Below are 144,179 nucleotides of genomic sequence, written 5' to 3'. Positions count from 1 at the left end.
CACTGAGTTTCGTTCAGAATGTTTTTTAAGATATGCAAATGTCGTTTTGCCACTGTGGACCGTGCATACCGAATTTCATGGCGATAGGACAAACGGTTGCATAGTTATGGCCATGTTTATTTTTTTTATAGCGCCACCAAGTGGCAGAGCTCCGCAACTTTTTTCATGTGACCTCAAACTGAGCTCTTACATGTGTTGTGAGTTTGGCGAAGATATCTCAATTCGTTCAAAAGTTTTAGCTTTTTTAGTAAAGGCAGCCTTCCCCTTTTGAACATTTTTGTGTCCTCTTGCAATGGAGAGTGGAAAGTTCAACGTTTTTTGATAATAATTGATATTCACGCTCCAGAGAATGTTCCGGCACTGATTTGGTTTCGATCCGGTGAAAAACCTAGGACTGGTTCTGAAAGCAGGTTTTTAGAAAATTGCTAAATCCCCGAAAATTTCACCTGATGAATCCGAGGCATGCGTTTTGTCTGGTGTGAGCCAAGTATTCCAGCGGGGTTGGAGTTATAAGCGATTTCATACCTTTGATCACTGTACCGTCCCCGTCAGGCCGATTGGAGTGAGCCTTGGTGACGTTGTAGACGGTGTGAGTACTACCACTCCTCCAAGTTTCAAGTCTCTACAACTTACGGTTTGGTCTACATGGAGATTGCTGATCCTTGGCCATTCTAACGATTACAATAGGGTTTTAGTGTTACGCAGTTGAACCCCTAATTAAAAAAAAAACATAAGACAATATTTTATGATTATTAAAAGGCCTGTTAAAAGCCAAACCGTTGTTCTTTTTTTATCTTTTTCTTTTTCTCATACATTCCACAGCTGCAGAAAGACTAAAACTCAGTCACTAGTCAGTCAGTCATATCAGTGCATTGTGCATTTACCCAGGTGTATTGAATGAAGGGAAAGCACCCCTCCTCCTTGATAGTCTTTCTATTCATCCGTATCTCCTGAACTCTCCAGCCTCCTGTTCTCCTGTAAGTGTTTGCCTTGTGTAAAGAGAAGAGCAGGTGCAGATCAGGCTGCTTTAGGTTATTTGTGTGTGTAACCGTGAAGAATTAACCGCAATCACCGTCTGCAAGTGGCAGTGAACTCTGTGTAGTCTAATCAAAGATGATAGCGGCAGCAGCAGACGCCAGGCGCACGTTACACCCTGAGGCTCTGATCAGTCTTGTAATGAGGCATGACGGAGAAACCTCAGGGGTCATGCCTTGCATTTTCTGTCTTCTCAACAGAAGAAAGGAAGCAGAGTATACTACTACAATAAACTACTTTCTGTTTAAATTATACCAGAGATTATACTAGAGATTCATTTTTATTAGCTCCAGGGTATTTTACTGAAATCAAGTACAGACCAATTAAATCCAGTAAATCTCTGAATGAACGTGTAGCACTTGGTTTCATTTCTGGATGTATCTATGAAGGAGGGTTCAGATGTTAAGACCTTGAAAAAAGGGCAGAATAAAACATCCAATACAATTGCATCATCCAAGTGTTTTGTGTAGTTTTACTCCCACTCTGTATCACTCCTGATGATTAATGTCCCACATCTTGCTCAACAAAAGAACTTTACAAATCAATCCCAGCCTTTTTCTTTCTCTTACTGGAAAGTGATTTTGCTGATTCTGCTGTTTTCAGATTATTCAGTTATTGTTAAAATCTCTGTATATTAATGGATTGGGAGAAACTATAGAGCATTGAAAACATTTCTGACAGATTGAATCATGATGTGTTTTGCATTTGCCTTACCAAATGTGGTATCCTTTCCGCAATAACTTGTGATTGTTGCCAGATATTGCTAAGAATACAAATAAAAATCCAAAAATAAAAAATAAACCAAAATAAGTTACATTTTTTATAACAAATAAGATAGGACAAATATATTGCTTACTCTAAATTCCCACTTTATTGACTTTCTAAAGTGTCAAATTAAGTAGAAAAGACAAGTCCAAAGATGTTTTAAAAAAGGTGCTGCGCCTACGCCCTCACTTAGTGTTGCCAAGACTATAATTTCCCCGCAGAATTGGGCTACTTTTATACTTCTGCTGTGGGATGTCTTTTTGAAGTGAAATCTCCCGTTCACTGGAAGCAGGTTTTGACCCCCTGGAGTGATTTTGATTTTGATTTTGGGCTAGTTTTGGCCATGATTAGGCTGTTTTTGAGTAGCAACTGGGCTGATTTTGTTACGCAGACCTGGCAACCAACTCTCTCAAGCCTCGTTCACTTCACCAGCGTAGTCTCGTAGCCATTTTTATACCACGGACGCTAAACGTTCTTGCAAACTTTTCAAAATTAATTATACATGCAGACACTTATATGAGGAGTTTTAAAATTAATCATTCAAAAAATTAATTTTATTTTTGAACAAAAAATGTATGAGGTCTGGACCTCATAGCAGCATAGATTGTTTTTACACCGCTTTATCAATGGGTCAAACTGAATGAAACTTGCATATTTTGCTGATTACTGGTGCTAAAAATGGTCAATTATGGTCATGTTTTGGGCTGTACTAATCGGTCGGACTGAGAAAAAACATGTAGAGTATTATAGACTGAGAAAAGTTATAACAAATCAAGGACTGCAAAAAAACTGAAGAACAAAAGATGTTTGTTCTTGGCCAAACTGAACCAGGATTTTCAGGGCAAGAATCTTGACAACATTCATGTTTGTTCTTATCGTTTCAGGTGAAATTTTAGGATAATATCTTAAATAATACTGCTCGTACATATCTTTACCAACTATTAACTGTAGTCTGTCAAAATATTGCGCCCCTTCCTGCTTACTAAGTCCGTCTCTATATGATTTAACAGCTTCCACACGTTTTCCATGGTTTAGACAGCATAAATTAGCAGAACAATGTATTCAGTAGTATTAACTGTGCAATCCATGCTGTTGTTTACATCCGAGTATCTTCAATAGGTAACTGACCAAACCGTGATGTAAGTGCAAACCCTCTATACGGCCATGAGTGGTTTCAATAACAGCTAGTATGTCTAAAAGTCATAAAAGCCATCTTTTTTTAAGATTCAAACTTGTCCATCAAAAGTCAAGTCTCCTTAAGTTTCAAGCATATTACTACTTGAGACCAAAAATAGGTTCTTGATGTTGAAAATCATTAAAAATGTCATTGTTTCATCATGACAATGGCTTCATGTTAGGTTATGCCTCAACTATTACAAACTGATATCCTCATCTGATTAAACTGTATTACCGTTTCTCGTCAAAATGCTGCTCCCCCACATATTACGCAACATCTGTCATAAATCATCAATCTTTGAATACAGTTATTTCCTATAAAACTCAAACTGAAAGTGGAATTTAAAATGTGATTTTCTGTAACATCTAGTGGAGTTATGTTGTTAAATGTGATCCTGGACTACGAAACCAGTCTTAAGTAGCACAGGTATATTTGTAGCAATAGCCAATAATAGAATGTATGGGTCAAAAGGATCAATTTTTCTTTTATGCAAAAAAACATTGGGATAGTAAGTAAAGATTCTGTTCCATGAAGATATTTTGTAAATTTTCTACCGTAAATATATCAAAACTTTTCGATTAGTAATATGCATTGCTAAGAACTTCATTCAGACAACTTTAAAGGCGATTTTGATTTTTTTGCCCCCTCAGATTCTCGGCCAAATATTGTCCTAACAAACCATACATCAATAGAAAGCTTACGTATTCAGCTTTCAAGTGTATAAATTTCAATTTCAAAAATGTGGCCCTTATGACTGGTTTTGTGGTCCAGGGCCACATATTACTTCTGCTGCTATTTTGTATGTTGCTTTATTTGTAAGTTCAATGTTCTTACAGTGAAGGAAAAATCAATGTGGTTGTAGAAAGTAGCTGACTGAGTCAGAAATCATCTCCCACTGTATAACAGAGATGCTTCACAGAATATTAACATCACATTGGGTTGCATTTCCTCACCCCAAAGATTTAGCTGTCTGTGAACAGACAAGTTGTTCTCCAGTAGGGTGCAGTGCTGCAACCATCCACATTAGCCAGTGTCTGTCCTCAGGAGCAGCCAAGGATGTCTTTAATACCCAGAGGAAGTTATCAATTAGCATTGACATTTGTCTCAATGAAGTACACGATTTGATGTATCTGACATCTTTGCTCAGGAGAACACAGAACATGTTGAGCCAATCACACAATCCATAAGAAATCGTGTAGCTGTAAATATCAGCTTCTGTGTCTCCTATCAGTGGGGTGGAGTAAAGTCAAGGAAACTCAATCTCACCGGTTTTCTAAAGGATGGAGGTCTGGTGGAAGTCGCTTTATTTCTGTGAGCTTTGCCCGACGATCCTGCCTTGCCAAAAGACAATAGAGTCAGATTGCAGAGTGTAACTTGCCCTTTGATAAACCATTTACGACTTCTATGTGCCCCAAATTTTCTTCTCCAAAGGCATTGATGGCTTGTTTGAGGAAGAATGAAACCTGGAACGACTTCCTCTTATTTCAGAGGTGTTGTTGCTTTTTTCCCAGCGGGATTTACAAAGAATTGAAACTATTTTCCTCCCAGAAGACCGTAGGCCACAGTTCTTACCTGCTGAACACTCGCTAAAACCATATTTATTTCAAAGGCATCTTGTGAATTCAAGTGTTTAAGCTCTTTTTTGTTTGACTATACATTGTAAATCTCTTTGAGCTATTGAGTCAAGGTCTGATGTCTAGCACGTAAAATAGGGAAAGGGACAACAGGCTGAAAGGTGACACTGTAACAAAAGCTTAGGAGTTTATTCAATTATTCGCAGAAGGCTACGACAATAACCGTTGCGTATCCGTCACAACGATTTGTTTTGTTTGTTTGCAGCTGATTTCAAGCATTTATGTGTTTAGATGATCTGTCACATGCTTCAAAAAATCAAATTAAGATTGTGATTACTAAGGCCCAGAAGGCTTCAGACTAAACTGATCCACTTCAATGCTGCCTGCAAGTATTTTAAAGATTAAGTTCACCCAAAAATAAAAATTCTGTCATTAATTACTCACCCTCATGTCGCAAATGTGTTAGACTTTTAAGTAATGTTTTGTAAATAAACCCTCAAACACACTCTCAATTTTCCCTTTCTCCCCACTTTCTCACAAGTATTTCTGAACTCCCAAGTCCACCCTTTGCACACTATCTCTCAGCTCCAGGGTCTGCTTCCTATGACACCATGGAAAATGTCTTGGTTGCAGTGTTTCTGACATTCTCATAGCCTCCACACAGTCAAAGTTCAGTGACACACTTCAGAGGTTTATTATTCAATCACTGTGTGTCAAGCAGCCCATCGCCTATGGATATACATCTTAAGGCCTCGGATTGGCCTGGCATCTCGGCAGACATGCGGTCTGATAGTGTTTGATGACTGTCGACAGCTTCTCTCAGGCTTCAAAGGAAATGTGATGGCTAAAGATGCGTGACTGCTCACACCATAATCTATTTAAAGAAAGAGTCGCTCCAAATCTTTTTCATCCACCCTCGTAGGAATGAAGCATTTTCCAAGGACTCTCTAATACAGTGCATTAGAAGATAAAGGCTTTTTCTACACAGCCGCTTTATGCTGACAGCTTCTTGGAAAACTTTTCTCCCTCTAGTTCAATCTGAAAATCTCTCTTACCTTAAAATTGAAATAGTGCACTCAAAAATCAAAACATCTCATGTCATTCAAATCCTTTATGACATATTAGTTTCTGTTGAACACAAAATAAGACGTTTCGCAAAGTGTTCATGCTGCTAGTTATATGATGGCACACAGTGGGAAATAGAATGAAATTTAAGTAATTATTTAAGCAAAAATCTTCTTTCAGTGAAGTCAAACATTATTATTTCACACTGCTTTGACCATTTGGGGATGGTGTTCTTGGGGTCATAGGCAGCATTCCTCCTCCTTCAAACACAGCGAGTTGAGTTGATGCCAAAGAGCTCGATTTTGGTCTCATCTGACCACAACACTTTCACCCAGTTCTCCTCTGAATCATTCAGATGTTCATTGGCAAACTTCAGACGGGCCTGTACATGTGCTTTCTTGAGCAGGGGGACATTGCGGGCGCTGCAGGATTTCAGTCCTTCACGGCGTAGTGTGTTACCAATTGTTTTCTTGGTGACTATGGTCCCGGCTGCCTTGAGATCATTGACAAGATCCTCCCGTATAGTTCTGGGCTGATTCCTCACCTTTCTCATGATCATTGAAACTCCACGAGGTGAGATCTTGCATGGAGCCCCAGACCGAGGGAGATTGACAGTTATTTTGTGTTTCTTCCATTTGCAAATAATCGCACAAACTGTTGTCACCTTCTCACCAAGCTGCTTGGCGATGGTCTTGTAGTCCATTCCAGCCTTGTGTGGGTCTACAATCTTGTCCCTGACATCCTTAGACAGCTCTTTGGTCTTGGCTATGGTGGAGAGTTTGGAATCTGATTGATTGATTGCTTCTGTGGACAGGTATATATGAGATTTCAGCTTGTTACCTGTATAAAAGACACCTGGGAGCCAGAAATCTTGCTGATTAATAGGGAATCAAATACTTATTTTACTCATTAAAATGCAAATCAATTTATATATATATTTTTAAATGCGTTTACTGGATTTGTTGTTGTTGTTATTCTGTCTCTCACTGTTAAAATAAACCACCATTAAAATGATAGACTGACCATTCACGAGTTGCCATCATGGCTGGTTAGGACAAAAACGCTGATTAACATAAAAAAAATAGCTTTTAGCGTGTGTCGCGGCATTGCGTTACGTGTAGTTAGGACATGGTGTAAAAATACAACATATAATTCATCAGCCATGTTGACAGCACTGAACATAAACAATGCCACTGAGCCGAACAAAACTTGCATATTTTGCTGAATAATGCTTCTGAAAATGGTCAATTATTGTCATGTTTTGGGCTGTACTAATCGTTCAGACTGGAAAAAACATTTGGAGTACTATAGACTGACAAAAGTTATAACAAATCAAGGAGACAAGTGCAAAAAACTAAGGAAAAAAAATCATTTGTGGTTGGCCAAACTAAACCAGAATTTCCAGAGCAACAATCCTGACAACATTCGTGTTTGTTCTTATAATTTCCTGTCAAGTAGGTGAAGTATTGGGCTAATTAATTAATAGTGCTTGTACGTATCTTTACCACCTATTAACTTTAGTTTGTCTTTCTCTACATGATTTAGCAGCTTCCACACGTTTTTTTTTTTCGCTCTGTGTTTTAGACAGCATAAATTAGCAGAACAGCATATTCAGTAATACATTAACCGTGCAATCCATGCTGTTGTTTACATGTGAGTATCTCCAATATGGCCAATATGGTAACTGACCAAACCATGACATAAATGCAAACCCTCTTTAGTATGAAAAGAGCAGACTTCTGCTAAATTTCTCATTTTGTGTTTCATTGAATAAAGTAGGCCATACATATTTGGAACAAAATAAAAGAGAGAATTAACTTTTTCTGCATCACTCTGTTGATGTAGAATGTAGAACGTCAGATGGGGAAACATGTCTGAGCGAGTAAATAGTGACCAGATCTGTTGTGGATTGGCGTGGGTGTTGCATATGCAATGTTAAACTGAGCATAAAGTACTTTTGTTTTCTTAGACTCACTCCATGCATATTCATTTGATCATAAATTTGATAAAGCATGAAATCATTTCAATGGTTTAGTCAAATGGGCATAAGTGTATCAAAACAGATGTGCTCTTATGCCCTTTTGCCTCCAAACCATTGATACTCCTAACCTGAACTTTTCACCTTTTCATGTTTTTTTCCCACCCCAAATCTCTCCAAATTCCCAGAATTGTGGGTGCTAAACATAGATGGGTCTTTTTATGGTATGTTTATGCTCTGAGATGATAACAGGACCTTTTTTTATCTGTATATGTGTGGAGATTTTACTGCTGATTCTTTGGACCTGTGGTTGATGGATAATGTCTTTTCCATAGTGGTCCTTGCAGGATGGAGACCCAGACGTCACATCTGCCATCGCTGCTCTCAAGAGGCCCCCAGGGCATGGGAACTTCCATCCTCCCTGTGGTCTGGGACCCTGTGCTATCCCTCCCACCCGCACTAATTCAACATGTTTCTCTCTCTCTCTCTCTCTCTCTCTCTCTCTCTCTCTCTCTCTCTCTCAGTCTTCCTGTCTCTGCCACCACATTGCTTTATGCCATTTCTGCATCACTCACTCCTCTCTCTCTCACTATCCATTGCTCCTCCTTTTCCCTAGTCTGCTCTCTCTTTCCCACCCTTTACCCCCACGATGGTTATTTTATAAACATTTATTTGAGGCTGTGAAGTGAAAAATGGTCATGAGAAAAACAAGGGTTGCTGCGGGGCAGTGCTGATTCTCTCACTTGCTCCCTGATGACTACAGGTGAAAATTGGTTTGTAAATTGCTCCATTTCAATGACTAGTGTCAACACCTGGACAAAGAAAACCAACATCCTGTTGAATACAATGACTGTCCAACTTCCACTTAATGCTCTTCAGTTCCCTGTCACATTTCTCTTCCTGCAATTGATCAGGCAAATGGAAGGGCAAATTTATATGCCAGGTCCAAAATGAACACTCGCCATAGTAAAAAAGCCTTTGCTCATATTCTGTTATTTTAGGTTGCAATTATTATATATTAATTTCTAATTAAATTATTTAATTATATTAATTATTAAATTTTGTCATTTCTAAAATAATAAATATTACATTATTTTTTGGAATATGATTTTAATAAAAATCCTGCAAAATACATCCATGACTCCACCAAAGACTCTTCAAACCTGTCATTTATGCTTCCTCTATAGTTCTCTTTCACTTTTCTTTCATTTTTACATTTACATTACCCACTTCTCTTTCCGCAATAAGGGAATTTGTTCTTTTCTATTTGTAGACTAGATTTCTCAGAAATCTTCCACCATATTTCTTTCTCATATTGATTTTTCAGGTCATTGTTCATGTTTCAGATCCTTTAAAAAAAATCTTTATATTAAGCAGATATACTAGTGAGAACAATACTGAGGAAAAGTGAGAAAATCACATTTTAAATATGTTAATGGTTAAATATGTCAATGGTTTTGTATTCTCTGAGTTTTGCATCGCATTCGCACACAAACTTATAAAACTACTTTTGACTGGATCTTCTGTGATGATTGTGCCATTGTAGTTTACAAACAGTGATTTAAAAAAAAAACTTTAAACTAAATATCTATCTATCTAATCTATCTATCTAATCTAATCTATCTATCTTTTATTCAGTGTAGAAATAGCAAGTACCAAATCATGGGTTTGCCAGGAAGTGACAGAACTCAAAGCTATTTAAAAAAAAAAAAAAAGAATGAGGCCTTCGATATATCCTGCCTTGACTTCCTATTTAAATATTAAATACATCAACATGGAAAAAAGACAGGTAATGTAAATTGTGAAACACTAAAAACTGTGGAACAGACATGTGAACAAAAACAGTCATCTTTAAAGTGTCCATATTCCTGTTCTTGAAGTGAGACATCACTAGAAAAACTGCCACTAAACAGACATCCTTCTAAGAGAACTGCACATTCTTAATGCATCTTGGGTTTCAAAGTAAAAGGTTAAATAGAGAAGGCGGTGGATTCCACCACAACAAATGCCTGTAGGAGACACTGCCCTCAAATTAGTAGATGAGGTTAACAATGGCAAACACATCTTTGAAGACAGAGAGACTGAAGCTTTTAAATGTGACTCTTCAGTTCCTGCCTATAGTTTTATTCATGACTGTATCATGCAATTTTCTGTGAATTAATTCTCCTAACGCTTACCACATTGTATTTCCTAGACATCCTTTGCAACTTCCTTTTGGACAGATACAGTCAATTGATGGAAAACATCAGTCTTAGATTTAAAATTTAAATGTCAGTGCACTATAGTCAACCCACTTCCAGCTTATCATTGAAGAGAACAATATGCTTATTCAGAAGCAATTCATCCGGTGAACAACAAGAAGCAGGAAATCAGTCTGCAAGAATACAAGATCCAGAGCTCTCCAATGTAGTCTGTCACGCCAAGATTTAATGAACTCATTAATGAATTAGTAAATAAAAAATAACTGAGTTAAGTAACTGAAATACCCTGCTCATGTCTCTGTTTTACGTGTGGCTAAAATGATCTTGTCGTAAACATCTGATACTCTTTTTATTACTATAGAAAGAAGCTTGACTTTAAGTGACGGCACTAAACCCCTCAGTTTAAGCCCTGCTCACCTGTCTCTCATATGTTAAAGTCAACAACTGGATGTCCATCTAAGGCCACAACAATCTCTCTCAGCCTGTCAAGGCTGTTCCTCAAGGGCCTTCAAATGAAGTTGAACACATGGCCCTCCACGCACAAGCACCCTTATCTGTCAGCAAACACATGCATGGATTAGCCTGTGCTTTTATCCCAAGCTTCTACAGATGCTGTCATCTAACAAAATATCCTTCCCCGCGGCCTTTTAAACTCTACATGCACAGAAGACACAACAAACATTATGAAAACTTGTGTAGTTGCGGATCACAACTTCTTAAAGGAGTAGTTCACTTTCAGAACAAATATTTACAGATAATGTCCTCACCCCCTTGTCATCCAAGATGTTCATGTCTTTCTTTCTTCAGTTGTAAGGAATTTTTTTTGGAGTAAAACATTTCAGGATTTCTCTCCATATAATGGACTTCTATGGTGCCCCCGAGTTTGAACTTCCAAAATGCAGCTTCAAAGGGCTCTAAATGATCACAGCTGAGGAAAAAAGGGTCTTATCTAGCAAAACGATGGGTTATTTTCTTAAAGAAATTACAATTTATATACTTTTTAACCTCAAATGCTCATTATGTCTAGCTCGACAAGACGAGCGTTTGAGATTTAAAAGTATATAAGTTGTAAATGTTTTTAACTGATAACCGATTGTTTTGCTAGATAAGACCATTCTTCCTCAGCCGGGGTCATTTAGAGCCCTTTGAAGCTGCATTTTAACTGCATTTTGGAAGTTCAAACTCGGGGGCACCATAGAAGTCCATTATATGGAGAGAAATCCTGAAATGTTTTCCTCAAAAATCACCATTTCTTTATGACTGAAGAAAGAAACACATGAACCTCTTGGATGACAAGGAGGTGTATCTGTAAATTTTTGTTCTGAAAGTGAACTACTCCTTTAACTACTAAAATGATATTACTAAAAGACATTTGATACTTTATTTGATACATTAAAATGATACTAAAAGACATTTCACCAATCAATATTCAGTTCATCATGTTGTTGGCTTTTATTAATATTCAGAAATGCCAGTGGCATTTTATAGAAAACTTGCAGCAAAAGGCATAGAGAAAGTTCCCTGTTACATGTTTTTTTCTGCATGAATTTGCATTTCACAAGGCCCGTTCCGATGAGACCGTTTTGAACAACAAACAGAGTTTTACATATTGTTTGACATTATCTCTTGACTTTTGAAACCACAACACGCATTCACAGAAAAGACATCTCCGGGCTTCTGGGTGTTTACTGTAAATAGAAAGGCTGGCTATAGTTGTCATTTTCCGCTAATGCCACTTGGTTCCCAGGCTCTGAAAGAATTTGGCTTGGTTGTAGAACTAGTTGAACTAAGCTGGGAAAAGAGATATCAGGTTGGATAATAAACACTGTTCGCTGCCTCTAGCTCGCTTTCTTTGTTTCACAGGCGAGCCGTTTGCTGTGATGGTGTATGTGGGCAGGTGACAGGTGAGGCAAATCTGAGAGCAATTTACAAAGAGACACACACACATTCACAGCTAAGTCAGCAAATAGAAAGCAGCTCTAACAGAAACACTTTGTTTGTTTGTTTTGTTCAGGTTAGTGATCCTGCTGAGAGCTGATGCAGATGTCGTTTCCCTCTGTCTATCAACCATGCCATTAAAATTATGCTCACATCATTAAGATATTATGTGAACCTAAACAAGCTGGAATGTCACACATTAGGAATTCTCTATTAAACCATTCTTTGAAACCGAAAATGTTTTTATTTAGTGGAAAAGTGGAAATGTCACGCATAAGGAATTGTCTGTTAAACCCTTCTTAGTCCAAAAGTGACTCAAACTGAAGAAACTGAAAATGTTTTTATTTAGAATTAGTTTTTGTCCTGTTACACATTCTATTATCAGCATAAGAATCCGAGTGGACAGTTGAACTGAAAAATCCACAATTTCATAATATTGTAGTTTCATTTACTGTAATAACAGCAGAATTTAAGCAGCATGAAGTCCACAGATTTGTGTCTAAACATGATGATCATGTTCTCCAGTATGATTTGAAATGATCCAAAGTGCTTGTGCTTCAATAGAAGAACATTTGAAGAAAAGGAGAATCACATGATCAATGTCACTAATTTACGTATTTGATAATGATTTAGAAATAGTGCAGAATCTGTAATTTTGCATAGTTTTGTCTTGGTTAGTTTTTTAAACTTGTTTTGTTGTTTATTATGGAAGCCCATTTCAGCCACTGAATTAAAAAAAGTAATTGTGATTTTTTTTAATCTCACAGTTCTCGCAATTGCGAGAAATAAAATCATGGTGACGTTTGTATCTCAATTGTGAGAAAACTTAAGTTAAGCAGAATTGCAGGATATAAACTCACAATTGTGAGTAATAAAGCCAGAATTGTGAGAAATAAATAGGCAATTCAGACTTTTTTCTCTGAATTGTGTAAAAGAAACTCGCACTTGCGAGAAATTCTTTTTCTCAGAATTGCGTGTTTGTATCTTTTTCCTTGCAATTAGGAGTTTATATCCCGCAATTCTGACTTTCTTCTCAGAATTGCATGTTTGTGTCTCGCAATTCTGACTTTTTTTCTTGCAATTGTGAGAAAATTTGTAAAAAGTCAGACTTTTAACTCGCAATTTTTTGACTTTTTTCTCAGAATTGTGTTTGTATCTCGCAATTCTGATTTTTTTCTTGCAATTGACAAACTTGCAAGAAATCAGACTTTAACTCGCAATTCTGCCTTTTTTTCTCAGAATTGTGAGAAATAAACTCACAATGGTGAGTTATAAAGTTGGATTGCAATTCTGACTTTTTTTAGCAATTGCGAAAAAACTTGGTCAGAATCGTGAGTTTACATATTGCAATTCTTTTTTTCAGAACTGCATGATATAAGAATTGTGTTTGTATCTCACAATTCTGATTACTTTTCTTGCAATTGCGAGAAAACTTGCAAGAAGTCAGACTTTAACTCACAATTCTAACTTTTTTAGCAATTGCAAAAAAAATCTGAATATTTGGTCAGAATCGTAAGTTTACATCTCACAATTCTTACATTTTTTTTCAGAATTACATGATATAAGAATTGTGTTTCTCACAATTCAGAGTTTTTTCTTGCAATTGCGAGTTTATATCCTGCAATTCTGTCTTTTTCCTCAGAATTGTGAGAAATAAACTCACAATGGTGAGTTATAAAGTCAGACTTTTTTGTAATGCAAACTAGCACTTGCGAGAAATAAAGTCAATTCTTTTTCTCAGAATTGCATTTGTATCTTGTAATTCTCACTTTTTTCTCGCAATTGCAAGTTTATATCTAGCAGTTCTGACTTTTTTTCTCAGAATTGTTTGTATCTTACGATTCTGGCTTTTTTTCTCAGAATTTTTGTATCTCGCGATTCTGACTTTTTTCTCAGAGTTGTGATAAATAAACTTGCAATTGTGAGAAATGATGTCAGAATTCTTTTTCTCAGAATTGCATGTTTGTAACTTGTAATTCTCACTTTTTTCTCTTAATTTCGAGTTTATATCTCACAATTCTGACATTTTTCGTAGAAATGCGTTTGTATCTCGCAATTCTGACTTTTTTAGCAATTGCGAAAAAACTTGCAAAAAAGTCTGAATATTTGGTCAGAATTGTGAGTTTACATCTTGCAATTCTTAGTTTTTTCAAAATTGCATGATATAAGAATTGTTTGTATCTTACAATTCTGACTTTTTTCTTCCAATTGCAAGAAAACTTGCATGAAGTCAGACTTTAACTCACAATTCTGACTTATTTTTCAAAATTGTTTTTATCTCGCAATTCTGACTTTTTTTCTTGCAATTGGGAGTTTATATCCTGCAATTCTGTCAATTCTGTCAGAATTGTGAGAAATAAACTCATAATGGTGAGTTATAAAGTCAGACTTTTTGGTGATATAAACTCGCAATTGCAAGAAATAAAGTCAGAATTCTTTTTCTCAGAATTGCGTGTTTGTAACTCGTAATTCTCACTTTTTTCTCTCAATTGTGAGTTTATATCTTGCAATTCTGACTTCTTTAGCAATTGCGAAAAAACTTGCAAAAAAGTCTGAATATTTGGTCAGAATCGTGAGTTTACATCTCGCAATTTTTTCAGAATTGCATGATATAAACTCACAATTACAAGAAACAGTCAGAATTCTGACTTGAACTCGCAACTGAGTTTTCTCAGAATTGTGTTTGTATCTCACAATTTTGACTATTTTTCTCAGAATTGTGAAATACACTTGCAGTTGTGAGTAATAAAGTCAGAACTGCAAGATAAAAAACAGGCAATGCAGACTTTTTTCTCAGAATTGCATGATATAAATTTAAATTGATTTAATATTTTAATAGATTCTTTCCTCTAAAGAACTCATGTGTGTCAAAAATCTTCTTTTTTTATATACAACTTTTTTAGCATAAAGAATTCTGTGGAGTTGAGTAAAGAACCCTAATGAACCTTTTTTCCTAAGGGTGAATGTGACCATTTAACTGAGAAAGTGGTAGACAATCACAAATAGAGGTTCTTTACATGCACATAGAAGATGTTGTAAACTGAATAATTGTGCAGGATTAGTAAACGTAAATTAGCCTTTTGTCTCCGTCCACCTTTCTCACAGTCACACTCCCTCCCACATTCTTTATTAAAGATTTTCCTTTGTGGTTTCCCATCTCAATGACGTTTCCTTCACAAGACTTCACACCACTCCCCGGCTGAACAAGAACAGGCCTGAATGGTGTCAAAAACTAAATTGACATTGTTTGTCCAGCATCTTCATGGACATTTGAGGAGCTTGTGAAAATGCTGAGCTGCACCGCCATAGGACTATCTGAGAAAGGTGGCTCACGCGTGATAAGGCCGAATTAGATAACAGGGGCTTAAGTAAACAGAGAAGACGTCAAAGAAAATTCAACAGGAACATTTAACGTATGCTGTGCTTTTTTTGAACTATGACATCAGACTTATCATCTAGTGAGACACGGGCATCTTTGATCCCACCACAGTGACTGATAACAGTCTCAAGAAAAAGAAGTTACATCACAGGGTCCTCATGGACCAATGAAAAAACAAGGTATGATTGATCCCATTTAGCTAGGCTTAGCATAGCAGCTAAATTTGTTAAACACCTCATATTCCCTGCCTAAATCTCTCTGGAGAACCGCGACCTAAGATGCAAGCAGCGAACTACATCAACAACATTTGAATTGCAGTAACATTATCCTGCATAATAACACACAGAGGTTGGTAAAGTTTATGGACAACTGTGTATGTTGACATCTGTTATTTGTTATTTATACAAAGAGAGCAGTATGTCAAACTGTATAAATTACAGTGAAATCTAATTCAGCTGAAGTCAATAGGGAAAAGGAGCTAAAGATAGGGCCGTTTGAATGCCATCTCTGTTATGGGGCCATGTGTCACAGTCCCAGCAGTGGAACTTTATTTAAGCTTCATTCCCATGAATGAACTGTAGTTATTTACCCAGAGTTCCAGACTGCATGGAGCCAATGTGTTCTCTCTGATCAGTGATCCTTCAGTGACATACAAACATCAGACTGACTCCCCATTTAATTCAGTTCTAAAATTATGTACAATTTAAATCCACTAATGATGTCCAGGGAATTAAAAGAAATAATGAGGAATGAGGGTATAATTGTAAACTGGATTGTTATATAGGGCTATGAAGCGTCTTTAACTAGTATGAACTTTAATTTAAATTAAATACAAATGCTTTTATTGTGTTTGTTTTTACATTGTGCTTACATTTTAAAATATCTGCATGTAATTACGATATCTAATTATAGCTATAACAATAGTGTTGACTCACCTGTTCCCTTAAAGGGATAGTTCACCCAAAAATGAAAATTCTATGTTTATCTGCTTACCCCCAGGGCATCCAAGATGTAAGTGACTTGAAATAAAAAAATTTTAACTTGCTGCAGTCTGTCAGTCATATAATGGCAGTCAATGGGATCCACAGCTTTGAGAGTCAAAAAAAAAACCCACATAGACAAAACTTATATTTTAGCCAGGAGCAACATTTGAGGGTAAAAACGTCTTAATGATGGATTTGTTTATTAAAAACACAAACTTTTTATTTCACAAGATATTAATTGATGGACTGGAATCATTTGAATTACTTATGGATACCACATCACATGGACTAGTTGTTTTGAGTTTTAAGAAACAACAGGCCATGTGTGTGCGTCTGACATTTCATGTTGTCTTCTCTTGACTGGCAGGGTGATATGTTGACAGAGATATGTTGGTCTTTTCTTTCAACTGCTTCGTTGTCTGTTAAATTTGAGTTGGACATCAGAACCAGAGTGATGTTAATTTTCATGAGCTACTACACCCATCATTTCTGCACTGGTCCTGGAGATCCACCTGTCTGCAGGGTTTAGTTCTCTAATCAAACACACCTGAGTTAGATCATAAGGGTTTTTGAGTTCAATCACTTGATCACCAATGGATTCTCTACAGTGAATGGGTGCCGTCAGAATAAGAGTTCAAACAGCTGCTAAACATCTCAATAATCCACAAGTAATCCACACGGCTCTAGTCCCTCAATTAACCTCCATCATTAAAAGACACATAAGAAACAAATCTGTCAAAACCTACAAATATACTGCAAACATCCAACAAATAAACTGCAGCAAAAAAACACTACAATGTACATAGTGAAAAAGAAGGAAACTTTTTAAATTCAGGAAGAAACTTTTAAAAATAAAATCTGAACAAATGTGATGCCTCACACAGTGATTTCTGGGAATGCCACTTTCTCTATGGTGATTCATAGTTTTTACAGACAAAAAGTTTTCATTTTAACAATATTTTCATGTATACATACAGTGAGGAAAAAAAAAATTATCCCCTGCAGAATAACAACAAAATAAACCCATAAAACGCATTTCAAAAAAGTTATCAATTGATTTGCATTTTAATGAGTGAAATAAGTATTTGATTTCCTATTAATCAGCAAGATTTCTGGCTCCCAGAAGCTACAGAAGCAATCAATCAGATTCCAAACTCTCCACCATAGCCAAGACCAAAGAGCTATCTAAGGATGTCAGGGACAAGATTGTAGACCTACACAAGGCTGGAATGGACTACAAGACCATCAACAAGCAGTTTGGTGAGAAGGTGACAACAGTTTGTGCGATTATTTGCAAATGGAAGAAACACAAAATAACTGTCAATCTCCATCAGTCTGGTGCTCCATGTAAGATCTCACCTCGTGGAGTTTCAATGATCATGAGAACGGTGAGGAATCAGCCCAAAACTACACAGGAGGATCTTGTCAATGATCTCAAGGCAGCTGGGAACATAGTCACCAAGAAAACAATTGGTAACACACTACGTCGTAAAAGGACGAAAAAAAATCATGCAGCTCACACTAGGTCCCCCTGCTCAAGAAAGCACATGTACAGGCCCGTCTAAAGTTTGCCAATGAACATCTGAATGATTCAGAGAAGAACTGTGTGAAAGTGTTGTGGTCAGATGAGACCAAAGTCGAGCTCTTTGGCATCAATTCAACTTGGCATGTTTGGAGGAGGAGGAATGCTGCCTATAACCCCAAGAACACCATCCCCATCGTCAAACATGGAGGTGGAAACATTATGCTTTGGGGGTATTTTTCTGCTATGGTGACAGGACAACTGCACCACATCAAAGGGATGATGGACAGGGCCATGTACCATCAGGGCCAGGGCATTGAAAATGGGTCGTGGAAGGGTATGACCCAAAACACATGGCCAAGGCAACAAAGGAGTGGCTCAAGAAGAAGCACATTAAGGTCCTTGAGTGGCCTAGCCAGTCTCCAGACCTAAATCCCATAGAAAATCTGTGGAGGGAGCTGAAGGTTCAACCTTTAAACCTTAATGACTTGGAGAGGATCTGCAAAGAGGAGTGGGACAAAATCCCTCCTGAGATGTGTTCAAACATGGTGGCCAACTACAAGAAACGTCTGACTTCTGTGATTGCCAACAAGGGTTTTGTCACCAAGTACTAAGTCATGTCTAAGTCAACTTATTTCACTCATTAAAATGCAAATCAATTTATAACTTTTTAAAATGCGTTTTTCTGATTGTTTATTTTTTTTAATTTTTTTTTTGTTCTTCTGCCTCTGACTGTTCAGATTAACTGTTCAATTAATTATAGACTGATCATTTATTAGTCAGTGGGCAAACGTACAAAATCAGCAGGGGATCAAATAATTTTTTCCCATAAGTGTACAGTATACACATTCATTAAATATAAATTTTCATACATTGTTATATTTTACTTCTACAAACATTTCATATTAAATTATTGTGTTTTATTGTATTGTCTTTTAAAATACAATACCATTGTTTATATGCTAAGGTAACTTAGAAACAATAAACATTAAGCACTTTTTTATACTTTTTTGCTAAAAGTAAATAACTGTACTGCATTTTTTACAATAAAAAAAAGACTGATCGCTATTCCTCAGATGGGATTGTAGAGGCCTTTGAAGCTGCATTGAAACTGCAATGTGGACATTTAACCTGCTGATCCCCACTGAAGTCCAAATATGGAGAAAAATCCTAAAATACTTTCCTCAAAAGCCTTAATTTCTATTCAACTGAAGATAGAATGACATGATCTTGGATGACATAGGGGTGAGTTAAATTATCAGGAAATTTTACATAATCATAATACACATTATTTTCCTGATGTTATCATTAAAACAGATTAGGCAATCAGGTTAATCTAAGTACATTGACCTCACAATTTGGTCTTTAAATGATCAAGGATGCACACACAGATTGTTGAGAATTAAGAGAAATGGGGCGACATGGGGTCTGTACCACAAATTTTCACACAACCTCCAACAAACAAAAGGGGGAAGTACCTCTGTGTGACTGGCCCAAAGCAACTTCCTGTTTGTGATTATGTAGCCAAAAACAAAGCCTGTAAGGGAACTGTCCTGCAGTTACAGCTCTATGGTGCATTACATGCGCAAAGGGTGTCTGTCCACACGCTGTATCTCTGTACAATGCTGGGAAGCAGCTGTGGTCTCCCAGGTGAAAAAAAAATATACTTAAATGCAATTAAAATACACTTAAATACCCGCAAATACATTTTTAGTACATTGTTTTTTTGTGTGTTAAATAAAAGTTTGATGGTTATACACTATAAATTTACTAATTAAAAGTATGTTTATACTTCAGTAGGACTTTAGTACACTTGACAAAAGTATACTAAATACCAGTAATACTTAAATAATTTTTTAGTGTACTACAATAAAGTACACTACAGAAAAAACATCCAAAAGAGTTTTATTAGTGTGTTTTTCAAAAGTGTGCTTTAAATGCTTTAAACATTAGTTGATTTTTAGTACACTGTTTACATACTAATCTTGAGTTTAAAATAAGTTAATATATAAAAAATCTATTAGTAATGTATTGTAGTAGAAGTACATTTTCCCAAAAGTTGTACTTAAGTACACTTAATATGAATGCATTATTATCACTAACACTTAAATTGATTTTGAGTGTGGTAATTTTAAGTTTACATTAAATTGATTTTATTAAAAATCTATTAGTAATGTATTGTAGTAGAAGTACATTTTCCCAAAAGTTGTACTTAAGTACACTTAATGTGAATGCATTATTAGCTCTAACACTTAAATTGATTTTGAGTGTGGTAATTTTAAGTTTACATTAAATTGATTTTATTAAAAATCTATTAATAATGTACTGTAGTAGAAGTACATTTTCCCAAAAGTTGTGCTTAAGTACACTTAATGTGAATGCATTATTATCACTAACACTTAAATTGATTTTGAGTGTGGTAATTTTAAGTTTACATTAAATTGATTTTATTAAAAATCTATTAGTAATGTACTGTAGTAGAAGTACATTTTCTCAAAAGTTGTACTAAAGTACACTTAATGTGAATGCATTATTATCACTAACACTTAAATTGATTTTGAGTGTGGTAATTTTAAGTTTACATTAAATTGATTTTATTAAAAATCTATTAGTAATGTATTGTAGTAGAAGTACATTTTCTCAAAAGTTGTACTAAAGTACACTTAATATGAATGCATTATTAGCACTAACACTTAAACTGATTTTGAGTGTGGTAATTCTCCCAGGTTAAAAAAAAGTGCACTAAAATACACTTTATTTAAGTATACTTAGTACACTTTTCAGTAATGTACTAAAAGTGCTCTATTTTCGCACACTAATTTTGTACTTATTGTACTAAAAAATAGTATTAAGTATATGTTAAGATAAACTTAATACCATCTAAGTGTACTCAACTGTGCTATTTTGAGACACCATGAAATTGAACTAAAATGTGCTTTTAACATACTATATCTGTATTTTAAAAAATATATTTAGTTACAACTAGAAATACACTTGAACCCTGCTTTTGAACATTTATAAATATATTTATGACTAATTTAAAGTATAGCAATAATATATTAAAAGAATATACAAAGTGTGAAAAAAGTGTGCTAAAATACAATTTAAGTACACTTAGTGCACTTCCCTAATGTACTTAAAGTGCTCTATTTTCGGCCACTAATTTTGTACTCTATATACTAAAAGTTATTCTTAAGTATATGTCAAGATAAACTTAAGATCATCTAAGTGTACTCAACTGTGCTATTTTGAGACACCATGAAGATGAACTAAAATGTGCTTTTAACATACTATCTCAGCATTTCCAAAAAATTTATTTTGTTACCACTTCTAATAGGATTGAAACATATTTCATAAACCTTTAAATATACTAATTATACATAAAAAATAAACTTACTGATTATTTAAAATACATGAATAATATATAACAAATGTATACAAAGCGTATTTATAATGTATTGCCCAGATATTTTTATTACAAAAAATACACTTGTTGATTATTTAAAATACATGAATAATATATAATAAATGTATACAAAGCATATTTATAATGTATTGCCCACATATGTTTAATAATAAAAAATACACTTCTTAATTATTTAAAATACATAAATATATAACAAATGTATGCAAGGCGTATTTATAATGTATTTCCCACATATTTTTATTACAAAAAAAATACACTTGTTGATTATTTAAAATACATGAATAATATATAATAAATGTATACAAAGCATATTTATAATGTATTGCCCACATATGTTTAATAATAAAAAATACACTTCTTAATTATTTAAAATACATGAATAATATATGATAAATGTATACAAAGTGTATGTCACGCCCTTGGACTGTTTGTCTTGGTTTTTCCCAGTGTTTCCCCCATTGGACTGTCTGTTTGGTTTCTCCCATGCCCTTTTTTGGTCTTCCTGCTCATTAGTGTGATCCCCTCCACCTGTTGTTGTAATTATCTCCCCTTTATAAGTTTGTTTGATTTCCTTGTTTCTTTGTCCGGCTACAAGCGTTACACCTATGTTCCTTCGTTGTGTGCACGTCTTCTCCCGCCATTCCTGTCTATTGTTACTCTGCCTGAGGATTTATTGAAGACTTTTTATTGAAGACGTTATTTTTTTGCTTTCCTACACGTTTCGTGACAACGTATTTATAATGTATTGCCCATACATTTTTATTCATTATAATACACTTATTAATTAATTAAAATATATCAATTATATATAATAAATTTATTCAAAGCGTAATTATAATGTCTTGCCCACATATTTTTATTAATAAAAAATACATTATAAATACGCTATGTATACATTTATTATATATTATTCATGTATTTTAAATAATCATCAAGTGTATTTTTTATTAATAAAAATATTTGGGCAATACATTATAAATACGCTTTGTATACATTTGTCATATATTATTCATGTATTTTAAATAATCAACAAATGTATTTTTTATTAATAAAAAACATGTGGGCAATACATTATAAATACGCCTTGTATACATTTGTTATATATTATTATTGTATTTTAAATAATCAGTAAGTTTATTTTTTATGTATAATTAGTATATTTAAAGGTTTATGAAATATGTTTCAAATGTATTATAAGTGGTAACAAAATACATTTTTGGAAATGCTGAGATAGTATGTTAAAAGCACGTTTTAGTTCATCTTCATGGTGTCTCAAAATAGCACAGTTGAGTACACTTAGATGATCTTAAGTTTATCTTAAGGAGTACTTAAGAATAACTTTTAGTATATTAAGTACAAAATTAGTGCCCGAAAATAGAGTACTTTAAGTACATTAGGGAAGTGCACTAAGTGTACTTAAATTGTATTTTAGCACACTTTTTTCCCACTTTGTATATTCTTTTAATATATTATTGTTATACTTTAAATTAGTCATAAATATATTTATAAATGTTTAAAAGTAGGGTTCAAGTGTATTTCTAGTTGTAACTAAATATATATTTTTAAATACAGATATAGTATGTTAAAAGCACATTTTAGTTCAATTTCAGGGTGTCTCAAAATAGCACAGTTGAGTACACTTAGATGGTATTAAGTTTATCTTAACATATACTTAATACTATTTTTTAGTACAATAAGTACAAAATTAGTGTGCGAAAATAGAGCACTTTTAGTACATTACTGAAAAGTGTACTAAGTATACTTAAATAAAGTGCATTTTAGTGCACTTTTTTTTTACCTGGGCTCTCTAAAACAGACAAGCCTCATAGTGCAACCAGCTGGTAAACATGTCACAAGCTTTTTGGGTTGAAATTTATTTTGTAATTTGAATTTTACCATTTGCTTCAGTAATATTTCGCCCTTTGCAACACAAGAGCTCTGTATCTACAAGAAACCCATGTCTTAAAATGTTCTCATATTTCAAACAGTAAGGTGCCAGACATCTATTGTTAGAAGAATCCAGAGGAGCAGGATGCATAAATCAATCGCTGATTCACTAAGGAAGCTATTACACTACAACAGAACCACAATAGGACATTGTAGTAATTTTAGGTGGGCTGTCCTCCAGAAACACCAGAAATCCTTATATGCAGATTCCACAGACAGCCTTGAAGTTACAATGGCAGGATTCATTCAGTAAAACAGTAGACTTCAGACAATAAACATCAGGCATATACTGATACGAAGTGATTTGGATTGCAAGGATTAGTTCACTTCCAGAATAAACATTTCTTGATGATTACTCACCTCTATTCATCCAAGATATTCATGTCTTCTTTCTTCAGTCGAAAAGAAATTAAGGTTTTTGAGGAAAACATTTTTCTCCAGTTGACTTCAATGGGGATCAACGGGTTAAAGGTCCAAATTGCACTTTCAATGCAGCTCCAAAGGGCTCTACATGGAGGAATAAGGGTCTTATCAACCTTGATGAGCATTTGAAAACATAAAAAAAAGCATATTGACCACAAACTCTTGAATGGCAGCGGATGGTAGAGAAATTTCCCCTTAAACCAATAGGATTTCCATGTTGAAGCTAAACAATAACACAAAAGACAATATGGCCTTTCTCCTATTCAACAGACATCAGTACTGGCGTCAGATTTCTCAGTCAGAAGACTGAAGGTGTGTGATCCATAATTGCCTCTGTAACAGTATCTTTAGGGTTCCTGCAATGGAAAGTATTAAGTTTAAGTAAATACTGTAAATAACGTCCTGTCTGTTGGCACTCACAGTAATAAAGTCTTTTGCACATCCTAAAGCTATTTACACCTCTGACCCTCAGTGAAGTGTTTGGTGATTAGTGGCATTTTGCCAGAGTGTGAACACAGCAAGAGAAACCTCCACCTTCACTGGCCAGGTGCCCCATCCGTCTGTCGGTTTAAAGCAAGCTTTCTCAATCCATTCCTGCAGGACCCCCTGTATGGCACATTATAGGCGCCTCACTAATCTCACACACACTACTACAAACAAGCTGATGAATTGAATCAGGTGTGCTAGAGCTGCAGGAATGCACAAGACCAATCACTAAATCCTTTCTAGTCTGTTTGTGGGGTTCGTCTATAATCACCCACTGCAGTAACAGTGTATGCATACAGTAATTTACATGAAATATGTCTGCTAAGCATTAAGAATGATCAGTTTTTGACAATATAGAGACTGGACTATGAACTGTTCTGATATTTTCATCCCAGTGTTCTTTGACCATTACAATTACTACAAAACCAGTCATAAGTAGCACAGGTATATTTGTAGCAATTGCCAAAAATACACTGTATGGGTCAAAATTAGTTTTAACTTTTCTTTTATGCCAAGTAAAGATCATGTTCCATGAAGATATTTTGTAAATTTTATACAATAAATAAATCAAAACTTAATTTTTGATTAGTAATATGCATTGCTAAGAACTTAATTTGGACAACTTTAAAGGTGATTTTCTCAATATTTTTCAATTTTTAATTTTTCAGATAGTTGCAACTCGACCAAATATTGGCCTACCCAAACAAACCATACATCAGTGGTAAGTGTATTTACTTAGCTTTCAGATGATGTATAAATCTCTATTAAAAAAAAAAAAATTCACCCTTATGACTGGTTTTGTGGTCCAGGGTCACAAATTGTAGTTTCAATGCAGCTTCAAAGGAGCCTACACGATCCCAGTTGGGGAATAAAGGTCCTATCTAGCGAAACGACAGGTTATTTTCTGAAAACAATAAAAATGTATATACTTTTTAACCACAATTGCTCATCTTGCATTAGCTTGACCTCATGCATTACGTAATTACATTGGAAAACTCACGCATGGTTAGTTCTACGTCTATGTACTTCGGTTAAAAAAGGTAGGGTGGAGCAAAAAACTCCATCTCATTTTCTTCTCCAACTTCAAAATCATCCCACATCATTGTTTTACCTTTTTTTTTTAAAGGGAATTTGACTTTCTTTGCATGTTCGGGTTGGTACTCCCATCTACGCGAATTAGCCTACTGCTATATTATTACATAATGTGTGAGGTCAAGCTAGTGCAAGATGAGTATTTGTGGTTAAAAAGTTTAAAAATTTGTATTTTTCTTAGAAAATGACAGAGCATTTCATTAGACAAGAAACTTACTGCTCACTTTGGATTGTGTAGAGGCCTTTGAAGCTGCATTGAAACAGCAATTTGGACCCATTGAGGTCCACTAAAAATCCTAGAATGATTCCTCAAAAACCTTCTTTTTGACTGAAGAAAGACATGAACATCTTGGATGATAAGGGGGTGAGCAAATGATCAGGAAATTCTCCTTTAAGTTTCAAATTGAAAGTATTTTACAGTATTTTTGTCTATATCTCATAATAACAATTTCAAATGTGTCAGTAAACAATAGTAGTTTAAGGATAGTTGTTTCTGTGCTATATTCTCACAATCAGCCTCATGTTGCCCCAAATCTGTATGACTTGTGGAACACAAAAGAAGATATTTCAAAGAAAGTTGGGAACCAAAACAGTTTTTGACTTCCATTGACTTCCATTTGATTGTCCAAAATAGATAGATAGATAGACAGATAAATAGCTTCCATTTTTTTGGGCAACTATTCCTTTAAGACATACTATTGTTCATCAGCACAAAAATATGTTTAATAGATTTTTTAAACAATCAAGTCCATGCATCAAAATCACTATGGTAACATATCAAAAACATTACTTTTATTGTATAAAACTTGTTAGATTGTCAGTTTTTTTTAAATCAATAATATATCATTGTTGCTAATAAACAGTATGAGTTCCAAAACAATTGTGGGAAACATTGATTTTTATCTCTGATATGCCTCTTATGAACAGTACTCTGCACGAGAGTTTTCTTTCCACTACAATACGATAATTACTTTGCAGTATGCTACTTCCATATTCACTTGTTTATCAATAAAGAATGAGAATGTACGTCTATAAAATGGGGTCTGTAGTGGCGATATATATCTTTATACGTTTACAAACAAGCATTGTAAGTCATGAAGTATATTTTTAGAGTGCTACTGTGAGGGAAAATATTTTGAATGTTTTCAAGTGGGCCATTTCATACCATTTGAGCCGCTTGCTAGTGTCACTTTCACATCTAAAAGCCTTGATGGATTATCCTGACACATAAAACCTCTATAAATATCCAATTAGAGGGTCTTTAGTCATAGAAAATGGCAGTAGCGCACAATGCCGACTGGAATGTGGTGGTTTGTGGGTTTCACTTGATCCCCCACAGATATGCACAGAAGTCCACAACAACAGACTCTACTCACAGGAGAAAACCTACTGTTCTTTTTAGCATGACATCTGTTGTGAAGAACACCATAAATGCTTTCTAATCATGACTCATGGAGTACATTTGGTTCAATAATTTGACTTCCTAGTGATTTTGGGGGGAAAGATGTCATAATTTACTTAAAACTGTATGAGTTTCTTTCTTCTGTTGAACACACACAAAAAAGATATTTTCAAGAATGTTGGTAACCAGTTGATAGTAGCTATTGACTTCCATAGTATGGAAAAAATACTATGATCAATGGCTATCTTCTTTCATATCAAACTCATGGAACAACTTGATGGTTGAGAGTAAATTATTTTTTAGTGAATTATCCCTTTAACTGTACCCTGAATTATTTTCAATATGCATGTCAGGGTGGTCTTTGCTCTCTGAAGTGATTCATCAGATTTAAAGAATCACCTCTGAAATAGGTTCTTTAAAAAGTGAGCTGGCTGATGTAGGAGTCATTTAGAAACACATGGAATTAAGACAAGCTGCTTACTTGACAAAATGAAATACACAAATTGAAACGCAAACAAAAGTCAAACATTGCAAGCACATGCAGGTGCTAGATAGGATGTCAGTTCTCACGCTTCTGATGCCAGCTTTGAGTGTGGGAAGTGTTTCTGCATGTCCACACACAACTCCAATTATCTCCTTATCGTGAGCACCTCCTCTACAGCCTTTTAGTTTTCCTTGGCCCTCAGGTCAAACTATATCTTGAGACATTTCCCGCACACCCTCACTTTACCTGAGATCTTTTGACATACAGACATAAATACGCAAACACACACATACAAAGGTTTATAGAATAGCTACTGCAAGGATTTGAAACACAAAACTCTGCCTGCAGGTGTTAAAATATGCAAGTCACACCCTTTGCTTACTAACCCTACAACTTCTACAGGCTTCTTTTGTGTTATTATTGCGCTCAGGGAAGGCAAAATGATTCACTTTTTTCTCATCAGTAGAACAACTTATGAATCTGGTCTGATATTTTAGTATTTTAGTTAGGACATTCACAATGCTCTTTCCATCACACTCCAAAGGGGTGTTTTTGATGCCATGGAAGAACCATTTTTTGTTCCCCAAAGAACCTTTCAGTGAACAGTTCTTAGAAGAACCATTTTGAAAAACTTTTTAAAAAATTAAAGAACATTTGTCCACTATGAAGAAGCTTTTCTGCATTTGAAATGTTCCATGGATGTTCAAGGTTCTTCAAGGAATCATCACTGCCAATAAGAAACCTTTATTTTTAAGGGTGTATCTGTTTTGTCTTCTCTTAAGTTTCATAATAAGTTGGAGGCGTTGTACAGCTTTATATGTCTATCTCCACTTTTTCTGTGCTATTAATTAGCCTTAAGGAACAGTTCACACAAAAATACAACTTTGGTTATAATTGACCCACCATTGTGTTGTTCTTTCTTCTGGAGAACACCAAAGAAGATATTTTGTAAAATATTGGTGACGGTTTTGATCTCAAAACTCTCAAAATATCTACATGTTTTTAAATATAACTTTAGAACATTTTATGATTATTATTTCCAGAAGATTCAATATTTCAGCTGTTGTGTGAATGATAAACAGGACACATATTCAAAACTTTTTGTGTTTTTTTCTCCTTGATTTATGAAGTTTTAGGTATCTTGGCTGCAAACAAGACAAAAAAATCTAAGTAAGAAAAGCATTTCATTTTTTGCAGTGCTTGCCTTATACACAAAGGCATTGTCATGTTAGAATTAAAGAGGGTCCTGTCAAATATGTTGCTGTAAAATTATAAGCACACAATCCCCTAGAATATCATTATATGCTTAGACATTAAGATTTGTACTCATGGAAATTAATACATTTGTCAAACCTGTTCATTAAAAGGGGGTGCCCCAATACTTTTGGCAATATAGTGTCTATAAAGTTGCACAGTGTCATTCACACAACCACAAAACACCATCATGGTAACACACATGAAACTACTATGCTATAAACATTAACATTACATGTAACATACAACCCTAATGTACACAACTGATAAGAAAAAATAAGAAGAACTCCTGTGTTTTTAACATAAACTTGTGTGTATTTGACAGTTTAAGCGCAATAAGACAGAAAAGACAACTTAGTTTTGTACTCACATGCCATGTGACAGCCGCTTTCTGTTTGCGTGCTTTGAATGTGTGCACTCAGAAAACCCTATATCAGAAGTTTAAACTAATATGGTTTAAAATGCATGATTTCAGTGCGATAGACATGATAATCAAAATAGCTGTGAGCTGTAAAAGCACAGACATATCGTTCTTCTTTAAGCCCAAGCCAGTTGGTGGCCATCTTGGTTCCAGTCATGTAAGCACGAGGGCTGTCCGGAAAGCATTAAGCCATGCAATATTAAAAATATGAGATCAGAGATGCAATATGATGAAAACAGCCACAGCTATGGGCAACTGGTGACTGGTAGCTTCAACACAACAAGGTTTCTGCCCGTCCATCAAGTCTCAAACAGAGTTTTTTGACGAAACATCAAATCACCTAAGTAACTCAGATCCCCTACAGCCTAGATTTGGCACCCTGAAACTTCTGGCTTTTCCTAAAACTAAAATTTCTTTTATCTTCTTTAATAATTGTCTCTATATTTCATATTACATGGCTTATCTACATGAATGTCACGTGTCTGGGCTGTGGTGTCTCCCTTCTCCACCAGAGGTCACTGTCTCCCATCCTCCCGCAACCCACTCCGCTAATATTGTTATCACCTGTCTTTGTCGTTAGCACTGATTCACTCACAGCTGTTCACTATCTGGACTCTGTATAAGAACACTCACTCTTCATTCTGTTTTCAGGTCTGCATTGTCTTATGTCTTGTGTGTTAATTTGTGTTCCTGATGTTCTTGATCTTGTTCCTGGTTTTGTTATTTTGTGTTTCAGTTTATGTTCAGTTTGTGCCGTGTTGGCCTTTTGGTTTTGTTTGTTTATTGTTTAATTAAAAACCCTTTCCCTGCACCTGGACCCAGACCCTTCCTTTATCCAACGTGACAGAATGCAGACCTCTATAATGGGTCCAGCAGGCGGCGACCTCTATAATGGGTTTTTTGAGGCGGCGACCATTCCCTCTGCTCCCATGACGGAGGGGATGTCATTTGAGGCGGCATCGGCAGCGCGCTTTGAGTACATCTACGCCTGCCTGGCGGTGGATGCTCGTATCGCCGAGGCTATGCGTAAGCGCCCCTGCTTTGCGGTGGGGGTTCCGGACGCGGCGGTGACCGCTCTCTCTGTTCCGGACGCGGCGGTGACCGCTCTCTCTGTTCCGGACGCGGCGGTGACCGCTCTCTCTGTTCCGGACGCGGCGGTGACCGCTCTCTCTGTTCCGGACGCGGCGGTGACCGCGCTCTCTGTTCCGGACGCGGCGGTGACCGCTCTCTCTGTTCCGGACGCGGCGGTGACCGCGCTCTCTGTTCCGGACGCGGCGGTGACCGCGCTCTCTGTTCCGGACGCGGCGGTGACCGCTCTCTCTGTTCCGGACGCGGCGGTGACCGCGCTCTCTGTTCCGGACGCGGCGGTGACCGCTCTCTCTGTTCCGGACGCGGCGGTGACCGCGCTCTCTGTTCCGGACGCGGCGGTGACCGCGCTCTCTGTTCCGGACGCGGCGGTGACCGCGCTCTCTGTTCCGGACGCGGCGGTGACCGCTCTCTCTGTTCCGGACGCGGCGGTGACCGCGCTCTCTGTTCCGGACGCGGCGGTGACCGCGCTCTCTGTTCCGGACGCGGCGGTGACCGCTCTCTCTGTTCCGGACGCGGCGGTGACCGCTCTCTCTGTTCCGGACGCGGCGGTGACCGCTCTCTCTGTTCCGGACGCGGCGGTGACCGCTCTCTCTGTTCCGGACGCGGCGGTGACCGCGCTCTCTGTTCCGGACGCGGCGGTGACCGCTCTCTCTGTTCCGGACGCGGCGGTGACCGCGCTCTCTGTTCCGGACGCGGCGGTGACCGCGCTCTCTGTTCCGGACGCGGCGGTGACCGCTCTCTCTGTTCCGGACGCGGCGGTGACCGCGCTCTCTGTTCCGGACGCGGCGGTGACCGCTCTCTCTGTTCCGGACGCGGCGGTGACCGCGCTCTCTGTTCCGGACGCGGCGGTGACCGCGCTCTCTGTTCCGGACGCGGCGGTGACCGCGCTCTCTGTTCCGGACGCGGCGGTGACCGCTCTCTCTGTTCCGGACGCGGCGGTGACCGCGCTCTCTGTTCCGGACGCGGCGGTGACCGCGCTCTCTGTTCCGGACGCGGCGGTGACCGCTCTCTCTGTTCCGGACGCGGCGGTGACCGCTCTCTCTGTTCCGGACGCGGCGGTGACCGCGCTCTCTGTTCCGGACGCGGCGGTGACCGCGCTCTCTGTTCCGGACGCGGCGGTGACCGCGCTCTCTGTTCCGGACGCGGCGGTGACCGCTTTCTCTGTTCCGGACGCGGCGGTGACCGCTTTCTCTGTTCCGGACGCGGCGGTGACCATTCTCTCTGTTCCGGACGCGGCGGTGACCGTTCTCTCTGTTCCGGACGCGGCGGTGACCGTTCTCTCTGTTCCGGACGCGGCGGTGACCGCTTTCTCTGTGCCGGACGCGCCGGTGACTGCTGGCGTTCCTCTGGCGGCTATGCCAGCTCACGTTCCTCGGGCGACTGACGTTCCTCTGGCAGCTATGCCAGCTCACGTTCCTCTGGCCGCTGGCGTTCCTCTGGCGGCGAAGCCAACTCGCGTTCCTCCGCTGCACGGGCCTGGCCCGCCATCCCTCCCCCTGGTTCACCAGTCCCCCGTTCCTCCTCCCTCCAGACTTTTGTTCGGCCTTGTGGAACGTCTGGGAGCCGTTCCGTAGAGGAGGGGTCCTGTCACGTGTCTGGGCTGTGGTGTCTCCCTTCTCCACCAGAGGTCACTGTCTCCCATCCTCCCGCAACCCACTCCGCTAATATTGTTATCACCTGTCTTTGTCGTTAGCACTGATTCACTCACAGCTGTTCACTATCTGGACTCTGTATAAGAACACTCACTCTTCATTCTGTTTTCAGGTCTGCATTGTCTTATGTCTTGTGTGTTAATTTGTGTTCCTGATGTTCTTGATCTTGTTCCTGGTTTTGTTATTTTGTGTTTCAGTTTATGTTCAGTTTGTGCCGTGTTGGCCTTTTGGTTTTGTTTGTTTATTGTTTAATTAAAAACCCTTTCCCTGCACCTGGACCCAGACCCTTCCTTTATCCAACGTGACAATGAATTGCTGAAATCTCTAAAACCTTTTATCAAAACTTGCTAATGCAAATGCGCATTTAAGAGTAAATAATTAGACAATGTTACAATTTCCTTTATTTTTAATATGAGTGGTTTGTCTACTCCTTTAATTACAATACATGCTGTGTAAATATATGCATTCTTCCACCATAACTGCTGCTTCTAGTGTCTTTTCCTAACCTGTCATAACTTGAGCGCTCATTGGCCAAGATTAAATGTAGTTAATGTGGATGTGCTTAAAGGGATAGTTCACCCAAAAATGAAAATTTGATGTTTCTTACCCCCAGGGCATCCAAGATGTAGGTGACTTTGTTTCTTCAGTAGAACACAAACAGAGATTTTTTTTTAACTCAAACCGTTGCAGTTGGTCAGTCATATAATGGCGGTCAATGAGCACCAAATCTTTAAGAGTAAAAAAAACATACACCTTGGGGGTAAGCATGCAGGTAAACATCAAATTTTCAATTTTGGGAGAACTATCCCTTTAATACTGTATGTGGTCTCAAGCAGGCTTATTACAAGATCAGTCACGGTTTAAATAGCATTGCTTTCATCAGTATGTGAAGTTGATTCTGTCAAATATAATTGCAGCATAACTGCAATGTCCGGTTTTAACTGCATGTCATAGGATTTAACTGCATAACTGCATGTCCGGTTTTCTCTGCCTGATACTCCAAAGATCTGCTATATTCCTCCTGTGGTTTACAGCTATGGAGCACAGGGACTTTCCAGTTGTGTTCAGAGAAAGTGAGAATGTGAATAACCTTTGTGCGTTGTGATTCATCACTGCATGTTCTGACTTTGCATTGCACAATTCCATAAAAAACAGATAGCAGCGGCCTAATTTTGTATGTCCTTGGAGATGCAATTAGGAGCTGACTAGAGTTCTCACCTCTTAATGAAATTAAGACCTTTTCCCTTTTGAGTTTTGTTGTCATTTGCAAGCATACAGTACTGGTCAGTGTCAAAAAAAAAAAAAAAACTTTATTTATTTATTCTTTTTATTTAGGGGCAATATTTGAACAAAAACGGAATTTTACAAGCATTTGTACTTGTCATGGCACACCCTGCATTTATGTTAAATACTGTACTTCAGCTGAAGCAGTTAATTAAAATTAAGGCCAACAGTGTTTGCAAAGGCACCAGTTCCTAAAATAGAGATGTAGAATACACTGCCGTTTAAAGGTTTGGGATCAGACCTCTAATGTTTTTTAAAGAAGTCTCTTTTGCTCATCAATGCAAAGCTGCATTTATTTGATCAAAACTACAGAAAAAAACAGTAATATTGCAAAATGGTATTGCAATATAAAGTAATGGTTTCTTTTTTTAATATACTTTAAAATATAATCTATTCCTGCTGAATTTTTATCAGCCTCAAGTGTCACATAAACCTTCATTAATCATTCTAAAATGCTGTTTATTTTTTAGAATTATCAATATTGGCAACATTTCTGCTGCCAAATATTTTTTTGGAACCTGTGATGCTTTTTTCAGGATTCTTTGATGAATAAAAAGTTAAAAAGAACAACTTTTATTCAAAATATAAATCTTTTCTAACAGTATAAGTCTTTGCTATCACTTTTTATCAATTTAACACATCCTTGCTGAATAAAAGTATTGATTTCTTTCCAAAACAAAAAGAAAGAATACAAATTTACTGACGACAATTTTTTTAATGGTAATTTATATTGTTAGAAAAGATTTATAATTTAAATAAATGCTGTTCTTTTTAAAGTTTTTTTCATCAAAGAATCCTAAAAAAAGTATCACAGGTTCCAAAAAAAAAAAAAAAAAAAAAAAAAAATTAGCAGAACTGTTTCCAGCAATGATAATAAATCAGCATATTAGCATGCTTTCTAATGAATCATATGACACTGAAAACTGGAGTAATGATGCTGAAAATTCAGCTTTGATCACAGGAATAAATTATATATCAATGTATATTAAAATAGAAAAACTTTATTTTACAAGGAGAAAAATTTTACATTTTTGCTCTGTATTTTTGATCAAATATACACAGCCTTAATGAACATAAGAAACTGTAAAAATCATAGTGATCCCACATTTTTAAACAGCAGTGTATAAAAAAAAAAAAAAAAAAAAAAAAAAAATATATATATATATATATATATATATATATATATTTTTTTTTTTTTTTTTTTAAATGTTTGGAGCATTTTTGGTTCATTTTTGACCATAAACACCATATTTTAAATGTTTGGAGCATTTTTGGTTCATTTATTACCATAAAAATTGACTCAAACCTGAATCAGATCAGAATAAAAATGTACAGTTTGTCAAATGAAAAATGTCAACCCCCAAACCACAACATGCAACTATTTCCGACCCCTAAGCGCACTTTATCAGAAACCAGCATCACTCATGCAAATCAAACTGAGAAAAAATCTGTAGCCTTAAACTGCATCTACACATAATGAATAATAATTAGGTTATGCATGTTACTGTGGGATGAGTTTTTATACTAAAAAATAAAAATTACAATAGTTATCTTAATAATAGCACTCGAACTTTCTGCATTTACTCTGCACCATCAATAAATTGTTTAGTGTAACTATATGGAGGACAAAATCACCCAAAATAGTGTAAAAATAATAATGTGAAAAATAAATTACTCTTTTTAATAAATTTATTTTTCTTTATTTTGGCAGACTGGTTGCCTCTATAGGTGCAGTATAGGCTTTAATCAATGAATCCATGTAAAACACGATATTTCATGCGAGATTAAAATCTCACTGTTGTTTAAACAGCACCGAGTAATTGGTTGGTGCTGAGATTTTCCCGCTTGCATGTTTTGAAATCCCCAACCGAGTTTAAAGGGAGGGCGTGTTTTTCCCACTGCCATTTCAGAAAGTTTGTCAAGTAAATGAATAGCCAAGGCTACAGCTCGTGAAGTGGTGTGGCGGAAGGAGCCTCTGGATGAGAGCAGGAGAATGAAGCCCTGAATACATGATCGCATTCACTCAGCTGAGACTACACGAGCAACACCGGAGTTCGCGAGGACAAGCCACAAGTGCTGTTTTGGGATCTATTTTTTTATACTTACGTGATTCGTTTCCTTTTCTTGAACAGACCCATGTTGGATATATGTTAAGCCTGCGTGGAATCCCACAACTACCCATAAGAAGGAATGCATCTTTTCCTCGTGAAACTAATTCTTCTGATATCACTCAATACTTTGACGCAAGGTAACGTTACGTTTCATTGGAAGATGCTTTCTTCATTAGCCGCCAGTCGCCATTATTATTAACATTACTGCTATTGTTTCATCTCTGCTTATTTCTGACATTTATTGTAAAATTGAACACCTTGTCTGAGAAGAATCACTTGTTGCGCACTGATGTCAGTACGCAGTCCGCTCACTTATTTTAAACGACTGAAAGTGCAGACCTGATGAATCGTTTGATATTCTGTAGATTGAAGTTTGACTTTGTTACCTGTAATTGTATCACAAATTATTTATCAGAACACCGTTGGACTAAGACTGCTAACTTGTCGCAAGCTTTACTCTAAAGCAAAATGTTGTATATATTTATCTTTTTAGTACATTATAAGTTGGCTACGTTTCGTACTTCGCTCGTAATGATGGATTTGAACGCATCAAAATGCGTTTTTGAGTCAGTCACACCACATGGCGGTTTCGATGCTATTATAGTATTCGTACTGTATAATAGTGGAAACTGCTCTGGATCAGTTTGACTGAAGTTTCAACACTTTTGCAGTTAGATGCTACTCAAGGTACATTTATGGCAAGCCTGTATTCCTTGCAACTAGTAGCCTATCTATTTTTATGCAACCAGTAGCCAGTTTACTTTTATATACAAGTAGCCTAATCTAATAGTGAGTGGTGTCTTTTGCAATTTCTTTGACACATATTCTATTGGTTACAATTCATTTTCTAACAAGTAGCCTATTCATTACATGCGGATACTTATTCCATTGCTTTTAGTCACTTACCAAATGTGGCCATGGACCATAAAACCATAAGAGTCAGTTTTTTGAAACTGAGATTTATACATCATCTGAAAGCTGAATAAATAAGCTTTTCATTGGTGTGTGGTTTGTTAGGATAGGACAATATTATACAACAATTTGAAAATCTGGTATTTGAGGATGCAAAAAAAAAAATCAAAATAAATCAAAATATTGAAAAAATCGTCTTTAAAGCTGTCCAAGTAAAGTTCTTACCAATGCATATTACTAATCAAAAATTAAGTTTTGATATACTTACGGTAAGACATTTACAAAATATCTTCATGGAACATGATCTTTACTTAATATCCTAATGATTTTGACCCATACAATGCAATTTTGGCCATGGTCACAAAATACTGAGACATAACATTCTATTTTACATATATTCAAATGGCAGTATTATTGACGTTTCCCTAGTTCTAATTGAATATATTTATCATAATTAGTATATATTCCAGTTACTACTAGTAAATTTAGTAGCTTCCTGGTAGTAATTTTTTTATCCTCTTGGCTAGGCATTATATGTGACACATAAAAAAAAAACAATTTAACTAATAGGATAATAAATTGTTCTAGTGGCTAATGTACTATAGCAAATAATATACAGGTATTAGTGAAATAACTGAGAAATACTAGTCACTTTGAATTGCTTACTTGTAAATAAATATATGCACTAGTATAGACAATAAGTAAAAGTACCATAACAGATATTAGTTGGTTTTAAGAAATAATTGTTAAAACAGCTTGCCATAGTACATTCCCCTAAAACAGCTGCAGAATGAAGAATGCTCACAGCAGTGTGCTGTCAAGTCCCTCTGTCCACAAACATCACTTTAAGGTGTTAGGAGTCACACTTTCTTGGTTTCTGCCTAGCATTTTACCAACATTTGCACAGTTTGGAACCAAATGGAAAAGTTAAGAATGTGTAGTAAATCTTATTATGAATGTTTAAATAAAAAAATCTCAATTGTTGTCTTTTCAAATTAAGGATGATACCACCTGTAGCAGTGGTATGAGTGGTAACACTCAATAAAAATGTATTATCCTGTTTCTATGTTTCCAGGCCTGGAATGTTCAGAAAAATGCCAAAATGGTGGTACATGTGAACCTGCTGCAGACGGGAGAGGAGAATGCAAGTAAGTAATTAGAACTCAGTTATATAAAATTGCTGTTTTAGAACTGTAATACAGTGTTTCTGAATTGCACACATCACTGTTATGAGATCTCCTTGAGATCCGGTCCCAAAAGTTTCATAATTTAATCAAAAACTGTTGCATACCAGAACACATGCGATCGATTTGAATCCCAAACTTGCAAACAAAAGCAAAGTGTGCTTCTCTCCTTGAAGAACATGGCCTCAGCTAATGAACGACACACACAGCCTCAGATGAAGAGGGTCTAGGGCATCGCCCCCCTCCGGCTGGTCGTGAGTACGGGCCACTTCTCCAGCCCAAGTCTCGGAGACACCCGGAGCCCTAAATCTTATTTCGCTTTTCTTTTATGGAACGACAGCTGGGGTTTGCCAGAAGCTCGGCGACCATTGTTCTCCAGTCTAGATTAATTCTGTGTGACTAATCTGTTTGAGGCTTCCCAGAATGCCTGAGGCCCCCCTCAGCGCGCCCTGCCCCTGCTCGGGTGTTTTGTCCTATTTTGAATGCCCATTCACTCTCTGTGATTTACATTAGAAGGACAGATGGCAGTAGAGTGTAATTGGACTGGATGTTTTCATAATTGGTAGCATTGCACCAGTGGAAAATCAAGAGCAAACAGGTTGCTTCAGCGCGCATAGCATCACATAACTCTCATTTCTCTACTGCGCCCAAACGCGACTGTTTTTTGCTCTAATTGCATTGGTTGATTTTCTAGTAGGGTTAACTCTCTTTGGCCCTCTGTACTTTTTACTTTAGCTCTGATGTGAATGTGCTATTGGGTTGCACGCATTTGGCCAAGGTTGCATTGTCTTTCTCCGGCTATCAATGGGTTTATCGGGGTGGCTATGGAGGAGCACACTGGCAGGGCTCATTTGAAGCGGGATGGTGGCGGCTCTGTTTTTGGCCTCCCTCAGTGGACTGCGAGCACATGGAGCCGCGCTGGCGGTGGGCCACATCTTAATTCTGTCTGGCAGCCTCCCTGCCTCAGTCGGGCCACAAAGCCACCATTGTCCCCTATCATACTCAGACTCCTCTAATTAAACATGGAGATACAAACGAAAGCCGCTCACCCGCTCAGGATGGCACGTTACTATGTCTAGTACCTTTTATCTATTGTTCAAATGCAACTGGTGGACAAACAAATGCAAACTGGTGGTCCTGCAACATGCCTGACGAACTTTGGCAAAAAGTGAGCTCGTAGGTCAGATTTGGCCACGCTGTCCCTCTAATCAAATGGATCCATTGTGAATGCCCTCAAATGCTTTGCGACATGCTTTGCGCTTTTATTCGCCGCACTGTAAATAGTGAAAATTGTTCCCTTAATGGGATTTATTCCCCCAAACCTGCATGACTTTTTTTTTGTTCTGTGGAGCACAAAAGAAGATATTTAGAAAAATGTCTGCTTTTGTCCATAAATGAAAGTTAGTGGGGTTTGCACTTTTTTGACTTTCATTAGAGTTGAAATATTCTTCAGATCGTCATGAATGTGAAAATGACCGAATGTAGGTTTAGTTGACTCAGTCATATTAGATAACATTTTAAAGTAATATAAAAAAATTTGACTAATTAATAATAGTATTAGTCATAATATTTACCTACATAAAACTAGTTAATTGTTCCTCAAGAGAAGTGTTTTACGTTACCGGAATAAATATGTTAACTGTGGGCTCCTAAAACACACTTGTTTTGATTATGAAAATTATTCAAATGCTAAGTTTACACAGTTTTACCAGACAGTTTATTTAATTTTATTACTTAATTTATTTTATTTTTATTTTATTTTAATCTGAATGCTAAAATTAATTATGTTGGTTTAATTTAGTCAGGTTGAGTCAGTCATACATTATTTTACTTGATTAAAATTAAGGTAACTTATATATTAAGAACATAATAATAAGAAAATGTAAATATTATGTACATTGAAATGATTGACAAAACATGAAAGTGCAGTACTTTAATGTTTCACATCAACATCAAGTTTAAAATCTATATACAGTACGAGTCAAAAGTTTTTGAACAGTAAGGTTTTTACTGTTTTTAAAAGAAGTCACTAAGTCTGCATTTGTATGATCCAAAGTAGAGCAAAAACAGTACAATTTTGATTTTTAAAAATTATTTAAAATAACTGTTTTCTATTTAAATATATTTTAAAATGTAATTTATTCCTGTTATTTCAAAGCTGAATTTTTAGCATTATTACTCCAGTCACACGGTCCTTCAGAGATCATTCTAATATTCTGATTTGCTGCTCAAAAAACATTTATTATTATTATGTTTAAAACAGCTGAGTATAATTTTTCAGGTTTCTTTGATTAATAGAAAGTTCAGTAACATTATAAATGTTTTTATCATCATCACTTTTGAACAATTTAAAGCATCCTTGCTAAATGAAAGTATTAATTTTTATTAATTATTAAATAAATTATACTGGCTCAAAGCTTTTGAATGGTATAGTGTATAATGTTATTAAAGCTTTTTATTTCAGATAAATGCTGATCTTTGGATCTTTTTATGCATTAAAGTATCCATGAGAAAAAAATACTCAACTGTTTTAAATATTGGTAATAATGATAATAAAAAATGTTACTTGAACAGCAAATCAGAATATTAGAATGATTTCTGAAGGATCATGTGACACTGAAGACTGGAGTAATGATGCTGAAAATTTAGCTTTGATCACAGGAATAAAATACATTATAAAATATATTCAAATAGAAAACAATTATTTTAAATAGTAAAAATATTTCAAAATATACAGTTTTCACTGTATTTTGAATTAAATAAATACAGCCTCGATGAGCAGAAGAGACTGTAAAAACATAAAAAATCGAAACATTAAAAATCAAAAACTTTTGACAGGTAGTGTACATATAAAGTGTCACTGTACCTATATCATTTTAAATAAAGCACTGTTCAACAGGTCTTATATTGTTTTGGGAAGATGTGTTAGTTCTACTTGACATTCCATGCCAGGAATACCAAACACTCATATCTGGCACTCTGTCAGGCTCGTAAAGGAGTGAGTGAGTCGTTATCTTTGACGCTTTGGCAAAGCCAGAAGTCCAACTGACAGTAATACAAACCAGCTTCCACATCTGAATTCCTTGTATGTATGAGGGACGGCAGATTTGAATCAAAAGGATTAGTGTTCGACAAGGAGATGAGAGATGCAGGACTGGAGGGAGATGGGGAGAAGTTCACATGCGAACTTCAGACCTTCCGACAATGCCTTTGATGGGCGGCTCTTGATGTATTGAGCTCAGTGCCTTCCGATTGGGTCCCAATAGAGTCATAAAAATTTGAATGCAGAGCTGAAAAAACTGATGTAGGTGGGATACACCTTGTTTTAATTCATCACTAACATGTATCCATCTAATAATTCATCTCATACTTGGAGCTTAGTTACATAATTGCAGTTTAGTTCCAGTGTTTGTGGTTTGGAATTATAACATCTTGTCCCTTGTCTTGAAAAATATGGAGTACAGAAGTCAACTGTTGCTATGCATGGACAATGTTTCTGACATCCTCAACTGTCCTCGACTTTTCAAAACTTGCCGTAACTTTTTTCTACACATTCCTAAAAATAAAGGTGCTTTAAAAGTCAAAGGTTCTTTAAAGAACCATCTCTTTCTTACCTTTTTATAATCTAAAGAACCTTCTTTGACCACAAAGAACCTTTTGTGAAACAGAAAAGTTCTTCAGATGGTAAAAGTTCTTTATGGAACCATTTAGACAAAAAAGGTTCTTCTATGGCATCGTGAAGCATCTTTATTTTTAAGAGTGTACAGTTGCTAAAGTGAGTCTGTTATAAACATTTCAGAATGGCTGTCAGGACGCTGCTAGATAGTTTCTAAGTATTTTCTGGAATTTGATTATCAAGCAGCATGTGCTATTTTAAAGATACAGTAATTTGTAAAATGTTACTACAGTTGAAAAATTTAACAGTTTCTATATTAATATATTTTGCTATTTAAAGGCACAGTTCACCCAAAAATGAAAATTCTGTCATTAATTGCTCGCCCTCATGTCATTCCAATCCCGTAAGACCTTTATTTATCTTCAGAACACAATTTAAGATATTTTTGATGAAATCTGAGAGCCTTCTAAATTTACATAGTCAGCAATGGTACTACCATGGTGAAAACAAAAAATAACAAAAAAATATCCTAATTTGTGTTCTGAAGATGAACAAAGGTCTTAATGGGTTTGGAACGACATGAGGATGAATAAATAATGACAGAATTGACATTTTTGGGTGAACTATCCCTAATATTTAAGTGGAAACAGTGATACATTTTTTCAAGATTCTTTAATAAATGTAAAAAGTTCAAAAGAACAGGATTTATAAAGGTCTTTACCATCACTTTTGATCAATTTAATGCATCCTTACTGAATAAAAAGTATTCATTTATTTAAAAAAATGATTTGTTATTGACATAAGAATTTGAGATTGATATCAAATGATCACTTACATATATTTCAAGCCAGAATATGCAGGATACATTTAAATTTGAGTTTTGAGTAAATTTGAGTCAAAATGATTGTAATTTACACCCTGGGCCATGTTTGGTGTGTCTAATGCAATCATCCAGAATGACCACTTGTTTGTGTGGGACAGTTTCAATGCAAGCTCTGTTTGCCTTCTAGAGTTCCTTACTGCATTTAGATACAGGAAATGGACATCAGCGCCAAAGGAAGAGAAGTTGTAGTCTCTTATCACTATAGAGAACTAATATCTTCATTAAGATGCTGAGTGTCCCATTCTTGACATGAGCTTAATGGTACATTATAATGTCTCATAATGGCTTGTGTTGGCAAATTGAAATCTGATTCTGCCTTATTTCTATCAGGAATTCAGCAAACTTTGATTGTACATTCTGTTATTGCTAGATTGTGTTCTGTATGTACAGCTGGCCAACGACAAAAAAAAAAAAAAAGCGAAAAACACCAGGCGTGTGTTGTTTTTGTTTGATGCTTTTGACCTGAACCATCTGCCTGTGGAACACAGCATTACAAGCGATCAGTATCAAGGTAAATAATTCACCGTGTACAATGGCTGCTACTTACAGCATAATACCCGCTAATGCCTGTGGTTTTCTATTCATCCCTGGCAGTGGCAGATGTTTGAAAGTTTCCTTTCACATTGTCACACTGTCAGAGAAGTTGACGCAAATATTTTAATAAATAAATCCTCTTCCTGTTAAACGTCCGGCATCATTCCCCTTCAAAATGACTACTTAGTGCCGTGAAGGACATCTGAAAACATTAACCCAGTCCCTCGCCTCATAAAACCACCAGGAGCAACACTCATTAGAAGAGTATTGGGTCCGTTAATGGCTGCTCCCTGTCCCTCAGCGGGAACTGTCGTTCCCATAGGGTCCCTCAGTACTAGGGACAAATAAACACAGGCGTAATGAACACTAACAGATGTGAGCTTGGAGGTTCAGGTCTCCTTTGGTGATTACAGAGAGAGTGCGAAGAGCCCCAGGCCGTTGTTTTATAAAGAACAGACAAGACTCAAAGACTCCTCAAAGTTAAACTCCTGACTACAGGAAATTAGGGTTTAAAAGAGAGTAGATTTTGTGTTATTGTTGCACTGCCCAAGGGTACAAAACAGGCTAGCAGTGCAACGACCTTCCTAACAAAACCTAACAACTATCTTACGGGTTGTCATCACACAAACAACTAATGCTAGCTAATTGCCAGTAGGAATGTTCTGGGTTTCTTACAAGCTAAGCTCTAATAAAGGCATTCAGGGCAGGGGATAATGCTGACAACCAAAGTAAGTAATTTCAACTTCAAAAAATCACATTTAGTAAGGTACTTACAATGTAAAACAAAACAAACAGGGCAACCAAATATTCCAATAAACTTAATATTAAAGAATAGTTTAAATATAAAAAAGTAAATATGGTTTAAATTACAGTTTAATTTCTAGGACTGGTTGTAAAAGAACACAAAAGAAGCATGTATTTACCATAAAAAAGGCCTATACAGCTTGTGTAGTCTTCTGAAGTCATATGATAGCTTTGCGTTAGAAACAGACTGAAATTTAAATTGTTACAGATAATCTTCCCCTCCAGTGAGCTGTTAACTCGAGAAGCTTTGCAACCGGATCAGTCTGATTTTTGAAAGAATCATTCAGGCCAGTTTTGTGAACTGGATCACTATTTGCATGACTATGAGCTAGAGCAGAGGTTAACATTTTAAAATTGTTGTTAAAATTGTGCAAAAATTGTATTAACTTCAGATAGATATGGAATCTATTACAGGAGTAATATGGAATAAAGGGATAGTTCACCCAAAAATTTTAATTCTGTCATTAGTTAGTCACCCTCATGTTGTTCCAAACCTGTAAGACCTTTGTTTTCTTTCTTAACATTTTCTCTGTTTATTTATGCTTTGATTCGAACGAAAACAGCGTATCTGTGTGACGCAGCTGACAGAGACAGTTTGCGTCCAGGGGATAGTATCCAAAATGGTGCTACGGTGACGGTAAATAAAGACGTTATTTTTGTTTTCTTTATGTACAAAAATTATTATCGTAGCTTCGTAAAATTATGGTTGAACCACTGATGGCAGATGGACTATTTTGACAAAGTCTTTCATACTTTAGAAAATATCTTAAATAGTGTTCCGAGGACGAGGGGGGGTAAGTGATTAATGACAAAATAATAATTTTGGGGGTGGAGTAACCCTTTAAGGACACAAACTAAGATAATTTTGATTAAATCCGAGAGCTTTCTGACCCTGCATAGACAGCAACACAACTGACACATTCAAGGCGCAGAAAGGTACAAAGGACATCATTAAAATAGTCCATGTGGCATCAGTGGTTAATTTGTAATTTTATGAAGTTGTGGTACAAGACTATGAATATATCATTGTATCAGTATAAAGTTTTTGTTGTTGTTTTTGCACACATAAAGTATTCTCATAGCTTCTCATATATCTATAGAGAGTGAAATGTCTACTTTTAAATGAGCCAAAACAAATATTCTCAGATTATGTAATCCATAAACATGCAGGGACATCCACTACTACGGAGATGATGTATTAGTGTCACCGACTTCATCTCTTAAACCCAAAACAAAGAAATCACTAGTTCATCAATTAAATATTAAAATGTTAATGCAGCCTCCTTACTGTTTTTCCCTTACACATTCATAATTATTATATCTGCCAGTGTGCTGTGGCAAGCTTTTTTTGCATGCGCTTGAGCGCTTATTAGACTATGTAAGCAATTAAAGGCTCATTATTATGATTTCTATGGTTTATTAATAAACATGCGACTAATAGTCGACTAATGCTTAAAATTAACGACTAATAGTCGACCAGAAAAATCTTTAGTGAAGGGCAGCCATACCTTACTACCTATTTGGGCATTGAATGTATCAGTTGTGTTGGGTCAGAAAGCTCTCGGATTTCATCTAAAATATATTACTTTGTGTTCCAAAGATAAACAAAGGTCTTACAGGTTTGGAACCACATGAGGATGAGTAATTAATGATAGAATTTTCATTTTTGTGTGAACTAACTCTTTAACTTTATATGATATGCATTATACTTTTGTGTTCTTTTTGACCCCAAATTTTTACATTTTGTGTTACTATAACTGTGATTTGCTTTTTGTAAGAAAGAAAGAAGGAAAAAATAAATGAGGAATTAATTTCTGTGGTAATCAACATTATACACAAACACTGTTGACAGAGCTTAACTTGTATAAAAATATCCATTAATTACACTTGTAGTAAGATGTCCGAACAACACAGTGCTGTTTTAGATGTTCATTCAATGTCTTTCTGTATTTACAGTATTCTGTATTCAGTCTTGTTTTTCCTGTAGTTCAACCATGAAAGGGCCTTCAAGTTAGACTTTAACTTTTTGTTGTGAGAGACAACCCCCTTCACTTTGTGACCTTTCAATGGCAGATGGCAGATTGGAGCGCAGTGGGTGGAAACCCCCTGTGTTTCATCTGGCTGAGGGTCAGGTGTCAACAAAACATCTGCTCTGGCCTGGGCCAGCATTGCGGCACTAGTAAAACCCTGTTGTCATGGGCTACTGGTGGCCACAGAATGAATCCCATCACTTTCCAAAGGACAAAGGTATTTCTGTGAAGATAGTGAAGGTAGAATAACAGTACGGGGTCATTCTCTGGTCATGGAATCAAACACGAACTAGGTCTGTTTACAGAAAAGTGATTTATTTTATGGCCTTTTTCTGTCTGAGTTAAGGATGGAGATTTGTAAATGGAGATTTTTTTTACTAAGGTTAGAAAGATTGGGGGAAAGTTTTTAAAATGCATAATTATAAATCTGGCTTTAATTCAAGTATGACAAATGCACTGATTGTGTTTTATAGGCAAAGCAAAACAGGAAGTTTGAGGAAGAGATTTGAGATGAGAAAGTTAAATACACTTTTAAATCATCACATTGTATATTTTTAGATCCCACATTTAAACACTGCACTGAAAAAAGTTTGTGTGAAAAATATTTTAACTCAGAAATGGCTAGTAAATTTCCTATTTAATAAAAAAGGAAGAAAGACTGAAATTGTATTTTAAATTGTTTTAAAACAAACTCCAGTGTTTTATTTACAACTTAAAAAAAATCTATTTTGACACTGTATATTCTGTTAATTATCATTGAAAATAGTTGATGAATAGTTGACCTCAGTTTAAAACAAAGGTGAAAAGCAAGAATATTCCTTTAAAGGCTTTTAAATCTTGTAAATAAGGGCAGATAAACAGCCCCAGCCTCAATGCTTTTGTCCTTTTTAATGTATTTTTATCTTAGTAGGCTACTCTATTGTGGCCTTATGCCACTTTAAGTAGCTTGATTGCTAATGTGACAAGCATTTGCCAAGTTAAAGAGCAAACTGGCAGGGTTTCCAACTGAGGTCCTCAGTGTACTCACCGTAATTCCCTAATGTGTGCTTTACTAGCAGGAGCCAAGGCTGACTAAGTGCCCTATGTATTTACCCCCTCCAGAAGTGGGACTGTTTGCCAGGACGGGCAGGTCTAGTAGACTTTCAAAGGTGGTGTGATTTTCCGCAGGGTGCTGTTAAGTGCGGCTGCCAGGACTCTCCATTCAGGAGTGCTGTCAGGGATGGGGACACAGAATGGGGTGAATTTTTAATGTAAACGGTTACATTCCAGCAAGGGAAAACCAGGTTCATTTTCATAGTCTCAGAAAGCTTGTGAGTCAAAGGCTCATCCATCATGGAATCCTACCAGACTTGTTTTGGGAAATTAAATGGAAAGACAGCAAAAGAATTTAGGCTTTTAGTGAGATAGTCTTGTCAGACTGATGTGTGCTATTGAAAGTGTTTAAAAAGTTTTCTTAAAAGTCTGTGTACTCTTAATATGAATTTTGCTAATATATAGTGTTGTTGGTTGAGAATAGATGTGTCATTACAATTGGCCTGGCCGATTATTGGCGCCAATATCAAGCATTTTTATGGTCATCGCATTGGTCATTTCCAAAACCGATTTGTTGATAAAATAATTAAAAAGCATTTAATGAAAGTTTTTGTCAGAGCCCTTGTTATTCTTAATTTTGACATTAATTTTTATTTTTACACCAGACATATATATCGGTTCAAAATATCGGTGATCGGTCTACCTGATCAGTAATAATCAGTATCAGTATCAGTATCGGCCCTGAAAAAAACAACAATATTGAAATTCTGTTTGATATCAATAAATATTTTTTGGTTATGGCTGAAAATGGATATATGGACTAAAATAAAATAATTTTCTATTTTAGTGAATGAATTAAAAATAAAACACTGAAGTGAGTTTAGACATCACAACATTATAATCAGGGTCCGAAATTAACACTCGCTACTCGCCAAATGCGAGCAAATTCTCTGTCTGGCGAGTTAAATTTAAAGCGCCATCCGCCACATGGCGAGTAAATCTTTTCACCAGTAATGTTAATCAGTATCAGTCTCGCGGATCTCTGTGATGCTCCCCCGATCGGGCCAGTGCTGCCTTGTCACTAAAGTTTAATTTGCCGTGCGCAAATACAGTCTAATGGTGCGTTCACACCGAAAGCCAAGCGAATATGCGCATCGCGTCACTCGCTGTAGTTTTTCCCGTCACTAGCGCGAATAACAAGAAGGCGCGATCAACCATGGCAGAGATAAATATGATCGCTGCTTTGTACCTGTTGTGTAAGTCCTAAATACACCAGAAAGCCAAATGCCGACGTGTCTGGGTTCACAGCACAGTAATGTATCACAGATATATCTCAAGAATTCTTCTATAAACAAAGTGTAGAGAGAGTGTAAATAAGAGATTGATCTTGCGGTACAGAGAGCGTCGTTGATTATAATAGAGCTTTGTGATATCGGAAACTAAGATGAGTGACAGCTTTTAATATTTTTTTATGGGAGTTTGTAAATGAGATATTGATTTAATACAGCAGTTAAATAAACAAGAAGTTATTATAAAGTGACTTACATTGTCTGACAATAACACTATGGCTGATTTTCCGTCGTCAAAATTATTCTGGACCAAGTCACACTGCTGTGTTTGATTGTAGATGTGCAACGGCTCTGCGCGTCTCCATTCAAACACAGCGGTGTTTCATTTATAAGTGAACATGTGTTTTTAAACGAATCTAGTGAAATGATTCAATTTCCCATTCATAAAGAGAGTCACTTGCTTTATTCTTGAATGAACCATGCATTCAAACGAATCAAATGAATATGATTCAGTGATCAATTTCAGTTTCGTGCCGCCACCTGCTGGCATGTATTTTTATTTATTGAAATCTTAAATACTTCTGTATTCAAAATGTAATATTTAAAACATTAATCTCAACGTGCATTATGAATTTGATTGCACTCATGGCACCTCTGAGCCTCATTAATGTATGAAAAGGTAAAAAAAAAAAAAATTAATGGACAGCACCGTAAAAATGAAGACAGAAACCTTGCTGATCATTAAACTCTTACTAGCACTACCTCTTTCTTGTGATAGGGGTTTCAGTTTAATAAAGCAAATTAAAAATGACTGGAGAAGCAACCTCTCAGTGGATTCACTCCACAAACTTTTATTCATCAGCATTGAAGGGCCTGAGTTGGACCGTTTCAATGGCCAGAAGGTAGTTGAAAGGTGGCACTCTCAAACAGAAAGGGCTCAGAGAGTATCGCTCTAGAACAGAGACAATATTTGTGATCTTCTGATTAAGACCTGGAACAATTCATCACAATAAAACTTTTAACAAATTCTGCTTAATAACACTCTGTTTACTAATATTGTTTAATTTTCATCTTTGCAACAACATTCCTTTAATAGGAGTCCTCCATTTATGTATAGTTAACTGCTGATCTGGGACCATCGACCTGGACAGACTGTTGTGCATAAATTTAGTTACATCACAATTATAATTCTTTAAATTATCAATTGTATTTAAAGAAAAGTTATGCTGAATAAAAAGTGTATGTATAGTTATATTTGGCTTTTGACACATTTAAAATATGTGGCTAAGAAATAAATATTAACTTTTTTTTTCTTTTTGGTGGGGCCAGTAAAAATTTTGGCAGGGCAAGTAAAAATTTGAACCACTGGCCCGATCGGACCAGTAGAAAAATTCCTTAGCGTTGAACCCTGCTGTGGCACAAAGACTGCGTCAGAAGCAGGAGGCCAGATTTCATGGACAAAGAAAACAAGTAGTCTGACTAGATCAGATAGTTCGTTAAAAACATTTCCAAGTTATAATAAAAAATCTAAAATTACCAAAAAGTAGTTTTTCTTATTGGTGTTTTAATTGTCACTCCTCTCTGTCCGGAGCACACATAATATACAGAATAACGTGCTTTGGATATATCTGTGTTAAATCGTTCAGAATTTTGGCAGGTAAAAAATAAGCTTGGCCGGTGTACCAAAAACTTAATTTCGGTCCCTGATTATAATGTATAGTATAAAAAATGGATATTCAGGTTTTTTTAATTTACTAAAAATTACATTCAACAGTAAATATATATATATATTGTAAATGTACTCAACTGTTTTAAATATTGATAATAATAATAAGAAGAAATGTTTCTTGAACAGCAAATCAGCATATTAGAATGATTTTTGAAGGATCATGTGACAATGAGGACTGGAGTAATGATGCTGGAAAATTAGGTTTGATCACAGGAATAAATTACAAAAAAAAGTAGTATACAAATAGATATTGACAAAGGTAATTAAAAAACCCATAAAGTTTTGTAACTTTTAAAACCAGTAAAGGGAGTTGCTTTCATCCCAGGGCTGAGGTGTGTGATTCAAAAATGACCTCATCATCCAGATATACCAGGAACCTCTGACAATGAGAGTTGAAGGCGGGAGGCAGTGAAATGCATACGTGGAGGAGTGTGACTACAGCTCTGGCCCAGCCAAGTAGGAAGGAAGTGAAGAGGAGGCTGGAAGATTAAAAAGGGAGGCCATGATGAGAACAAGAGGGATAGAGAGGTGACCGAGGGATGGGATGGAAGGGAGGGGAAAGAAGAGGAGGTTTAACAGCTGAATGCACACTCAGAGGGGTTAGAGGCACCCAGACTGCGGTCAGCTCCGCTCTGAATGGCGGCAGGAACAATGGGCCTTCTCATGGAGCCTGTCTGCTCTGCTCTGTGGTGGGCAAACCATTCAACTGCCTGCTGCCTCGGCCCTCTTATTCTCTTTGGGAAAGTGTGAGGGGAGTTTATGAGTAGGGAGTCGGGTGCGCTGTGACCAGCAGCTGCCGCTCCCTCATTAGCATGCGCACCTGCTCCCTGAGGCCTTTCTGGAAGGCCGACACAGGCCCTCGGCGCATTATTCCAGCTCATAACTGCACACAGCGATGTGTTGTCTGGGTTAAATCAGCCTAATTTTTCTGCATCGGATCTCAAATCTCATTAAAGGTGTGACATCATCTTTTTTTTGTCGTAAGTTAATTCTGTCAAATTACATATATAGAAAAGCTTAATTTCTAAGAAATTATAACAGTTAGAAATGAAAGAAGTTAGAAAGATTGTTTTTAACAACAGCACATTCAGTTCTGCTGTATATGCAGCACATTTAGTGCAGATTTTATGAACATGGCATTTCGCAAAGAGGCTGTTATGGAAGGATGGGGAAGTCAAACTTCATTTAGAGCCCTATGATTTCCACTATGTGGAAAACAAGGACGGAATCGCGGAATCCAGTTATACAAATGGAATTTACCGTACAACGCAGAATGTCATGGAATTTGCCAAATTTTGGATAAATAAATATAAAGTACTGTGGGTTAGTACACTTATGCAATATGGACTAGGGTCTGTGAATATTAAGCCGCAAATATACTATTTAAATATGAATCCTGCATGTTTTACACACATACTGGAGCACGTGTGACGTGTTTTCAGTTTTTGCCACCTCAGTGTACAAGCACATAAACTATAGAACTGCTCTGAGAGTCACTTCATGAGCATTTCATAATTTCTTTTGAGTAAAACTATCGTCATATCATATACACACAGAAACTAGATGTCTTCACAGCAACCCATCAAAATAGAAGTTTGGTTTAACTTGAAGAAACTGTGAAAGAAATATATTACTTAATGTAATGATTGTATTACTACTACTACTACTAGTAAAATTATTATTAAAACACAGAATTTGGGAAAAAATAAAACGTATTTCATAGGGCCCTATTCGTTATAGTCACCGCTAGGCAGTGTTAGGGGTAGCACATTACAAGTAACGTGAATTACGTAATCAGATTACTTTTTTTAAATAACTAGTAAAGTAAACGCATTACTTTTCCATTTACAAGAAAATATCTGAGTTACTTTTTCAAAAAAGTAACACCTGTTATTTTTTGTTTCCTTTATGTATTTAATCCCATTTTATTAAAGGGGTCATCGGATGCAAAATTCACTTTTGCATGTTGTTTGAACATAAATGTGTACACATCTGTCCTATAATGATAAAAATCCTCCCAGTTGTTTTTATTTAATCTTTGTTGATAAACTTCGTTCATAACTTTAGAATAAAAAATTAGGTCAAACATAATCAAAAAGTTAGTTGGAATAATTGACCTAAAATGTCTAATCTAATAGATTAGGATACTAACTACAGTTTTCGTCATGTAATGTGTAATCAATACTGGAAAAAGTAATGAACCCAGCACTCATTATAGTCCACCTAACACCTGCCCGTTCTTACAATTGACTGCAAGCTTCAGATTTGCCTCCATCCTGTCTACAACCATGTTCCCAAACTACAGTTTTTTATTTTTTTGATAATTTGTTTAACTTAGATGTATGTCGCAATACTGAAGAAAAGATTTGTCGCTGCTTATATTTTAGCACAACTTTATAGTCTGTTTAAGACTGTTTAATCCACAGGGTCAGAAAGAAGAATGTTAGAAATTGTTGTTTGGCACAAATATTTAATAATTGGACCACAATGAAAAGAAACAAACAATGACCCTTCAAATATGAATGAAACTAGGCTAGAAACTTTTCTATTACAGCGTCAAGATTAGGGATGTAACGATATTTCGTGGTACGATATTTCGCGATGCAAAAATGTTATGATATGTATCGTAGAGTGATGACGATACATTTACGATATGACGACAATCTAATCCTATTGGTTGAGCTGCCGACGTCTCCTACTCTGCAACAGCGCTGCTTGTGCTTTCATTGCAGAATCAGATGCAGAAATCATTTGAACTGAATATTAGTAGAGCAACATGAGTTCGGCTGAAACTTAAATTAAAGATACCCTGTCTTCACGTCCGACAGCATTTTGGTTTCACAGTCATGCGACAGTACGACGGTAGAAAAAAAATTACAGACAAAACATTATTACAGTCACGGTGCATGTTATTAACACGGAGTGGGAAATGTAAAGTTCCGTGCTTCAGACTCACCCGCTTTTCGATTCACACATTGGAACAAACATCTTAAAGCTTTTATGGCTGTTAGCCACAGGAACCTCCGAAGATGTATTGTAATCGTTTTATTAGCAGCAGCCACGATTTAAGCAGTTACCGCACAGATAACTATTTACAACCAAAAGCACATTTCACTGAGCGCATGTCGGAGTGTTGAAAACATGATCAAGATCATTTAAAATAGGCTATAATGGAGCTGTATGATCAATAAAATACGGAGAAAGGCTATTAATAAAGGGAAAAAAAATCCAGAAAATGCGTGTATATAGCCTGCGCAGGTAAAAATACAATTATGTGTAAAATGTCATAGCAAACTGTGTCTGATATGAAAACTACGCTAGTCATTGTCCCATAAAATAGCAAATAGCACATATAGTATTTTCATTACGTTTCATTTATTTTGTTTTTGTTAAGTAAAACGAGACCTTGTTGTTTGCAACTACGTTTACCCCGAGACCGTGTCGCGAACACCAGCTCGACCGCAAAACACTTTCACTTTGAGAGAAAGCGGCAGCCGTGGAGAGATTCCACCGCTTGACGCGTCCATGTGAAAGGGCTTTTAAACGGTCTTCAGACAGCGTGAACACAAAACGGGGACCGTTTGAGAGCAGCGTCAGCGTGTACCGGATTGAGTCCAAAGAGCAAATACCCGTGCATGTCACCCGCACCGCACCTGACAGATAAATATTATTCCACCCGTTACGTCAGTTTTAGCGGTTCACCCGTCGGGTAGGACTCTGTTTGGCACACACATAGAATCTTGCATTGATAGCAGGTTTAAAGAATTTGACATCTTGACAATCTTATGTAAAAAAAAAAAAAAAAAAAAATCAGTGACAGACAGACCTATTCAGTTGTTAATTTTAATACAGGTTTTTATTAAACCTTAAAATGTGACCTTGTATGTAAAACTAAGAAAGCTATTGGATTTTTTTTTTTTTATATCTGTTGTTTGATTTTCAGTTTGATGTTTTAACTTTTGTTCAAAATATCGTGATACGTGTCGTATCGTGAACCCAATATCGGGATACGTACCGTATCGTGACCTAGGCATATCGTTACACCCCTAGTCAAGATTTATGACACTTACATAACGTTAGAGTTTGTTGTTGTGCTGGTGATGCGTAAGATGTTTGTGTTGTTTGTGTAATAATCACAAAACCTAAACGAACCTCCAGAAATGTGCCGGAGTGGCCATAGGACAATGGGAGGAAAGGTAGCATTGTGGGCAACAGTGCGGTTCCCACCGTGCACTTAATGGTTTTGTCGTGCCTGGTTCTCAGTCCCCTGTGTTTTCTTTTCTTGGTTGAAGTTATTGGCCATCCTAATCCTGGGAGAGACACAGTAAAAACATCCAACCCACCGAGGGGGGCCCTGTTTGGATCAGAGAGCAGTGCACTGGGAATGTGTTGAGATATTCCGGCTGCCCCCCGAGGCCAAAAACATGGCTTCGGTATTCCAGAGGCTCTGGATGGCTTTAGCTTTTTGCAAAAGGTTATTTCAGCATAGTCATGTCGAGGGAGGGCCCCTTTTGTGTCGCTGAGTAAAATCGGCAAAAGATTACTTTCAAGCCAACCCAGGAAAAACCTGTTATGAAGTCTGCGCGGCTCTTTTACAGAGTTTTCTCTGTGCCGTCTCTGTATTCCCAAGGTCCTGATTGATGCTGCGGAGACTCTCTACTGTAGAAGAATAGCAGGCATTGAGGTGGAGGAAGACAGCTTTGAAGTCCTGATAATGTTAGGCCTGGGTTCAAAGACCCTTGTATAGACGCTGCCTTGTCTTTGGAGTGAATGAATTCAGATTCATTCAGAAAGGCTGAGGCGCTCAAATTTTCTCCTAAGAGCCGCTGATGGATGGCTGACTTTCATAAATCTGTTTGAAACAGGATTACACCTGTGAACCTCAATTCAATTCTATGAGAAAACCTTAAAGGAACATTCATTCTCCCAACTCCCTCCGAGTTAATAAGTTGAGTTTTACCGTTTTGAAATCCATTCAGCCGTTCTCCTGTTCTGGCGATATCACTTTTAGCATAGCTTAGCATAGATCATTGAATCCTATTAGACCAATAGCATCACGTTCAAAAATGACCAACGAGTTTCCATATTTGTCCTATTTAAAACTTGACTCTTCTGTAGTTATATCGTGTACTAAGACCGGTGGAAATGCAAAGCTTCAATTTTCTAGGCCGATAAGATTAGGAACTACACTCCCATTCCGGCGTAATAGTCAAGGAAGTTTGTTGCCGTAATAAGGCTGAAGCAGGAGCAGTAATACCACGCAGCACATGTGCAAATGCTAAACTAGCTGGGAACTCATTTCTGATAATACTCCGCCTGCTTCGGCCATATTACAGCAGCAAACTTCCTAGACTATTACGCCGGAATGGAAGCGTAGTTCCTAATCTTATCAGCCTAGAAACTCGCAGCTTTGCATTTCCACCGGTCTTAGTACACGATATAACTACAGAAGAGTCAAGTTTTAAACACAACAAATATGGAAACTCGTTGGTCATTTTTGAACGCGATGCTATTGGTCTAATAGGATTCAATGATCTATGCTAAGCTATACTAAAAGTGATATCGCCAGAACAGGAGAACGGCTGAATGGATTTCAAAACGGTAAAAATCAATTTATTAACTCGGGGGGAGTTGGAGAATAAGCCTATTTCCAAAAAAAGTGGAGTGTTGCTTTAAATATTCAGAAAATATATATATATTTTTAAGGGGACATAAGATGCCCATTTTCCATTAGTTGGTATGATTCTTTAGGGTCTTAATGAAATGTCTGCAACATACTTTGGATAAAATTCCTCAATGGTCGTGTAAAACAACACCTTTTTTACCTTGGCAAAAACAGCTCTATTCACAGCGACCCATTTCGGTGCATGTCTCAAATGATAATGAGCTTTGCTCACTCCACCCCTCTCTTTTTTGTGTGTGTGTGTATTTGGTGGTGTGCTACCATCAGAAACAAAACTAATATACTGCGTCATCAATGTCTCTAATGTCGGGAGAAAATGAAGACTCTTATGTTCACTTTTACATTCAACTACAAAACACCTGCATTGCTTACGAGAAATTTTTGTCCTTACATCTGCTCGAGTGCCGAGTAGATGGTGCACAATGTACAACTGGCTGAGGGCGGAAATATGCTAATGTGGGACAGTCTATCAGTGTTTGTGGGCGGGGCCTGAGAAAATCAAAACGGCTTGGTAATTGAGACTGTTTAGGTTTTTTTGGTACAGTTTGTACTTATGGAAGCCTGTTTCCGCCACTGAATCAAAAATTTAAAAAGGTTATTACGACTTTTTATTTCACAATTTTGCCTCCTTTTTACAGAATTGCATGACTACAGACCATTTTTTCAGAATCATTGCGTAAACTCGCAATTGTGAGTTAAAAAGTCAAATTTTGAGGGGGAAAAAGACTGATATGTTCTCAGAATTGCAAGTTTATATCTCACATATCTCACTCGCAATTGCAAGTTACAAATATAAGAGATATAAAAATTCGTAATAAATTAAACTTTATTTTTCAGATAAATGTCTCGCAATTCTGACTTTATAACTCGAAATTCTGAGTTTATATTACAATTCTGAGAAAAAAAAGTCAGAATTGCGAGTTTATAACACTCAATTCTCAATTCATGGAAATAATGAACTGATGATGAACTGAATACAGTTTGGATCAAGACAAACTTAGCTAATGAAAAGCATTCAAACCAACACAATATTCACAATGTCACCAGCTAAATCACCATGAATATATTGTAAATATTTGATATATTGCCTAGGTCTAAAGCTTATGTGATTATGTACTTTGCCGACTTGTCCTAACATATACCCTTTCGTGGCTTAAGATCTGTTTACCATGCTAACAATTCAAAGACTTGTCTTAAATTCTTCTCATGATTATGGGGTCTAAGGCTTGAATCTTGAATCATTTTAATCATGACGAGGGCTTTAACTAACATTAGTTACGTAACAAATGAGTTCTCTCTTAGTACCTTAGTAACTACAAAAATGTAAGATGTTTAATCTTTGGTAATTTCTATTCCAGAAGCATTTTCATTACAGTCCAGCTAGCTCGATTTATACTGACATTTTATCCAGTACTAGGCTAATGCCATTGAAAGTGGCTTTAGCAACTGAGTGCAGTACATTCAGTACTAATTCCACCTGTGCTTGCTTTTTCCACTATACAGGTGTCTTGACCAGTTTGCCGGCACAGCGTGCCAGTTCCGCAACCCATGCTTCCAGTCCCCGTGCAGAAATGGCGGCGTGTGCCATTTGATTACTTCTGTCAACGAGGTGGACTTTGTGTGCAACTGCAGCCTGGGCTACACAGACAGAATATGTCTCACTCCCATCAATAATGTGTGCTTTAGCTCCCCGTGCCGAAACGGAGGCACGTGTGAACTCACCAGTATCCGCAGTTACAAGTGCAAATGCCCACCAGGCTGGTCAGGTAAGTCCACCATGCAGTTTTAAACAATGTAACGAGGACTATAAACTAACATTTCAAATCCAGACAGTGGTGAGCATATTCTGACCTTAAAACGCTCTTCATCACTAGGTAAGAACTGCCATCAAGCCGATCCTTGTGCCTCAAATCCTTGTGCCAATGGCGGTAAGTGTAGTCCCTTTGATTCCGACTACATCTGCCACTGCACGCCCTTCTTCTCAGGCCAAACCTGCAAACAAGACGTCAACGAGTGCGCCCAGAGTCCCTCTCCTTGCAAGAACGGTGGTGTGTGTGAGAACGAGGTGGGCACGTATCGCTGCAACTGCCCTGCTGAGTACACAGGGAGACATTGCGAGACCCTCTATCAGCCCTGTAACCCTTCACCATGCTACCACGGAGGCACCTGCGTCCAGAAGGGAGAGACGAGCTACGAGTGCTCCTGTTTGCCAGGTAGGCATCCTTAACCGGTTAACCTGCACTCCGGCGTAGGTTCTTTGTTTACATATGTTCAAAGTTACTGTTAGTTATAAGGTAAAACAATTACCATTACCAACAAATTCCATAACCGTTACCATTACTTAGACTGAATTCCTCATGCTTCACCCAAACCCAAGGCTAACAACTAACAAAATATTAATAGTCCACTGACTGGAATTAATAATAGTCTGTCAAATTAAATTAAAGGCACAGCGTGTAATTTTCGCTGCTAGAGGGCACATATTCAAAACAAACAAAGAAACAAAGGCATAGATTTATCATACTAGATACATCAGGGTGTGTTTGAAAGTTGTGTTATAATGCTACTCTGTGCGTTCATCAACTGTCTGAAAACAGATTAAAGCGGTTTTGGTGTTTGTATGTTTTCGATAAAATGGAACGAAAATCGAGGGTGTATGACGTCATTGGCAGGTGACGCATTGACAAGGAACGGGTCACTAGTTCAAATTGTTTATTTATCTAGATTCAAACATTCTTGGAAACATTTGGGATAGTGTAAGTACACAAGTCAGCAAAATATATAACATATATTTTGGATATTTTAATCAAAAATCTTACATATTGTGCCTTTAAGTCTTGTATAAAACCCTGTAAAAGTTTTGATGCCTGTTAGGGCAATAGCGCTAAATATATATATATATATATATATATATATATATATATATATATATATATATTAATAGTGCTCAATCTTTTGATGATATTAGTTTTCTCAGTGTTTATGTACATTTAAAAAAAAAATCTTTGTCTGTTATTTAAGAATTTGTATATATATGTACCAATATAAAATGCAGAAAAAACTAATATATCTGGCAGTACAAATTAATATCTGGCATACAATACAATTAGCCTGTTTCTGCCACTGAATAAAAAAATTAAAAAGGTTACTGCGACATTATATCTCACAATTTTGACTTTTTTTTCAAAAATTGCATGATACAAACTCACAGTTCTGACTTTTCTTTTTCCAGAACAAAATTGTGTGATATAAACTCGCAATTGTGAGTTAAAACGTCACACTTTGAGGGGGGAAAAAGACTGCTATGTTCTCAGAATTGCAAGTTTATATCTTACATATCTCACTCACAATTGCGAGTTACTATATCAGAATATGATATATGTGAGATATAAACTCACAATTTTGAGAAAAAAAGACACAATTTTGAGATATACACTCGTAATTCTAAGAAAAAAGTCAGAATTGAGAGTGTATATCTTACATTTCTTAAATTCTGACTTAATAACTCACAATTGCATGTTATAAAGTCATAATTTTGAGATATAAAATGTATTATTTCCCAGAAAAATGTCTTGCAGTTCTGACTTTATAACTCACAATTGCGAGTTTATATTACAATTCTGAGAAAAAAAGTCAGAATTGCACATTTATATCACTCAATTCTGACTTTATTTCTCAGAAATGAGTTTATATCTCACAATTCTGAGAAAAAAATCTGAATTACAAGATGTAAGCAATTGCGAGAAATTTGATGAATCATGAATTCATGGAAATGATGAACTGATTCATGGAAATGAATGAAACCTGCCAGACTTAATAAAGTTTGGATCGAGACAAAAACTAGTAATGAAACTAAGCTAATCAAAACCATTCAAACCAACACAATATTCACAATGTCGCCATGAATATATTGTAAATATTTGATATATGACCTAGGTCTAAGGCTTAAGTGATTATGTACTTTGCCGACTTGTTCTAACAAATACCCTTTCGTGGCTTAAGATCTGTTTACCATACTAACAATTCAAAGACTTGTCTTAAACACTCCTCATGATTATGGGGTCTAAGGCTTGAATCTTGAATCATTTCAATCATGATGAGGGCTTTAACTGACATGAGTTACGTAACGAATGAGTTCATTAAATGACGGATCAATGGCAGCCTTTTAACTTTGATCACTCAGAGGAAATCCACTCAGCTTATTTTGACTCACAAGTGTCCTGTTGACGACATCTGTTCCAGCGTTAAGACAAATGATATCGCCCTTCTATCCGGGTCAACACTGAAGGTAGAGATTTCAGATGAGCTCAGTGAGTTTGCAATAACAATGTAGTATCAGTGTTTTCCACAACTTTGGAACATGGGATAGACCTCTCCCAGAATGCCCTTCTCTCAGCCTCATTTAAACCCGGCCAAGTCATAGTATCTGCACTCCTGCTGCAGCTCTGTCTGCATGTGTGTGTGTGTGTGTGTGTGTGTGTGAACAGGCCGGCAGGAAAATATTTGCGCTTATCATGAGGAAATGTCTGAACGACAACATCCTTATGCTGGTGTCCCTGGGTTAGAGTCAGTGTTGGGAGAATGAGAATGCGCATGTGTGTGTGCGTGTGTGTTCGCCTTCCATCACTATTCCTTTGACCTAAGTGGATCTCATGTCATGCCAGATGACATATGACATAACCCAAACCTCAGCCTTGAGGAAACATCACTAAAGTCACTTCTTCATCTTTTATTCCATGCATTCATTGGCTTTGAAGAAAGTAGTCATTATGTGATCAGCTTGAAAATATACCATAACAGCACTTTTCAGTGTTAAACTGTAGGAAATTGTGGTTAGAGTCAGTTGAGTCGTTGTCGTTGGTACCTCTAACAGAATCCTGGTACTGCCAGTCTTCTCAGAAAACGAAGACCGTTGACCGCAACAACAGTAACGACTGTTTTTGAATGTTTCACAATGTTTTATCCCTCTGTTTATACTTGGAAACAATCGAATTTGCATGTTTGTGTTAAAGGATCTGTGCTGTGCAATCTGATATAAATATTTAGTTCTTTCTGAGGAAACATGAATTCTGTCAGCAAACAGTTGCTCAAATATTTAGCCATGTCTAGAATATTTGACATTATGGGGTATGTATTAAATGTTGATTTTTATTTCACACTGCTGGAAAGATACAGGCAATGTTCACATTTTTTTAGATAAAAATTAGACAGGTACACTACTATTCAAAGTGTGGGTTCAGTAACTCCAGTACTCCAGACTTCATTGTCCATTGAGCCTTCAAAAATTACTCGTATATGCTGATTTGGTGCTTTTCTTATTATCAATGTTATCAATGCTGAAAACAGCTGTGCTACTTGATATCTTTGAATCTTTGATGAATGGAAAGTACAGCATTTATTTGAATTAGAAATCCTTTGTAACAATGTAAAAGTCTTTACTGTCACTTTTGATCAATTTAATGCATCCTTGCTGAATAAAAGTATTCATCTTTAAAAATAAAATAATAAAAATGACCCCAAACTTTTGAACAGTATTGTATATAGTTCAGTTTTTAGGAGTGTCATCTTAAACAGGCAGTTTTTGAAAATGTGTTTAGCTTTGGCTTTTAAATCTAGATGTTTTAAGACATTTTTTGATGAAACTGCTAACTTTTTGCAGGCTTTAGTGGTCAGAACTGTGAGGAGAACATTGATGACTGTCCAGACCATCGCTGCCTTAATGGAGGGACCTGTGTGGATGGAGTGAACACCTACAATTGCCAATGCAAGCCAGAGTGGACAGGTACCAACTGTCTACTGAAACACTATACGTAATTCACTTACAGTTGCACAAAAGACATTTTTGAATCAGTTAGACTAACTAGTCTTCAGTAGGTGAAATCTCGTTTAGTTTAATCTAATTAAGAGAAATGGGGTTAAAATAATGGCTATATATGTATTAATTCATCAGGTCAGTTCTGTACTGAAGATGTCAACGAGTGCGATTTGATGCCCAACTCCTGCCAGAATGGTGGTACATGCTTGAACACACAGGGAGGATACAACTGTGTGTGTGTGAACGGCTGGACAGGGGACGACTGCAGTGAGAACATCGATGACTGCGCAGATGCAGCCTGTCATGCAGGAGCCACATGTCACGATCGGGTGGCCTCCTTCCTGTGTGAATGCCCTCATGGGCGCACAGGTGTGAATAGTTTTTTTTTTCTCATGAATCATATGCATCATGGTTAGAGGCAGTCATTGTTATTAAGCATTAGCTTTTTTTTGTGAGTTTTGAGCAAATCCGCTGAAGAGAATTAATTTTTTTGGTTTAATGAACCACTCAATTCTGTTAAAAACCGCTTCCACAGAATAAAAAAAGGCAACTGCGACTTCATATCTCCCAATTAAATTTTTTTTTTAAGAATTGAGAGATATAAATTCTCAACTGCAAGTTGTAAAGTCAGTATTGCATGGTATAAACTCGTAATTGTGAAAAAAAAATTCAGAATTGTAAGATACAAATTGTGAGTTTATATCTCACAATTGTGACTTTTTTTCGCAGATGTGAGTTTATATCTCACAATTGTGACTTTTTTTCGCAGATGTGAGTTTATATCTCACAATTGTGACTTTTTTTCGCAGATGTGAGTTTATATCTCAGAATTCTGAGAAAAAGGCGAGAAGAAAAGTCAGAATGGCAAGATACAAACTCGCAACTCTGAGGAAAAAAGTTAAAATCGGGAGATATAAACTCACATTTGTGAGAAAAAAACTCAGAATTACGAGATATAAACTCGCAATTCGGAGAAATAGTCGCAATTCTTACTTTTTTCCTCAAAATTGTAAGTTAAGTCAGAATTGTGAGATAAAAACTTGCAATTCTGAGAAGGTGTTTTTCCCCCTCAGAATTGGACTTCATAACTCGCAATTGCTAATTATATTTCACAAATCTGAGAAAAAAAAGTTAGAATTGTGAGAAGAAAAGTCAGAATGGTGAGATATAAACTCAAATTTGTGAAAAAAAAATCTGAATTAAAAGTTTATATCTTGCAATTGTGACTTTTTTTGTAGTTTGTATTACACAGTTCTGAGAAAAAAATAGAAGAAAAGTGTGAGAAGAAAAGTCAGAATGGCGAGATATAAACTCGAATTACAAGCAAAAAAGTCAGAATTGTGAGTATTGTGAGTTTTTATCTCAGAATCCTGACAATTCTGAAAAAAAGCTACAATTGCAAGAAGAAAAGTCAGAATGGCGAGATACAAACTTGCAATTCTGAGAAAAAAAGTCAAAATTGCGAGATATAAACTTGCATTTGCAAGAAAAAAACTCAGAATCGAGAGATATAAACTTGCGATTCTGAGCACATATCAAATTGAACTCGCAATAACTAATTATATCTCACAGTTCTGAGAAAAAAGTTAGAATTGCAAAAAGAAAAGCCAGAATGGTGAAATTATGTCAGAATTTCTAGCAAGTTTATATATTGCAATTCTGAGTTTAAAAAAAAAGAATTCCGAGAAGAAAAGTGAGAATTGAGATATAAACTTGGAATTGTAAGAAAAAAAAAAGAATTGTGAGTTTATATCTTGCAATTCTGAGAAAAAACGTTGTGAAAAGAAAAGTCAGAAGTTTGTATTACGCAACTCTGAAAAAACTTCCATACATACAAGGCTTCCATACATTTCACTTATTTTTTTATTGGAGAAAAAAGTTGGAATGGGACATTAATTTGCTTGTTTTTTTAATCTGCTAAAATGCATTTATCATTTAGGACAGGGGTTTTCAACTCTGGCCCCTCGAGGTCCACTTTCCTGCAGAGTTTAGCTCCAACCTTGATCAAACTCACCTGCCTGTAACTTTCTAGTGATCCTGAAGACCTTGATTAGCTTGTTCAGCTGTGTTTAATTAGGGTTGAAGCTAAACTCTGCAGGAAAGTGGACCTTGAAGGCCAGAGTTGAGAACCCCAGATTTAGGAGGACACTTGCACATAGATTATATAATGTTAATATCCATGACCTAAGTTGATTAAATCTATTTAGATTTCACAAGGTCTTTAAAATCTGCCATACTGTTTAAAAAGCAGACGTTCACAAAGGTTTAATGTCATAAAATCCCGCACAAGCTAATCCTCACTGTGTCTCTCTGTGTTTCAGGTCTGTTGTGTCACCTGGATGATGCTTGCATCAGTAACCCGTGTCAGAAAGGCTCCAACTGCGACACCAATCCAGTCAACGGCAAGGCCATCTGTACCTGTCCTCTGGGTTACGTTGGGCCAGCCTGTGACCAAGACGTTGACGAATGCTCGCTAGGTAAGGAATGGCTGTTTATCGTTGCTTAGTGACACTAGTCATATAGTTACAACAATGGAATATTTTAACTGCAAATGTTAAAAGGGTGTTTTGTTCTCTTCTTTTTAGGTGCAAACCCTTGCGAACATGCTGGAAAGTGTATAAACACAAAAGGATCCTTCCAATGTAAATGTCTGCAGGGATATGTGGGAGCTCGATGTGAACTGGACATAAACGAGTGCATGTCAAACCCGTGCCAGAATGACGCTACTTGTTTGGATCAAATCGGAGGCTTCCATTGCATCTGTATGCCAGGTAAACAAAAGATCTGCTGCATTTAGGTTATCTAAATGCTGTCTATATATTACCCCATGCTGGTGATGTCATTACCTCACATGACCAACCTGTGAGCCAATGAATTGCTTCTGCTGGCTGTACTACATCAAGTTAATATATTCTGTTTATTTTACACAAAAGAAGCATTAATAGCATTGTTAAGACATGCTGAATTTTCTCGCTAAGTCTGGAGCTTATTCCCCTATGTTAATTGGCAGGGTACGAGGGAGTCTTCTGTCAGATCAATACCGATGAGTGCGCCAGCATGCCCTGCCTCAACAATGGGAAGTGCATCGACAAGATCAACAACTACCAATGCGAGTGCCCCACAGGTGAGCAAGCAGGGGTCAATCACCTCCCAGGACAGAACAGAGTGGAGAACACTAATCCTTGCCCTGAGGCGGGCTTACACAGCCCCGGCTAAAATGCTCTGAATAATCCATATGAAAGCTTCTGGAAAGTTAGAATTTCAGACAGTTTTTGCCTGAGCATGATGATATCTAGCAAAAATCTGCTTATGGTATTAATAGTGCTTTTATAGTACAGTGTCATTGTTTTTTTTTAACTAAAAGTAGTGCACAAATTATTCTATTAACTCATTTTTTTATATAAATAATATTAGAATATAGTAGATATATAAAAAAAATTTATTATCCCACACTATAAGAATACTTTTTCCCCTCTACTTTGATCCTTTGTCCAGTTCCAATGACGTGAAACTAATTTTGTTGATAATGTAGGTTTGTGAAAGGCTCTTCTTGTGGAAAAACAGCACATTTAGGATGCAGAGGAATTCATGCATAAATGAAAGGGGGTAGAACGGAGGTACAATATTAGGCATGATGAGGTTGTGTAAGGAGAGGGGCCTATGGGGACCCCCAAGAGTGGTGTTTTGGGAGGTGGTAAGCTGAAGAAGTGGAAGCTAGGCCCCTTTACTGTTTCAGATGGAAATCAGAGCTCCTTTTCAGCATGCGGCGCAGGGATCCTTTTCAGTAGTGTACACACTGAATCCATAGCAACCACAATGGGTGCTTTTTGAAATGTGGCATTTTAGAGGCTCGGAAGAAATTCCTGTTTTTCTGAAGATGCATGGGACAGATCTTGATTAGTGATGCCAGGGGGTCTCAGGGAATGGCATAAGCAAGTTCAGAATTTGTTATCAGGATTATCATTGTAATAATACAAGATGTGTAATTACTTTTCAAAGTGATTAGACTTGCAATTCTAACCTGGCGATGATAAAATGAAATATGTTTTATTTTTTCCCAAATTCCGTTTTTATTTATAATTTTTGTACAAAAACCTAAATTTTGACCGGCAATGTGTGTGTGTGTGTGTATATATATATATATATATATATATATATATATATATATATAATAAATGTGTATGTATATATATTATATATTCATATAATGTATACTATATATATATATATATATATATATAAATGCAATGCATGTGTGTGTGTTTATATATGCTCAGTACACCAGTGTTGTTTTTGACAACCATCTTAGATTTAGTCTTAGTCTTAGTCTTTTGGACTAAAATGCTTATTAGTTTTAGTCAAATTTTAGTCACTTCTATATTTGATAGTTTTAGTCCAATTTTAGTCGACGAAAAGTCAAAAAGGTTTTAGTCTAATTTTAGTCAAAAAAAGGGGAAAAAGTAGTCTTTTAACAAATTAATGTAGGTCAGTAAGTATTTTGCTGTTGGGTAGTGTCACTTATAAGTTGTGAAAATAGCAGATCTATAGTTCAACACATTGTGAGCTTCCGGATTGACTATTTTCACCAATAATTACAATAATGAAGGAATGGTTTTAGACATAAAAGACATATATTTGAAATACACCCATAGGTCCTCTCGCCGTTTGCGACCACCCTGTGTGCAAACTGCCGCCATCATGGTTAATCGTCTGTCTGTCTGAGTGACAACAATGTGACGTGTTGAGCACGTTGTGCGCTGCACGCCAGGTGGTGGGCGTAACCAAACAAGGATGGAATGCTAAAACACTTGCCATACTAGTATGGCAAAGAGTATTTAATGTTAAAATGGCTTGCCATAGCGGCAGATACTTTTTAGGTTTTAATTGGCATGCACAATAAGCAGAAATGTCATGCATTTTAAACGTCTGACGGACCACTCACTAACATTTTCGTCTATTCTCGTCTCGTCAATGAAAGCTCACACACGTCTCGTCATGTTTTAGTCATCAAAGAGCCATTTTTATCTCGTCATCGTCTCCTTATCATCATGAAAAAAAGTGCCTTCAACGAAATGATTTCGTCATCGTCATCGTTGATGAAAACAACACTGCAGTACACACACAATAAAATTTATTTTGGATGCGATTAATCGCAATTAATTGTTGCCCAGCACTAGTTAAATAAAAAAAAAAATCAAAAAGCATGTCTAATTAATTGAAATCATGAAACTTCCACAATTTAACAGCAGTTTATTAACAAAAATTACAGGTTTAAGAAATATGTTGTCTGGATTCAGTTTTAATGGTTTCACTAAATTGTAATAATCAAAAACATTTCTAATTAATTGATTTTATTAAAAAATAATTGATTAATTTATTTCTTTATTATTTTTGTGTATTTTGCGTATTTACATTTTTCTGGGGAAAAAAATCTGGTAAATATTCCTTAAAGAATATTTTTAAAATAATAATTTTACTAGCAGTAGTAGTACTGTCATTACATGAAGTAATATAGTTCTGTCATATTTTCTTCAAGTTAAACTGAACTTTTATTTTGATGGGATGCTGTGAAGATCCTTTAGTTTCTGTTTGTATATGATATAATGATAGTTTTTCTCAAAGGAAATTGGAAAATGATCATGAAGAACAGTTCTAGAGACTTTGTTTATGTGTTCGTGTGTTCATATTGAAGTAGGAGAACATGCAGGATTTATAAATAAATAGTATTTTTGTGGCTTAATATTCACAGACTCTAGTCCATATCAGGTTTTAGTTTAAGTGCACTGACCTACTTTTAATTTATACATCCAAACTTTGGCAAGTTCTGTGACATTCCGCATTATATAGTAAATTACATTTTTATGTCTGGATTCTGTGATTTCGTCCATGTTTTCGTGGAAATCATAGGTTCCCACTAAAGCCATATCTAAAGACCAGAATATCATAGATTCTGGAGCTAGGCTACGAAAAACCACTGCATAACAACAGTTTTCTTAAAAAAAATAAGTAAATAAATAAAAAAATTAGTTGTTTTATTGTTGCTTCAACTATGATAAATGTCCCATAAGTCTCCGCACTGATGGATTTGTAGCCCCTAATGTGTTCAGACTGTATATTTGAACAGCGGACGTCTTTAGCGAGGGATTAAAATAACTGAGGGAGAAAGCACAAATGTTGGGGGTTCCTGAGCGATGGGGTTGCTGAATAGCATGAGGTCAGGGGTTGCGTGGGGCTCTTTTGGTGAGACAGACTCAGAAAGGGGGGCAAAGGCTGGATGGGAGAATGCACATTGTGATGGAAAACTTCTACAGGACAAAGGAGGCAACCGGCATGGCTTGGCGTGCCACTGAATAGACAGTTCCTCTTTGTCTGGTGCCCTTGGTCAGGAGGCCTTGGAAGGTTTTTACCGCCATTTTACACCCTTCTCCCCCTTTCTCACTCTGATGGTTTGTTGAAAAGCAGCTTGAAAACCTGAGAGAGAGGGGTAAAGCTTGCAGTTGAGTATAAATGAATGCTAGGCGTGTTGTATAGACGAGTGTGGAGGAATGAAGAGGGTGCAAACCGGAGGAATCTTTGTATTGACCACCCCCTCCCCTTTCCTCTCGTCTCCCTCTCAGGATTCTCGGGTAGCCAGTGCCAGTTCGACATAGATGAGTGCGCCAGCACCCCTTGTAAAAATGGGGCCAAGTGTATTGATGGACCCAACATGTACACCTGCCAGTGCACTGAAGGTATGAAGACGCCATCATAAAAATATGAAATACATAAAACATTCTAAATCTGTTGTGAATATAATTTTTTGCAGCTCTGAAATATTTATTTGCCTATAAATTTCTCTCTGAGTCATGGAAAAACATGGAAATTCCAAAACCTAAATGTGAGGAAACTCATGTCATAATAAATATAATAAATGAATCTGTTTTCCTTTTTAGGATACACAGGGCAGCACTGTGAAACAGATGTCGATGAGTGTCTTTCCAACCCTTGTCACTACGGCACTTGTAAAGACGGCTTGGCGTCCTTCACCTGTATGTGCCGTGCTGGTTTTACGGGCCGTCTGTGTGAGATCAACATTAATGAGTGTCTCAGTCAGCCGTGCCAAAATGGAGGCACCTGCCAGGACCGTGAGAACGCCTACTTATGCATCTGCCCTAAAGGAACCGCAGGTGCCACTTTTACTGTAATGGTCAAACATGTAAACTTGTCCAGCTTGTCAAAAGCTCTTCTGGTTATTTACTTTAATTCTGTTTTGTGTAAACAGGTGCTAACTGTGAGATTAACCTAGACGACTGTCAAAGCAATCCTTGCGATTTTGGAAGATGCATTGACAAGATAAATGGTTACGAGTGTGCATGTGAACCAGGATACACAGGTGAGTGGTCTTAGATCATGTGTTTTAAAAAGCAATAGGCAATAAAATAGTCATATTAATTTAAAATGTGAGTTTAAGAAAATTAAGTTATTTTTTCACCCTATATGTGACCCTAGACCATAAAACCATAAAAGTAGCACGGTTATAAATATATATCAAAAATATAGATTTTTCTTTTATGCCAAAAAATATTAGGATATTAAGTAAAGATCATGTTCCATGAATATATTTTGTTCCTACCGTAAATATATTAACACTTAATTGTTGATTAGTAAAATTCACACCTAAAACTTCATTTAGACAACTTTAAAGGCGATTTTCGCAATATTTCGATTTTTTTATATCTCTGTCAAATATTGTCCTGTCCTAACAAACCATACATCAATGAAAAGCCTATTTATTCAGCTTTCAGATATATAAATTTCAGTTATAAAAAAATTACCATTATGACTGGTTTTGTGGTCCAGGGTCACATATACTATTCTTTTTTTCAAGATCTTAACAAGAAAAGATCGTTACAAATGTCTCCATACAACAGTCAATGATGACCATTGGCTATCATGCTTCAAAACGGTCTATAAAATATAAAAGGCCTGACTGAAATTTGCATCATTATTCACTGAAAATCTTGTGTGTCTGTATGTGGGTTTTTCTGCCTAAAATAGCTATCAATTACAAGTACACAAGAGATCTTTCACATTACAGTTAAAGAAAGTGATATACAATAGGTGTAAAACTGATCATTTTGATTGTTTTCCTACTATGAGAGAAAAAAAAAAAAAAGCAAATTAATATTTTCAATATTTTCTTATTGAATGCGATTAAAGGTGATTTTATGCAATATGCAGTCAACCCAAAATTTATTCGGACACCTTTAAAATTTCTCACATTATTACAGTTTATTCGCTATAGTTTAGAAAATGGTTATAATACACGACAATAACTCAAGAGTTAAAATTGTGTCAGAACAAATTCATCTTGATAATGTCAGATAACTGATAGAAAGCTATATAACGAAACTAAAGGTCAAAGTAAAATTTTTGGTCCCAAATTTTTATCAATTTTACTGGTAGTCCACTGCATGAAGAATTTTTGTGTAATATGTCACAGTTTACTTTATTTTGCTATCCTCACTTACATAAACGAACTATAGTGTCCTGCACCTACTAGCAAAACGTATAAAAAATTATATCTGGTGTCTGAATAATTTTTATTTTGACTGTTCATCAATTGTCCCATTTATTTTTTAAATCAGTTAAGCAAAAAAAAAAACACCCTGCATCCATTTTTATTGATCAACTCAATCACCTGTCAAGAAAAGCTCAGACTTTATGGATTCAGGTTACAGTTAAAAAATATCACATACGGATGTGTGGTCTAGCATGAAGTCTAGCATAGGGTAGCAAACGAAAAGAGTTATTTGTTTTCAATTTTTTTGTCTCCTCTAGAATTTCATAAGAGATCTAAACAATGTCTTAAACTGTTCTCCGATTTGCCAAGATACAAAAAGGCATTTCAACTCAAATATAATTTCTTTGCAAGACTATACTAACCACATTCATTGCATAACTCAAACTGCATGTCAACAAGTCTTATTTTTGTCTATTTTTAAGATTTTTAATAGAAACATCTGGGACAAAATTGATACTTAAATGAAACATACACCACCAAGTCATTTAAGCTTTGGAAAAGCCACTGCATATGTGGTTTCATCGTGGCAGTCTAGGTGGTATACTGAGCCCAGGTCTTTATCAGTGTAGGAGAGATGGGGAGTCAACAAAGAGTTCAGCAGGTGAGACAGGCAACAAAGCAGGGTGGGGAGAGACAGCTGGCCAGCGAGCACACATTCGGCCTGGGCCGTGGTGTTGGCTTACAGTCTCGCCCAATCCCCCGCCTGTGGAGCAGACACGCAAGCCAGCCCGCTCCCTCATTCAGCCAGAGATCTCCAGGACATCTGGGAGTTTGAAAGGAGAAAAGATTTGCAAAAGATTTGTGAAAGTCGATCTTTTAAAAGGGGGAAGTTGGCCGGTGCTTTAAAGACAAGTGACAAATGAAACCTCTGCCTTTATGCTGGCATTGCGTTCAGTGAATAGTGGTGCTGCCTAAAGTGGAGTCTAAAAGCTAGGCCTTAAGCATAGGATTTCAAGAAAAACAAGGAACGGCTAAATGAAAGTCGTTGATTCATGAGTTATTTTGACTAGCATACGACATATGACACTTTTTTTAATATAATTCGGTGTTGTTGTTTTTCTAGGGAAAATGTGTAACATCAACATTGATGAATGTGCCATCAACCCCTGTCACAATGGTGGAACCTGTGTTGATGGAGTCAATGGCTTCACATGTCTGTGCAGAGAAGGGTATCATGACACCACCTGCCAATCACAGCTCAACGAATGCCTTAGCAATCCCTGTGTCCATGGACACTGTGAAGACAAAGTCAATGGGTGTGTATTATTTACATGTAAAGCCTTTTAAAAGTTTGGGATCAGTAAGATTTTTTATGTTTTTAATGGTCTCTTATGCTTATCAAGGCTGTATTTATTTGATCAAAAATACAGAAAAATAGTCATATTGTGAAATATTATTACAATTTCTAATATTGGTTTTCTTATTTTAATATACTCCATCATTAATCCAGTCTTCAGTGTTACATGATCCTTCAGAAAGGATCCGTTCTATGCTGATTTATTATCAGTGTTGAAAATTGTGCTGCTTAATTTTTTTTTGCAACCTGTAATACTTTTTTCTTTGATTCTTTGATGAATAAAAAGGTAAAAACAGCATTTATTCAAAATAGAACTTTTTCCAACAATATGAGTCTTTACTATCACTTTTTATCTATATTACAACATCCTTACTGAAAAAAAAAAATTCTTATAAAAAAGAAAGAAAATAAAAAAGTACTGACCCCAAACCTTTGAATAGTAGTGTATATTGTAACACAAAATTTCTAATTTGAATAAACACTGTTCTTTTAAACTTATTTATGAAAGAATCTTGAAAAAGTATCACAGGTCCTAAAAAATATTAAGCAGCACAACTGTTTCCAACACTGATAATAAATCAGCATATTAGAATGATGACACTGAAGACTGGAGTAATGATGCTGAAAATTCAGCTTTGCTTCACAGGAATAAATTATATTTTACAGTATATATTAACATAGAAAACAGATTTTAAATGGAAATAATATTTCACAAAATTACAGTTATTTTCTGGATTTTTGATCAAATAAATGCAGTCTTGCAAAGCATAAGAAATTTCTTTAAAAAACATTAAAAATCTTACTCATCCCAAACTTTTGAACGACACTGTACATTGCCATTTGAAAGTTTGCCGACAATGTATTTATAAAAGAAATCAATAGTTTAAAGTTGTTTTTTGCATAATAAATCAAGATGGCCAATTGTGTTCCAAACCTTGCTAAAAACAAACAAACAAAAATATCTTAAACCAGCTTATGCTGATTTGGCTGGTCTTTTGGCTAGTTTTATAGTAGATTTGGCACTTTTGGAGACCAGATTGCGAGCCAGCTAAAACAGCTGAACACCATCTTTGCCAGACATTAGACCTTATACCAGCTAAGGCCAGCAAACCAGTTCAAGTCAGTTTAAGATATGATGGCTCAGCATGCCCATCAGCTGATCTAGACCAGATAGGACCAGGCAGAAACCACTTAGATGGTTTTAATTGGATCTTCCAGCAATGACAGACAACAAATGTAAAATGCAGATCTTGTTTCTTACAGATATAACTGTATTTGTGACTCTGGCTGGAGTGGTGTCAACTGTGACATCAATAACAATGAGTGTGAGTCCAACCCTTGTATGAATGGAGGCACCTGTAAGGACATGACCAGCGGATACGTCTGCACATGCCGCGCTGGCTTCAGCGGTTCGTATAATTCTTTCTTCTTTTAATGTACAGTCGTGGCCAAAAGTTTTGAGAATGACACAAATATTAGTTTTCACAAAGTTTGCTGCTTAACTGCTTTTAGATCTTTGTTTCAGTTGTTTCTGTGATGTACTGAAATATAATTACAAGCACTTCATACGTTTCAAAGGCTTTTATCGACAATTACATGACATTTATGCAAAGAGTCAGTATTTGCAGTGTTAACCCTTCTTTTTCAGGACCTCTGCAATTCGACTGGGCATGCTCTCAATCAACTTCTGGGCCAAATCCTGACTGATAGCAACCCATTCTTTCATAATCACTTCTTGGAGTTTGTCAGAATTAGTGGGTTTTTGTTTGTCCACCCGCCTCTTGAGGATTGACCACAAGTTCTCAATGGGATTAAGATCTGGGGAATTTCCAGGCCATGGACCCAAAATTTCAACGTTTTGGTCCCCGAGCCACTTAGTTATCACTTTTGCCTTATGGCACGGTGCTCCATCGTGCTGGAAAATGCATTGTTCTTCACCAAACTGTTGTTGGATTGTTGGAAGAAGTTGCTGTTGGAGGATGTTTTGGTACCATTCTTTATTCATGGCTGTGTTTTTGGGCAAAATTGTGAGTGAGCCCACTCCCTTGGATGAGAAGCAACCCCACTCATGAATGGTCTCAGGATGCTTTACTGTTGGCATGACACAGGACTGATGGTAGCGCTCACCTTTTCTTCTCCGGACAAGCCTTTTTCCAGATGCCCCACACAATCGGAAAGAGGCTTCATCAGAGAATATGACTTTGCCCCAGTCCTCAGCAGTCCATTCGCCATACTTTTTGCAGAAGATCAATCTGTCCCTGATGTTTTTTTTGGAGAAAAGTGGCTTCGTTGCTGCCCTTCTTGACACCAGGCCATCTTCCAAAAGTCTTGGCCTCACTGTGCGTGCAGATGCGCTCACACCTGCCTGCTGCCATTCCTGAGCAAGCTCTGCACTGGTGGCACTCCGATCCCGCAGCTGAATCCTCTTTAGGAGACGATCCTGGCGCTTGCTGGACTTTCTTGGACGCCCTGAAGCCTTCTTAACAATGCAGTGGGAAGTTTTTTTCGGGATTAAGTTAATTTTCATGGCAAAGAAGGATTATGCAATTCATCTGATCACTCTTCATAACATTCTGGAGTATATGCAAATTGCTATTATAAAAACTTAAGCAGCAACTTTTCCAATTTCCAATATTTATATAATTCTCAAAACTTTTGGCCACGACTGTACTGTAACTATGTGGTATGCCCTTTGACCCCCCACTCAAACACACCATGTCTTTCTAATGTTTGATTATAGGTCCCAACTGCCAAACAAATATCAATGAATGCGCCTCCAACCCTTGCTTGAATCAAGGAACCTGTATTGATGACGTGGCTGGATACAAATGCAACTGTTTGCTGCCTTACACTGGTATGAGTTTAGCTTCATCAATAACATTTTGAGAATGTTATTTGTGGATTGTGATATTTTTGTGACTCTTTAGCAGTTTGAGAGTTTGGGAATTGGGAAGTTAATAATTAATTACATCATATAAAAACAGTTTACCTGTATGTCATATGACGCTTAATCAACATCAGAGAACTGTGAACCTGCAAATGTGTTGTTAAATATGGAAATATTAACTCAAAATCTCAGGGGTGATTTTTAAGTACATATTTTACTTCAAAGGGATACGAGTGACAGAAATGTTTGAGAATGCCTGATGTAAACTATTTTAAGTACTGAGAGAAAAAAAGGTTACTTCTGGTTATATATATATATGTATAAGATATTTTTGAGACCATGATGACATATGACAATTAGCTTTCTTTCCTGTGTTGATGTATTTCCCATTAAAACAGGAAGTTGTGGTGGGCTTTTTCTTTTAAATAGCCAATACCTGTTGGCTTAAGACATAAACATGCTTATTATTCAATAAACAAAATTATTCACTAATTACAGGAAAGATTCTCATACAAATTTCAGAAATGCCTGAAAGTGAAAAGTGGTCTGTCAATATTTTTAGTGTATTTACAAGAAGAAAACATTTAGAATTTTTTTAAGCAAGTTTTGACTAATTTTAGGACCTTAAAGCTAAAATAAAGACAGTGTGGCTACTACTTTTTGTTAGTTTTACTATACTTAAACCACTTCAAATTATGAGTAGTAATTTAAATTCTGAGTAACAACAGATTGTCTTCTATCTATCTAGTCCCAGATTGTTGACAGTGGCCCCCAAGAGCTTTGCAAGTATCTCTGTTGACAATACAGGAAAACGTGTTTTCAACAGACGACACATTCTTTCCTATCAATGTGTTATTTGACAAAACAGATAATGATGTTCAGCCTCTGGAACAGAAATCATATTAATTCCCAGTGACTTTCTTTTTGGAAAAATCCACACAGCGCTATATCAAGAATAACAAAAATCTAGTCATACCAGGGTGGGAACAGTAGCCTGTCATGTTTCCTGTTTGCCCTACTTCCTCTCTCACAGAAACGCAAATGGCCAGACAATGGCAGGAAAACCTGCTGGCTTCCTGCAGGGGCCGGCCGTCGTGGAAACAGATAGGCCAAATGTGCTTTGCTTTGCTAGGACTGACAGGCTAATCTCCGACAGAGAAAAGAGGATTCGCAACAGAACCTGTAGTGAAACATAGGGTCACCTTCTAAATTTAGGCCTCCTTAGAGGAAGAACGTCTGCTAAGAGCATCTTAAATGTAAAAAAAAAACATGAAACGTGAAGGTTTTTAATGCTTTGTTTTCAGGTGAGAACTGTGAAACCCTGTTGGCCCCGTGTAGCCCTAAACCCTGTAAGAACGGAGGCGTGTGTAAGGAGTCCGAAGACTATGAGAGCTTCTCTTGTGTGTGTCCTGAAGGATGGCAAGGTACAGCGTTCACAAAACTAATGAGAAGTTCTGTCCTAGCATCAATATTATGCACATCTATATTCATACTTTGTTCTTTCCCTTAATTCTAGGCCAAACGTGTGAGGTGGATATCAACGAATGTGTTAAAAACCCTTGCCGAAATGACGCCATCTGTCAAAACTCCATTGGCAGCTACAAATGCAATTGCAAGTCAGGCTACACGGGTCGCAACTGTGAGACAGACATTGACGACTGCAAGCCTAGTGAGTGTCCCATTTCAGCTTTAATTTAGTCATGATGTTTAGATCTTGTCTTGATGTCTAACCCTGTCCTTTTTCTACCTTTAGACCCTTGCAGTAACGGTGGCTTTTGCAAAGATGCTGTGAATGCCTTCACTTGCACCTGCCTACCAGGTTTCCGGGGCAGCAGATGTGAGGAGGACATTAATGAATGTGACAGCAACCCGTGTAAAAACGGTGCGAACTGCACTGATTGTGTGAACAGTTACACCTGTACCTGTCCACCTGGATTCAGTGGGATTCACTGTGAGAACAACACACCTGACTGTACTGAGAGGTAACAACTGCAATCCTATTTGTATTAGTTCTCAAGTGTAAATACTGACAACCGTTACAATTAAGAGGCAACATGACAAACCCATCTCCACTCTTTTAGAAACACATATCAACAAAGCAGTAACAGATATGTACCACAGAACAATTGGCCAACCTAAAATCCAAACCCTATACTCCATTTCTGCACAACAATAGAGGTATCAATGTGCAAACTTACAAAGCAAGGGTTCATGAAATAGGAGGAAAAAAAACTCTACGAGGGGACATAATAATACCAAATACATTGGATAGAAACAATCATCCCTAAATATACTGTATTCACAAAGTGCAACATGGTAAAAGTACACAGAAAATCCCCAGCTACTAAATATGCTGAAAAAATGCTGAAAAGAATTTTATTGAATCAAATTTCAGAGCTAAATGATTTGTCAATATTTTTAGTGCATTTTTGTGAAGAAAAGTTTTTATTTGTCTATAAAATCTTGATGCATTTCAGGACCTTAAAGCTAAATAATGACATAAAAACTATTTATTTGTAAGCTGAATAATTAAAAGCCTTAAAAGCTAAACTTTTTTTTTACCTTTTTCACAGTCTTCAAATAGCTTCAATGTGGATACTACTTTTTGTTAGTTTTACTATACTTCAACTACTTTAAATTATGAATAGTTTGTATCTTGTCAAGTTACAATTTGAAAGTCAGAAACTACAGACAAAAATAAAATTTGTACAAATACATGCTGTTCTTTTGAAGCTTAAATTTGTCAAAGGATCCTGAAAATGTGTCATGGTTTCCACAAAAATATTAAGCATCACAACCATTTTCATTGATAATAATGATGAGCAGTAAATCAGCATATTAGAATGATTTCTGAAGGATCACGTGACACTTAAGACTGGAGTAATGATGCTGAATATTCAGCTTTGCCATCACAGGAATACATTTCATTTTAAAATATATTAGAATAGAATTGTAATAGTATTTTACATTATTACATGTATTTACTCTATTTTTGATCAAATAAATGCAAGCATAAGAGACTTTTCGAAAACATTAAAAACCTTACAATTTTGAACACTAATGTACTTTGCAATGTCATTCTGACATGCAAGAGAGAATAAAATAGTATGCCGCCATACAACATGGCTATCATGAAACCACTGATTCCAGCTGTTTTCAGAGTCTCATTGTTAAAGTCTAGCCTTGCCATTCAACTAATCTGCCTCATTGTAAAGTGTACCAGAAAAAACCCTCTAGCACTCCTTCCTCTGTTGTCCATTGGTGCCCCCTCTGGTAAACAAATGACAATGCACTCGGAGAAGCATCACATCCCATTATACTGTGTATTACCTTAGAAAGTAAATTATGTTAAATGAACGTAGTAATGATTTTTATTTTATTTTATTTATTTTTTCAAACAGCTCTTGTTTTAATGGCGGCACATGTGTGGATGGCATCAACAGCTTCACTTGCCTGTGCCCAAAGGGGTTCACTGGAAACTACTGCCAGCATGACATCAATGAGTGCGACTCCAGACCCTGCATGAATGGAGGCACCTGTCAGGACAGCTATGGCACATACAAGTGCACCTGCCCTCAGGGATACCACGGCCTTAACTGCCAGGTAACAAATCACAGACAAAACTTAGTATGTATCCATCATAGCTTATAGTGTTTCCTTGTTGATTCTGTAGTATAATTAGCTGGAAATTTAATATTTGGATTCTATTAATTCCACATTTTTTAGTCAATGTCACTAATTAAAAAATGTATGACTTTACATATTGATCTGTCCCTGAACTTTTGGATTTTCATAGCCATGTTTAATCACATTTCATAGATGGACTTTTATTTTAGAAAATGGACAAGAACTTTCAAACAGTGTTATATTTTACAGTTTCACAAAGTTAACTGTCCTCTTGATGCAGGATAAATCGTCACCTTAGAATTATAAGGTTCTATCTGCATTCTGAGCACTTTTGAGATACTGAGCTTTAAAAATTTTGCATTCCATAGACTTCTGTAGATAGAACCATTTTTGTTTTCTAAATTAAAAGGCCCAAAATGTACACAACTTACAAAAGAAACATAAAATAATATAAATAAGTTGTCAAAGAATAAAAATATGTGAATTACTCAATTTTGACAAAAATGTCAGATAGAACCTTATAATTCTAAGGTGATGAAATGTCAATATAAATATACACTGCCATTCAAAAGTTTGGGATCAGTAAGATTTTTTTATGTTTTTATGTCTCATTGTCACAAAGGCTGTGTTTATTTGATCAAAATACTAAAAAAAATGTAATATTGTGAAATATCATTACAATTTAAAATAATGTTTTTTTTATACTTAAAATTCTAATATGAAAATATTAAGCAGCACAACTGCTTCCAACATTGATAATAAATCAGCATATTAGAATGATTTCTGAAGGATCATGTGACACTGAAGACTGGAGTAATGATGCTGAAAATTCAACTTTGGATCAAAGGAATAAATTATATTTTAAAGTATATTAAAATATAAGACCGTTATTTTAAATTGCAATAATATTTCACAATATTACAGTTTTTTCTTGTTTCGTTCAGTTAAATAAAATGCAGCCTTGATGAGCATAAAGTTTTTTAAAAAACATTAAAACTAAACTTTTGAAAGGCAGTGTGTAGAACTTAATTTATTTATTTTAAAATAATTATACAAGTAACATTTATAAATAAAATGTATGAATCGATAAAACGTTTCAATTGTAATTTTAATATTTAATTTTAATCATATAGACTTATTTCCTTTTTTTCAATTTTCTAAACTCTCTAATTAAAATATAATTCTTTTTTTTTTTTTTTCTCTCTCTTTATTTTATGCTTGGAATATGCTTGGTTTGATGTAGCATCAAACACTGTTATAGTCAACAGAATGCATCATTTAATTTACCTGCCTTTTTTACAGTAACTTTAATTCCAGAAGTATTTTTACCATAGATATTTTGTTATTGTTAAACAATTATAAGCTACGAGCCAAACTGTTTTTGTATATTATTGTTAAACCAATATTTTCTGTTAAATAAATGAATTGATAAAATTATCAATAATTCATATCAGCGCTTAATGTCAAATACTATAAAATAAAATGAAATATTCATTATTACTTTAAAAGATAAAATGTTAAGAGATAAGAGATGAGAGATTAAATGTGAACACTGGATGAATTCCTGCCTTGCAGGAGCTGGTGAACTGGTGTAAGCCATCTCCCTGTAAGAATGGAGGTCTCTGCAGACAGAGTGGCACTAGGTACAGCTGCCAGTGTCAGACAGGCTGGACTGGTTTATACTGTGACGTCCCCAGCGTTTCTTGCGAGGTGGCCGCCAAACAGCAAGGTAAGTTTGTTCCCATATATGCACTTAAAATACGTTTGCCAATTACCATACATTTCTTCTGGTTTACAAATCTGCTGTGATGTTTGCTTCTTCCACATTTAGGTGTAGAGGTGGCTCGTTTGTGTCGTAACTCTGGCCAGTGTCTGGATGCTGGAAACACACACTATTGTCACTGTCAGGCCGGATACACGGGCAGCTACTGTGAGGAGCAGGTGGATGAATGCATTCCCAATCCTTGCCAGAATGGAGCAACCTGCACTGACTACCTGGGCGGCTATTCCTGTGAAGTAAGTAAAGAAAAAATCTAGTGGTTAGGGACCGAGGTGTCTAGAAAAAGACACTTCAGGTTAATGCCCGCTAAATCTCCCTTCTTTGTAAAAGAATTGCTTGTTTGGCAAAGAAGGAAGAAACCGCCAAGTAAACAGAAACAGGCTTGTTTTATGTTCGGCATTAATTCGCCTCGCTCTTTCTCTCGTTTCTTGAAGTGCGTGCCAGGTTATCATGGAGTGAACTGCTCTGATGAGATCAATGAGTGTCTGTCTCAGCCCTGCCAGAATGGAGGCACATGCATCGACCTGATCAATACCTACAAATGCTCATGTCCCCGGGGAACACAAGGTCAGCTATCACTTCCTCCTCTGGTTTGCTCTTTTTGCCCAATCCACACTTCATTAATTAGGTCTTAACTGTTATCAGCAGGCTTAGACGTTTCTCTCTGATTGATGTAGTCATGCTTAATTACAGCTCATAGATGGACTTTTATTTTATGAATTGGACAGAAACTTTCAAACAGTGTGTTACATCACTTTCTCTTTTAACCCTTTAGCACGTACGATCACACCCGTGTGATTTGTCTTGGCTGGTCCCTGATGCATACGATCACACCGGTGTGATTCGAACTTCGCCGCATCACGTCATCAGCTGCTGAATTCAAATCGGTTTTGGCGCTTTAACTGGCGCTGAGCCAGATCGGACACGCTGAGTGCTTGTCATATTATTACAACTATTCAGTGTTTTCAACCGCATAATGCTTATTTTTGGTTTCAGACATTTAAATACACATAAGTACTTGCAAAACCATACATTTATAGTTTGTAAAATACACACTGAAGTCTATGGAAGCGGCAATAATGATCCTACAAATATATCCTGACAACATATTTTATTGATATCATATACAGATTATGTAGGTAACTATAAAGTTCACTCTCCTCTTCTCCCAGCTCACCAGAGACTTACTTAAATGTCTTTCGGGAGGAGAGGATGAATTTGCGTGTCTTAATTCCCACAGCTTGGATTCAGCCTGAACAAACATGGCGGCGCCCATCACCCAGTATAGATCAACTAACGCGGTCATTATAAAAGTGTCTTAACTTTTAAATACATTTACTTGCACATATTTCGAAATCGGAACATCAGATATTTCATAATATAGTGAGCATACTTGTGAATATTAATAATAAAAAAGGAAAAACGAAATAAAAGCGATCCATGTGTCTTACAGTGCTATTGTGGCTGCGGTGTGTCACATGACGTGTCGCCATGGAAACAGTAATGCGAAACATTCTAAAATAACGGTCGCCTAAAAAAAACTCACTCTTTGGGGTTGGATAGAATATTTTAAACTCACGTGTGAAAAGGTTAAGTCAAGTTGTTTCATTCCAAATCAGCTACGTTCACACTGCACCTTAGTGCTCAATTATTTTGCTCGGATGCAGTTTTTTTGTATAGCTGTTCACATTGTTGTTTTAAATGTGGCCATATCAGATCATGGTTCAGAATGGCCTGCATGTGCAAAAGAACATTACATACAGGGTTGCCAGGTTTTCACAACAAAATCTGCCCAATTGCTTTTCAAATCTAGTCCAAAACTAGCCCAATCGCGTCCCAGGAGGTAAATGTCGTGTTAGTGGCATCACATCAACCCATGGAGTTGAAAAACAACCTACGGCAACAGTGGAAAAGTAGCCCAATTCTGCAGGAAAAGTGTGGACTTGGCAACACTTGCGCACTGCGCTGTCATATAAATATGGAGGACATAAAGTAAGCGATTATGCATTATCATGTGATTTGCCACAGAATCCAGCAAAATTACACACAGACAATATGAAAAATAAAGACAAGAATGTGATAGAAGAGCAGCGGTCGCATAGCGAAACATCTGAGCTGTATCAGATTTAGTTTTCTGATTAGATTTCATATTGCCTGCACATAATTTAGCCAGCAGATTACAATATAAATGAATGCATAATTGCTTACTTGTCCTCCGTGTTTACTACCGTATGACGCGTGCTGTGCAAATGTTGCCAAGCCCATAGTTTTTCTTTTGGAATTGGGCTACTTTTTCACTGTTGCTGCGGGTTGCTTTTCAACTCTGTGGGTTGAAGTGACCCCACTAACGTGATATTTACCCCCAGGAACACAATTGTGCTAGTTTTGGACTAGTTTTAAGAAGTGATTGGGTGGATTTTGTCGTGAAAACCTGGCAACACCGTTTGTATTTTTTTTTTTTTTGCGCATACGGGTCAGTTCAGGACTATGATCCGTTCACACTGAAAATCTGCAATGTAGACAGCTATACAAAAAAAAATCTGGTCTGAGAGAATTTTACACTAATGACTATTATGCTGCCTTAAACGACAACTGTCTATGTAGGCAGTATTCAAGCAATGTAGCTCACTAGGTTTTAGAATAGAGCCTATATTTATAAGCTTTTATAACCTTTCCTCTTCGCTTCTCTCTCAGGTGTGCACTGCGAGATCAACATTGACGACTGCACACCTTTCACCGACCCCATCACCCAGGAGCCCAAATGCTTTAACCATGGCCGCTGTGTGGACCGTGTGGGTGGGTACCACTGCATCTGCCCGGCCGGATATGTGGGGGAACGCTGTGAGGGTGACGTCAACGAATGCTTGTCCAACCCTTGTGACCCTCGTGGCACGCACAGCTGCATCCAGCTCACAAACAACTACCGCTGCGAGTGTCGCACTGGATATACAGGTACAGCACAGGCTACTTGGGACCATTGTACTTTGTTTTTGAGACTAATGCCACATTCTGATTCTGATTCCAATGTGTAGTAACTTTGTTTGTGTTTCGCTACAGGTCAGCGCTGTGACAAGGTATTCGATGGCTGTAAAGGGAAACCCTGCCGTAATGGAGGCACCTGTGCTGTGGCTAGTAACACTCCTCATGGCTTTATCTGCAAATGTCCACCGGTTAGTCATAATTTCTGATATATTTAGCCATGGTCTGGAAATAAAATAAAATAAAATGATTGATTTCTGAAAGATCATATGACACTGAAGTAGGGCTGGGCCGATAAACGATATCATATCGAATCGCGATAAAATGCATGTTAATAACGATGATAAGCTCTAGACATTTTTTGCTCGATATGGATTAATCTAAGAGTGTGCACGTCAAAGTACAAAGTTCATTTCCTACCACACTTTGCGAAGCAAACTTAACACCAGGATGACAAAAAAAAAAGAGTGGAAGCAGCAACGAAAGTGAATTTAACCTCGAGTTATTTAGATGTTGAAATTGTCGACAAAAAAAGTAGCACGAATTCCGTTATGTAAGTGGTTTGGCTATCTGAAAAGTGACTCTCAGCTCAGCTTAGAGTTTGGCACGATTGTTAAAACTGAAACCGAAAGCAAAACACGCACGCGCATTCAACAGCAATTTAAATCCCCCTTGTATAGAGAGTGACTCCCCAATGCACGCAAATTAGGCTACATGACATATCTAGGCTGTTATTAGTATGTAGGCTATAATAGGTTGTGTATGTCTATAGCTCTGTATCATGCTTGAAATATTCGGTCTCTGTTTGCACTTTGAATATTTAGAGAGTAGCCTACTTTGCACTTAATATGATTAAGAAAGAACTGTGTCGTAATCTTTTGTTATTTATACTGTAGATTGTTTCAAAATGCTGTGGTTGCCTTTAATTTAAATACCTCAACCTATAATAGAGAAAATAAACAATTGTGTTAATAATAAATAAATAAATAAATAATTGTGTTACAAATTATGTTTTTACAATAATTTTATGTTTACATTTTGTACATTTACTCTCAGCTTATATCGAAATATATATCGTTATCGTTCAATATGGGAAAAAATTACATTTTTGCCATATCGCCCAGCCCTACACTGAAGACTGCAGTAATGATGCTGAATATTCAGCTTTACCATCACAGAAATAAAATACATTTTAAAAACATTTTAAATTGTAAATAATTTTAACAATACTGCCGTTTTTCCTGTATTTTTGATCAGATAAATGCATTAGCTATAGATTTGCTAAAAATGTTTAACTTTTACAACTTTTACAATTTTACAACTTTTGTATATCTCATTTAGGGTTTTACAGGCTCGACCTGCGAGTATGATGCTCATGCCTGCGGGAGTCTCCACTGTAAAAATGGCGGTACGTGTGTTTCTGGTCACAAGAGCCCCAAATGCCTGTGCACGCCTGCGTTCACTGGTCCTGAGTGCCAGTATCCCACTGAAGGTCACTGTACCACCAATCCATGTTACAATGGAGGCACGTGTGAGTATATCTCAGAGGCCCCGTACTACCACTGCATCTGTCCTACTGGCTTCAATGGCCTCGTCTGCCACATCCTGGACTATAGCTTTCCAGGTGGCCCTGCTCGAGATATCACACCTGCTCCAGGAGTGCCAGAGAGATGCGAGTTACCAGAGTGTGAGAACAAGAAAGGCAATAAGATCTGTGACAGCGCATGTAATAATTACGCCTGTGACTGGGATGGAGGGGACTGCTCGCTGAACTTCAACGACCCGTGGCAGAACTGTTCGGCTGCGCTGCAGTGCTGGCGCTATTTTAATAACGGGAAGTGCGATGAACAGTGTCACAATGCTGGATGTCTCTATGATGGATTTGACTGCCAGAGAATGGAGGGCCAGTGCAAGTAAGTGCTATTTGAGATTTTTTTAACAAGTTTCTGTGAAAGGTACAAGTTGCATGTTTGTAATCATAGTTTGAAGCTAAAATGATCATGCTTTAGGGCATTAGTTCACACAAAAAAGTTGTCGTTCCAAACCCGCAAGACCTTCGTTTATCTCTGGAACACAAATTAAGATATTTTTGATGAAATCTGAGAACTTTCTGACCCTGCATAGACAGCAACACAACTAAAGCATTTAGGCCCAGAAAGGTGCTCTCGTGAATGCCGACAGACAGTGACAGAGAAGAGATTAAATTGTTTAATAAAGTCTTTATTTTTGTATTCTCGTAACTTTATAAATTACGGTTAACCCACTGATGTCACATGGACTATTTTAACAATGTCCTTACTACTTTTCTGTGCCTTGACCGTAGTTGTTCCCTTGCTGTCTTAGGGTTTTTACCATTTAAAATAATCTCAGATTTCATCAAAAATATTTAAATTTGTGTTCTGAAGATGAATGAAGGTCTTACAGGTTTGGAACAACATGATGGTGAGTAGTTAATGACATAATTTTCATATTTGGGTGAACTATCCTTTAAGAGACATAGCCAGGGAGTTTTAGTTTGAAATCTTACCCTTTTTTAAAAAAAAGAATGAAAAATTTTTATTATAATTTTGACACAGCTGGAAAATTTTTAAGTTGGAGGAAAATTATTTGGAAAATTCAGTAAAATGATTTAGGAAAATTATTAGGAAAAAGTCCATATTTTGTAGTTAAAAATGTAATTAGCTTTCAGCTAATTATAATTTAGATAACAAACATTTCTTTAACATTGTTACTGATTGAATCTGCCTGTGAGATCAACTGTTTAAGACTTAAAATATATAAATAAAAACATTTACTGAAATAAAGTGAATGATATATATAATAATAATTTATTTATTAACATATTAATACATATAAATAAATAACATATTTATTTTATTTTATGCAACCTTTCTCATTTTTAGAGAGACCTCTAACAGGTCAAAATCAGGTCCACAAGCTTGTCAAGACCAGCTTGGACCAGTTTAGAAAGCTAATGGCCATAAACGACCATCATTGACCATCTTAGACCATCTAGAAATCTTATAAAACCAGAATCAAAAGCTTTTTCCCTCTGCTTTCCAGAATGAACACCATATCTAAACTCTGCTCTCCTCTCTCATAGTCCACTCTACGACCAATATTGCAAAGACCACTACGCAGATGGCCACTGTGACCAGGGCTGCAATAATGCAGAATGTGAATGGGACGGGCTGGACTGTGCCAACAACATACCCGAGAAGTTAGCTGCTGGACTCCTGGTTGTGGTGGTGCACATTTTGCCAGACCAGCTCCGAAACAACTCCTACGGATTTCTGCGGGAGCTCAGCCGAGTGCTGCACACAAACGTGGTTTTCCGGCGCGACAGCAAGGGTGGGGAAATGATCTACCCATATTACGGCAACGAGCAGGAGCTGAGAAAGCACAACATCAAACGATCGCTAGATGGCTGGAACGATGCTTCAAGCGACGTCCTGAGCTCCGTAAAAAGCAGCATTTACAACATAGTGGTGGAAGGAGGGAGAAAACGCAGAGAACTGGACGAGATGCAGATCAAAGGGTATGTGTGTGACAGTTGAGGCCTCATATGCTTTTAAGGATTAGTTCGTTTGCAGAATAAAAATTTCCTGATGATTTACTCACCCCTTTGTCATCCAAGAGGTTCATGTCTTTCATTCTTTAGTCGAAAAGAAATGAAGGTTTTTGAGGAAAACATTCCCCATGAAGTGAACTTCAATGAACTTCAGATCCCAGCCAAGGAATAAGGGTCTTATCTAGCAAAACAATCGTCATTTTCTAAACAGAAAATAGAAATGTATATACTTTTTAACCATAAATGTTCATCTTGCAACCTTCAAGCCATTGGTCACCATTGAAGTCCACTATATGGAGAAAAATCCTGAAATGTTTTCCTCAAAAACCTACATTTCTTTACGACTGAAGAAACAAAGACATACATCTTGGATGACATAGGGCTGAGTAAATGATCAGGAATTATTTACTCTAATCCTTTCAGAATATGTTTTAATAAAAACCATGCTTTTGATTTCCATCAGATCGGTGGTGTATCTCGAGATTGACAACCGCCAGTGCTACCAACAAACCTCGGAATGCTTCCAGAGTGCAAACGATGTGGCGGCTTTCCTCGGAGCTCTGGCTTCCAGCGGCAATCTGAATATGCCTTACGTCATCGAGGCCGTCACAAGTGAGTATTTGGCACGAGCATTGTCGTGTGCCTCACGTCTTCCCATAATGCCCTTAATCAAGACTAGGCCTCCCATCTTACTCAATGTATTCAGCACCAACCCCCCCCCTCCCCAACCTTTAACCCCACTACCTCCTACCGCGGATTACAGGGATCACTTTGAAGTTTGTGCGTTTCTTCCTTATAACAATGAAGCAAATGTTCTTTGTGCATTAGACAGACAAAACAATCAATGCGGCAGTCTGAGGGCAGATCCGCTGGCTCCAGGCAGCAAAAATAGTTAATTGATGCAAATCATGTCAACTCATTTGGCCCAACAAGACACTCTCACGTGCGTGCATATAACCCATTCATGTTTGAATCGAAAATGATGGGGGCTGCTGCAACCTTAACCTTGTTGAATGTACCTGGACTTAATGCATCTCCAAGGGTTTAGGTGAGCAGAGTTTATCATTTCAAAATCGTTAGTGGAGAGAGCATGAAAAAAGAGAGGAGAAAAATTGATCGGGAGTGTGCTAGAAGTTGGGAGTCTTTGTTATCTCGAAAATCCTAATAAATCCTTCGTCTTTACAGCTTAAAGTGTGCGCGGTAATTTGAAGTTCATTAATCCCTCCTTTTTTTCCCTTAAAGAAGAACTGGTAAAGTTGTCTCCTGGTACCCTGGGCTGAGAAAGGGGAGAGGAGGTGTTCTTTCTCTTCTCTTTTTTTCTGTCGTCCTCCTTTTCTTATTTGCCAGCTCCTTCTTTTTGATGAGAAGCGGTTAGCAATTCTGATTACCACAAACGCGTGCCTCATTCTAGTTTGTCCGCCCATCTCAAGCAATTTGTGTCTCATCGTTGCGTGAGGAACATCTTCTCGTCCCTTCTGTGGGTTTGACATGTCAACTGCTGTGTCTGTGACAGGTAAGATTGATGGACCGACACCTATAGAGCTCTATCCCGTCTACGTGGTTCTGGCAGGACTGGCACTGCTGGCCTTTGTCGCTGTGGGAATGGTCGCCTCCCGAAAACGTCGCCGTGAACATGGTCAACTTTGGTTTCCGGAGGGTTTCAAGACCAGCGAGCCCAGCAAGAAAAAGAGGAGGGAGCCGGTCGGCGAAGACTCCGTTGGTCTGAGGTCAGTCGCATTTTTTTGGCGTTTCAGGTTTGAAGGGACAAACTTTTTAAAGTTTTTAATCTGAAGTGATGATCATCTGTCAAGTTGAATTTCATGAGTGGTTTTAGGATTTATTTCTAATGGGTTATTTTTCTGAAAACAGGCCACTTAAGAACTGTTCAGACATTTCATTAATGGATGACAACCAGAATGAATGGGGAGAAGAGGAACCATCAGACACCAAACGCTTCAGGGTGAGCAGAGCAACGCATTTCTCACTAACAAGATGAAAGAAAAAACAGAACAAACTGGGATTTTAACTAATGATATTCTTGTTTTTAATTTGTTAATGTTCTCTTTTAGTCTGAAGAGCAGGCGATGCTTGATTTAGATGATCAGCCAGATCACCGGCAGTGGACGCAGCAGCACTTGGATGCAGCCGATCTACGAATCCCATCCATCGCTCCCACACCCCCTCAGGGCGAGATCGAAAACGACTGCATGGATGTCAATGCCCGAGGACCAGGTTAGGCATTGTTGTGTTCGTATTTTGTAATAGTGTCTTTGTTATTGCCTATTGATGACTTTTAAATTACAGTATAATATAAATATTCAATATATTTAATTGTAATAAAATATTATTAATTCAAATTTAAATATATTACATTTAAAATTATATAATTTGAATGTAATTTATATCAAAATATTACCAAAAAATGCAATTTTCATCTAAATTGATATTATACATTTTATTTATTATATTATTTCTTTATACACTAGACGTCAAACATTTTTGAACAGTAAGATTTTTTTAAATGTTTTTTAAAGAGGTCTCTTCTGCTCACCAAGCCTGCATCTATTTGATCCAAAGTACAGCAAAAACAGTAAAATTTCAAAATATTTTTACTATTTAAAATAACTATTTTCTATTTAAATATAGTTTCAAATGTAATTTATTCCTGTGATCAAAGCAAATTTTTTTGCATCATTACTCCAGTCACTTGATCATTTAGAAATCATTCTAATATTCTGATTTGCTGCTCAAAAATCACTTATTATTATTATTCAGGGTGGCCGCGGATCCTTAAAAAGTCTTAAAAAGTCTTAAATTCCGTTGTCCTAAAATAAGGCCTTTAAATGTCTTAATTTGTCTTAAATCTAAATCCAAGGGTCTTAAATTTTTTACACTTTGAAAAGGAAAAGTTTATCGTTTTGAGGAGAATCTCCTGCGCACGTTCTAAATCTGTTCTGTTGCTAGACACGCGCTTGCTTGACAACGCCTCAGTGTTGCCAAATTTAGCGGGTTTCCGCCCAACTACACGCATTTGATTTGCAGATTAACTGTTAAGTTTAACCATCATAGAGTAAAAGTTTATAATTAGCACATGTTTTTACGTTGCCGCACACACCTGACGCGAGCACGCGCAGAGAGAGAGAGAGAGAGGAGAGAGAGGCGCGCGGCGCGATTCACACAGATTGATTCCTCTTTAACTGCTATTTGAACGGAAACGTACATACCAAGTCATGTCTTAATACCCGTTTTGGTATTCTGTTTAACAGTCGTTTATGTCTTCAGTGAACCGAAACAGCTGAGAAAGAGATGCGTGCATTTGGCCTTAAAGAGACAGCGTCCTATAAATACCTGCAGTGAGAAACACTAGTTATTTTACAATTAATTATTAAATTTCCCCTCCTGAATACTAGTGTTATTGATTTTATTACTAACTTTATGTTGTATTCATTTACACTTGTCATTTGTGTAATTGTTCTTGTTTTGTTACTGAACTTTAGTTCAGATAGTAGTTTTTGCTGTGGATGAGAAGTAGCCTACCTAAAGTAAGCATTCAGTAATTAGGAAAAAACAAACTTTTTTTTTTTCTGATCCGAAAAATGATCCGATCCATGACTCAAAATCCGTGTTTGTTACACTGTTACATTGGCTTCAAAGTGTGTGAGAGCCTTGACTTTGTCATGGAATAGAAAATAATTTCTTCTTCTGGAATAGTGTTTTCTGTTGAATATTCCCAAGAATAATCAGTTAAATAAAATAATAATTTAAAATATCTTCATAGTTTTGTGCTAGACTTTTGCGGGACTTTCAATTTGGTCTTAAATTTTGTTTGAAAATGGTATTAAAAAGTCTTAAAATGTCTTAAATTTAACTTGGTCAAACCTGTAGACACCCTGTTATTATTATGATGCTGAATCTTTTGATTTTAAATTTTTTTTGTAACATTATAAATGTCTTTATCATCACTTTTAATCAATTTAAAGCATCCTTGATAAATAAAAAGTATTAATTTCTACAATCCCCCCCCATATAATTCTATTCATAAAAGAATCCTGAAAAAAAATGTACTCAACTGTTTTAAATATTGATAATAATAATAAAAAATGTTTCTTGAACAGCAAATCAGAATATTAGAATTTGATTTTTGTAGGATCAAGCAACACTGAAGATTGGAGTAATGATGCTGAAAATTTAGCTTTGATCACAGGAATAAATTACATTTTAAAATATAATAAAATAGAAAGCAGTTATTTTAAATAGTAATAATATTTCACAATATTAGTGCTTTTGTTCTATTTTAGATCAAATAGATGCAGGCTTGGTGAGCAGAAGAGACTTCTTTAAAAAACATTAAAAATCTTACTGTATAAAAACTTTTGACTGGTAGTGTATATATATCTTATTTCAAAATGTGGCCTCGTTGACCGGTGATAAATAGTAGATTTTGTCTGATTTTATTTTTGCTGTATCTCCACAAGGGAATCATTTTACTTGTGTAATTAACACAGACACAAGAAAATATTTATTCAGTTTTTTTTTCCCATGAGAACTCAGCCAGCGTAAAAGGCATTCTTTGCTTATGAATTACACCTGTTCTCCGGTTTGTGTGCGCGCTGTCGAGTGCTGGGATGAGGAACTGAATTGAGCTAAGTAGGAGTTAATGCTCAGGCCCCTATGGGGAAAAGAATCCACTTCAAAGGCTCTGACTGAAAGCTGTAAACCCTGGGGACTCAGCACATTTTTACCAGTCTTACCGATTCATCCTGTGATATCATTCTGCTTACATGTGTTTTGCTAATTAAAAGTCTTTATGATATGCTCATCCGCTCCTTCTATAAGCACCGATATGACAACACTTTACGATGGTCAAAGGCAACATTCTTTTGCTATCTCTTTGCAAGCCGTTTTTCCTTTTTTCCTCTTTGTGTGAATTGATGTTTTTAAATCGACCAAATCAGCCCTGATCTGGGAATAGCTATTCTTTTGAAGCCGCGAAGCCCCCGTCGAAGTCAGCAAAGAAAGCAGCTTCTCAGAGGTGATAATACTCTGTTTTACCAGCGGTTGAAATTTCAAAGCGTGGCCCGCGTCCCTGAGATTTACCAAACCTCCACGCTTGATTACAATCCCTTATAGAAGCGATCTGGGGCGAGTCAGAAAGGCAGCGCGTCAAATCCAACTTCGATTTGTTTGTTTCTTTGGCATTACTTCGGTCCGTCATTGCTTTAGGTTGCCCTCAGACTAGTTCTACTTGAAGGAAACATTTTGCTCTTTCATTTGTCTCAGGTTTTCTCTTCAAATGATGTAGGAGAAATAATAATAGAAACCTGATATTTGTGAAAAGATTCTCCTTAATATAAAGCTTCTGCTATATAAATGAAAACATAGCATAACCTTCACTCTCTTTTTCCTTTCTAGATGGCTTTACTCCTCTCATGATTGCATCCTGCAGTGGAGGTGGACTAGAAACAGGGAACAGCGAGGAAGAGGAGGATGCTTCAGCCAACGTCATCAATGACTTCATCTACCAAGGTGCCAACCTTCACAACCAGACAGACCGTACGGGTGAGACGGCCCTACACCTGGCTGCCCGATATGCCCGCTCAGATGCTGCGAAAAGGCTACTGGAGGCTAGTGCAGATGCCAACATCCAGGACAATATGGGACGGACTCCATTACATGCTGCTGTGGCTGCAGATGCACAAGGGGTGTTCCAGGTATGTGAGCCACAATTGCATATGTAGGAGGTTTAATAATGAGTATTTCCATTGATTAATGCATCATTATCTCATCATGTTAACTTTTGTCTTTATGTAGATTTTGATACGGAACCGTGCCACAGATCTGGATGCCCGCATGCATGATGGCACCACTCCTCTAATACTGGCAGCAAGACTTGCGGTCGAGGGCATGGTGGAGGAACTCATCAACTGCCATGCTGATGTCAATGCCATTGATGATTCTGGTGCGTTTACTACACTGCCACACTTATTGATTCACTCGTATGTAGCATAAACTAACAGTCAAACATTTGAAAATGCTTTTTATTTATGTTTTTCATTAACTGACAAGTTTTTCTAAATGATATGATCTAAAAAATAATTTTGTAGACAGAAATCGCAGCCACTCATTTTTAATCTTACTGACTTCAAACTTTTGAAGGCTAGTATAAGTTTTATTCATGTTTTTTTGCATCATGACATTAGTACATAATATACATAATTTGTTTGGTGGAAAATAATAATAATTAGAATGAGTAGGTGTGTCTAAACCTTTCACTGGTTATGTGTTATGGTAATATTTGACTGTTAATACACTACCAGTCATAAGTTTTTGAACAGTAAGATTTTTAATGTTTTTAAAGAATTCTCTTCTGCTCAGCAAACATGTGTTGCCTCAATCTTAAATCCAGCAAAGCAGTAATATTGTGAAGTGGTTTTAACTATTTAATAAAAAAAGATTTCTATTTGAATATTTAAAAATATATATTTCTACATTTTCAGCATCAGTCTTCAGTGTCACACGATCCTTAAGAAATGATCCTAAAATACTGATTTGCTGTAAAAAATAATAAAACATTTATTAGTATTATCAATATTTAAAACGGTTGAGTAGATTTTTTTTATGAATACAAAAATAATAGAAATTAATACTTTTATTTAGCAAGGATTCTTTAAATTGGTCAAAAGCGATGATACAAACATAATGTCACAAAAGATTTCCATTTCAGATAAATGCTGTTCTTCTGAGCTTTCTATTCATTAAAGAAACCTGAAAAAAATCTACTCAGCTGTTTTCAACATAATAATAATAATAATAAAAATAGGATCATGTGACTGGAGTAAATTAGAGTAAATAAGATTAATAAATTGTTTTCTATTTGAATATCTTTAAAAAGTAGTTATTTTAAATAGTAAAAATATTTCAAAATATTACTGTTTTTGCTGTACTTTGAATCAAATAAATACAGGCTAGGTGAGCAGAAGAGACTTCTTTAAAAAACATTAAAAACCTAACTGTTCAAAAACTTTTGATTGGTAGTGTATATACTAAAGCAAGATCAATTTTCAATTTACAACAATTTTAATGCTATTAGATAAATGACCATCTAACGCTATTGTTGTTTTCTCAGTGAATGTAATTAAACCCATGCTGAACTGGTTTCTGTTTGTGCTACAGGTAAATCTGCACTTCACTGGGCAGCAGCTGTGAACAATGTAGATGCAGCGATGGTATTACTTAAAAACGGAGCAAATAAAGATATGCAGAACAATAAGGTAAGCAGCACTTAATTCGTTTTTTACAAATAATTCCACGATATTTTAAATGCTGTTGCCTTACCGCCTATTTTCCCTTGTTCAGGAGGAGACTCCTCTATTCTTGGCGGCAAGAGAAGGAAGCTTCGAGACTGCGAAAGTTCTTCTCGAGCATTTCGCTAATCGGGAGATCACAGACCACATGGATCGGCTCCCACGGGATATCGCTCAAGACAGAATGCATCACGACATCGTCCGGCTCATCGACGAATACAACCTGGTCCGCAGCCCTCCCATGCACAGCGCTCCCCTCTGCACCACCCTCTCACCACCTCTCTGCTCGCCCAACGCCTTCATGGGTAGCATGAAACCCTCCGTACAAAGTAAAAAACCCCGCAAGCCAAGTGCAAAAGGCATCGGTTGCAAGGACGGCAAAGATATGAAGATCAAGAAGAAAAAGGCACAAGATGGAAAGGGAAACCTTCTAGACAGCTCAGCCGTGCTCTCGCCGGTCGATTCCTTGGAGTCGCCCCACGGGTATATATCTGACGTCGCATCCCCACCCCTGATGACATCACCCTTCCAGCAATCAACCTCCATGTCGCTTAATCACTTACAGGGGATCTCAGATGCCCACATGGGTGTCAGCCATCTGGGAATGGGCAACAAGCAAGACCTGGCCCATATACAGTTCGATCCGTTACCCCCACGTCTCACCCATCTTCCAGTGGCTGGATCGAATGGCTCAAACATCATGAACGGCCAATGCGAATGGCTCGGGCGGATGCACAATAGCATGGGTCCGCAAAATCAGTTCGCAGTCATGAGGAACCCCTCAGGTCAGGCCAACCTTCACCAGCCTGGCCTTATGACGTCTCTTCACAACGGCCGTCCCGCAACACTGTCTCAGATGATGAACTATCAACACCTCACCGCGCAGCCGCATCTCATGCAGCAGATGCAGCAAAACATGCAACAGAGACCCCAGCAGACGAGTGTTCAGCTGCAGCACCAGGGCTCCAATACACCCAGCGGCGTGAGCCAGAACTTACTCGGCGGGGAATTGGGTGGACCGGAGCTCCAGCAGAGCGCTGGAAACAGCATGCCTATGCACACCATCATCCCACAGGAAACCCAGCTGCTGAACCCGTCCTCTCTGGGCCCCAACATGGCAGGAACACAGTTCCTCACGCCACCTTCCCAGCACAGTTACTCAACCCCAATGGACGCCAACACCCCCAGCCACCAACTTCAAGTGCCTGACCACCCTTTTCTCACGCCATCTCCGGGTTCACCGGATCAGTGGTCTAGCTCATCACCCCATTCCAATATGTCTGACTGGTCAGAGGGCATTTCCAGCCCTCCCACTAGCATGCAGTCGCAAATCGGACACATACCGGAGCAGTTCAAGTAAAAAAAAATGAAGGCGCCATAAGATTGCTTACTGAAGGTTTTTTATATGCCTCTAGTACTAACCATATTTTTTTAATTTATTGATATTTTGTTATTTATATTTTTCCGCGCCATTTATTTTGAAATTTGGCCAAAAGAAATTATCTTAAAAATAATGAAGAAGGTCAATTTTTATAATGTAATGCTCTTGGCCGCAATACACTGTACTCAAATGTACACACTGGGTATTTATTGGTCTTAAAATATGCCTGTTTTTTTATTTCAGCTGATCGGCCTTCATTTTCGTTTGATTAATTATACCTAATATTGTATACATTTGTAAAAATGCAAAGTTCTTGTACGGGCATTTTAGCGAGCATGTTTTTTACAACAAACTTCAGTGTTAAGTAGATTTATGTTGTTTGAAACAAGCTGCTTTTCCGTTACTAGCAGATGAATGATTGAATTTGTTTCATGTTATTTCTGATATTTGTTACGGTTAGGTATGGAAACCCATTTCTGCCACTGAATAGAAGATAATTGCAACTATTTATCTCACAATTCTGACTTTTTTCTAACGTTTTTTCTCAGAATTGTGAGATATAAACTTGCAATTGTTAGTTATAAAGTCTAATTATAAGGGGGAAAAAGATGTTTTCAGAATTCTCAGTTTATAACTTGCAATTCTGACTTTATAACATGAAATTGTAAGTTGTTAGTACAGAATTGTGATACAAACTCTGAGTGAGTTTATATCTTGCAATTCTGAATTTATTTCTCAAAATTGCGAGTTTATGTCTCATAATTCTGAGAAAAAAAGTCAGAATTGTGAGATACAAATTTGCAATTGCAAAAAAAAAATTCGCAATTCTGACTTTATTTCTCGCATTTGCCAGTTTATATTGCGCAATTCTGAGAAAAAAAAGTCAGAATTGTGAGTTATCTTGCAGTTCTGACTTTATAACTCGCAATTGCGAGATGTAAACTTTCAATTGTGAGAAAAAAAGAATTGTGAGATAAACAGGCGCATAACCTTTTTTATATTTTTTTATTCAGTGGCGAAAACGGTCTTCCATAGTTAAGTTCTCATCCTTTTTTTTATATTTTGTGCTGCAAGGTTTATACTACAAATAAGTAGTGGTATTATAATTGAACATTTGTATAGTTCAAAGTGATTTGCTCTTTCGTTCTCTTTCTTTTTCCTCTTTCTCTTTCTTGTATATTAAATTCCTGCATAAGCAGATTTCTTAACGTCCGCTGTAAGTGTGGATGCAAAAGTGAGGATCTGAGCTACTTACAGGAAATACTTGATATTGACTTGTATGAAACAGGTGGCGATATCAGGTGCTCTGTATCTTTTTCCTCCAATTTTGTAGAACTGGCCAGGTGGCCAAAAGTGTCTGGGGTTTTATGGAGGCGTTTCAAATTGAACTTCTCTTTACTGTACTTCAGTTTTGTATCTTCGTTTGAGCCTATGGCTAATGTAAATAGATATATTGTATGCGTTTGTCATGTAAACAGGATTTTGTTTCAGAAATCTTAAGTGTGCCATGGAAATTTTAAATATTTTAATACTGTGTAGTTATGTTTTCTATCACGCAGAACGTGTATTTTTTTTTTTCTCAGTATCACTGGGGTAGAGACAAATATAAGAAATGTATACACACAAATGATTAGAGGATATGACATACAGAATAACATAATTAGATGATTTATGACTCACTATTTATTGACCACCAATAGTTTTCCACAAAATCACATCAATAAGTTTAAAGGTCCCCATAAAGGGATGTGGTGGTGTCATATACCCTCTTTAAGCCATCAGTACTTCCGAGTTCATCAGATTTGAACAGCACTGAGTATAAAGTATCTGTAAATGTTACCTATCTGCAAATGTGTAGTTTACATGCAGAGTATTTTCTGTCAGTTCTACTGTCTGTACAAGTTTCTTTGATTAATAAAAGACACCAATGTGTATTAAAATTTCAGTCTTTATGGCCTCTCTTATTTCCTAAGTATATTTCTTACACACTTTAGTTTGTGTATTATCAAAGCAACTAAGACGGATAGGAATATTGACGATGCTAACATTATAATGGTTTGCTTTTGCCGCTTCATGCTATACCAAGCTGGGTTTAAATATCAAAGAAAACGGTTTACTTTTTCCTTACATTATAATGAAATTGTTTACGGCATGAGCTAAATTTACAAGAGCATATCAAAGGCTGCTAATCGTTTTATTGCATTAGCCTGTAGCGCCATCTGCTGAAGTATATGTGACTATCAACAGCGCCCTCTGGTGCTGAGAGGACAAACGCACATAAAGTACAAACACAGCCTTCAAATGTCCACTTTAGGTACCAATTTTTTTCTGAATTATGTAGTGATGAAATGAGATACCCAAACTTCCATCTGTAAAAACTTTTGACTCTAATATGTAAAAATAATAAACAAGAATTTAGATTTTTATACTAGAAATGTATGCAAATTAGTGCATATTTCATTAAATAATGCCTCATTTGCATATTTAAACCTAACATTTGGGAAAACTTGTAGTAAAAACAATGTTTGCAATTATCAAAGTAATCAATCAACTGGGTAGGTGAGATGATAACTATTAGTTATTTTTTTTACCCTATTCACCTGCAGTGTCTCGCCTTAAATATTTGGGGTTGTTACGATTTTTTAGTGTTTTTGAAAGACGTCTCTTATGCTCACCAAGGTTGCTTTTATTCAAAAATACATTTAAAAGTGTTATGAAAATTATTACAATTTCAAATAAGCCATCCCCAGCTTCTTCTGTTCTATTATAATATATGAAACTATAATTTACTCCTATGATTTTCAGCAGGCATTACTTCAGTTATCAGTATCACTTTAATATGCTGAAAGTGGTGCTCAAGAAACAATTCTCCTCACATAACCAGAGGCATGAACTTCAAGCATGCTAATTTATTATAAAACACATGTATCTGTATAAACATTAAATCAAACATCAGCAGAGTAACAAAAGGCATAAATTCCCTCTGAGTCACTGGAATCTGTGTATCATTAGAGTCTGCTCACTAACATGGTAAAGTAAACTACAGAATGGTAATCCTATTTGAACTGATTTACCATTTTGTGAACTCCCTGTCAAATCTCAGCCCTCAGAGAGATGAATGCATATATTTTCTAATTAATCCAAAGATTTAGACTGGATCAGTTAAATCAGACCAGCATAAAGTAACATAATCAACAAGGACCACACCTCTGCATTTGCTGCATGTTTTTATAGTACATAGGGTAAAAACTTTGCCCAAAGAATAATGTCTTCAGATTAATGAATACTATAAGTCAAAGGCAGTGTTTTGTATGACTCAGAGCAGGGCAGTGCAGGGAGGTGAATGATTGTGCAAAAAAAGTCTTTTTTTAGATGAATAAGGGTTGAGGAAAGGTCATTCAAAAAATCATACAAAATGCATGTTATTTTTTTTATTTAGTACTGACCTAAATCAGATATTTCACATAAAAAAACAATTACAGTTGAATTTATAAAAATGACCCTGCTCAAAAGTTTACATACACTTGTTTCCTAATACTGTGTTGTTACCTGAATGATTCACAGATATGTTTTTTTTTTCTTAGGTGATAGTTGTTCATGAGTCCTTTGTTTGTCCTGAACAGTTAAACTGCCCGCTGTTCTTCATTAAAATCCTTCACGTCCCACAAATTCTTTGGTTTTTAAGCATTTTGTGTATTTGAACCCTTTCCAACAATGACTGCATGATTTTGAGATCCATCTTTTCACACTGAGGACAACAGAGGGACTTATATTCAACTATTACAGAAGGTTTAAACATTCACTGATGCTTCAGAAGGAAACACAATGCATTCAGAGCTTTAAATTTAGAAAACTTTTTTTTTTAAATTTGAAGGTAAATGTAACTTTTTTTGTCTTCTGGGAAACATGTAAGTATCTTCTGTAGCTTCTGAAGGGCAGTACTAAATGAACAAAATATGATATTTAGGAAAAATTAGAAAAAAGTACACATCCTCATTCTGTTCAAAAGTTTACACCCCTGGCTCTCATAATTTTTCCTTATAGATCATCAGTGAGCGTTTGAACCTTCTGTAATAGTTACACATGAGTCCCTCAGTTGTCCTCAGTGTGAAAAGATGGATCTCAAAATCATATAATCATTGTTGGAAATGCTCAAAAAAAATAAATAAATAAATAAATAAATGTGGGACCTGAAGTATTTTTCTGAAGAACTGCACGCAACTATAACTAAACAGCCAAAAAAATTGCATTGCAGTGTTAGCATCATATTAAATTGACAGAAGTGAAAAAAGTATATTAAAATGCAAGTAAAGTACTTTACTGTTTTTAAATAACATTTTAAAAAGTCAAAATATACAGTATACTACCAGTCAAAAGTTTTTGAACGGTAACATTTTTAATGTTTTTTAAATCTGTCTCTTCTGCTTACCAAGCCTGCATTGATCTAAAATTCAGCAAAAACCGTACAATATTGAAATATTTTTACTATTTAAAATAACTGTTTTGAAATATTATATGTATTTGAAAATATTTGAAAATATAATGTATTCCTGTGATTTCAAAGCTGCTTTACTCCAGTCACATGATCCTTCGGAAATCATTCTAATATTCTGATTTGCTGCTCAAAAAAATGATTATTATTATTATGATGAAAACAGCTGAGTAGAATTGTTATTAGGTTTCTATAATGAATAGAACGTTCAAAAGAACAGCATTTATCTGAAATCGAAATCTTTTGCAACATTATAAATGTCTTTAAGCAACCTTGCTAAATAATAATAATTGACTCCAAGCTTTTGAATGGTATAGTGTATAATGTTACAAAAAAGATTAGATAAATGCTGATTTTTAGATCTTTCTATACACCAAAGCATCCTGAAAAAATTTAATTAAATATTGATAATAAAAAAAAAAAATGTTTCTTCAACAGCAAATCAGAATATTAGAATGATTTCTGAAGGATCATGTGACACTGAAGATTGGAGTAATGATGCTGAAAATTTAGCATTGATCACAGAAATAAATTACTTTTTAAAATATATTAAAATAGAAAAAAAAAATATCACATTTTCTATTACTTTAGATTAAATAAATGCAGGCTTGGTGAGCAAAAGAGACTTCTTTAAAAAAAACATTTAAAATAAATTAAAAATCTTACTGTTCAAAAACGTTTGACTGGTAGTGTGGGTGAAATTAGTTCCATCGTCATTCAGAGTAACAGATTTATGTAAAAATGAAACAACATACTTATTCTGACCTGTACTTATTGAAATATACAAAGAAAAAGTGATCATACTATTTTTTATTATACTTTAAATGATTCAAGATTGCTGAACCTAGTGGTTTGAAGGCAATGATCTGTAAAGAATTAAAATGACAATTATTTCAATTAAGTCTTTTAATGTCATCTAATGATTCTTGCTCTAAATACGCCTGACAAGATTTTCTGGAATATAAACTATTGTTTTACTGAATGACATTTAGTGGGTGTCTTCTGTAAATCATAGTAAAAATGTATGATACTCATTTTTTTTTTTTTACTCTAATTATATAAATACATAAATAACTAAATAAATGAATGCAACAGGACACATTCAAATACAAATATTTTGTTCTTTTGCTAAAAGATGGCAAATAAATAACTAAATAGAGAGAGAACCAAATTGCATTCTTTAAATTTTCCCAATGGACAAAATGGAGTGTTGATATTCTTCAGTGAGCATAAAGAAATAAATGAATGAATAAATAAACTGGATATCACACTTGTGTCTTCCTGTTACAGTACCTAGTTTGTATATTTTGTATTGCTTCATAAATTAACCAGGCATCTGCAAATAATACATTTTATAACTGGCTATCACAACTCACAGATTTACAGACAGGCAATAAACCTGTAAACAACACACTGTATTATCACTGGATTGACTTGACCCATATGTTTAGAATGCCCATAAACTTGACCAAAAATGATCCTGTTTTAAACTGTATTCAGGGTGTTTGTTTGTTGCTGTTATTTTGAAGTGTGGTGGTAGTGAAGGCTGTAACACACTCACAAGGGTTTGTCATTCATCCACCGACACTCGTATCTGCTCCGACTAAACGTGGCCTCATGATTCCCGCCGGAGCCTTTTACCCTTTTCTCTCATTTCTCACCCACAGATTTGCCAGAGTGGATTGTTGATAGTTCATTATCTGGAAGGTACGTGGTGGTAAATGTGGCTGTTTTTATTAATTGCTGACAAAGGGGCTGTTGTTTAGCTGCAGGTTGCTAGTCCTTATCTCATTAAGCAGCATTAGCTGTTAGCTGCTGGTAACTGTATTTCAATCAAAACATGCAAACCAGCTTACGGTTAGGACAACAGCTATCAGAAATGGTTAGATCTGCCTCTCCATGTGAGTTTTTGAACATTTAATAAATTATTATGGTGCTTATCAGTTACCTGGGCGAGGGCTAGCTAGTTACTTTGCATATAAACTAATCACAGACTAGCTTATCTTGTCAGGATCCAGGTGGTCAGGTTTGTTTTGTTCAGTACGTTAGCTGTTTGTAACAAATGTACATGTCGCTTTTGTCTGTGGGATTTTATTATTACTAAAAATTTTAGTGGGTGGTGTTTGAATAAAAGCAGCTCATGTGCTAGCTAGCTTGCACGCTAAAGAACTGAGTTATTGCTCCAAAGCTCCTGACACACCAATGCTTGACATGTAGCTTATGAAACGCCGCATGCCCTCAAAAGAGAGCCGTTAAGGTTGTTTGAAAGAGCTTTTTGCTTGTGTGCTTGCAGACGGTGGTTGCAGGATGGACGCGGAGCTGGGTGCTGACAGCGCCCGCAGAAAGATGGAGGCGGCGGGCGAGGCGCTGGAGATCGTGCCGCTGGAAATCTATGATTCAGCCCGAGCCAAAATAGCGGCTAATCTGCGATGGCTGTTTGCCAAAGCCTTCGGTATCGGTGAGTTGGTTTGATTGTGTTTATGAATGAAAACAATGCAGAAGGGGAATACTTTATTTATTAACTGACTCTGTGTGATATGTAATCAAAGACAGATGGCTAGACAGACAGAAGATGTGTGCTGCTCCCCTGTGGTATTACCACCTGATACCATCCCTGTACTATGGTACTGAGCAATGGTTATGGGAATGATTACCATGTTCATAGTTAGACCTTGTCATGTTACATGTCCAAAAATGGTATTTCCATACAACTTGAACATGTACTATGGTCTTCACATAGTCCCTAAAAGTATACTATGGTACTTATGTACCATATGATATTAGATATTTTATTATACCATGGTATTTCCATTCTTCCTCACTTTAGAAAACATTGGACTGCACTGGTATCAGATGCTAATACTGAAAAAGCCATTTACCAGGGTGTTTACATAGTACTCCAAAGTATTCCTAAGAATACCGTGATGCATATCTCAACAAATATAAGAGTAGCATGGAACTTTTTTTTTAACTGGAAACAAGGTTGTTTGTTATGATACCAATATATTTATATATCACTGAAGTTTCAGAATTTTTGATACCACAGCAAAATATATAAATTGTTATTATTGAATACAAGTAAGCAGACAGTAATACAAAAATAAGAAAATTAAAGAAAATAAAAGCAATGGGAAAATTGATTCTAATTCTAAACAAAACAGTTTTCAAAGGATTAGTTCATTGGCAGAATAAAAAGTTCCTGATAGTTTACTCACCCCTATGTCATCCAAGATGTTCATGTCTTTCTTTCTTCAGTTGAAAAGAAATGGAAGCTTTTTAAGCAAAACCTTCCACGTTTTTTCTCCATATAGTGGACCTAAACAGTTGCCACATGTGACGTAGGTAGAAGTACCGACCCAGTGTTTACAAAGCGAGCGTGCAAAAAAAGTCAAACCCAAAGGTAAAACAACGATGCCAGATGAACCAATGTACACAGACAAAGAACTAACCCTGTGTGACTTTTCCTACATACTTGCGTGCAAATAAGCTAGTGCAAACAAGCATTTCTGGTTAAAAAGTATATACAACTTTATTTATTTATTTTAGTTCATTTTGCTAGATAAAACCCTTTTTCCTCGACTGGGATCGTGTAGAGCCCTTAGAAGCTGCATTGAAACTGCATTTTGGGCCTTCATTTGGCCACCATTGAAGTCCACTATATAGAGAAAAATCCTGGAATGTTTTACTCAAAAACCTTAATTTCTTTTTGACTGAAGAAAGCTTGGATAACATGAGAATGAGTAAATGATCAGGTAATATTTATTTTGGAATTGAACTAATTGTTTAAGTGGGTCTGTCTAACAGTGTTCAAGAAATACTACATGAATTGAAAATAGTAATCAATTGACGTGACACTCCAAGCTACTAAAAATATTCAAACACTATGGTGTTAAAATGACACAGAAATGGTAATTCCAGGGTACATGATAAAAAAAAATAGTTTATATATAGTTTTACTCTTTGTTATTGTCGTTTTAAGCAGTGCACAAAACAAGTACCAACTAGGATTTATGGAAATACCACTCAACAACTTGACAGGTCCAGAAATATTACAAATGCATCAAGTACTATATACTGCCTACAGTTGTTTTGTCTGAGAAGGCCTGATCACCCCTATTCTTCATTGCTTTTTCCAGCTGAATAATGTAAATATTTCCGAAGTAGCATTCTGTGGGATTTATGGGGGAGTTTGTGTAGTTGTTTTGGGTGGGAGGGGCAGCAGTCTGAGTCCACTGTTGTGGTATTTGACAGGCAGGATCACAGGTGTTTGTCCCATCTGCAGTGTTTGCACTATTGAAATGTTGTGGATGAACAGGAAGGGTTTTCCTAATACCCTGACCCCCTGTCAGCAGATATAGTGTGTTTTGTTGTATCCAGGGCACCAAAAGTCTGTTTTGTTAGTTCTGTCCAAAGAAGGAAATTATGTATGTATGTGTTAAACAAAAAGCAAGCTTTTATATATCTATTAAGTTAATAATTTCCCCCAAAATTGAGAATTGTCTTGATTTAGTCAGCCTAATAAGATCAGCATAAAAGTACATTAATTTGTGCATTATATTGCAAAACTTCTGAAGCCATATGATTTCTTTCAGTACATTCAATCATGGCACATAAAAACATCAAACCTATTTTATGCATAAAATAGGAAGCTTTCCTGTTTCTTTGCAGTGTGCATAATGAACAAATATATATATATATATATATATATATATATATATATATATATATATATATATAATAGCAGTGTTTAGGATGCATTTGACTTGTGAGTATGCACAGTTTATAAACTCCTTAATAATGAGGCCTAATCATTCATTCTGTACTCGGTCTGAGTTAATAGTTTGAATACCTGCATGTGGAAAAAGCAATGACCAGCAGACATATTTGCTCCAGCTATATTTTTAGCCTCTGCTCTAGTATCAGTCACTAATGACTGTTACATATGAGCAGTGCAATGTGTGTGGCCAAATGACATCAAACATTTAATGGGTGTAAAAAAAAAATGTTTTACTCACTCTTAAATGTCATGTATAACTTTAGTTCCTTTTTTGGACTGATTCAGTGTTAAATCATAGTAATAACCCAGAAGAGTTGCACACAAGATCTGCTTGAGCATATGGCTTCTGTTAGATCACCTCATAGGACTGGCATTGTAGTATGAGATCCTATAGGAGGATGTATTCAAGCGTGCACTGATATGTAGCCTGTACCCCCTCTAACAGAAAGACACCCCAGTCTGCCATTATCAGTGACTTTGTTGAGGAATCTTTCTCTCTCTGCTGTTGAATGTTTAATTATCTAAACTGTCTATGCAGGGTGTGTCAGTTTGCCATAATAGTATTGAGTAATTATAATAACATGGATATCAAGTTATTATGTAATTCATTGCGTTTCTTGAAGGATCAGAAATGTGCGTGTTTGTGGGTTGTGATTCAAGTACAGTTTGTTAACCCGCGTTATTGTGGAGCTCTTTGTCCCTTTTTCCCCCCATCCTGGCTCTGCTGTTATTCAGGATACTCCCTTCAGTAAAGCTGCAGTTAAAGCACAGTTGTTTCGGCCCGGTAATTGGCCTGAATGGAGATGAAGGCCATGTGCCACTTTACTGTCAGAAGTGGCCCAGATTTGGAGGGCTTTTTTTGCATTCTGCTAATCACTGCTTTGAATGCCCTTTTGAATGTCCATTTCAGTTTTTTTTTTAAATCTGGGATTTAGGATAAATGCAAATGATTGCAACCAAGTTCGAATGGTTTGCTACTGCTATACATAGTACATGTGATGTATCTCGTAAATTGCACCACTAAACGTGCACGTAATCTTACCAAACTTCTACAGTAGTGTAAATAGGCTATGTACTCACAAAACTCTGCATCGGTAAATTTGTAAGTCCACCATGAGTGTTTCAACTTTTACCCGATCCCTACTACTAGTCTCAAAAATTACAAATGGCGACACGTCGACGTCACTTCCCTGTTTTGGGTGTGCATGTCAACGTAGTAGGTGGACTTTTACGTGCTCTTCCCATACATCACATGTACCATGTACGGCAGTAGCAAGCCATTCGAAAAACTCTGATATTTCCCTCAATGTTTGACTAAGGTAAAAAAAAACTTCTGATGGGGTATTTACATGGGCTTCGGAGTGCATAGCAATGAAGTCAAATCTACTCCGAACCATCCCTTTAAGGCTGTCGTGTCTTCTGCGTCTTACCCGTTGGTGTAGATTAAATAATTTTTCATGTTTGATATAGCTACACTACATGATAACATTCATATAAAAATCTTAAAAATCAATCATTATGGTGTTCCAGCTATAAGTAGATACCCCTGTGTTATAATTACTTTCCTGTGTCAAAATTTTATAATAATCTGATAAATTGCTTACTATTAAGTACCAGTCGTTAAACCCATGCTTGTGGCAGACATACTGGTTTGGAACAAAGCAGACAGCTCCACGTGGTACATCAGAGGGGGCAGGTGTGCGTGCATAAATGCATGATGGATGATTGGACCTAGTGCCTTCACATTTAATGATATGCTTCTCCTGGGGAATACTGGTGCAGAGGGTGTGGATGTATGTGTGATGGGTGTGGACGGAGCAATAGCTGCCCAGACTAGTACACGTCTGGCCTTCCTCCCCTCTGTTTGAGCCTTCTGGTTGCAGCCGAACCCCAGCTGCCACAGCTCATCTGATGATGATGATGTCTGCACAGGAGATCTCGTGAAGAGAGTAGAGCCCTATGTCTTGCTTTTCACACCATCACGCTATTGTCTAGCACATAGTGCATTAGATGGCAACAAAGCAGGGAATCGCTGGCAGATTGCATCTAATGCCTAGCTCAGCAGAGTTGTACCGATCGTAACAGTTGAAAACATCCTCTGTATTTCATCTTTTTAATTTCTTTATATCCTAATTTATTGTTTTCTCCTCCTGTCAGATCACATCCCAGATGACCTGCGAGACCCTTTCTACACAGACCAGTATGACCAGGAGCACATTAAGCCCCCTGTGATCCGGTTACTGCTGTCCTGTGAGCTGTACTGTCGCGTGTGCGCCCTCATTCTCAAAGGAGACCAGGTGGCCTCTCTGCAGTCCCACCAGTCAGTAATACAGGCCTTGTCTCGCAAAGGCATCTATGTCATGGAGGGCGATGACACGCCTGTCACCGACTCAGATCTGACCTGCCAGCCAATCAAAATGGTGCGTCAATGATGCATTCAAAATGTGTTATGTCATTTTGTATCTTTAAGTGTGTTCAGAACACTACTCTATTATTTTTGGATGAAAATAATATGCATTTACACTACAGTTTTTGAACAGTAATATTTTTAATCAGTAAGTCTCTTCTGCTCACCAAGCCTGCATTTATTTGATTCAAAGTACGGCAAAAACAGTAACATTTTGAAATATTTTTACTATTTAAAATAACTGTTTTCTATTTGAATATGTTTTTATTCCTGTGATTTTAAAGCTGAATTTTTAGCATCATTGCTTCAGTCACATGATCCTTCAGAAATCATTGTAATATTCTGATTTGCTGCATTTGTTGTTATTATTATTATTATTGTGTTGAAAAGAGATTTTTTTCAGGTTTCCTTGATGAAATATAAATCTGATTCCTGAACTTTTGAATGGTATAGTGTATAATGTTACAAAAGCTTTTTTTATTTTGGATGAATATCTTTGGATCTTTCTATTAATTACAAATCCTGAGAAAATGTTCTTTACTATTTTAAATATTGATAATAATTAAAAAAAAAGCTTTTTGAAAAGCAAATCAACATATTGGAATGATTTCTGAAAGATCATGTGACACTGAAGACGGGAGTAATGATGCTGAAAATTTAGCTTTGATCACAGGAAAAAAATACATTTTAAAATATGTTCAAATATAAAACAGTTATTGTAAATAATAAAAATATTTCAAAATTTTACTGCTTTTGCTGTACCTTGGTTTAAATAAATGCAGGCTTGGTGAGCAGAAGAGACTTTAAAATACGTTTTTAAAACATTAAAAATATTTTGGCTGGTACACAAATACTACCATTCAAATGTTTGGCATCAGTAAGATTTAAAAGAAAAAAGAAGGAAAACAATACTTATATTCAGCAAGAACACAAAGTGTCTATATTAAACTGTATTTTATTTAATAATCATTTAATTTTTTAAGGTCTGCTAAAATACATTTGCATGATTTAGTTAAATGCATTTTTCTCATGTTGTACATTGCTGCAGCACTTCTTTACACACCGCCTAAAACTCTTCCTGTCACTTTAAAGCCCACCTTTATGAAAATCCCCAGTCTGCTTTGATTAGTCACCTTGTCCAGTCTGTTGTGATTGGGTGACTGCTTGGAGTGTGTGTTGGAAATGTAATACCCCTTACCATAATTGGGTTTCAGCTCCCGAAGGCTTCTTGAACAGCTGTAAACAGTATGATGATATAACTAATAACTATGGCATCGGTATTGGAGGTTGATATGTATGTCTGTGTGTGTGTGTATTTGTTGTTGGGTTTTTTTACCTCAGCAAAAAAAAAAAAAAAAAAATTAAATTAGAAAAGTTATTTAAAATTCTGATATTTCACAAGATTACCTTTGTTAAAATAAATGCAGCCTTGTTGAGTGTAAGAGGTGTTCTACGAAAACATTTAAAAAATCTAACTGCTAGAAAACTTTAGAACTGGGGTGTGTGTGTATAGTGTATATTTAAATTATGTACTGTATAATATAGAGAAATATGCTAGTATTCTGAATTTTAGTCCAATTGCATATTTTTGCTTAACAGTCCCCAACGGCATTTTTACATTTTCTGTTAGTTCTGGTTGCCAGTTGAAGTCACAGCTAAAATGTTTGTTTTTTGGCCAAAAATCCCTGCCCCCATATCTCTGATATTCTGCTGCCAAAATATGGCAGGGGTCCCGTATGGACCACAGTACTCAGCCCCAGGTCAAAAGAGCCCATCCCCAACTCTCTATGATATTCTGCTGCCAAGATATGGCTAGGTTATATTACTGTGTGTTTTCTAGCTGGTTGCTTGGATGGTTTGTAGGTAGTTGCTTGCAGTCCCAGATCAAAAGACATCCTTAGATATAATTCTTTAGTAATAGCAACCCTCTCTTCAATAAGCTTTGTTATTTGAGGTATCATTCGCATGCATAGCCAGGGCTCGAAATTAACTTTTTTACTTGGTAGCACTGGTGCTCCCAACTTCAAAAAGTTAGGAGCACCAAAAAAAATTTAGGAGCACCTAATTTCGTTTTAGTAATGCGCCGATCTTGATTCTTCATGGTCAATTCTTAATGCAGATGTTTTACAAGCTAATGGGCTGATTCTGAAAGCCTTTTTTATATACATTTATTTTACGCCTTAAGCAAGGGACAATGAATGAAAATATGAGTACATGAACAAGGTTTGTTTTCTCTATAATAGTTACAGCCATTTAAAGAGGTTAAAGATAAAGAGTTAAAGCCATTTAGAGGCAACCACTGCATTTTTAAACAATCTACAGTATAAACAACAAAAAATAAACGACACTTCTTTCTTAGTCGTGTAGACAATAAATGCAGGCATGATCAAAGTAGGCTACTCTTTCAATATTCAAAGTGCAAATGACCGAATTTTTCTGATACAGAGCTGTAGACACAATACAGCTTATTATAGCCCACATACTAATAACAGCCTAGATATGTTATGTAGCCTAATTTGCGCACATTGGGCAGTCGCTCTTTAAACGTGGGGTATTAAAATTGCTTTTGAATGCGTGTGCGAGTTTTACTTTTGGTTTCGTTTTAACGATACCGCGTGCATTCTACAATACAAGAGATTACTTTAACAAAACCTTTTGAAAGTGGGAGGACACCAACGGGATTTTGAAAAGTGTCCCGAGTGGAAATTACGCCCCTGCGTGAGTGGAACTCTGCCGCCGAGTTATCATCTGATGTGAATTTATGCGGCTATGTACAGTATATTGCGACGGAGGCGGCAGAATTGTATCTGACAGAATGTACGCTGTAGCACGAAATATATCGTCGCAATTTCGAGCCCTGATAGCACAAGCACCAGCATGAGCATTTTATCTGGAGGAAGAAATGATAATAGTGATAGTTGTCTTGGCAAGCACTTATTACAGTCCAAATCCAGACAAAGAAAAAGCAAGTGTGACATGGAAACTGTGGTTTGCAGAGCTCTTCCTGTTGCAGATATCTTCTGCACTGATGGGAGAATGCTGCTATTGTTGGTATATCCAGCATGTGTTTCACTACAATCACCTGTCCAAACAATTAGTGTGATCAGCGCTTGAGCTAAAGTAACACAGTGCAGAGTGGATTTCACTGATTCGCAGCCGTATTCTTTCAGCCAGTGATGTGCTTCCTCCATTGAATGGCAATCACTGATGTTGGTGAATCAGCATTGTACACTCATTCGTGCCTTTATCACTTCAAATGCAAATCTTTGTGGTCAAGCCCACACCCTGTGCAGAGCTTAGTACGGTGTGATCCTCACAAACCTGTTAGACTGAACAGAATGTCTTTGTGAGGTGTGTAGGCACAGCTTAATGACTTTAAAAGGAATAGGTGTCATATGTTTGCTTTGAACCAGTGTAATTGCATCAGTGCTGCATGCATGGTATTACATTTTCGGAAGGGAGTGCAATCACTAATGAAAACAGTGGTTTACAACATTTAAGACGGTGCTTTTTTTAATATACAGTTAACAGTCAACATTTGAAGTTAATCAAAGTTGTCCTAAGACAAGAACAGGTATTGTTATGGTTTTAGGACAACTTTGTTGAAAGATTTTGGTCCGTTTCAAATGTTATCTACTATAGTTAAATTTTCTTTGTGCTGTGTAAATGATACTGTAATATGAAAATGTTTCGCATTCTATTTAGTTGACCCCTGGTGTATGCTACTGTGTTAATTTGGTCATTAAGGAGCATGCTGCTGTTTTAAAGTCTCATGGCATCTTCTTTATTATCTGCTACATCTTCTTTATTATCTGCATGTCGTAACATGAATGTTTAATGCCATTTTGACTGACCACTAAATTTGGTTGACCACTAAATCCTGTTACATAAACTGCACACATAGGCAAATTTGGAATGGACTACTTTCGTATTGCTTACTTCATTGTACACTGCCATTCATAAGTTTGGGTTCAACTTTTATTCTATATGTTTCTGTTGTTTTTGATCAAGTTAAAGACCCATCAAGGAATTCTGAAAAAAATAGGTCCCTATTCCTTTAAAAATATTAAGCAGCAAAAAATGTTTTCAACATCAAAAAATACTTTTCTTGAGAATGATTTCTGAAGGGTTATGTGACACTAAATCATACTTTGCTTTGCTGTCATCAGTTTGTAGTGGTGAATGATGAGGTATCATTGATTACATTCTAGGACCATTTCTTTTCACGCTTTACATGTTACCCTTGGGAGATATCATCAGGAAACATGGTGTTAGCTTTCACTATTACGCTGATGATAGCTCTGTATTTCTTCGTAGCCCAATGAAGCATACCAATTTGCAAAACAAATGGAATGCATAGTTGATTTAAAAAAAACTGGATGACTAGTAATTTCCTACTGCTAAATTCTGAAAAAAGAGGTGTTAATTATCAGACCTAAAATGATAACCTTAAACACCGTTTAGCACTTAATGCTTGCTCTTTTAATTCTTCTTCCTCAGTTAGGAACCTATGTGTGCCATTTGATAGTAATCTTTCCATTTGATAGTAATCTTTCCACTTTTCTAGCATTTGTAAAACCAAATGTTATATCTTAAAAATATATTTTAAACATAACCTATACTCTCAGTGTTAAATGCAGAAATGTTAATTCATACGTTCATGACCTCAAGGTAAGATTACTGTAATGCTTTACTGGGTGGTTGCTCTCCGCGCTAACAAAAAAAAAAACTCTAGCTGGTTCAAAAAAAAAAAACAGAACCAGAAATATGACCGTATTAGCCTGCAAATATTTGTCAAATAATGAGGATTTTTAAAAAAAATCATAGTTGATATTTCTACTTGTTCGTTGGTCATGTTAATAGTATTGAATTGTGATCCAATGATGCTTTGTGTGAGTTAAAAGAGAATAAAAAAAATAGAAAGGATTTGGGGGGGAAATTAGAGATTCTTTGTACATTCCATTGGGAAAGCAGTCGTTTTTCATATAGCTACAGCAGAATTAAAAGGGAAAGGAGGAAATCAGACGACTTTTCGAGCTGGTCCATTTTGACGTCACACTTACACTCTCATTTACATAAATATGCCGTCGGCATGGAAGTTCTTCACTGTGAGTGAAGAAGACACAGAGTTCGCAATTTGTAATATGTGTAGGACAAAAGTAAACCGTAGGGCTCGATTAACGCTTGTATGGAACAAGTAGATTTTTAAAGGGCAAGAATTTTACTTGCATCACCTGACAGCAAGCTTGATTTAAAACATCAATAAAAAAATAACTAGGGAAGCATTGAGACTTGCCAACCAAAAATTTTTGTGGCGAGAATGATTACATTTTTATTTCATTCAGTATAAATGCCAACTGATAGCGTATTGATGTCATGCCATGAGGCAACATTACACAACCAATATATTTTCCCAAATATCAACACGATTGCATTGTGCCACTGATTTTATACAATAGCAGTTCAATAAATAAGTTAAAATTAAGTTGCTTACATTTTAGACACAAAATTGATTGTTTTTAGTGATGAAAATCGTTCCAGTCAAAGCCACAGCAGAATTATTGTGTGTCTCCGCGCAACACAGCAGTGTTTTGTTACTGAATGAATCCATGTTTTTGAACGAATCGAGAGTCAATGATTCAGTAACCCACTCATAAAGACAGTCACTTGCCTCATTCTGAATGAATCAGCCGTTTGAACGAATCAGTTGAATAAATTGCTAAATGAATCACTCATTAAAACAGTAATTTTCTGCCACCTACTGGTGGTTTGGTTACATATTTAAAGGAGTTCACTTCCAGAACAAAAATTTACAGATAATGTGCTCACCCCCTTGTCATCCAAGATGTTCATGTCTTTTTTTTCTTATAGTTTTTTGAGGAAAACATTTCAAGATTTTTCTCTATATAGTGGACTTCTATGGTGCCCTGAGTTTGAACTTCTAAAATGCAGTTCAAATGCGGCTTCAAACGATCCCAAATGCGGTTGTAAACGATCCCAGCCGAGGAAGAAGGGTCTTATCTAGTGATATGATCGGTTAAAGGTCTGAGGTTAAAAAGTATATAAATTGTAATTAAAAAAAAAATAAAAAAAAAACAATCACTTCGCTAGATAAGACCTTTCTTCCTTGACTGGGATTGTTTACTAATGCACTTGGGATCATTTGAAACCGCATTTTTGTTTTCCTCAAAATTTATGACTGAAGAAAGAAAGACACAAACATCTTGGATGACAAGGGGAGTACATTATCTGTAAATTTTTGTTCTGGAAGTGAGCTACTCCTTTAAAAGTATCTACATTTTTCCCCAACATTTATTTTTATGTTTAAAAAATATTTAAAGGAACCGTATGTAGGATTGTGGCCAAATCTGGTACTGCAATCACTTTCAAAATACTGTAGAACGGTGTATCCCCTCCCGCTCCCCCCTGACTCGAGGTTGCCAGCTAAGCTGCAGGAGTAGGCTGCAACAAGGAGCTTCCAATGGCAAGTGACGAGTCCTACACAGTAATTTGTTTTTCTTCTGTTAATTATGTTTATGCTTCACAAGAGATGTTTTGCGAAGTAATTATGTATTGCAAAAATTTACAGATGGCGATTAGCCAAATATTTTGCAAATATGTACTGTAATACCACATTTCAGTCGGAACATAGATTGTTTTCATACCCTGCTAGTGGTGCGATATAAAGCTTTTTATGAACGCATTTAGCACGGCCGACCGTGGAAAATCCACTGTGTACGGAAGCAAAGTTTGCCAAACATAGATGAATCTTACATGTCCAGGAGAAAATGAGCAACGTTGGCGTCTATCTTGAAATTCTTCTCCGTTTTCAGCCGTCTCCATCTTTCAAAAGCATCTCCTATACCAATCCTTGTTTTATTTCGGACTTTGTCACGACGTATTTCGGATTCATAACGAGGTCTTTTAGGTTTCGTAACGTTATACATGTTTTATCCGACACTGTAACGCAGCTGTAACAGAGCTGGCAACCCGTCTCACGAAACTCTACTGACTTCGTGATTGGTGGATAGCTGGAGGGTGGCGCCTCAGACCAAAACACAAAATGACAACAATAACATCAGTTGTGGGCTGCAACTCTCACTTTTAAATGACAATATCCTGGCCGGACCACTGTTGTCAGTGATATAAGTATTTGAAATGAACATGATTTCTTAATGTCTAGTGACATGTCAGGGCCATTTTATGATTAACTGACATAAATTTCTTACATACGGTTCCTTTAAAACATTATTTCTTATAAAAATTATGCATTTGAAAATTTTCATGGTAAATCCATTTGTGGCACCTCATCTTCATCAAAAAGTCTGTGGAAATACATCTAATGCCACTTATTGTAGCAATAAGCTTCTATATTCTTTTGGGCAAAGATTTGACTTGGGTCTTTGTTCAAATTTCAACTGTTTACTGGATGTTTTCGTACAATGAGCAGAAACAAACAAACCCCGGCCAAAAAACTGTCTGTGTTGCTCCGTCCCTCTTTCTCTCTCTCAAAAAAGCGTATTTTCTAAGGGGTGTTTAAAGGCAGTCCAATAATAAACAGAGCAAACCATTACAGAATAAACATGGGGCGTTCAACCGATATAAATCTAAACATATTAATTAATATCTGCTTGAACACTTCTAACTTTAATGTTAAATTTATTCATTTAAATTATGGCTCTTACATCACTTTAGATGCAAAATCGGTATTGGCAGGTCACACACACAAAAATTGTAAATTGAAATCGACCAAGAAAGTTGCAATCAGTGTATCTCTATATTGTTCTCCTGACATCTGAAAATAGAACTTGAAGCAAAATGTACTGTTCATTCAGTCAAACCGACGGATAATGATTATTTGTAGCGCAGCCTTATAATTTCAAAGGATTGTTTATTAGGAAGGAGGTGGATAATCCACATACTGGCAAAAGTAGAAGGTCATCTGGGTATTTCATGCAAGTTGCATACTGTGCACAGTACACACACTGCAGGAATGCTAAAAGTAGTGTGATAGTGTGCTTTTCTGCTTTAGTACTGTGTTTATCTGAGTCCAAAGCTCTTCACGTTCCAGACTTGTGGTTTATGCTTGTCAGACGCCTTACATGCATATCTGAGAAAAACACTCTGGTAAAGTTTGCTGACACTATTGCCTTGAGTCAGGGATCAATCTGCTGAGATTGTGCTGACGTGTACCGTGAGCCCGTACGAACAAGTCAGTGGTTGACTGCTGTTGGGGTTGCTATGGTAACTGGATGGGCTTTGTATAACAGTTCATAGTCTCAGACAAAGACTGAATGTAATGAAATGCTTGGTGTACTTCGTAATAGTTTATTCAAATCATGAGGTAGTGTTCAGGATTGTAGCCAGAATGCGGAAAAGTTACATACTGTAAAGGGGTTTGCATCGCAAATGTGAAATATTATGTTACTTACTTCATCTTGACTGTGCTTTACTTTGGCAGATTTACTGAACTCTGTGCTTTATTAAAAGCAGTATGACCTTATTTGGGCTAAATAGGATGTGATTTATTCCCACAGAGCTGTGGGCACAATTTCAACTTTTTTAGTCTGGGGAAAAAAAAATCTTAAACGTTCCCTTAAACTGAGTATAAGGATGTTTCTTTTGCTACCTTATAAAATGCCATATTTGTCAATCTGGATCATAATTCATTCCAAAAAAGCTTTTTATATTTTAGCCTTTAGTGTATAGTTGTTATAACAGCTAATAATAATAATCATGTTTTATTTAATTATAGCATTTAAGTTACAACATGCTACATGTGATGATAAAGTGTTTAGTGTCACAATACTGCATTTACAGATGTACTATGTGTTTATCAAATTTATTTGTGAAATTTTTTTTTTTAAGTTGATTAAAATGCAGTATTTTATTGGTCTTTATCCTGCATTTAAAACGGTAGCATGACGTTTCTTTCTCTGTTGTGTGGCACAGAGTTCCCACATCCCCATGATCGATGCTTTGATGATGGCCTACACCGTGGAGATGATCAGCATTGAGAAGGTTGTGACCTGTGTGAAGCGTTTCTCCACATTCAGTGCCTCCAAGGAGCTCCCTTTTGACCTTGAAGATGCTATGGTGTTCTGGATAAACAAGGTATGAGTGTATATTTTGAAGGGTGTGAGCTTTAGTCAAATCATGTTTGTATTGGAACATTCCTTGGTATGTCAGAGGTAATTGCTTTTAGTAGAAAATGTTTGAATAAATATTGTATTACACAATTTACTAATAGCTTACCCGCATTTGTCTAGTCCTGTATTGGGGTTTCAGTGCTTGGCCAGAGCATGTCTGTTCATGCAAGCATGGAGACCTCTGCCAGCGCTTTTAAAAGAAGGCTGTCTTAACCTCAGATGTTCATTATGAATTTTTTATATGTATCATAACAATCCCTTCTTTGTGTTGCAGGTGAATCTGAAAATGAGGGAGATCACAGACAAGGAACACAAATCAAAGCAGCATCTGCTGGAATCTCCAAGTCATCAGAAGGTACCAGGCAACCCAGCACATGAGTTTGACTCATAGATTGTAAAACTCTGATTCTCAGGTGCTGTGTAGACCTGTTTTTTTATATCTGTGTTCTGTAAATAGGGTTGTATGTGTCTAGAAAACATCATTCAAACTAGACTAGAGAAAAAAATCCATTTGAGCATTTACAGAAAACTTTGTAGTAGTAATATTTTTTTTTTCTTGCTGTTGATGTATAATCACAAAATCTGGGCCAAAGTATACAGCCTTGCAATCAAGCACAGGAAAAACTGTTTTTTTTTTTCTTCTCTCAATTGCATTTGAAATCAGTCATAGTTTTTATCCAAAAAAAAAATCTGACATTCCCCTCTTGTCTTTTTTTTTTTATTTATTTTTTTTTTTTTTTTGATTCACCCAAAATGAAAATTCTGTCATTAAGTACTCACCCTCATGACGTTCCAAACCCTTAAGACCTTTGTTAATCCTTGGAGCACAAATTAAGGTATTTCTGATTAAATCTGAAATCATTCTGACCCTGCATAGACAGAAACGCAACTACGACATTCAAGGCCCAGAAAAGTAGTAAGGACATCATTCAACAATTTCTTTTCCATATCAAGTTTTTGCATGTCGAAGTCTGACACAGAAGAGAAGAAATGGTTGAATAAAAACGTTACTTTAGTTTTCTTAGCGCACACAAAATATTCTAGATGCTTCATAAAATTATAGTTGAAACTGATGTTATGGACTATTACCTGGCCTTGAATGTGGTAGTTGCGTTGCTGACTATGCAGGATCAGAAAGCTCTCAGATTTCATTAAAATTATTTTAATATGTGTCTTGAAGATGAACGAAGGTCTTACGGGTTTGGAACCATGAGGTTGAGCAATTAATTACAGAATTTTTATTTTTGTGTGAATTATCCCTTTATTGGGATCAAATGCAACAGTTGTTAATACCAGGTGTAAACAGGCTCATAATCGGGTGTGAACTGAAATGGCAAGACTCGCATCTGAATAGATGGTATTAATGTAACTACAGCCTTGTGGAAATGATCTAATATCTTCAGTGGCATCACTCCTTCTGTTTCTCCTCTAACCTCATAGCAGGGTCACATCTGTCTGCTCTTTTCTTCCCTGACCTTACATCCTATCTGCTCCTCTTCCCGTCTCTTTCCCTTTAACCTCCTCCCTCGCTACTGGGATAGTCTCCCTCAAAATGGTATTGGAAACTAGTACCTGTAAGTTGGCTGTGAGTGCTTCCTCTCCACTGCACGAGTAGTATGTGTCAATCCCAACGTACGCCATCACCACTCAAGCCACGCTTTTATCTAATCAGTGCACACTGGGAGAAGCTTCTATCCAGTGGCTCACGCTGTAATCGCACAAAATGATCTGCCTTTCACCCTTTGAGCACATGCAGTTATGAGCTAACACATGCCACTGAGCGTACTTGTGTGCGTGTGTGTGAGCTTCTGTGTGTATGTGTGAGTCTCTAACTTCAGCTTTCATCTTCTCATTTCTTGCAGTCATTTCCATCTTCATTTGTCTCTTGTTCTGTCTGTCTCTCTGACGTTTGGTCTATCAGCCTGATCTTATGTTTGTACCAGCCCATTGCATGCTAGAGCCTGTTAGGGTTTGAGGAATGGCACAGAGATCCTCTGTCTCCATTCTCCTGCTTCTTTACTTTTAGATCTGCTTTGTAGCTTTTGTGTCCTGTTTGAAATGTAGACTTGGTGACTGTTAGGACTGCACAATTGATTTGAGTAAGTTTAAAAATGATGATAATGTTTGCCATAATTTACATGTAAAGAGCTTTCGTGTAGTGGTCGACCGATATATTAGCCAATATTTGGCTTTTTTAAATGTATTTTTTAATCATTGACGTAATAGTTTGAGCTAGGATGCAGATGTAAATTTTTGTTCATTAACAAAAACAGTAACATCTGTAAAAATTGAGACAACCTTATTTTTGTATGGTGAAATTTAATTATTCTGACTGTTTGAGTTTTATTAAATTTAGCCATTGGACTTCCACAGTAGCATACATTTAGCATAAAATCACAGTTAAAACCAGACATATAGTACATCGACACCATAGTAAAAATGCGTTTCTGTCAATGCAGTGTCGGAAAGCTTTCGGATTTCATCAAAAATATCTTAATTTGTGTTCTGAAGATTAACAAAGGTCTTACGGTTTAAATAAAATTGATAAAATCCATATCGGTTGACCATTACTTCTGCAAATTGTTTGTCTTTTTAAGTTTGTTTATTTTAGGTTATGCAGGCATATTATGCAACCATGTTGCATAGAGGACTACAACTTTACATTCTCATGAATCTATGTAGTCCAACAGTGTTTCTCGCTCTGATCTTGTGATTCATATCCTTAGCTGCTATTGAGTTATGTGTGTTGTGGCTAATCACTGTTCTCCTGTGTTGTTGCTTAAAGGAGCAGTTCATCCACCCAAACATAAAAACTCACTCTTTTAACCCCCCTGATTTTCCAAACTCGTATAATTTAGCTTTTTCTGTGGAACACAAAAGGAGTAGTTGTGAAGAATGTTCAAGCTGCTCATGACTGCACAATAAAAGTGAATGAAAACTGGGCCTGAAAATTTTAGAGCTACGGTGAAGCAGATGAATTTTGCAACCAACTAACTTTTAGTGCACAAGTTGTATTGAATTTTTATATTTATATTTTTATATATATTCAATCTTTAGGTCGGCTGTTCTTGACCTAAAGATATTTCTGAAAAGAAAGCGCATCATGATGCTTTCATTATTTTTCAAAAGCGCAATGAGTGCACATAAATAAAAGTACAGTCTTTACTAGGGGTGGCACGGTACATAGAAAAAAACCGAACCGTTCGGTTCGCTCGTCTCGGTTCGTTGCGTGTGTGCGTCACACGGTTCAACGCATGCGCAATGTAGCCTTGTGCACGTAGTGAGTGTCCTTTTTGCGCGAAATAAGAGGTGTGTGTGGACATACAGACAGTAAAAGTGGTGTGCTGCAGGTTACGTCACGTATAGAAATGGGAAGTTGGAGAGATAAGGAAGGCTGCCCGGAGTTGGAGGATGCGCCAGTGTCGTATAAGGGGCCGTTCACATGTAGCGTCTTTTGCGCACTCATGTTCGTTATTTCAAATGTGGACGCGCGGTATGCGCGCTCATAATGGAAGCGACGCGCACGTTTTTTCCAGGCGCGTCTGCGCCGCATCGAGATAAAAACATCTCAACTTTTCAGTAAGCCGCAAGCGCACCGCAGGTCATATGACATGAACCAACCAATAACTTGTTTAAAAGACAGAGCTTAAAGAGTTCCTCTCTTTTTCTTTTAAAAGATACTATTTTTGTAAGAGCTACACTGAAGTTGGCTCTTTGATAAATGCAAGTTAATTCTTCAGTTCAATCTTTATGTGCAAAAAAAGCACATAAATTCCTGTAGAGATAGCAATACACATTCTCCTGTTGTTGCCAAATAAATGAAAAGCATGTCATCAATGTCTTCTCTCTCGCTGTATCAAGAGAGAAGACATTGATGAAATCTCTCCTAGCTTTCCTCAGAGATGGTCCCAATAATGTGCTTAAAGTCAAGTCAAATTCAGTTTATGCATGATTACATGATAGTGTTAAAGACTGGAGTGTTAAAGATTAAAAGAAAAAAATAACAACAACAACCGTACAGAACCAAAAACCGTGGGTTTTGTGAACCGTGCCACCCCTAGTCTTTACAGATTCGATAGATTACTTTGCTGTGAGTGTGTACTATATTACCACATAGACCAGCAGTTAACGATCTGTTGGTCACGGACTGCATGACTTTACCATTTCCTGTGGATTTTTTTTTTTTTTTGTGACTAAGCAACTAATAAAATTTTGGTTGACCAAGCCTCTTCTCGTCGACTATTAGGGGGCAATCCTACTTTTTTATATTTTTTTTCCTTGACAGCTCCAGTCCCTATTCACTTTCATTATTTAAAAATGAGCAGCTTGGACATTCTGCTAAACCTCTCTTTTTGTCTTCCTTGGAACAATATGAGAATTAATAAATAAGGTCAGTTTAGTTTTTTGGGTGAACTATTCCTATAAGTTGTCTTTTAGTCTTAGTCGCCTATGTTATAACCCTAGTTGTATTAGATCAGCAAATATTCTCACAAATACGGCCTCAAGGATTAAATAAATATATATTCCTTTTGCAAACTATCTTTTGCCTACATGATGCTAGTGCCATACTAAAGGTTACTTTGTTGAGTACAGCCTGCTGTTGTAGATGGTTTTGACAATTTGGCTTCCTCTCATGTCACCTGCAGGTACGGTATCGGCGGGACCATGCCTCAGGTAGACAGCTGCCCTACTTCCCCCTGCTGGAGGACCTGATCAGGGACGTGTGTGACGGTGCTGCACTGCTGACCGTGGTCCATTACTACTGCCCTGACCTGATGAAGCTTGATGGTAGAGTAAAATAACACTAGGGATGCTAGACTAGTCACTGCTAGAAGCACCAAACCTAATCAGGTTTCCCAAACAGTCCTACTGCCTCCTTCACCCCACCCTCTACACCCTTCTAAACGGCTTATTATATGTAGACCCACCTCAGAGTTACGCCATTGGTTCAGCCGGCTGTTGCTATGTCAGGCAGCCCAAACAAACAGAATGTGTTTTGGTGGCGCCACAGTGCTTACATTCCTTGGGAAATCATACGAATGGTTTGCGTACTATTGTTTACTGCATATTCAGCTGGGAAAGGACAAAGTGTTTTAACTCACTTCCCTTTTAAACCGGATGTTACATTTCATTTTAAACCTGTAAAGCCGGACAAATGAAATAATAGTCATAAAAATCAAAGATTTTTTATTTAACCTTTATACAAAATATATTTTTTTTAAATCTGAAGAAGCTGTTTATTATTATTAAATTTAGTACTTAGGCTTTTACAGATCAGATAGTAGTGATATGGAGGAAAAAAAAACACTTTAAAAAATACATTGTTTTTTTGTGAAATATCAGTGAGCGTTAGTTGCAAATGAGTCCCTCAGTTGTCCTCAGTGTGAAAAGATGGATCTCAAAATCATACAGTCATTGTTGAAAGGTTTCAAATACACACAAACACTGAAAAACCAAAGAATTTGTGGGACCTGAAGGTTTTTTCTGAAGGATAGCAGGCAGTTTAACTGGACAAACAAGGAACTCATGAACAGCTATCACACAAAAAAACTGCTTTGGATCATTCAGGTAACAACTCAGTATTAATCAGAATCAGAAAGAGCTTTATTGCCAAGCATGCTTGCGCATACAAGGAATTTGTTTCTGTGTCTGTAGCTTCCAGTATACAGACAACAACAACACACAGACAATAAAAATAAGATGAGAATAAAAAACTACACATATGTAAATATAAATAGACAAAAATCAGAATCAAGTGTGTGTGTGTGTGTGTGTAAGAATCAAGTGTGTGTAAACATTTGAACGAGTCATTTTTATAATTCATCTATTATTTTCTCTACTATTAACTACTATTATTATTATTCAATTATTATTTTCTCTTGTGGACTATATGTAAACGTCTTATTTTGGTAAAATAGTTAACATTTTGCAGATTCTGCACGGTGTATGTAAACTTTTGTCTTCAACCACATAACAGTAGTTTTTTATGGTTTATTTGTACAGTTTTGTTGCTTTGCTTTCTCATACTTATGATTGATTGTATATTTACTTTTTTGGTGCTTCACTGCGCACTGCCTCTTAAGCTCAGTAAATATTCTTTGAAATGTTCTTTTCTGATATTTCAACTCTCAAGCAAATATTGACCTTGTTCGGTTTAGCGTTCATGAATGTCAGAACCAATGTATGCCTCTGGATAGCTTATTTGCTAACTTTGTGTTTTCTGTTATCTGCAGATATCTGCTTGAAAGAGGTGACCTCAATAGCAGACAGCCTTTATAATATCCAGCTGCTGAAAGAGTTCGCCAATGAGTACCTTAACAAAAGCTTTTATTTGACTCTAGAGGACATGCTGTACGCAGCTCCTGTGCTCAAGGTATCTTATTCAGTCGTATAATGCGTCTCCTCATTAACAGGATGTTTCATTTCCGTGTAATTCTGTTCTTGATTCTTTCGCTGTTCATTTTCTTCTGCAGCACAATGTCATGGTATTTATAGCGGAGCTCTTCTGGTGGTTTGAGATTGTCAAGCCTGAATTTGTCCAGCCGAGAGATGTTCAGGAATTTAAAGATGGTGAAGAACTTTATTTTTTGACTGTTCATTTGTCATATTGTTTGGTGATTTTTCTGCCTTTTGTTAAGCAAATAAAGTTAACCCAATAAAACTCTTTTTTCCTACCTATTGTTTTGCTAATTTAAGACCCTTTACCAAAAAAAACTTTTTTTACTGAGATGTATATTAATCTGAATCTAATAAACTGAATAGATAAACTGTCCATTGATGCATGGTTTGTTAGGATAGGACTATATTTGGCTGAGAAACAACTATCTGAAAATCTGGAATCTGAGGGTGCAAATAAATCTAAATATTGAGAAAATCGCCTTTAAAAATTACGTTTTGATATATTTTCGGTAGGACATTTACAAAATATCTTCATGGAACATGATCTTCACTTAATATCCTAATGATTTTTTTGCATAAAAGAAAAATCTATAATTTTGATATACAATGTATTGTTGGCTATTGCTACAAATATACCCTTATATTGCTACTTAAGACTGGTTTTGTGGTCCAGGGACACATTTGAGTTAACCATTATTATTTGTATTATAGCAAGAGCAATGACTCAGCCCAAGAGTGCCAGGCCTACTGTGCCCATCTCCAACGCCACAAAACGGAGCTTCCTGGTGTCTCCTGGTGTAGCTGATCCGGCGCTTCCTGTTCAGAACAGCCCGGAAGTTTGTAACAGGTACTTCCTGCACCCTGAAGAATCTGAGCCTCTGTAAGTGCTTCATGGTTTTCTCTTTTCCATGTGTAGCTTTGGGTGTGAACTTCAGTGATCTTTGTCAATGTGAAAATATTTTCTAATTAATCTAAAATATTCCCTCTAATTTGTATTCTTGCTCAGCCAAACCTGTTTTCTACTGGGCAAACCATTGGGTCACCAGAGTAGAAACACTGTGTTGTTTTTTTTTTAGATTTAATTTATTATTTTACATAGTTAAAAAAAAAAAACATTCAATACAGAAAAGTTAATGATAGTTATTTACTTTTTAAAACACCACTGCTACACATTTTGCACTGGTTTTGTTAGTTTTGCACATTCCTAGTCATGGTTTGAGCAGTACATGAACAAAAATAATAATGTAGGCTTCCATATGCTTTAAAGTTTTGTTTGCAATTCATAAGTGCACAGCCATGCATGCATGCACATTAGAGGGAACTTTGTTTGCATGATTATGATTCACTCTGAATCATATTGCCATGTCTTTGCTTTGTCATGTTGTGCCTGTGTGTTTCTGACATGCTGAGACGGAGCTGTGCACTGCCCTGCCTAACTTAAAAGAATTTTAATAAGTTTACCGTGCTTACTCTTATTTCATCAGCAATAAAAAAAAAAAAATCCAGTTACTTGGACATAAAAGGCATTTTTACTGTTTTTACTGTTCTGTAATTGTGGCATTCAGACCACAATTACAGAACAGTAATATTTCAATGAAGTTATTCTTTTTAAGGTCCTAAGCATAGCAGTGCTGCTTGTCTATATTTGTCCATCCACATGGAAAATGCTTAGAGTCAGTTACGATTAGATTTTGGCTGGATAGACCTCTGGGGGCCTGGATATCATTCGTCCTAATTTTTTGTGCTGGTGGTTTGCCAACTGTGCCCTCTGCTTGCTGTTTCAGTAATAAGGGGAGTTCCAGCTTCAGCCCCTCCCACCCACTTCTGCCACTGAGACAAAGACAGAAAAAGGCTCAGCCAGGAGAGGAAAGCACGGGTATGGAATTAAACGTCTGCTGCCATTCATATGAAATCATAGTTTTCATGCTTACATGGAAGGGGTACCAGAAATGTTGAGTCTCAGAAATAGAAGTGATTAGAAATAGAAATGATTTTCAGCACATTTGGTTATTTAAAGCTTTATTGTAGTCTTAAACTTTAACAAAAAATGTGAAACATCAACAAAGTTTGCAAAGAATCTGTAACAAGAGCTGTTTTACCTGAATAATTGGGATTAGTAATTTAGAACAAACTCCTAACCAGAATGTGTAAGGATAAAATATATTTGGCTTAAAGAAAATAAAGTTTGTTTTTATCCCCAAAACAATATTTTTGCATTCTTTTGCAACTTTTTTATGACAGTTGAGATACTTTGTCCACTTCAGTCCTCATTATTTTGTTTTTCTGCATTATGGTAATTTGAATGTATGGAAGCCTGTTTCAGTCACGGATTAAAAAATAAAAAAAGGTTATTGCAACTTGCAATTTTGACTTTTTTTCTCGTAATTGTGAAATATAAACTCACAAGAAAGAAACCCAGAATTGCAAGTTTATAACAAAAATTACATTAATCTTAATTGTGAGTTATAAACTTGCAATCCTAAGAAAATACCTGAGAAAAAATGGCAGAATTGCAAGTTTATTTCCCGCAATTCTTGACTTTATTACTCGCAATTGTGGGTTTGTCACACAATTCTGAGAAAATATGTCAGAATTACGAGATGTAAACTTGCAGTTGCGAGGAAAAAAGGTCAGAATTGTGAGATGAAAAGTCACAATTACCTTTTTTTTAATTCTTTATTCAGTGACAGAAATGGGATACTTCCAAATGAGTGAATGAATGCATCCATTGTGAAGTATACTTAAAATAAATTTTTACTACAAAATTTTCAAGTGTGTGGACAGTAGGATCTATCAAGTAAGGATATAGTAGTCAACATTTGAAGTGGATCAAAAAAAGTTAATCAGAGTTGTCCTAAGACAACAACAGCCATTGTTTTGGTTTTAAGACAACTTTGATGATAGGTTTTGATTTACCTCAAATGCTGACTACTGTATACATTTTTGCAGTTGAGTTAGAATTTGACTTGAATGTATTAGAGTCAGGTAATCAAATTATTGTGCTTTTCTTACCAGCCTGTCGAAATCGTTCCAATTCTTTTACGCAAGAAGGTCACTCCAGAGGAACAGTGGCTTGGTCAGATAAGCGGCAGAGGTACAACACTATCAATAAATATGAGTACTTAAACATATCTTATAAAATGTTACATTAAATCTGTATTTTGTTTGGTCATATTTTTCATATTATTATAATCAGGCCACTGTCTCAGCTGAATCGCTATGTTCTTCACTCTGCTACGGACAGCGATGCAGACTTGGCCTCGGGCGACAGCGTTAGTCTGACTTGCTCCATCAGTGAGGACAGTCTGGCTTCCACTGTCACACCCAAGCACCAGAGCCATCCGGGTCAGGGCAGTGTTAGGCGGGTCAATGGCCACGGTCTGCTGGGCAACGTTAACATGGATGAGGAGGATGAGCTGGTAACTACTGCCGGGGCAGATTCATCCAAAAATGACACCACCCTGGTAAACTCTGAGGACGCAGAGCGACAGAGTGCTACCCCTGGTGCTAAAACAGGCATTTGGGGAAAACAGGAGGAAGCGCCCTCAGATTCCCGAACAGCCAGTTTCTTCCTGGAACCTCTGATGCCTGCGGTTCTTAGGCCAGCCAAAGAGAAGTCAATATGCCTAAATAAGGAAGAAGAGTCTGGAGAGGGAAGGCAGCGAGGGTCGGCACGGAGAGTAGCAGGAGCAGAAGGTGCTGTTTCGTCTTCCAGACGAAGACCTCCATCCACTCTTAACCGGACCTTTACTCCAAACACTAGCTCTGAGTTTGAGACAACTCTTGAACCTAAATCAAGTGAATTTGTGCCTCCAGCCCCTGGGCAGATGCAAGCTTTCAGACCATTGGCAACAAGTAGTGTTGAGCCATCTTCTGCTGAGCGCTCACCTGGGTTTTACCTACATTCATCGGTGCCTGAGGACAAGAGGCCTGTCCAAGCCTGGGACATCAATCCAGGGCCTGATGTAGAGACTGTGGAGACTATCGAGGAACAGGACGCAGAGCTCACCAAAGAGCTCCATCCAGACAAGAAACAGTTCTATGAGGAGGATGAAGAGTCAGCCAAGCTGCGGGAGGACATGAATGTAAAGGAACATGAGGATAAGGATGGTGGGAGCAGATGCTCTAGCCCTGGTCAGTCCCAGGTCAGCAGCGTAGCAAGCGGTAGCGTGCGCATGACCAGTTTTGCCGAACGAAAGATGCAGAAGTTTGGTAGCAATCAAGATATCCGCTCCAGCACAAGCAGCTCACAGCGGACCACACCAGATGGCTCGGAGAGTTGCCCCTTTCCTCTAACCTCCTGGAAGATGAAAAGAGACCAGAGTCCCACACCACAGAACAAGGACGGTGCCAACATGCTGTCCTCCGAACTAGTTCAACTCCACATGCAACTTGAAGAAAAGCGACGTGCAATTGAATCCCAAAAGAAGAAGATGGAGGTCTTAACCGCAAGACAACGGCTTAAGCTTGGGAAAGCAGCTTTCCTGCACATAGTAAAGAAAGGGAAGAGTGACACTCTCCCTCAGCCTACAAAGTCTGAGTACTACTTGAAAGATGGCCAAAAACTCAATCAAGAAAAAGAGGAGTCATCAAAAGATGACACCTGTGTGGATGCTCTGAGAGATGTGCCGAAAGAGGCTGAAGAGCCAGAGAAGGCATCTCTTGAGTGGGCAGGTGGCGGAACGGTGTCTCCTTGTGCCTTAGATATGGACGAGGAGATAGATCTTAATGAATGTAACCGCTCCATTGAGTTGCTGAACGAGGCCATAGGAAACATTCAGCAGCAGATGATGCAGCTTTCGCTCCAGCAGGAGATGCTCATGAAGCAGAATATCCAGTCTCCAACAGGTGCTGTGCCACCACCTAGCAGTGACCAAAGTAATGAAACTGAATCCAGGGTCAGAGCTTCTATACATTTTGTTGAACCAAGTGGCAGCCCTGTGGTACGAAAGCCACCCAAACTCAGTTCAGCACGATCTCGTTCTAAACCTTCAGAGCTGTTGCTAGTTAGGGAGCACAGCAAAGGACAGAAGAGCTCCACTCCTACACCTATTGACAGCCCCTCTGCCAAGTCCATTCAAGGGGGCAGGACCCCCAAAGCTGAGCTTGAGGACTTTGTGCAAAGCTCCGCAAGATCAGACTCATTCAACAAAGACAAAGGGAACTCTAAAAGCACTACATTCCACCTTAATGATGAAGCTAACTTGAGGATGGTCTCAAGGGAACCAAGTTCTGTGGCCCTTGGTGTCACTTTCGAAGAATCTATGTCTGGTACCTTACAGGACGCTGAGGCTACATTTGATGATGGGCCAGCAGGGGATAATGTCTCCTCAGAGGATATTTCTAAAGGAAAAGTCAATCTTATTGAGGTGGACTTGTCTGATTTGGCTGCCAACCCAGATGAAGAAAACACCAGTGTAATGGATGTCACCGCTGATGGGAGTGATGGGGAAAAGAAATCTGGCATGGGCTTCTTTTTCAAGGTAATTTGAGTGCATTGGACAAGACATTATCAAATCATTTATAGGTCATTCTACAGAATTGGTCCAAAGTTTAAGTTGGAAAAAAAAAATATTTTTTCCAAAAAAAAATTGTATGCAAATTGTATAATATCCAAGGTACAAATTTCTAGTAATTGTGCAGTTAATTCTCATATTTTCAGAAAGTTTTGAAATATTTGTCCTTTCTCCAAATTTGTCACTACCGAAACTATATATTGACCTGTTAAGATTTTGCTTAATTATTTTATTTAAAAAAAAAATGTCTAGAGGTAAATCCACGACAATTAAATTTTAAACAATATTTCAAGTGTAATTTTATGAGATTTGTAGTATTTTTAATAAATTTTTCTTTGTAAAAGGCAAAAAGTTGATCATACTGATTTCAAAGTTAAGGATTCATTAAAAACTATGATAACATTTTAGTTGATAATTCATTAATCTTTGTTTTTGACAAAAAAATGTTTCACTACATGCTTCAGTAGTGACAGTAATGCTTTAGTAGCAAACACATCACATTACAGAACTCAAATACTAAAAACACTACAAAAATGTACTAAAATACAAAAAATTGCACAACTATACTAAAATTTAGTTAATTTCCCCCAAATATGAGGATTATGTGTTCCCTTTTGTCACTACTGAAACAATGATGAAAGGTTTCGGTCGTGACAGTTCTATGGGATAACACTCAAAAAACAAAGATATCACTACCGAAACTCCATAAAATGACAATTTTAGATCCTTCTGAAGCTAAGGATGCTAATCAGCACATGGTTAGCTAGCACAGTTCTGAACAGTGGTATACAAATAAAAACTAAATTTTATGGAATAACTCCCAAAAAAGTGTGCTGAATTGCAGAAAAAAGGTGTTCGGTAGTGACGTTCCTTAAAGTTACACACAGGTTTTTCAGACTTTTGAACACTTTTACCTCAAAATGTTGAGACCTACTCACACCTTGTAGCTATGAAAGAGGGGGACACAGGAATATTTCCTGATCATAAATTTATGGGTGTAGTTAAAATCAATCTCGGCCAATAGACTAAAACATAAATTGTTTTATTTTTTGTTTTTTTGTTTTCACATAAAGTTTCATAATTTACAAATATATATATTTTAACCTCACTTCTTAAAAGAATCAGAGATACTTTTAAAAACAACAATGGAAAAATAAATAAAACAAATTATGTCAGTATCATTTTCATAAGTTAAAATTTAGGACTTGGGACAGCCACCTCCCAATTAATAGTACCCAATAAATGATGATTTTATATATATATTAAGCTTACTAATATTTTAAATATTATTGTGGCTTTCAGTAGATAATAGAAGGATCTTAATAAACATCTAAGATTTGAATACTTTTAGTTGTGGGACAGCAGTTTGCACTATTCTGTAGAATGACCCTTATCTGAAATAAAATGGATTGTATTGTTCTTTATTAGTTTGGATTGGATTTATTTTAAGCACTTGCATTTTATTAGTGGTATTAATACTTAGAGTCAGAGGTTTAAAAAAAAAATCCCTGGCAAAGTATTAAACTATGGCATCTTTCCCACTCTCACTTTGTGGCCAAGAAAACCCCACTGAGTAACACCCTTGCGACTATAAAAGCAACCACTAAGAACACAAAATGTGAAAGTTTTACTACTCCTACCGATTTTGTTGTTTTATGTCTGCAGGACGAGCAAAAAGCAGAGGATGAATTAGCCAAAAAGCGAGCAGCATTTCTCCTGAAACAACAGAGGAAGGCAGAGGAGGCTCGGCTCCGCAAGCAACAGCTGGAGGCTGAAAGTGAGCAGAAAAGAGATGAGGCCAGGTATTGACAACCTTTGAAGTGTCATCTTCCATGAATATAAATATGATAAAGAGATGCTTTGTAACTTTTTCTTAAAGTACATGTTTAAAGCCTCTTTTCTTTTTTAATTCCAGGAGGAAAGCTGAAGAGGAACGACTCAGAAAAGAGGAGGAGAAGGCCAGGAGAGAGTTGATAAAGCAGGAATACCTTAGAAGGAAACAGCAGGAGTTGAGTGAGGAGCAAGAACAGCCCCAGCCCAAACCCAAGACCAAGCCCAAAAAACAAAGGCCGAAGTCTGTGCTGAAAGAAGAACCCTCTCTCGATACGCTTTCCAGATATCCTGCTGCCAGTAAGTATTAAACTCATTACTGAGTTAACAGAGGAAATGTTTATTGGCACTTAAACTGAAATAATGAAATCATGTCACTCTCCAGATGAGAACCTCATCAGTGCCCAGTCTGGCTCTAGTTTATCACTGGCCTCTGTGGCCACCACTGAACCAGACAGCGTCAACTCAGGCGGGGCGGGATCTCAACGGTAAGTCCTTCCCATGTCCTACAGGCTGTGTGCAGATGCGTGCTTGCATTTCATTCATTTGTTTCAGAATCAATCGACTGAATTCAGACCGTGACCTCCAAAGCACTTTAATGTTGCTGTTCGTTCTTTCCATTAACAGAGGGGAATCGGTAGAGTCATTTCCAGGCCTCAGTCGCAATTCCAGTCGGACGACAGAGAGAGACTGGGACAACGGTTCCACCGCGTCTTCCATTACATCAACATCCATGGCAGAATACACTGGTGAGTTGTCACTTTTCATTCTGTAGGATGCAAGTGGTTTATATTTGTGTTGATGCTCAAGAAGTGTGGGTACCTCATGCTGGTCTGGAGTACTAAATTATTTATACTGTTTTAGATTCTTGTGCACCAGGATGACATTCTATGTTAAAAACAGCAGCATGCTGATGTGATCTCGACCATGCATCCGCCAATATGTTTGACTGTGTGCTTGAGCACATAAGCACACATCAGTTTTTTGTTTGGGTAGATATTGGTGGATGAGTTTGTCCTTTTAAGCCTGAACTCTCTAAAGCATCTCATTCATTTGCTTTTTAAATTTTAGCTAACATTTTATAGGGGAAATATATTATTTTTGTTCTGTTGCTGTTGGTTTTGTTTGTAGAATAAATACTGACATTGCCCCTCTTAAAGCTAAAGTATGCATTCCACAATTAAAAGTTCTATATGTGACCCTGAACCACAAAATCAGTCTTAGGTAGCATGGGTATATTTGTAGCAATAGCCATTGCTACACTGTATGGCTCAAAATGATTGATTTTTCTTTTATGCCAAAAAACATTAAGATATTAAGTAAAGATCATGTTCCATAAATTTTCTACCGTAAATATATCAACATTTAATTTTTGATTAGTACTATGTATTACTAAGAACTTCATTTGAAAACTTTTTCTCAACAATTTTTTCAATATTTAGTTTTGTTGTTTTTTGACCCTCATGACTGGTTTTGTGGTCCAGGGTCACATATTAATGCGTAGATCAGAGTTATTCTTTCAAGCCATGTATTAAAAATCAGTGCAAAATTGCTTGGGTTCATGTAAATTATTTGGGTGGGTAAAATTGCATGTTTACTTTAGGTTGATCAACTTTATCTAGGTAACGTTCACCGCAGAGACATTTTGAACTGTGTAAGACAAGGGATTGTTTAGAAGGAAAATAGAAAGGTTTATGGGAATTATTGGATGTCAAAGTGATGGATAAGGTAGTTCAGCTTTTAATGGAGACTGAGAAGATTTAATGTGCATCACTGAGAGCTTTATAGGGCTGCAAGAGGGACACCTAACCAGGTGAAACAACAAATTGGCAAGCGATAAAATCCATAAGGGAAGAAAAAATAAATGTTTTTGCTCTAACCAGCCATGACTGCAAGATAATATTGGTTAATTGTCATGCTTGTAACATGACAATTAACAGTAAAATCCCATTGGTCCAAATTCCTTGATTCATGTGGTTGCATTATTTAAACATCAATTATGTTCTGATAAGATGGGTTTTTTTTTTTTCACATCACACAGCAGTTTCACTTTTACAGTGAACAGAATTATAAAAAATCTTTTTTGAGCAACAAATCAGCAAATTAGAATGATTTCTATAGGATCATGTGATATGTGCCATCACAGGAATTAATTATTTTTAAAATATATTCGGATAGAAAATTGTTACAATATTATTATTTTTTGATCAAATAACTGCAGACTTGGTAAGGATAAGAGACTTCTTTTAAAAATATTAAAAAGTTCTTACCAAACAGTAGTGTATATGTGAAAAATTGATAACAGGCTTCATCATAAAATAAGAAGAAAAAGATTAATAATCCATGACCTTATATGGCATCCATGCTTGTTGAATTGATGTTTTTTCTATTGATATTTCATCATTGTAGGACCCAAGCTTTTCAAGGAGCCGAGTGCAAAGTCCAACAAGCCTATAATCCACAATGCTATCTCTCATTGCTGCTTGGCTGGGAAAGTAAATGAGCCACAGAAGAACTCCATTCTTGAGGTGTGTGACCATTGTATCATTGTGTCATTGCATGCTGTGATGTAACTAGTGGTGTGCGAGATATACCATCTACAATAATATCGTAATTGTTGTTTAAAATATGACATGTGACGTCATCAAGTATATCGCAAAAACCAAACAAAAACACACCCAGAGAGTGCACGCGTATACTGAGACCAGAGACTGCGTCAGCCAAAAAAAAATTTTTATCCGTCGTGGATTTTTTTTATTTTTTTTTAAGCAGTGACTGTCACTTTGACAGCTTAGACTGAGGGTGATCTATTGTAATTTGTAACTGTAATTTCCACCCTGTCCAGTTGGTGGCAGTGTGCTCCAGTGTGGATAATCAGCCTTCAGAACTAAAATAAAAGTCTTTTAGAATATTTGTCTTTTGCTATGCATTTGATTACGCTAGTTTAAGCTACAGCAATCTATCATGCCACATTAAAGAGCGTGAAAACGGTATTTATTGCTTGAAATCCAAATGAAATGGGCAGAATTGTTTCGTATCAAAAGTATCAAAGCACAAAGCTTAGCCTATTGTGATTTATTGGATGGGAGGCACACTACTGGTGATTCATTAACTAAAAACAGTATAGACTAAAAGCTCGATTAGAAGTCTAGAATTCCCTGTATGGTCACTTCTCCCAGGGAGAAAGCGCAAACGCACATCGAATAGAGCAAGAGCACGTCAAACATCATAATTGTTTTTTTTTTTTTCTCTCTCAGTCCTAGCATATTTTGTTGTTTTAGTGGCCTCTGCTGTCACTGCGGGGTGTGGTGTTTACTTCTGTGCGAGTGCATTTATAGTTTACGCTTTCACTGAGTGATTTTAATTCTATTAAATCAAATTTATAATTCACCCAAAGTTAAAGATAAGGGGGCAAATTTGCTCTTGTATTACTTTTTTTTTATATGACTTTTATATTTATATCATCTGATATAGTTAATTTCACACAAAGTGTGTTTTTTTTCTCCAAATATCAGTATTGCATATGTGATACAGATTTTTTGTTTTTAACGGCCTGTTAAACAAGAAATTAATATTGATTTACTTGCATTTTAGACACAAGTTCCTGTTTTTGCTCATGATTTCATCAACGAAAATAGTTTTAAACAAAGCCACAGAATAACTGTTTTGCGTCTCTGAGCAACACTTGACAGTGTTTTGTTACTAAATCAGTCCTTTGAACAAATCTGTTGAAAGAATGACTCGCTAATGTGAGTCATTAGATTCAGCAATCTTTTAGTGTCATCTGCCACCTACTGGCAATTTTAGATTTATACATGGTGTATTTTTCTTTTTTTTCCCCAAAAATCATTTTAGATATCACTATTGAACGTTTTGTTTTTAAAACATAAAAACATTTATGCATTTGTAACTGCAGTTTAACTGCATTTATGACCTGCATTAAACAGTCTGTGTGAATGTACCCAAATGCCACTTGAGATGCAGATTCTGTGGAACCTCTGCATTGCAAACAAAAAATTTGTCGATATTGATTTTACTTGATTGGTAAAGGACCTATACTGTCTTACTATTTCAATGTATTAATTGAATTTAAGAATTTGACAGAAAAGATGATGCATACGTTTATTTAGGTTAGAAAAAATTGACTTATAAAAATGCCAAATTAATTTAAACTTATTGATAAAGATGATTTCAGTTACTCCTGCAAACTAATCACCGCACAGATTATGAAGAATATCAAAAGCTTTGGGAGTCAGCTGTCCATGGCCTTTCTAAACCTGCCAAAATGCCAGTACCGTAGCAAAATATTGTTATAGACAAAATTCCAGAAAATATTGAGAGATCTTTTTTTTTTTTTTCCGCCATTATCGCACATCCCTAGAATGTACCCAAGTAATCTCATAGTGAACTACGGTGAAGAAACCCTAAATAATTGCCTCTCTTTTTGATTGGTAGGAGTTGGAGAAGTGTGAATCCAACCACTTGATGATTCTCTTCCGGGACAGTGGGTGTCAGTTCAGAGCCCTTTACTCCTACTTCCCGGACACAGAGGAGATCCACAAGCTCACCGGCACGGGGCCCAAGAGCATTACTAAGAAGATGATCGACAAACTCTACAAGTACAGCTCGGACCGCAAGCAGTTCACTGTAATCCCTGCCAAGACTGTGTCGGTTAGTGTAGATGCGCTGACTATCCATAACCACTTGTGGCAAGCCAAAAGACCCGCAGGGCCAAAAAAGAGCGGAAAGTGAAGTCTGATGACACTCATTTGCATCGGGGCCCATAATCACTAATCTGCTTCCATCAGAGTTTGGATGGAAGAGGCTCGCTGGACAAACAAACAGGCATGAATCAACATGCAGTTCATTTGAATGTGTTTGGGTTGAAGTAGTCCTTTACCCACAATCCTGTGGTCTTTTTACATGATTAAGTTTTTTTGTTACTTGAAGTATTTATTAGTTTGGCACTGATTAGCTCGTTTAAACAAAGCACTTCCCCCATGATTGTTTTTGTTTAATTCGTTTCTACCTTTTGCGAGGGACACGCGTTTTCCTCTTAACGTCTTCGAAACGTGTTTGCTGACTCTAAGGACTGCCAGAACTCGATTTAATGTAAAAAAAATAGCTGACATGCCTCTCAACAAAAAACTTTTTTTTTTGCCTCCAAAACATGCTGCTCCTTTGTTGTCACTGGGACAATCCCAGGTCTGCATACTTTTGGCCTTCATGCATTGTGGTACCGTGTCTGTTTATTCAGCGCTTTAAAAAAGCAGCTCGGCTGTAGTCTGTTTTTTGGAAACTTGGTGGTCCTTTTTAATAGGGAATCAAACAGACCTTGATGTGTGTCAAATGCAGTTCTTCTCTTCTGTTCTTCTCGGTAGCGGCCTCTCCACTGGACATTGGTCTGTACTATGGTGCACTTATGATCATGTTTTAGTAATACTATCATGCAATGTAACCATGTTGATGTTGGCACTGGAGCTTTTTCCTCATGCAGAAGAGCAGCATGCTCTGTTATGAAGAGTGTCGCTGTAAACGATTTGAATGACAGTATTTAATATATTCATAATCGGTTACTTCCCTTGCAGTCGCTGTCTAATTATTTACCAAGGTTGAAAACATTCCTCAGCGAAAGAAGTGTCAACACTGCCGACATCCTTGAGTTTAGACGTTTGAGAACACTCATAAAAGCCTCGCGTTTGGTGTCGAGATCAATTGAGTGTTGCACATGCACTTTATTTTTTTGCTCATGAAGGTGTATAGCTGGGGTAGATTTTCATAAGGGCTTACTAAAGCGTTTTTGCTCCTGCAGCTAGTTGTTGAAAGGTGAAGGTACTCTGTTATACATCTCTCAAACACTATTAACACTGAGCACACTGACAGCCCCTTAATGACTTTTAAACTACTGTTTCCAAATAATAGGTGTTAGACTTGTCTATACGTCGCTGCATTGTTGAATTTTAAATTGCAGTTTTGTATATGTGTGTTTTTATATCTTAACTAAATGATTGTATTGATGTTGATCACCTGTTTTTTTTTTTTCTCTTTTTTTTAAACACTACTATTCATTCTTGGTCATTTTGCTTCCTTTACCATACTATTATTTATTTTAAATAAGACTCTGAGAATTAATAAATATTTCAAGTCAAATTCATTCTCATTTTTTTTCCATTTAAATATTGACATTGTCATCTTTCTTCCACTTTATTTTATAACACCTCTTGCATTATACAGTAAGTGAGCTTACCCCATAGTTGACTTTTCATTGATAAACTTTTGTATTAAAGGATTAGTTCAATTTCAAGATAATTTACTCACCGCCATATCATCCAGGATGTTCATGTCTTTCTTTCTTCAGTTGAAAATAAATTAAGGTTTTTGAGCAAAACATTCCAGAAATTTTTTTCCATATAGTGGACTTCAATGGGGATCAGCGGGTTAAAGGCCCAAATTGCAGTTTCAGTGCCGATTCAAAGGGCTCTACACGATCTCAGCTGAGGAATAAGTGTCTTATCGTTTCGATCTGTCATTTTCTGAAAAAAAAAAAGTTTATACTTTTTAAACCACAAATGCTCGTCTTTGCTTCAAACATTGCGTAAACGCGATGGGAATGTCACACATGGTTCTTCATCGGTGTACTTTGGTTCAAAAACGTAGGGTAGCGCAAAAAACTTCATCTCCATCTCCTCCAACTTCAAAATCATCCAACATCTTTGTTTTACCATTTTTTGTAAAGGACGTTTGACTTTCTTTGCACGCTCGCTTTTTAAACACATGGTTGGTACTTCATCCTACATCCATGCATGATTATGTAATGAGACAAGCATTTGTGGTTAGAAAGTATATATGTCATTTGAAAATGACTAGATAAGACCTTTATTTCTAGGCTGGGATTGTGTAGAGTCCTTTGAAGCTGCAATGAAACTGCAGTTTGGACCTTCAACCTGTTGGCCACAATTGAAGTCCATTATATGGAGAGAAATCCTGGAATGTTTTCCTCAAAAACCTTAATTTCTTCTCGACTGAAGAAATAAATAAATGAACATCTTGGGTTATATGAGGTTGAGTAAATTATCAGGAAATTTTTAGTTTGGAAGTGAACTAATCCTTTACTGTTACTTTACTGTTGTTGGGTGATCGCAAGAAATGATGGCAGTCTAGTTATTGTGGTCTTGTGATGGGCGTCTCAACTTCTGCCAAGTGGAACACCACAGGCCGTGCTTCATCGACGAGCACTGTATCCTTGACAGTCCACTGAAGACACATTTGTATCCTGGCAACTGTCAGTTTATCCTCAGCGGGGGGCTCTACAGGTCAGGCATTCGGTGGATGGATGGTCATTAGAGAGGAGCTCAGAAGACATTTGTTATTTGATGTTTGTCAGTATGCGCGGTGAGTATTATTGCACTCTGATTTGATGTTGGCTTCAAAATCAAGTAAATTATGATGTAAACTAATGTTTCTTTTTTTTCTGCCTAGCTCTTTTTATTTTTGTGGTGTTCCAGTGCATACATGAGGCATGGTTTCAATCCTGTATATCCACAGGAACGGACTACATTTGCAAAAAGATACCAAAAGGTAGGTAGGTGTTCTGAAGGCACTTAATGTTCTTAAAAAGAATTTGCTAGAGAAGAGGGTCAGGTAAATGATTATAATTATATATGGGCCATTCTACAAGGTTGAAAACAATGTCTTTTTCCACAAATTTTGTATGTATGCAAATTGTATAACATCCAAGGTATACATTTCTAAAATTTTACCTCCCCAAATTTGTCACTATCGAAACACAGTAATATATCATTTCATAAGAAGGGTTATATTGAACAATTAATGTGTTTTTTTTTTTTTAACATGTACCTTGAAATTTTTTTTTTTTTTTTGCTATTTTATAAAAAAAAGTCACAGGTAAATCAATAACAATTTTAACACACTTTCAAGTGTGATTTATGAGATTTGTTCTATTTTGAATCCAATCTTTCTTTGTAAAAGTCAAAACTTTGATTATACAGATTTCAAAGTTAAGGATTCATTCATTTGAATATACACTGAACAAAACACTATCGTAACATCTTTGTTGATAATTCAATATACTTTATTTCTGACAAAATGTCCCATGTTTCGGTGGTGACAGCACATTTTCGGTAGTGACCGTAATATTTTGGTAGCGACCACATCACATTACAGAATTTTAACCCACATACTAAAACTCAAAAAATTGACATAACTGTACTAAAATTGTTTATTTCCCCCAAAAAAGTATTATGTATTCCTTTTTGTCACTACTGAAACAATGACGTTATGGTCGTGACAATTTTAGATTTTGAGCCCAGCTCAAAGATGCTAATCAGCACATGGTTAGCTAGCACAGTTCTGAACAGTTGTACACAAATAAAAACTACATTTTATGTAATAACACCCCAAAAAACTGTCACAACCAAACCTTCACCAAATGCAGCAGTTTGCACTAATTCTGTAGAATGTAGAATATATGGATGGTGCTGGAGCCTAAGAACTGGGCTGTGCTTTTACAAAAAAAAATTATATACACACACACACACACACACACACACACACACACACACACACACACACACACACACACACACACACACACACACACACAGAGTAATCAACATTTGAAGTGGATCAAAACCTTTCATCAAAGTTGTCCTAAAACCAAAACAATACCCGGTCTTGTCTTAGGACAACTTTGATGAACTTTTTTGATCCACTTTAAATGTTGACTACTATATATCGTGGCCCATATAACCAGCCCCAAACTCTCAGAGGGCCAAGCTTCCAGTACAGACCACAGTTTGAAAAGTTCAGAGTTCAGGTAAATTAACAACAACAATTAAACATGTCAGTTCAGCGGTGGTCAGCTGCAGAGGTCAATGCTCTCCTTCCACAAGAGATGATCCCTGCCAATGGAAACACGAGTCGGTTCTAAACAATTCCCACTTTTGGCCAAGCACCGGCTCCAGCTCCAGCACCAGAACCAGCCCTGGTGGAAAAGCAATCCACTATATTGCAAGTACTCTGATGCCATACTACCGCTTTAAGTTCTAAACTGATTGAAATTTAATTCTAAACTGTCAGAAATTTAACTCACTGTAAATCTTGCCTGAGCCCTGGTCACCATTGACTTTCATTATGTGTAAATGTAAAGCTTGGACATTCTGCTCAAAGATCTCCTTTTGTGCTCTACAGAAGAAAGTCATAAGTTTTTGAAAGATGTGCTAATGAGTAAATTATATTTAGGTGAACTATTCCTTTTTCCCCTCTAGGTTATCCTGCTGGCTTGACCTCTGTGATTATCTTTGTGGGTGGTTTAGGAGAAATCAGCTTGTCTATGTTTAACAGCACCAATTTGGCCTCTGTGAACAGTCTGACTATTGCAGACCAAGGTGTCACAGCAATAGAACCGCAGACTTTTGAAGAGTTTCAAAACCTCAGAACTCTCAATTTGGATAATAATCATCTCTCCCAAGTCTCGTCTGGGTGGTTCAGCCATCAGGTCACACTTGAGATACTCAGACTGTCAAATAATAAAATCTCTACACTGGATCATAATTCTTTTAATGGGATGTCAAACTTGCTAAACCTAAGCTTATCTCAGAATCAGATTCACACTATAACCCCGAGTAGCTTTCTTGGTCTTGGTAAATTGAGAGAGTTAGACCTGTCCAACAACAACTTGACGCATTTGAATACGGATGTGTTTCTTCCACTTAATGGCACAAAGATCCATTTGGATGAAAATCCCTGGGACTGCTCCTGCTCTGTGAACGACTTTGCCAAATACCTGAGAGGTATACATTCATTTCCATCTTGTACTTCTCTAATGCTACAGAAATATTAATATTACTGTTTTACTCTATTTTTGATTAAATAAATACAAGTTTGGTGAGCATGAGACTTGGCCAACTCCAAACTGTACATTCTGAAAAATGCTGGGTTGGTTTTTCTACCCAACTGCTGGGTTGAGCCTGTTGGATCATATGCTGGGTTTTCTTCTAGGGATGCACCGAAATGAAGCCAAACAAAATTACGCACTGGGCCGAAGGCAGATTACTGAACACATATTTTGTGTTTTTACCCCATGTATTTGGCCAATTTTTTCAACATTGCATAAATAGCCAATATTTGCTTTTTACAGTTTTGTCTTGCTTTTCAAAAAAAAAAGTACAACAATTTAAAAATATTTAACACTGAACATTTGTAACATTCTAGTAGCACAAACAAGTAAAGAGTTTAGAGAACATATTTTAACATCAAATTACATTAAATTCAGTATTATAACGAATAAAATCGATTTATGTTATGCAAGGCAAAAGGCGTTTCCATCATGCGAAACGACCGGTGCTGATGCAGCTGACTGACATCTCATTCTTGTATGCTGCGTTGTGTAAGATAATATAATTTACAGCACAGTAAAGACTATGAATTAAATAAAATATATACAAACCTTTATTTCGCCAAATGGGCAGTGCTGAGAACCGCTCTCTCCTGTAGAGAACTCACACTCTTACTGTAACTCAGCAGCTGGGTTGTTTTGTCAGAGACAGGCTCAACCCAGCGATTGGGTAGAAAAAAAATCCAATATTTAATAACCCATTAAAAAAGACCCAGCAGCTTAGTTACACAAAAACTACCTAGCACCTGGGTAAAAAATATTACTAATAACCCAATTAAATTACCCAGCAGGTTAAACCTAGCATTTTGGTTAAAATATAGCCTAGGTTTTTTTTTTTTAGAGCGTACTCATTTTTGTCCATGGGTGTTCTTGCGTATTAATAAATGTTTATCTTTTGATTACTGCTGTTGCCTCTAGTAATTCTGTTTGTGATTTTTAATTTCCAGACCATTTTAGGCCGAAAATATAGTAATTTTTAAATTATAGTTGGCTTAAATAAAACAACCCAGCATGTTTGGTAGAAATATTTAACCCAACCAGCTGGGCCAAAATAACCCAGCATGTGTTCTAATATTTACCCAGTGCTGGGTTGCCAAATAACCCAGCATTTTTTAGAATGTACATGGATAGTATCTTCTTCATTGTTGGTTAAAATGTTAAATAACTTTCATAAATGCATGCAGGTTTGCGGAATGCCTCTCTTCTGGAGAATGAACTGCAGGTGTGCTGTAATAGACCTCCTCATTTGAAAGGTTTGCCAGTATGGCAGGTACCAGAGTGTGAAACCTTCACAACCATGAGCCTGACTACTGGAAGTCCTGGCACAGAGAACCCTGCCACTGTATTAATAACCAAACCTCTTACAATCGGACATTCAACTTTAATCATTTTAATCGGTAGGTGGAACTAATTCATTGCCTTAATTCACCCCTCAGTTGGGTAACTTTCATGTCCAATAGCTTGTGTTGTGGATGACTAACCTTTGATTATGTAACCAGTGGTACTGTGTGCCCTGGTACTTGTCATCTGTGTCCTTTCAGTACTATATCACAGGAAACGAGAGAGGAAACATCTACATGCTGTAAAACCTGCTTCAGAGAAATCAGAAATGATCCGAAATAGTGAATCAACTGCAAAGACCAAAGGAGAAGAAAACAGAAAAAAAGAGAAATCTGAAATGGCTACTAAAACACAAATTGCCACAACAGAGGTGTTACTAAGGACAAACCAGATGGTGGCTGGAGATGAGAGGATATCACAGATTTATTATATTTATTCATCAGGGCAATATGAAACCAGAGAAGCCATTAAACGTGTGAGATCTGCTGGGCCAGTCCTGTGCAGGATGGAGATGTTTTCTAAACCGACAGAAGCAGACACTGCCGCTGATGAAGTTGGGGTAAGGAATGATGAGTACTACAATGGATGGATGACCTCAGAGAACCAAAAAGACAATGTTTGTGTTAATATTGAGGAGGTGGAGAAGTTGGAGAATGGAGAAAACATTGAAGATGAGGAAAATGATGGATTCACTGATGAGGTCAGTAACATCACAGATGCTTTGGAATCTCAAGAGGAGCTTGAAAAGAACAATCAAGATACTGATGAGAGTCTACAAGTTGGAACAAGTGCAGACAAAGATGTTCTTCAACACAGTGTGGAGAATGATGTGTTGGATCTCCTTCCTGGAGAAGGAAGCAGTCAAGATGTTCTCCTGGTGGAACAAGTCACGTCCCAGTCTGAGGAGACTTCTGAGAACCTGCCTTATCTCTCAATCGGTGCTGATCCAGAAAACCAGACCTCTGGGGTTGATCAGAATACTGCTAAAAGAACAATTGGTGGACCTTTAAGACCTATCCGGCGGGTACTGACCTGGCCTCCGACTGCGGTCCAGTGGAAGAAGCAGTGGGCTCAAAATCAACAAGTCCTCAATGTGTTCCCTCAACTAATATTTGTAACCGGTTGCAGGCATGAAATCGGATCATTTAATCCAGGCATTTCTCCTGCAATCTTCCCAACCGCCCCACAGTTTAATGCACTGGAGTTTCTGCCAGAAATCACGTCCCCAATGGAAGACGTCCGAGTTGCTGTTGATGAGGACTCTTACAGGCCAAGTCTTGAGACATCCAATCAAAGAGTCCTACATTTCAATGCAAAAGAATGCTTTGCTAATACTAATATATCACCAAGGGAGGATGGCAGAATTTTTACAAATAAGGAAACTTGGAGGTCAGGTCTTGAGTCCACCATCTTTTCCGACTTGTCCTCCAAGAACTCACCTATTGATGAAAGTGAGGTCTGCTCTGAATTGTTCAGCAGTTTCAGTTTTAATCCACCATTTGGTGGCAGCAAGCCTGCTTTTGGAGAGGAGATAAACAAGAATCTTAATGTTGAGCAGATACAGAGTGTGAAAACAAAAACACACAGAGTTCACCAGAGTGGGCAGGTTGCATCAGAATTGCACAAGCAGTCCAGGAGAGCAGGGAAAGCTGCACGGAGAGCTGCACAGAGAGCTCACGGAGATCGACGGCAAGATCAGATGTGTGACGGATCTGATTTAAGAGCGCCCCCTGCGGGAGGTTCTCCGAAAGATGACAGCCTGTTGCGGGGAAATGAGTACACCTTTATAGACCTGCTACACGAGGTGGTGGAAAATCATGGCCGCTGGACCCGAGACAGATGGAGACAAACACAAAAAAACAAACACAAACTCAAACAGAGTCGTTAGGTATTGGAAGTGTTTTTCTAAATACACTACCGGTCAAAAGTTTTTTAATGGTTTTTAAAAAAAAAAAGAAGTCTCTTCTGCTCACCAAGCTTGCATTTATTTGATTCAAAATACAGCAAAAGTAGTAATATTGTGAAATATTTTTACTATTTAAAATAACAGTTTTCTGTTTAAATATATTATAAAATGTAATTTATTTCTGTGCTTAAAGCTAAATTTTCAGCATCACTGCAGTCTTCAGTAACACGATCCTTCAGAAATGATTCAAATATGCTGATTTGCTGTTCAAGAAACATTTATTAATATTATTATTCATATTTTAAACGGTTGAGTACATTTTTGCAGGATTCCTTGATAAATAGAAAGATCCAAAGATCAGCATTTATCTAAAATAAAAAGCTTTTTTCTAGCATTATACACTATACCTTTCAAAAGCTTGGAGTAAGTATAATTTTTTGAGGGGAAAGAAATTATAGAAATAAATACTTTTATTTAGCAAGGATGCTTTAAATTGATCAAAAGTGATGATAAAGACATTTATAATGTTACAAAAGATTTTTCTTTTTCTTTTTTACTTTTTATTCTTTAAAGAAACCTGAAAAGAGGTCTACTGAGCTGTTTTTTTTTTAACATAATACATGCTATTTTTGAGCACCAAAAGAGAATATTAGAATTTCTGAAGGATCATGTGACTGGAGTAATAATGATGCTAAAAATTCAGCTTTAAAAATCACAGGAATAAATTACATTTTAAAATATATTCAAGTAGAAAAGTTATTTTAAATAGTAAAAATATTCCAGAATTTTACTGTTTTGCTAAACTTGGGATCAAATAAATGCAGGCTTGGTGAGCAGAAGAGACGTCTTTAAAAAAACATTAAAAATCTTACTGTTCAAAAACTTTTTATAATTGATTATTTCCCCAAACTGTTCTGGTGTCTGTGCCACAACTGTAAAATAAAAAAATGTTTTTGAAATATTTAAAAATTATGAAAAAAAGATCTCAATCAGTTCTTCTGCTCTGTAAGTGAAACCTGCAAAACACACTGTAAAATATGCAAAATATAACTGATATGTAAAAAATGCACCTAGTTTGTCCAGACATTTAAATGGAAGATTTTTTTACTGCATCATTAAATGCAAAATAAAATGTTTGAATCTATACATCAACAGAGTCTTAAGTATCCATTGGTAGTAAAATCCTGCCACATTTCTCTGGCTGCATGCAGCGTTTATTGATTCATTCTTACATGTTAGTACAGACTTCATTTAAGAAATTGTACAAAATTTAGAAGTTCATGTATTCAGCACAATCCAGAAACAGGAGCCAGCAAATGTAAACATGGGTCTCTGACACATTTGGCAAGATTAGGACATGCATGGTCCATGTTTTTTCTAAAACTACTGGAAAAATAACACAAAGAAATGTTGTAAATTACAACAGCTGTGATCAGCTGATCAAGATATCATTTTTAATTCATAGGGAAATAGTAAAAATAGAATCTGCAGGCTGATATTTTAACATGCACATTATGCATATCCTTTCCAAATTATGGCTGGAAATTTCGAAAAAACAAAAAAACATGATTAAAAAAAAAACATTCCCAAAAGCAATCTGCATGAAAACAGTGACCGATGGACAGAATGTAGGTGACATCTTTACGCAAGCAATATATGAATATAGTCTGATAAAATGTACAGTATTCTGCTCAACTCGTCAAAGGTTGACACCTCCATTTACTTCTGACAGACTGACCGTCTTGGAGCTATGCTATAAAAATAAAACAATAAATAGATATGCCAGATTAACATAAGCAAAATAAGGCTTAATAAACGTCTTAAATACACAGAAACATGAACAACACAAAAAATATTTCAAACATAATAGCTACAAGGATTCCCGTTTCATGGTTTTACTCTCATCTATCGCATTTCTTTGTGAAGACAAACCGGTAAGAATGACATGAGAGGTATTCAACCTTAGCTACTTGACGCAAAGTGGACATTCACATTTTCTGTTTAGTGAAATATGAATACGTCTGTCTGTTAAAAAAAAAAAAACGAGTAAAAACAAAAGCAGCTTTCCATAGCTTTAAACGTCAGCTCCATACGCTGATGGAAATGGCAATTAAGAATGCAATGTTTTAATACAGAAGGCAAAAACAAAACGTTAATATTAAAGTGAAATGTAATATTTGTAACGTTCTCATGTAGTTTAAAGGGTTGTAGGCCTATACTGCTCTATCAACAGAGCTTAGTGCAATAACATCGGCAAATTCAAATCACGTATGCTCTCTATGTCTATATATAGCTAAAACTTTTTGTTCTAAATGAGCAGTAACATTGACTGCACACCGAAATAATACATAAAACAATTCAAATTAATATTGAATATCTTCATAAACACAAATGTCCGTTGTTGTCACTGAAAAAAACAATTTTAGTTTTATGAGTCTGGCTTCCGGTCTCATCGTCCAGCTATTGTTAGCTGTACAAAACAGCTTGTTTTGCCACTTAATATTGCAAATTGGTGTCTTACCTTATTATTTTAATGCATTATCTTAATTATGAAACACACTGGTTTGTAGTGCAACAGTTTAACCGTTTACTGTACGATGTTATTCTTATTTCACTATTAAGTCTCAGGCAAAGAAATACTTCCGCGTTGAAGAATAATTTGGATAACCCAAACATAATTCATATGTTTGACACCAAACCTGTTTCATTTCTTCAATGATACCTCAAGATACATGAAATACTTGTGAAACACCCGAAGCAGCTCCTGTGAATCTTGTTGGCTGTAAAGTAGGTTCCATTTTTTGTTGTGAATTTTAAACTTAATCTAGCTTCTGTTCTCAGCACATGTAAACTGGTG

The 144,179-nt window shown here is 36.7% G+C and overlaps 3 protein-coding genes across 9 annotated transcripts in view; 2 read left to right on the top strand and 1 right to left on the bottom strand.

The window, feature by feature from the left end:
- Positions 1 to 34,604: 34,604 nt before the first annotated feature.
- Positions 34,605 to 95,529, top strand: notch1b (notch receptor 1b). The gene is made up of 34 exons (XM_073839520.1): positions 34,605 to 34,826; positions 36,677 to 36,749; positions 55,889 to 56,151; positions 56,260 to 56,598; positions 60,045 to 60,167; positions 60,336 to 60,569; positions 62,522 to 62,677; positions 62,786 to 62,971; positions 63,211 to 63,324; positions 66,818 to 66,931; positions 67,133 to 67,366; positions 67,462 to 67,572; positions 69,827 to 70,019; positions 71,324 to 71,469; positions 72,801 to 72,914; positions 74,252 to 74,371; positions 74,464 to 74,616; positions 74,701 to 74,929; positions 76,349 to 76,550; positions 78,150 to 78,303; positions 78,406 to 78,590; positions 78,789 to 78,921; positions 81,049 to 81,306; positions 81,412 to 81,524; positions 82,675 to 83,246; positions 84,437 to 84,871; positions 85,368 to 85,516; positions 86,418 to 86,631; positions 86,774 to 86,864; positions 86,974 to 87,136; positions 90,317 to 90,615; positions 90,716 to 90,863; positions 92,078 to 92,175; positions 92,261 to 95,529. The coding sequence occupies exons 1-34, from the start codon at positions 34,769 to 34,771 to the stop codon at positions 93,566 to 93,568; spliced, it is 7,482 nt and encodes a 2,493-aa protein (XP_073695621.1). The 5' UTR covers positions 34,605 to 34,768; the 3' UTR covers positions 93,569 to 95,529.
- Positions 95,530 to 99,653: 4,124 nt separating this feature from the next.
- Positions 99,654 to 134,309, top strand: camsap1b (calmodulin regulated spectrin-associated protein 1b). Of its 3 annotated transcripts, none has more exons than XM_073839666.1 (19): positions 99,654 to 99,788; positions 100,375 to 100,539; positions 105,016 to 105,278; positions 114,218 to 114,379; positions 114,689 to 114,769; positions 115,956 to 115,988; positions 119,061 to 119,202; positions 120,648 to 120,787; positions 120,888 to 120,984; positions 121,525 to 121,660; positions 122,598 to 122,689; positions 123,829 to 123,907; positions 124,010 to 126,296; positions 127,995 to 128,131; positions 128,245 to 128,459; positions 128,545 to 128,647; positions 128,787 to 128,908; positions 130,569 to 130,687; positions 132,615 to 134,309. In XM_073839666.1, exons 2-19 carry the CDS (start codon positions 100,389 to 100,391, stop codon positions 132,909 to 132,911), a joined length of 4,656 nt encoding a protein of 1,551 aa, XP_073695767.1. In that variant the 5' UTR covers positions 99,654 to 99,788; positions 100,375 to 100,388; the 3' UTR covers positions 132,912 to 134,309. The 3 variants fall into 3 exon arrangements, with proteins under 3 accessions (XP_073695767.1, XP_073695765.1, XP_073695766.1); XM_073839664.1 differs by having other exon boundaries at positions 121,525 to 121,693; XM_073839665.1 differs by lacking the exon at positions 115,956 to 115,988 and having other exon boundaries at positions 121,525 to 121,693.
- An 8,195-nt stretch (positions 134,310 to 142,504) lies between these two features.
- Positions 142,505 to 144,179, bottom strand: part of kcnt1b (potassium sodium-activated channel subfamily T member 1b) — a 103,464-nt gene continuing 101,789 nt past the window's right edge. For all 5 annotated transcript variants that reach the window (XM_073839553.1, XM_073839555.1, XM_073839554.1 and 2 more), the window contains one exon: positions 142,505 to 144,179. This exon is cut by the window's right edge and continues 876 nt beyond it. The gene's annotated coding sequence lies outside the window, so the exon portion shown is untranslated.

The sequence above is a fragment of the Garra rufa genome, chromosome 5, assembly GCF_049309525.1.
Source record: "Garra rufa chromosome 5, GarRuf1.0, whole genome shotgun sequence".
In the NCBI taxonomy this organism is placed as follows: domain Eukaryota; kingdom Metazoa; phylum Chordata; class Actinopteri; order Cypriniformes; family Cyprinidae; genus Garra; species Garra rufa.
The sequence above is the reverse complement of the archived record's forward strand: the minus strand, read 5'-3'. Positions and strand labels throughout refer to the sequence as shown.

Coding starts and splice junctions, on each gene's coding strand:
- notch1b (XM_073839520.1), top strand. CDS start 34,769: ATGCATCTTTTCCTCGTGAAACTAATTCTTCTGATATCACTCAATACT. Junction 90,616..90,715: donor ATGCACAAGGGGTGTTCCAG/GTATGTGAGCCA, acceptor GTCTTTATGTAG/ATTTTGATACGGAACCGTGC. Junction 92,176..92,260: donor AAGATATGCAGAACAATAAG/GTAAGCAGCACT, acceptor TCCCTTGTTCAG/GAGGAGACTCCTCTATTCTT.
- camsap1b (XM_073839664.1), top strand. CDS start 100,389: ATGGACGCGGAGCTGGGTGCTGACAGCGCCCGCAGAAAGATGGAGGCG. Junction 121,694..122,597: donor CCTGAAGAATCTGAGCCTCT/GTAAGTGCTTCA, acceptor TTGCTGTTTCAG/TAATAAGGGGAGTTCCAGCT. Junction 123,908..124,009: donor TGGTCAGATAAGCGGCAGAG/GTACAACACTAT, acceptor TATTATAATCAG/GCCACTGTCTCAGCTGAATC.